Source organism: Carcharodon carcharias, chromosome 7 (assembly GCF_017639515.1).
Source record: "Carcharodon carcharias isolate sCarCar2 chromosome 7, sCarCar2.pri, whole genome shotgun sequence".
NCBI classification, from domain to species: Eukaryota; Metazoa; Chordata; class Chondrichthyes; order Lamniformes; family Lamnidae; genus Carcharodon; species Carcharodon carcharias.
This window is the reverse complement of record NC_054473.1, coordinates 36027402-36143726: the sequence shown is the minus strand read 5'-3', so window position 1 is coordinate 36143726 and position 116325 is coordinate 36027402. Positions and strand designations below refer to the sequence as shown.

The window sequence follows — 116325 nt, the reverse complement described above, 5'->3', positions numbered from 1 at the left end:
GAAATGAGGGACCTGTCTTATGAGGAAAGGTTGAGCAGGTTGGGCCTATACTGTTTGGAGTTTAGAGGAATCAGAGGTGATCTTATTGAAATATATAAGATTATGTGGGGGCTTGATAGGATAGATTCTGGGAGGATGTTCCCCCTTGTGGGGGAATCTAGAACTAGAGGGCATAGTTTCAAAATAAGAGGTTTCCCATTTAAGATGGAGACAAGCAAGGATTTTTTTTTTCTCAGGAGGGGTGTTAAGCGTTTGTAATTCTCTTCCGCAGAGGCTGCATCATTGACAATATTCAAGGCTGAGTTTGACAGATTTTTGATTGACAAGTGAATTAAGGGTTATGGGGGTGAAGGAAGGCAAGTGGCATTAACACCATAATCAGAGTAGCCATGAATTGAATGGTGGAGCAGGCTCGAGGGGCTGAATAGTTTACTCCTGCTCCTATTTCTCAAGATCCTATGATCTTGTGATACATTGGACACCTCCATTGGGGTCCAAATCTGTTCTTGCAGGGTTGGTTCTTCACTTTCTACAGTGTATAGTGGCAGCAAGTCTGCACCTGCATGTATGTCATGTGCATTTTTCATCTTATCCTGCCTCTGATGTAAACAAACTGTGATCTTGGATGATTTGGTGAGATAATAACTCAGTAATGTTGTTCTCACTGGTCGACCAAATGGAATCTCAGCTGGTAACTGTAATCCGGAGCACAACGGTGTTGCGTGAAGATGCAAAAATGCAACTTGATATCTTGTCTGGTTTCTGAACACTTTTTGATCAAGGATTCAACTGTCCTGACCATACACTCAGCCATCCTGTTTGACCAAGGATAACAAGAGGATGATGTAACATGGTTGATGGACCATCGTTCATACATGTTCTGGAACAGTTTTCCATTGTACGGTGCAAGGCCTTTGGACTGAGAGGGTACTGGACCAAGCTTCTGGAGCACCAAAAGGACTAAAGATGGTGCTAATAGTGCTGGCCACTGCTGCACTGGACATGTACCAAAGCTTCTGTACAATAGGGAACTTTGAGTGATAGTCATGAGCAGGTGGTCTTCTCTGCCCAACATGAAAAAATCTGTAACTATTGGCAAACAACTGAACATGGTCTTCATCCATGAGCTGACCAAGTCTAAGGACCACAGCAGTAAAAACAGGTGCACACCCATAGAATCAATCCAGGTACCTTTTACCGTGCCAAAGATGCAGAAGAAGCAATATAACTGGTGATGATGGAATGTCACGCTGTTGGAAAGGCTCTCCCTTCATTAGGCTGATTCCTGAAATGAGGGGCTTGTCTTATGAGGAAAGGTTGAGCAGGTTGGGCCTATACTGATCAATGTCCTTGCTGATGCCAGGCCTGAAAACTGGCACATGAGCAAGTTATCTTGTCCTCGCTATTTCGTCAAGAACAATACCTCTAATTGCTGGCAATCCATCAGGCTTCTGGGTACTGGTTGCTATGATCTAGAACCCAAAGAGTCATTCCCAGTTATATTGCTTCTTCTGCATCTTTGGCACGGTAAAAGGTATCTGGATTGATTCTATGGGTGTACACCTGTTTTTACTGCTGTGGTCCTTAGACTGGGTCAGTTCATGGATGAAGACCATGTTCTGTTGTTTGCACATCAGCAAACCTGCTTCTGCCAGTGCTGCTAAATCCACTATCTACAACGTCTAAGTAGATCATATTGACTCCTAGCACTTGCATTCCAAGTCGTGGGAACTTGGGCACTTTTTTGCTGAACCATTGTATGCCATAAATTTCATGCTAATGGGTCAGACCACAGACTTCCATGTTGTGGTACATGTCTTTGAGAATGGGGAACAGTAGATTGATGGCATTCGCACCTGTGTCAGCCTTCATTCTCAGTTGGTTCCTGGCAGGCTTGTTGGGATAGATGATCTAGAGTGTTGTGGAAGTTTCACTTTGTTATGTAATTGACCTGTTCTGCTAAGGTGGTCATACGAAATTATTGTTCCTCTGTAGTATCTTCACCTCAGTTCACCTTGTCCATTTTGGTCAGGCATTCCCCTATTTTGTGTATGGACCTGTGTTTTTGGCTGGAGGTTTCTTGCCTCTCTTCATCTCTGGGTGATGTACTTCTGATGTTTGAGTGCTGCCCGCTTTGGCTTGTCCCTGCATTCCTACAGCTGGACCTTCTACAAAGCTTGGTCCTGTTCCCTCTCAGCCCGAAGGCCTTGCACCTGTTGGTGTATGCCGGGCTTCTTCGTGGTTTATGGGATAATCTGCAATTATCACTTGCGTTGTTCCGCCTTGATGCCTTGGATATTGTACCTACATATGTTTTGGAACACAAGACTCGCAAACACTGTCTTTCTGCGACAATTGCCTCAAATCTGTATCAGTCATGTTGTATGTTCTCCTCACCATGTCCTTTCAGCTCTTCCAGGAGATTCCATAATTTGATCTGAGAGTTCAGCATCAGAGAAAGCACATTCCTTTGCCTTTTCTCTGCACTGGTTAACAAAGTTAACTGGGCATTCGCTGGCTTTCTGTCCGTACCGATGATGTAGCCTGAAATTCACTTCAATCTTAAGATGACTTGCCAATGCTGCCCATAGCTTTGCTGGATTCTTCTGGTCATCCTCAGATACTGCAAACCCTAATTTCCAACAGCGATCCTATTCTTTATAGCTTGCTTCTCCACATCCATAACCTTGTGGCCTTGGAAGCATAATTCAATCTTTTGTCTAAACGCTCTGAACCCTCTGGGGCATCAGATGCTTTCCAGTCCAACTCTGGAAATGTTGCTACCATTGCCTCAGCCTTCTTTCTTTTCTTCCCTAAGGAGCAACTGTTGCTTTAAAAGCTGCAGCAAACTGTAGTGGTTGCAGAGCTGAGAAGGAGCCATGGCTGGAGCTGTGTTGCTGCAGCATGGGCTTTTAACTTGCAGGCAGGAAGGCCCTTGGTGTTGGAGTCAGCTAATGTTAGGCAAGTACAGCAATAATGTGCACCAAAACAGAATGCTATACTCTGTAGTTGAAACTGTGGTTGCTTTTCTTTGCCGGCTTGAGCAAAACCAGGAGTGTGCTTGGCAATGCTACCGACAGTCACTCTCCAATGTGAAAATGATGATTCAGCCACAGCGCTTCAGGTAGGGCTTCTGAGTTAAATTATTGTTTTCAGCTGCTGCTCAATACTGTCGACTCGCTACCACTGCCACCAGGTTGTATTATCTCTTTCTAGACTAATACAAATTAAGTTGAAGGCAGGTGTAGAGGTTGAATACAGATCTTTAATGGACGCTTCCTCCTACTGTTGCTGCACGTGCTACCTATTGTGCAGGTTAACTAAGATGGTTGCTGCTTCACATGACATTGCACCACTTCTTGTGATGACATAACTACAAAATCAAATAATTATTATAGCACAGAAGGAGGTCATTTGGCCAGTTTTGTCTGTGCCAGCTCTATGAATGAGCTATGCACCTCATTCCATTCTGCGCCTTCTCCTCATAATCCTGCACATTCTTCCTTTACAGATAATAACCCAATTTCTTCTTGAAAGACTCAATTGAACCTGCCTCCACCAGACTTTCAGGTAGTACATTTTAGATCTTAATCACTCGCTGTGTGAAAAAATTTCTCCTTATGTCTCCAATGATTCTTTTGCCAATTATCTCAAATCTGTGCCCTCTTGTTCTTGATCCTTTCAGCAGTGAGAATAGTTCTTCCCTATTTGCCCACATCCCTCGTGAATTTGAATGCCTCTATCAAATCTCTCAACCTTCTCTTCTCCAAAGAAAACAGCCCAAACTTCTCCAATTTATGTAACTGAAGTTCCTCATCCCTGGAATCATTCTCGTGAATCTTTTCTGCATTCTGTCTAATGCTTTCACACCTTTCGCAAAGTGTGGTGCCCAGGACTGGATGCAATACTCCATAGAGTAATAGAGGTCTACAGCACAGAAAAAGACCCTTCGGCTCATCGAGTCTGCGGCGGTCAAACAAGTACCTAACTATTCTAATCCCATTTTCTAGCACTAGGCCCATAGTCTTCTATGCCATAGCTCCAGTTCAGGCCAAATCAGTATCATGTTTAACATAACCTCCTTGTTTTTGTACTCTATGCTCTACTAATAAAGCCTAGGATACTGTATGCTTTACTAACCACTCTCTCAACCTGTCCTGCCACCTTCAATGATTTATGCGCAAACACACACAGACCCCTCTGCTCCTGCACCCATTTTAGAATTGTACCCTTTATTTTAGATTGTCTCTCCTCATTTTTCCTACTAAAATAAATCATTTCATATCTCTGCATTGAATTTCACCTGCCATTTGTCTGTCCATTCCACCAACTTGTCAAATCCATGCTGGCTTTCCTTAATAACCCACATTTGCCCAAGTGACTATTATTTTTTCGCAAATTATTGTTTCTAGAAGCTTCCCCACCATTGAAGTCAAACTGACAGATCTTTAGTTGCTGGACTTATAACTAGTTACATAATCATATATTTAAATGAGTATAGTTAGCAAGCACACTATCACTACAGTCAACATGTCACACTTACATGTGATGAGAAGATAATTAAGCCTGTTAACCGGGCAATTAACTTCAAATTTACTAGGGCTTTCAGAATTTTCCAGAGGTCCAGGGGGCTTCAGAGCCTCACCAGGTATAAGGAAGCAGTGAACAAATGGGAAGTCAAATCTGGCTCCAAAATCAGCTATTATGAATCTAAGCGTAGCTCGACAGGGAGGGGGTAATAGCACAGGCACTGGCACTGACAGTCAGGAGAAGGGGAAAAGTTACCAAAACTGCAGGACATACCACCAGAGTGGCAACTCAGAGCTGACACTTGTGTGGGTAACGCAGGGATGGTAAGAGGCCCTGGAGACTGAATTAATTTACATGCCATTGGCCTCACTTGGTTTTCTGATTTTCTCTCTGAGGAAAATCAGAGAGAAAGAGAGCTGAAACCACAGGTAGTGAGGGCACTAGCAACCAGAAAGGAAACAGGAGCGCCAGCCTCAGAGGGGAGGGGGAGGTGAGGAGAAATATGCAGAGGAGCACGCAGCCAGCCTCCTATAAGAAGAAGAGATTACCTGCCATGGGGGGTGGGGGGGGAGCCAAGCATGTTGAGGGTCTCCTGCACAAGTTCAGGAGCCTCCTCTGTTGGCAGGGCTGAGTGAGGCACTAGTATCACCGACAGAGGGACCATGGAGCCACTGTCCACACCATTGCCCTGAGAGAAGCCCCGGAAGCTGCAGGACGCCTCTCCTCGGCTCTTCCATGGCATACCTGTACCTCCCTGTTCATCTGAGGAGGGCAAGGACCTGATGGTGTGTCCAGGACCTCGTCCATCCCTCACCCAGTCATTGCTATACAAAGCTCATGGAGTTAGCAATGATATGCAGGTCCACACACATCTCTGGCATTCCCTTGGTGGTATGCTTGATGTAGCTCAATGAGATTCACCAATTCCTCAATGGAAGAAACCAGGCATGCACATGCCAAAGACATGGTGGCAGTGATGGCCTGATGGACTCCTCCATTATCCAGGCCATAGTGGTGCACAGAGCCCCTGGAAGCTCCACCAGATATTCTCTCAACTCATGCTGTAACTGCAGCATCTTGTTGATGACTCCAGAGGCATGTCATCAGCCTGAGGCTCAGTAGTACCAGGCCCTCCCATATGTTAATTCATTCAAAAGCCAGTTGGTGAAGTAGGGAACTAGACACTAATCTTTTACTTAATACTAGATTTATTTACAGAATGCAACATTACAAATGTCTGCCTCTTCCCTAGCCAACACCTAGTGTCCCAGAAGTTTCTTTTTATATTCTTTTGAGCAAAACAAATAACTAATTAAACTAATTAAACTAATTAACAGCCCCTTAAAGGGGCACCGTACCAAAAAATCTTTCAAGGAAACTTATCAAAATTAAATTAAAGTTCCCAGGGTTGATGTGCACTCCAATCCCTGCAGTGCCCACCGGTCATGGAGGGCATGGCGTCCCTCCTTATATTCTCTTTTCAATAAAACCAAAAATTAAAAATAAACTTATTAAAGGGGTTGACAGCCCCTAATGGGGCAGTGTAACTAAAACAAAGCATCAAAAGAAACTTACAAAATCAAATTAAAATGCTGTTTCCGTAACTGACGATGCACTCCAGCCCCCGCAACGCCTACCGGTCAAAGATTTTCTTACTTTGTTTAAAGCATTTTTGTTTCGGTGAAATGGTGAAGAGTTGAATGCAACATGGCTGTAAGATGCTGCATTCAGTTAATTTTCAACAAATGGGAATGATGCAACTTTTCCTTGCAGACAGATGAACGCACATCTCTCCTTATACTCTTTCAGTAAAACAAAAATCAATAAATTAAACAAAAATCAATAAATGAAAGGGTTGACAGTCCCTGTTGGGGCACTGTAACAAAAATCAAAACAACAAAGGGAACTTAACTAACTAAACCAAAATATAATTTCCGCAGGCGATGATGCACCACCCCCACCGCCCCCCCCCCACACAGGTGCCCATGAATTGTGGAAGATCTCTATAGTACCAGTGGACACCACATGCTCTCTCTCCGGGGCCACCTGGCAGTGAATAAAGCTGTGGAAGAGGGGCAGACAGTCAGGCCAGACAACCCCCTCGACAGCCTGCTGCCTGGACCTGTTGATGGCCACCTTGGCCAGGCCCAGGAGCAGGCTTACAAGGAGTACCTCCTCGGTCCCTGCCCCCCTCCCCACCGGGTGACAAAGAAGCAGGAGCGTAGGGCCAATGTGCAATCAAAAATTGAGGAGTAGCTTGTTCAGATAATGAAAAAGGGCCTGCAACCTCTGGCAATCTATGTACATGTGGAACACAAACTACTCTTGGCCGCAGAAAACACATGCGGCCTGCGAGTCCATGAACCACCTTAACCTACGATTGTTAGGGGCTGCTGCATGCAACACCCTCCACACCAGGTCCCTGATGGAGAAAGGGAGGACTCCCACGTAGAGAGCCTTCCACTGGGGCCCTCCCCCACCACCAGATGGCAGGACAGAATGTCACAGTGTGTCCTGATAGTGGAGGAAGGGAAGAAAGTGAAGGGTGTGCAGCAGCAGGACAAACAGGAAACCCCCTAGCGCTGAATGGAAAGGCATGATAGGAATTTCCACAAGACGGCTCAAATGGTGGGGTTGCGGCTCCCAAGTGAGGTGTCAGGATGCAGGACCAATGTGAAATTCTGTCCGAACAGGAGTCAGTTCAGACAGAATTCCATTGCACACCTTAGCTGCCTCGGTGCCATGAGTGCCGCCAAGTCCGATGTCTCTCTTGTTGGTCTCTTTTCAGAAACAAAATCAATAAATTAAACAAAAAATTAATAAATCAGGGGGATGTCAAATCCTGGTGGGGCACTGTAACTAAAACAGAAAGATGAAAGCAAACTTTCAAAATTAAATCGTCATTTCTGGGGTTGATGATGCACCCCAACCCCTGTGGTGCCTACTGATCGTGGGAGGCCTCTAGCGTAGGGGTGAATACTGCATACTCCCTCTCCAGGACTACCTGGCTGCGAACATAGCTGCAGCAGAGGGGCAGCCAGTGGGGTCAGATGACCCCTTTGACCACCCACTGCCTGGACATGTTGAAGGCCACCTTGGCCAAGCCCAGGACATCTCTCCTTATAGATTTTTTTGAAAAATAAACAAAACTAATAAATTAAACTAAAAATCAAGGGGGGGGGGGGGATGTGGGTACTGTAACTAAAACAAAAATGTGAAAGGAAGCTGACAAAACTAAACCGAAATGTCATTGCTAGGAGTGATGATGCATCCCAGACCCAGCAGTGCCCACTGATCACGGAAGGCCTCAAGCATACCAGTGGACACTACGTTGTCCCTCTCCAGGCCACGAACATTGAAGTGGTAGAGGGGCACACAGCCAGGTCAAATGACCCCAGCAACCACCCACTGCCTGGGCATGTTGATGGCCACCAGGCCCAGGATACCTTTCCTTATATGTGCTCAAGATATTTAATCAATCAATGTCCTCCACCTGTTTATACTTAACCTTAATAATTCAGTTAACATACCATTAACACCATCGTCCTCCGATTGTCATTGGCCTCAGCTGCCGCAGACTCTGTCAACTGCTTGGGCGCGACTGTGGTATGCTCACTAGATTGTGATCCCAGATCTATTCGTGAATGGATACCCACTGATGTGAGAGTATCTGCACTGGTGGAGGGTGCAGGGGAACAACGTGACGGTGCATTCTTTGAGATTCCCTCCTTCTTCTCAGAGGTGGATGGCTGTTCCCTGGCCTCTGGAGTGGTTTGCTCTTAGCTTTGCCTAGCATGAGAGAGAAAATTAATTAGAGGGTGATGTGCATTCCATCACTCTCATCAGTGTACTTCTCATGTGGAGCTCTATGCAACCTGTGGTGGACACATCAGCACTATGCCAGAGACTCTTGTGTGCCCATCCATGTGGCCACTCACTCACTCATGTCTCTGCTCCTGTCTCACCATCAGCGATGGAAGAGCCAACATGCTGTCCCCCAAGTTGTCATACTTCTTCCTCCTTGGAGGTCAGGATTGTGAGGAAGAGGACACCACAGCCTCTCTTCATCTGTTCCTTTGCCTTGTAACTGTCTTCCCCTGCAAGCACACAGATGACCATTGTTAGTTGCCCAATAAAGACACGCACAAAGCCTATATTGGTGACCAGACTACTATCCATGAGGGTGCCCCTTGAATGCCTTCTGTAAGCGGCCAATTGGAGTACAGGAGTCAATTCTGACAAATCAGGCCCATTCACCAAATGGTTGCAATAGGCAATGCTGCTGTCTGACCCCATTTTCAGTGACTGGGTTAGCATTTTGTTAGCAAGATCACCGTCTCAAGTAGCCACGTGTAAGCTTATATGGAAAGCAATGAGTGGTGCACTCACCTTGGTGGATTGCATGACGTCACTCACTCGCTTGTGGGACAATCTCAAGGTGCTAACCTCCTCTGCAATCTCTGTCCAGGCTGGCTCGGTCTGGCTGGCACGTCTACTCCTCCTGTTCTGTGGGAAGGGAACTTCCCTCCTTGCCCAAGCAACTTAGAGAACCTGCAGGGAGCCAATTAAACTGTGGGGCCACCCAGAGTCTTAGCTGTGTCATTCATGATCAGACCTTCTTTTGCAGGTCTTCCACTCAGGCTTCTTTATGGCTAGATTGATTTAAAAGAGTGCTGGCAGTCCTTTAATTATGACATCAGCACTTCCAGTGGCGTGACCTCAAACCACACCTGGAAAATATTCTCTCCCAATTCACTTACAACTGCACTTTCAAAATCACAACCATGTAGAGATTTGGTCCTCCAGTCTCCGCAACATTTCTTGCTGGACCACATAAAGCACATTCAAGCCCTGCATCCATCTACTAAAATTGTTCGTGATTCCAGGATCAACTTGGAATGCAAAGAAAAGCATCAGCTTCTTTTCTGTACTGCAAACCCTATTATTTAACCTTTCTCCCTAGTCTACTCCATAATCACCTCCCACAATAAATGTCAGGAGCTCTAAGGTTGAGACCATCTGGTCAGCTGCCTCTGCACATCTTTCCTTTATTAAAGAAAAAGCAGCAGGACAGTTAGAAAATCTTAATACAATCAGGCAGAGTCAATGTGGTTTTGTGAAAGGGAAGTCATGTTTGTTTATTAGAGTTCTTTGAGGATTTAACAAGCAGGGTGGATAAAGAGGAACTACTAAATGTAGTGTATTTGGATTTCCAAAAGGTTACCACACAAGATGAGTTTATTGCATTGTGGGTAATATATTAGCATGGATAGAGGACTGGCTAACTAACAGGAGACAGAGAGTCAGGATAAATGGGTCATTTTCAGGTGGGCAAACTAACCAACGGAGTGCCACAGAGATCAGGGCTGGAGCCTCGACTATTTAGGACGTGTATTAATGATGGGTTTAAACTGACTTGGTAGGGGGAATGAGGTCCTGAGAGGAGGTTCAGCAGGGGGAGATGCACAGCAAAAATTAGAAGAGAGAGCAAGTGAGTCTGGAAGGCATAGAAATTATAGGCCAATTAAGGCACAAGGGAGTTTGGCAAGCTTGGATTTTATTTATTTTAATGCAAAGAGTCTGACAAGTAAGGCAGATGAGTTGAGGGCACAAATTAACACATGGAAGTATGAAGTCATTGCTGTCACAGAGACATGGTTGAGAGAGGGGCAGGATTGGCAGCTCAATATTCCAGGATATAGGGTCTTCAGGCGAGACAGGGAAGGAGGTAAAAGAGGAGGGGATATCGCAATATTGATCAAGGAATCAATTACAGCAATAAGGAGGGGTGACATCTTAGAAGGCTCCTCAAATGAAGCCATATAAATTTCCAGGCCCGGATGAAATGTATCCCAGGCTGTTGAGTGAGGCAAGGGAGGAGATAGCAGGGGCGCTGGCATTAACTTTCAATACCACTCTGGCCACAGGAGAGGTGCCAGAGGACTGGAGGGCAGCCAATGTGGTATCGTTATTCAAGAAGGAAGGAAGGGATAAACCAGGGAACTACAGGTCGGTCAGTCTAACCTCAGTGGTGGGGAAACTATTGGAAGCAATTCTGAGGGACACAATTAATTTACACTTGGAGAGGCAGGGATTAATCAAGGACAAACAACATGGTTTTGTTAAGGGGAGGTCATATCTAACCAATTTGGTTGAATTTTTCGAAGAGGTGGCCAGGTGTGTAGATGAGGACAATGCATTTGACATAGTCTACTTGGACTTCAGTAAGGCTTTTGATGAGGTCCCATATGGGAGACTGATAATGAAGGTAAGAGCCCAAGGGATCCAAGGTAATTTGGAAAATTGGGTCCAGAATTGGCTGAGTGGCAGGAAGCAGAGGTTGATGGTCGAGGGGTGTTCCTGTGACTGGATGCCTGTGTCCAGTGGGGTTCCACAGGGATTGGTGTTGGGTCCCTTGCTGTTTGTGGTATATATAAACAATTTAGACTTGAATGTAGGAGGGTTGATCAGTAAGTTCACGAATTACACGAAAATTGGTGGGGTGGTAAATGGTGAGGAGGATAGCCTCAGATTACAGGAGGATATAGATGGGCTGGTCAGATGGGCTGATCAGTGGCAAATGGAATTTAATCCGGATAATTGTGAGGTGATGAACTTGGGCAGGACAAACAAGGCATGGGAACACACAATGAATGGTAGGACCCTGGGAAGAACCGAGGATCAGAGGGACCGTGGTGTTCATGTCCACCAGTCCCTTAAGGGACAGGTAGATAAGGTGGTTAAGAAGGCATATGGGATACTTGCCTTTATTGGCCGAGGCATAGGATATAAGAGCCAGGAGGTTATGCTGGAACTGTATGAAATGCTGGTTAGGCCACAACTAGAGTATTGCATGCAGTTCTGGAATCTGCATTACAGGAAGGATATGATTGCATCAGAGAGAGTGCAGAGAAGATTTACTAGGATGTTGCCTGAGCTGGAAAGTTTTAGTTATGAGGAGAGATTGGATAGACTGGGGTTATTTTCCCTGGAGCAGAGAAGATTGAGGTGGGACATGATTGAGGTATATAAAATTATAAGGGGCATAGATAGGGTAGACAGGAAGGAACTTATCCCCTTGGTGGGGGGATCAATAAGCAGGGGGCATAGATTTAAGGTGAGGGGCAGGAGGTTTAGAGGGGATGTGAGAAAGAATTTTTTCACCCAGAGGGTAGTGGGAATCTGGAACTTACTGCCTGAAAGGGTGGTGGAGGCAGAAACCCTCATAACATTTAAGAAGTGTTTGGATGTGCACTTGTGATGCTTGTAGCAAATTCTCCACCATCCTCTGGAAAATCGCACAGGCTAAAGAAACACCAAAGGGCAAACGTGTGTATTGATATAACACTGTGGGTGCTTATGGTCACAATCTCTCTGGAGGTATCATCCAGTTCCAGCTGCTGATACGTGTGACTCATGTCTAGTTTAGTATAAGTTGTTCCTCTTGTTAATTTAGCATAGAAATCCTCAATCTTGGGGATAGGATACTTGTCCAACTTGGCAGCTTTGTTTACTGTTAGCTTATAGTCCCAATAGATCCGGATGGTCTGATCCAGGTTTAAGGCAAAGACTGTCTGCTCTGAGAATTGAACCAGCTGTATGGCCCCCAGCCTCTCTAAATGGTTCAATTTGGTGTTAACCTTCTCCATCAGAGCGTTTGGCACCGGCCTTGCTTTAAAGAAACAAGGTGTTGCTTCCAAGTCAATGTAGATCTTAGCCTGTAGGCCTTTGATTCTCCCCAGTCCGTCTCGAAAAACCTTGTCATATTTCTTTAACAGCTCTGGCAGTCCTCCTACTTGTAGCTGGAAAATTTCAGACCAATTTAGTTTAATTTCTTTCTTCGCCTTCTACTACCATCACTGGGAGTTGTGCTGTTTGGTGCTTATAATAAGCAGGTACAATGGTAATATCCTTCACTTGGATAGCTTCGCCAGTATAAGTTTTCGATTTGGCTGAAGTCTGCTACCAATTTAATTGGTGAGTACCCTTGTTTAAATATTTGAAGGTGTGCTCATCCACTACAGTGGTTGAAGCACCAGTGTCCACTTCCATCATTAAAGCTTTTCTGTTCACCTGCAAAGTGACAGTGATTGGGTCTGTCTTCCTTACTTTTATATTAAAAAGGGAGTAAATATCAGAATTGGTGATTTCTGGTTCTTCCACATTATGCACTTTGAGTTACTTAGTTCGCTGCCTGGGAGTCTGTCTCAATCGTTCTTCACAATGCTTCAGTATGTGCCCTCTCTTATGGCAAAAATAGCATTCCACCACTTTAAAACAAGTTTCAGGAGTATGATTGCTTCTACATCAGTAACCACTCATTTTCAGATTTGCTGCTGAGCTGTTTCCTGTCTTTATTTTAAATTTTTGGGTAGCGGGGGCTATCTCCCGCTTCGCAGCGGAGTCCCGACTTTTTGCACCACACCTGGCTGCCCTTCCTGCCCCAACTGGAAAACGGCACCATTTTGTGCATCCTGTTCGGCGCTTTCCATTGCAAGCACAATTTCCAATGCTTTTTTAAAAAAATCAAGGTTTACTTCAGCTAATGATCGTCGTTGAATGGCATCATCTTGCACACCGCAGAGCAAATGATCCCTGAGCACATTGCTTAGGGTCTCCCCGAAATCACAGTTGTTTCAATTTCGCCATGTATGTAGCAATGGTCTCCCCCTGGGCTCTAACCCTCAAATTAAGTCTGAACCTCTGCATGGTGACTGAGGGTTTGGGTTGAACGTGTCCCTTAATGAGGTCCACCGATTCACTGAAGGTCTTCGAATCAGGGGCATTCGAAGTCGTCAAACTTCAGATTAAATTATAGGCTTTACTCACACAAATGCTTAGGAGAATTGCTCTCCTCTTTTCCTCCCCTGTTATTTTGTTTGCCTGGAAATAGAACCCAAGGCATTCTACATATTGAAACCAATCCTCTGTGGATGGTTGAAAGGGGTCAATCCTGCCAAAATGTGACATATCTGGTGAGTAAAACTTCCTTTTCTTCTATTTAAACAACATACTCACAGTCGCTGGGTGAGGGATAACGCTGGACCCGATTTATCCTAATTGGCAGTTTGTTATGGACTTGATTTTCCAAACAGATTTTTCATTAGAAACATAAAACTTTATTTACAGGTTGCAGCAGCAGTTACGTGCTTCCATTAAGCTCCACAGCTAGAAGGATTCCCGCTTGAAGGTTCCTCACACTTAGAGCCGATTCCACACTATCACGTGATACTATACAACACTATAAGTCTTAAAGCTAGTCACTATATTCCTTAAAGCTACAATTACTACACATATGTCACAGTTTATCACTTTTAACCATATGTTTACTTTTCGTGTGGTAGCTGCAAAACCTATGACTAATGACTAAAAATCTCCCACTTATGATTTGCCAATGCTGATATTTCTACAAATTACAATTAAGGGAATACTTGGGAAACGGAGGGAAATAGATATACTTAGTAAGAGTCACATGAATTGCAAGCTGGTTGAAATATATATAATGAGGCAATTTGTTTTTAACAAGTGATGTGGTAACATGTATAAAAATGATGTCACTTTCGAATAAAATATCTTTTGTCATGAGTGATAAGGGACAGCTGTGAAATTATTTAAAATAAAACAATCCCTTATTTTTTTCTTTTTACACACAGGTGGGGGATTTTTTTTCTGATGCAACACTCAGACCCATCCACAATTTTATCCCTTACAATTTTTACTAAGAACTAATAAAAAAAAATGCATCAATGTTTTACTGATAATGAATTGAAAAACGATCTATTTGGTTTTGCAGAGTGAAAGTATGAAGGCGTGCGGATATTTTGCTGCAGTAAATGGTTGGTCTTTCCGGGAAGGCTATAGGTCAGAGGGGGAGGGAAGTATTCTGAGTTTCTCCTTTACACAGCTCGGGAAATCCAACATGGAGGCGCTGAGCAAAGGCCGCGATATTAGCCTTTCTGCTTTGAAGCAAAACGACCCTTTCATCTCCAGCATCGTCGATGTGACCAGCCAGGTCGCGTTGTACACTTTTAACCCAAAGGCCAGTGAGTGGGTAAGCTGGTGTTTGTTCAATTAGCGCTGAAAATAACCAAAACGGTGGCGATCTCCGCTAACTGCTGTACTTCACCGGGAAAAAGCCGCTGAAGTTTTCAAGACGGGGGGGGGGCTGTGTGCTGTTTGCTTGCAGCTCGTATTGGTGTTTGTTTCGATAGCGTAAACTTGTTGAAATCTAATCTGTTGGAGGCCTGAGTATTGAAGTTAGACGAAGAGACGAAGACCAAACAGCCCGAATTAAAGAATTTACAGACCTTTCTGCTCAGCTGCTCTGTACTGATGCTCATGTTGCATACGAGCTTCCTCTCACCTGACACTATCATGTATAACCTTCTGTTCCTTTCACCCTCCTGTGTCTGTTTTTCTAGCTTCTTCTTAATCATCAATTAACATTATTAAAGTTTCTGAAAAATGTTGGTTAAAAAGCAGTCCTCTATTTAGCCTCTCAAGCCTGTTCACCACTGACATCATAGCTGATATGTGATGTGACTTCATATACTGCCTTTGCCCAACACCCCTTAATACTTTTAGTTAAGGAAAATCTATTAATCTCAGATTTTAAATTGATAATTGATCTAGCACCAGCTACTGTTTATGGAAGAGAGTCCAAACTTCAAGCACCTTTTGTGTATAAAAGTTTTTCCTAATTTCACTCCTGAAAGATTGGTTCAGATTTTTGTATTCTGCCTTCTAGTCCTAGACTCCCTAATCAGCAGAAATAATTTCTTTCTATTTAACCTGTCTGGTCCCCTTTATCTTTTAAACTTTAGGGAACACAACCCCAGTTTGTTTAATATCTCCTTGTAATTTGGCCCTTGGAGTCCAAGCAGGGTGACCAACTCATATGGATTAAATTAAGGGATACTTAGGTGCAGGGGCCCTTAACAAGAATCCAGTGAAAGGAAAAATAGTGTGGAATTCAAACTTGCCACCTACAAGTTCAACTGCCTCCAGGGGCTCTGCCTTGTGGCTGTCAGCATTTCAGCTGCGCAACTCACAGACACATTGGGAGCTGTAAGAGGTGACTCCAGACAGGGTCCCAGGTCGCTGGCCAATCACAGCTGTAAAAGTACAGGACATCAGGCACCCCATGAATACAAAAAGAGATACAGGACAGTCAGTGAAATTACTGGATGATTATGTGGGGGAAAAAAGAGAGATTGTTGGTCACCTTGAAACCAGTTATTATTCTGGTAAACCTATGTTGCACTCCCTCCAAGGCTGATACATCCTTCCTAAGTGTGTGCCTATAGCTGCTTCAGCTGTAGTCTAACCATGGCTTTGCATAGCTGAAGAATAACCCCTACCCCTCATATTCTAGCCCTCTAGAAAAAAAAAGGACTGGAATCTATCAGCATTTTTGATTATCTTCTAACCTATGGACGTGAACACCCAAGTCTCTTTAGACCTCCACAGTTTCTAGCTTTTCATCATTTAGAAACTGCCCTTATGCCAATTTTGTCCATTTACTTAATTTATCAATATCGCTTTGTAATTTTATCCTTCCATCTACATTACTTACAATGGCACCTATCTTTGTATCATGAGCAAGGTTAGATATGTGGCTTTCTATCCTACTATCTAAGTCATTCATAAATATGGTGATTGGTTGAGGCCCCAGCACAGCTTCTTACAGGACGCCGCTAGTCACATCCTGCCAATTAGAGAACACCGTTAATTATCCCAATTTTCTTGTCTCCAGCCACTCGGCCAGTTTTTTAAACAAGTCAATAATTTTCCTTCAATTCCATGAGTTTCAACTTTAGCTAACAGTCTCTTACAAGCAACTTTGTCAAATGCCTTCTGGAAGTCCATATAAATAACATCCTTAGATATTTCCTTGTCCACTTTGGTCACCTCTTCAAGAAATTTAGTTGGGTTTGTCGGGCATGACCTATCCTTTACAAATCTATGCTGGTTCTTGCTAATTAACTGAAAATTTTCAAGGTGTTTAGACCCTATCCTTATAGACTCTAGCAATTTCCTGACAACAGATGTTAAGTTAACTGGTCTAGAATTCCCTGCTTTCCCTTTGTCATCTTTCTTAAATAACAAATTGACCTGTGCAATTTTTCAATCTAAAGAAACAGTTCTGGAATCAAGAGAACTTTGAAAGATTATAGTTAGGTGAGAACGTTGCAGATGTCCTATTTCCTTTAAAACCCTGGGATGGAAACCATATGGCCCTATGGACTTGTCACCCTTTAGTGCCATTATTTTCTTCATCGCTATAATTTTGCTTATGTTAATTTTAGTGAAGTCCTGTCCCTGATTCAATATTTGTTACTTTGGGAAGTTCAGCTTGTTGACCACTTCATCTACTATAAATACTGATTTTCATTAATAATACCACCATAATCAGTTTTCAAGGGGTCTCACTGTTCCTGACCACCCTTTTTCAATATAATTGTATTTTTAAAAATTTTGATATTCTTTGCAAGTTTCTTTTCATACTCCCTTTTTGTAGCTCTTGTATGTTTTGCTGTTCAGGATCTGCGCTGTTATTTTACGTATTTGTACGCATTTTTTTCTTTTGATTCTTATGCTGTCTGATACCTCTTTAGATATCCAGGAAAGGATTGGTAGGCTCAGTCTCTACCTTGAAGAAAGAAGGCTGCAGGATGGCCTAATAGAGGTCTTTTAAAATTATGAAAGGTTTTGATAGAGTGGATACAGAGAGAATGTTTCCTCTTGTAGGAAAGAACATAACTAGAGACTATCAATGCAAGACAATCACCAAGAAATCCAAGAGAGAATTCAGAAGAAACATCTTTACCCAAAGAATGCTGCAAATATGGAACTCGTTATCGTAGGGAGTGGTTGAAATGAATAGTATTGATGCATTTAAGGGGAAGCTAGACAAGCATATGAGGGAGAAGGGCATAGAGGGTTATAATGGTAAGTTTAGATGAGGAAAAATAGGAGGAGGCTCAAGTGGAGCATAAACACTGACATGAACTGGTTGGGGCGAATGGTCTGTTTCTATGCCATGTATCTTACGCAATCCTATGTAGTCCATGGCTGTCTTTTCTGTCAAGTAGAGCTGTTGCTTCTGGGGATATACACTGGTTATGTATCACATTAAATTCTTTTTTAAATACTTTCCACTGGCCTTCTGTTATGTCACCCATTAACAGATTTGCGTAGTTTATTGTGAACATTCTCTCATCCCATTGAAGTTAACTTTACCTAAATCTAGAATCTTAGTAGCTGTTTTGTATTTCTCTTTTTCAAACACTGTTGAATTTGATCATAAGATTACTGTTACATAAATGTTTTTATTCATTTTATGGGATGTGGGAGTCACCAGCTAGGCCAGCATTTATTGCCCATCCCTAAATGCCCTTGAGAAGGTGGTGATGAGCTGCCTTCTTGAAACACTGCAGTCCCTGTGGTGTAGGTACACCCACATTGCTGTTAGGGAAGAGGTTCCAGGATTTTGACTCAACGACAGTGAAGGAACAGCGAACTACTTCCAAGTCAGGATGGTGAGTGGTTTGGAGGGGAACTTCCAGGTGGTGGTGTTCCCATGTATCTGCTGCCATTGTCCTTCTAAATGATAGCAGTCGTGAGTTTGGAAGGTGCTACCTAAGGAGCCTTGGTGAATTTCTGCAGTGCATCTTGTAGATTGTACACACTGCTGCTACTGTGCGTCAGTGGTGGAGGGAGTGAATGTTTGTGGATGTGGTGCTAAAAAAGCGGGCTGCTTTGTCCTGAACAGTGTCAAGCTTCTTAAGTGTTGTTGGAGCTGCACTCATCCAGGCAAGTGGAGAGTATTCCGTCATGCTCCTGACTTGTGCCTTGTAGATGGTTGTCAGACTTTGGGGAGTCAGGAGGTGAGTTACTAGCTGCAGGATTCCCAGTCTCTGACCTGCTCTTGTAGCCACAGTATTTATATGGCTAACAAAGACAAAAATTGCTGGAAAAACTCAGCAGGTCTGACAGCATCTGTGGCGAGGAAGACAGAGTTAACTTTTTGAGTCTGTATGACTCCTTCAGAACTAAAGAAAAATAGAAATGTGGTGAAATATAAGCGGTTTAAGGGTGGTGGGACAGGTGGACTTGGATAGAGGGCCAGTGATAGATGGAGGCAAAGGAGAGCTTGCGAAAGATGTCATAAACAAAAGGTCAAAGGGGTGTTGATGGTGGTGATATTAGCTAAAGGATGTGCTAATGGTGACATTAAGGGTAGAAAGCAGGATGAGCAAGTGATAGATGGCCCTAGTGGGGGTGGGGTGGGGGGAAGGGATGGAAATAGGCTAAAAGGTGGAGATAAAATAATGGATGGAAATACATTTTAAAAATAATAATAGAAATAGGTGGCAAAAAATATATATAAATATATAATTATATTAATCAAATTATATAATAACTTGATTAATATAATTAATCAAAAAGGAGGTGAGGATGGAGGAGAGAGTTCATGATCTGAAGCTGTTGAACTCAGTGTTAAGTCCAGAAGGCTGTAAAGTGCCTAATGGGAAGATAAGGTGCTGTTCCTTCAGTTTGCGTTGAGCTTCACTGGAACATTGCTGCAGGCCAAGGACGCACACGTGGGCACGAGAGCAGGGTAGTGTGTTGAAATCGCAAGCGACAGGAAGGTCTGTGTCATGCTTGCGGACAGACCAAAGGTGTTCTGCAAAGCGGTCACCCAGTCTGTGTTTGGCCTCTCCAATGTAGAGGAGACTGCATTGGGAGCAGCGAATGCAGTACTCCCACCCCCACCCCCACCCCCACCCCCACTAGGGCCATCTGTTACTTGTTCATCCTGATTTCTACCCTTAATGTCACCATTAGCACATCCTTTAGCTAATATCACCACCATCAACACCCCTTTGACCTTTTGAAGGAAGGTCATTGATGAAGCAGCTGAAGATGGTTGGGCCGAGGACACTACCCTGCAGAACTCCTGCAGTGATGTCCTGGAACTGAGATGATTGACCTCCAACAACCACAACCATCTTTTTTTGTGCTAGGTATGACTCCAACCAGTGGAGAGTTTTCCCCCCTGTTTCCAATGACTCCAATTTTGCTAGGGCTCCTTGATGTCAAGGGAAGTCACTCTCACCACACCATGAGGTTATAACTAAATCTGGCTCATTACTAAGCCTAATTTGGCATGCTCCCTTGTTGGCTCAAGGTCATATTGCTGTAGAAAACAATCTCAAACATAGTCAAGAAATTCAGTTACTTTCTGTTATGTGCTAGTCTGCTTGTTCCAATCTATGTGGCAGTCAAAATCACTCATCGAAACCATTCTGCCTTTGCTACATACTTGTCTCATCTCTGCATTGATACATTCATAGCTGCTCACAGTGACCTGCACACAACTCCCACTACTGTCTTAAATCCTTTTCTTTTTTATAATTCTACCTATAAAGTCTCCTCTCCTGCCATCAAAGTGATTTCATACTTAATCACTAAGGCTACTGCTGATCTGCCATTTTCCCTATCTTTCTGTAGGACCATATAACCTGATGCATTTAGAACCTAGCTCTGACCATTTTGCAATCATGCCTCACCAAAGGCTACCAAGCCTTAGCCTCCAAGTTGAATTTGCACCTACAATTCTTTCAATTTATTCCTCCATACTTCATGCTTTTCTATATACAAGGCTTATTTGGATTGCGCACCTTCCCTTCGGCTCTAATATTTCACTCTCTCATTTATTATTTCTCTTCTGGTTTAATTACTTTACGTCTTTCAGTTTTCCTTTACCAGTTGTGCCTAAGGTACAATTTCTGACTGTTACTCAGCTCTCTTCCCTATATTTTTTTGTTTTCAAACTATTATCAATACAACCTTTTCCATCTGAGCCTGGTGCTATTTATGTAGGTGAATCCAGCTGATTAGAAAGTGCAAGTTGCAAATCAAGGTGATTATAGCTCGACCTGGTTGGAATGATAAATTGAATCACCATTGTACAGAACCTAAAACTTGTTATGGATTTTAAGTTGTTGCTAAGATTTTATAATTTTTTCGAGGTTTTATGGTTTTCTTGATGCAAGACTGTTTGAAAAATATTACAAAACAATAGAAAAACACACACAAACAGAATGTGAACAACACTGAATACTTGGTCCACCAAACAGATGTGGTCTGAATTACTTTGATGGTTAAGTTTTTACTGTAATTCATCACCTCAAATTCATTTTATTAGTACCACCAGCAAAAACTCAAATATATAATTGTAGCCTTAAACAGCTCAAAATGCAGATCAAGTGATGACTTTTTTGTATTTTGAAGCTCAATAGTACAAACATTACGTATGCATGTCATGTTATATATTACTGACTTTTAGCCTTCGTTTTTTTATTGTGGGTTGCTGAAATACTGGAGTTGTCAAATATTTACAGGGAAAGTTCTTTATTACCTCCTTCAAAATTCAAATCATGGTGCCTTTCATGAACAGTGAATACAAAAATGTTAAGTATTAATAATGTAAATTGGAGGTTGTCAATTTTTTGTTAGACTGCAACAAGAACAGCCCATTTGTTCTTTAACAGTTAACATAAATTGATTATTAAATGAGTATTTCTGCACCAGACACCACTCCTTATAGTATCACTTGGTCACACATTTGATTGCTATTCAGTAACTTGCTTGCTCGAAAGTATATATTTGGTAAATGGGTAAGGGCAGGAGCTTGTTCAACACACTTGATTTAGTTACAATGTTGAGACACTTCAGGAATTGCACATCATCAGGATTTAAACACAATTGAGATGGGATGGAAAAGGTTAACAGAAACATATGTTGCATCAATAGAGCATCCACCTATACTTCTCCACACACACTCAAGTGATAGCTGAAAGAAAGGCCCACGATTTCATGTTTTTAAAATTTTTACTGTAACAAAGTGATTGATCAAACACTATTTTCTTTTTGTCAGCAACTAACATTTTAACTACCGAAAGTGACATTCCCCTAGTATGCTTATCACCCATTGCATTCTCCATGGAATTAGTCCTTTTAACAAAAGTCCACAGTTGCTCCCAGCTTCCAGTGGGTTCCTATATCCTTGCTTCACGAGTAGTTCTTTGAGTGACCATCTCCAGTCACTTTCCTCAGTTTTCAGGGACTTTCTTAAATCTGTCACCAGCAGTAAAGCCTGTTCCAATGATTCTGCTTCCCCCTGGCGATGTCAGAATAAATCTTCCAGAATCTGTAGAAGATTGCAGGATGCGCCTCTTTGACTAGAGACCGTCTTCCTCCCACATTTGGCTGTGGTAGCTTGTAAAGTCAAAAGACCTTTTCTCTCTGCTGACCACACAGAACTTCTGCTGTCTGTCAGTGATATTCATTGATTTGTAGGAAAGCCTGTAAACTGATCTCAAAAACGGCTTCCTCTGCCCTCTTCCCATGGCAACATTAAACATGTTAACCTTGTACCCAGGCAGAAATGCCAATTAGCCTACTTTGATCCCATATTCCTTTTCTTTTGCAAGTCAATGGACCTCTACAGCATAACTGTTTACAACCTGTTAGGAAAGCCAACTTAATTTTTTATTGAGAGCAGAGGTTGGGAACTCTAAGTCCTGACAGACCTCAGAGTATCTGCGTGTGCATGGACTGGGAGTGCACATGTGCAGTTCAGCAATGTAAGTTCTTTGGGCCAAGGACAGGCCCAGCTCGCCTGCACATAAAACAAAAAGATGTGAAAACCTAGGTCATGTGTCTGGGAGCAGAACACCATTGCAGACAAGTGCCCCAGGCAGGGAACAGCGAGAGGTCCCAAAAAAAGAGTCCCAGACAGGGGATAGGACAGGAAGAAGCCCCTGTTAATTTGAGAAAGAGGAGCAGAGAAAGAGACTTTAAGCAAAAAAAAGGACTGTGGTTGGCAGACTTTGAGTAGCAAGGGCTCGGGAGGATCCCTGATGATCAAAGAAAGCAGCAGAAGGTTGGTGACTCAGTTGGGGCAAAGGTGCCCATTTGGAGCAGTAGTATTCTGCTCAGTGCAGCCGAAGAGCTGAAATTGTGCTTGTGAGTTAGTGTTTGAGCACATACTTGGGAATCGGGAACAGAGTATCGAGAGACCAGATTGAAACCCTGCCAGGTGAGCCAGTGTTGAGGCTGTCCAAGTTGGAGTGACTTTTGGAGAGAATTCCGAGGCGAGATCTTCGAAGGTGAAGACTGAACTCCCGAGAGAGACAGACAGTTTCATGAGATTGGTTGACTGTGTTTCCTGACACATGGGTGGGTTGTTAAGAAATCCACATTCACTTCGGCCATTTATTGTGTAATATGGTGTGTTTGACTCCCATTTGCCTGCTAATTCACATGTACCTTCTATTAACCCTGAATGTTAGAGCATAAGATAGCTATTATAAATTGCTTTATCTTTCTGGCATTGTGTAGTAAAGTTTATTTTTGTTTCTTCAAAACCTATGGAATCTTGTCGCTTTATTTCTGAGCAAGTGTCATGAATCTCCAGCTTTGTTTACTTTAAACAAAACATTTTTGGTCCTTAATTGGATCTTACCAAAAACATGGGGGTCTGGCCTAGTATCATAATAAACCCAATACCTATCATACCTTTCCGGGACTTCAGAAGATGCAGGGAGGACAGGCAAGAAAATGGTGTTAAGGCCACGATCTGATCGGCCATGATTTTACTGAATGGCTTAGCAGGGCTGGTGGGTCAAATGGCCTACTCCTGCTCTTTTTTCTTATGATCTACCCTCACTCTGCTTGTCATTACCCAATTTTTTTTGAATTAGTTGTTCACAGGATGTGGGCTTCACTGACTAGGCCAGCATTTATTGCCATACCCTAATTGCCCTTGAGCAGATGTTGGTGAGCTGCCTTCTTGAACTGCTGCAGTCCATGTGTTGTAGGCACACCCACAGTGCCTTAGGAAGGGAGTTCCAGGATTTTTGACCCAGTAGCCACACTGCACTGTTGCCTCGATTTTTCTCTTTAGATTTCGAAGTTTCCCTTCAACAAAACCCGTTCCCATTATTATAGTGTAAAGCCCAAGTTATACAATTTGCCTGGATACTGATCCCAGTCAGATCTGTAATTGAACGAAACAACTGACACTTTCAACATTCTGTATAAATTGGGACAGGTGTAATCCTTGTGCAATGTGACCAGGCTGAATAGAAATTTTCCAAATCTGAAGACCATTTAACAGAAGGGAGAATATTTTGAAAGTTAGGGAAATTGTTTTAGAAAAAGATTCATTCTTTTCAATATTTAAGAACTCATTGTTTCCATTTATGTCCTAATTTTTCAATAACACATTGGAGAAGTTGGGGCTGTTCTCCTTAGAGAAGTTTGAAAGGAAATTTGCTAGCGGCATTCGAAATCATGAGTGGTCTAGACAGTATAAACAGAGAGAAACTCTTCCCATTGCCAGAAGGGTTGAGAACTAGGGGACACTAACGTGAATGGCAAAAGAACCAACAGTGACGTGGCGAACTTTTTACGCAGCGAGTGGTTGGGATTGTGAATGCATCCCCTGAGAGAAGGCAGATTCAATGGTAGCTTTCAGAAGTGTTGTGACTGTCTAATTCATAATTCACCTGTTTTAGAATATAACTTTTTTAGTTTTAGAAATTAAAATTTTAACTGTAGAAAATGGGATTATCTGGTTGAAAAACTAGTAAAGGAACCCTGAAGTAAATGCAATTCGTACAAGTTTGAGGTTTATTACACTTAAAAGGCTGGGGCCATGTTAAGAGATTAATTGCTAGAAAAGTAAGATCATAAGTGGGCTTACTTAGCTAAAGAATTGGAGACATGATGTTTGTAATTATTCTAGTAAATGATAAGTTATTCATGAGGATATGTTATTCCCAGAATTATGAGAATCTTAGGAAGTAAAAGGTAATTAACTTCCATTTTTACTTGGGAACAGGTTGTGTATGTCACATGGCCATGAAGATGGGTGGAAAGTAATGAAATTCTTTGTTTTGACTTATCTCTATGAACTCAGTTATGGCATAGCCAGCAGGCAAGACTGGTTAATGTTTGGAAAAACAGCTAAGAGACTATGTTGGCTTTATGTATTTTGTAGCTCCTTGGAAGTTGAGAGTTAAAGCCAGTCCTACACTTGAAGTAAGGTAAATGCTCGATCTATCGTCCATGACACAGCCAGGGATTGGGGGCTGGTATTCCATATAAGACAAAGTTGGTAAGGGTGGAGAGGGTGGTGTGTGTGTGTGTGTGTGTGTGTGGGGGGGGGGGGGGGGGGGGGGGGGGGGGGGGGGGGGTGGACTGGAAGCTGTAATCCTCAGTGAAAGGCAGTTAACCTTGTTGCATTTGGATTCAGGAAGTAATCAGGTTGGTTGCAGTTTGAAATCATAGCAGAGGACTATTGGAAGCCAAGAGTCACTGGGAGGCCCATGCTTGAGCTGTGGAATCCAGAGTTGTGAGATCAGTAAAGGAATGAAAAGGTTGCTTAGCCAAAAGGTAATGGAAGGACCCCCATGAAATCTTGTACCATGGAGAATAGCTGGAACACTGAAGAGAAATCAGAGTAAATTCCTGAGAGCAGTGATCTACTTTTTGAGTTGGTCCCAGGAGAAAGGATCCTTAAAGATTTCATAAGATAAGGGAACTCTAGCGGGTGGGGGTGGGAAGAAAGTAGAACTGAATTCATAGCATAAGTCTTTATAAGCTGTTGGGTGAAGTTAATAGTGCTTGCTTTGTTTAATTCTTTTTGATGTACAAAAACCTTTTATTTTTGCTTAAAATAGTGAAATATTATGGCGTAGTTCTGTCAGTTAATTACTGGGCGTTCGGATACTTCTTTAAACGTTGATGGTGTCTAACAGGATTATGACAGAAGTGAAGTGAATTGAGTAAGCACCTGAAGAGAAAAAAAAATTCAGAGCTACGTGTAAAGGGCTGGGGAGTGGGACTAGTTGATTTACTCTTGCAGTGAGTCGGCGTGGATATAATAGGCCGAATGGCCATCTCCTGTGCTGTAACAGTTCGGTGATTCTGTTCTATAATTTTACCATCTGTCTTGTGGTTTCCTTTCAGCAAGAAGCTGATGGGGGAGGCTGTTGACAACTCCTTGGCTGCTGTCATAAGTTCTGCATAGTGATTAGCCAGAGAGCATTATTATCATTTTGAAAGGGTGGACTATCATGTTGTATCTAGTAGTGTGCAGACATAGAGTAAATCTCTCATAATTGAGAGGAATTCAATGTGAATGACTGTCCTAGATGTTGAGCCATCATTAAAATCTGATTTTGTCCTTAATAGTTCTGAAGAATTTCATGAGTAGTTCATGGATTTACAGTATTAAAGTCTGTAGTACAAGATGCAATTTTTCCAGGTTAAAAATAAGTAAATTATTTGAAAATTGTGGAGTCTTGGCATTGGATGGCTTAACTTGAATTTTGATGTACTTCTTTTTCTTTTCCAGGAGAAGACTGATGTAGAAGGTACTCTGTTTGTGTATACCAGGTATGTGTTTAAATACAACATCTGATGAACTGTATTTCAAAATTTAACTCTTCTATGCCCCATAGCATGATTTTAAATATGATTTTAAAAGTGTTTATATAATCATATTTCAACACCTCTTGCTGATCTGGAAGGAGAAGTAATGAGTGAAAAGTGCAAATATGTGTCTCATGATGTGTTTTGTATTGGGATGCATTTAATATAAGGATGGGGTGATCTAATATTTATGTTTTAACACCATAATTAACTCATAATGTTGCCCAGTGACCTAGTTTCAACCAGTATCGGCGATTGGAAATGAGAAAGAAAGCCTATAATCTCAATATACATTTCAGAACAGTGTTGAGGGAATGCTGTATTGTCAAGGTGCCATCTTTTCATTCAGCCAACTTAGGTGGATGGGAAAGATTCTGTGCTTTGTTTTGAAAAAGAGCATGGGAGGTTTCTCGGTGTCCTGACTAGCATTTATCACTCAATTAATGTCACCAAAGCAAGTTAAGTGGCTATTTATCTTATTGCTGTTTTAGGACCTGGCTGCATGAAAACTGGTAGCTGTTTTATGCAACAGTGACCATACCTTGAAAGTAATTATTCAACTGTAAAACACTTTGGGCCTTTTTTGATAGACCAATAAGGGTGACACTCATCACGACAGATGTCCCTTTTCAGGACAGTACTAATAAAGCAAAGAAATATGCTCCATTCAAATGAAAAGAAATCAAAATAATCAACAAAGTTCCAACAAGGATAAAGTTCCAAATAAATCAAAATATTGTTATCAGTGTCTATAAGACATTGTATATCCAGCAGTGCCTACAAGTTGTGTACATTGTTTCCTTCCTTCCCTACCATATCCTTACAATCAGGGAACAAAATTTGCAGTTCTGGACTATGATCTGCACTGCAAAAATAGATTTATGTAATCTGAATTGTTCATATGTAAATTATTAATTTTGCTGAGTGGTTGTAAAATATGAATGCTGTGTTTTAAACTTTAATGTTTTGCTGTGTATCTTCTTCCAGTGAAGGGCATACATCCCTACATTCTCTGCTTGTTGATTGTAGGTTCTGCCTGAGTTCTGCACTATTGTTTAGGGTAGTGATCTGCTTTCAGACATTAGCCATTGTTCTTTTTGCTGGCCACCTATAATCAAGCACAACAACTTCAAGAATAATATAGATTCTTTTTTTTATTAATTTTTCCTTCAGAGAGACGTCACTGCCGTTTCCCAGCACAGCTCAGCTTATGGTGAAGGGAAATCTTCACTACAAAGCTTGTGCCAAAATTGGGAGAGCTGTCCCACAAACGAATCAAGCAAGAGCCTGACATAGTCATATTCACAGAATCATACCTTACAGATGATATCCCAGACACCACCATCATCATCCATGTGTCTGTCCTGTCCCACCAGCAGGACACACCTACCTGAGGTAGCGGCACAGTGGTTTACAGTCAGGAGGGAGTTGCCCTGGGAGTCCTCAACATTTGACTCTGGATCCATGAAATCTCATGGCATCAGGCTATAAAAGAAAACCTCCCTCTGATTGCCACCTACCATTTTCCTCTCCCCAACCCAGATGATGAATCAGTGCTTCTCCATGTTGAACACCACTTGGAAGAGGCACTGAGGGTGGCAAGGGCACAGTATGTACTCTGGGTGGGGAATTTCAATGTCCAACACCAAGAGTGCCTCGGTAGTACCACTGCTTACTGAGCTGGCTGAGACCTAAAGGATATAATTGCTAGACTGGGTCTGGGCAGATGGTGAGGGAACCAAGAAGAGGGAAAAATCTGTTTGACTTTATCCTCACCAGGCTACCTGTTGCAATGCATCTGTCCATGCCAGTACTGGTAGGTGTGACCACCACACAGTCCTTGTGGAGATGAAGCCCCATCTTCACAATGAGGATACCCTCCATTGTTTTGTGTGGCACTACCACCATAATAAATGGGATAGATTTCGAACAGATCTAGCAACTCAAAACTAAGTACCTGTGAGGCACTGCGGACCATCAGCAGTGGCAGAATTATATTCAAACATAATCTGTCACCTCGTGGCCTGGCATATCCCCCGCTATACAGTTTCCATCAAAGTGGGGGATCAATCCTGGCTGAATGTGGAGTGCAGGACAGCATGCCAGGAGCAGCACCATGCATACCTGAAAATAAGGTGTCAACCTGGTGAAGCTACATTACAGGACTACTTGCATGCCAAGCAGCGGAAGCAGCATGCAAAACAACAGAGCTAAGCAATCTCACAACCAACGGATCAGATCAAAGCTCTTCAGTCCTGCCACATCCAGCCATGAATGGTAGTGGATAATTAAACAATAGGAGGAAGAGGCTCCACAAATATCCCTATCCTTGATGGTGAAGCCAGCAGATCAGTCCATAAAACAAGGCTGAAGCAACCATCTTCAGGCAGTAATGCCGAGTAGATGATCCATCTCTGCCTCCTCCTGAGGTCCCTAGAATCTCACATGCCAGTCTTCAGTCAATTCGATTTACTCCACATGATATCAAGAAACGGCTGAAGATGTGCTCCAGAACTAGCTGTGCCCCAAGCCAAGTTATTCCAGTACAACTACAACATTGGCATCTAGCCGGCAATGTGGAAAGTTGTCCAGGTGTGTCCTGCCCACAGAAAATAGGATACATCCAACCTGCCAATTACTGCCCCATTAGTCTACTCTCGATCATCAGCAAAATGGTGTTGTTCGACAGTGCTATCGAGCAGCATTTACTCAGCAATACCCTGCTCACTGATGCTCAAGTTTGTGTTCCACCATGGCCACTCAACTCCTGACCTTATTACAGCCTTAGTCCAAACATGAACAAAAGAGCTGAACTCCAGAAGTGAGGTGAGAGTGACTGCCCTTGCCATCAAGGCAGTATTTGACTGAGTGTGGCATCAAGGAGCCTTAGCAAAACTGGAGTCGGTGGGAATCAGGGTTTGGGGCGTGGGGAAACTCTCCTCTGGCTTGAAGTCATACCTAGCACAAAGGAAGATGGTTGTGGCTGTTGGACATCTATCATCATCTCTGTTCAGGACATCTATCATCATCTCAGTCCAGGACATTGCAGGGTAGTGTCTTAGACCCAACCATCTTCAGCTGTTTCATCAATAACCTTCCCTCCATCGTAAGGTCAGAAATGGGGATGTTTGCTGATGATTGCACATTGTTCAGCACCATTCGCGACTCCTCAGATACTGAAACAGTGCATGTTCATTTGCAGTAAAACCTGGACAACATTCGTGCTTGGGCTGATAAGTGGCAAGTAACATACATGCTGCACAAGTGCCAGGCAATGACCATCTCCAACAAGAGAAAATCTGACCATGTCCTCTTAATTGGCATTACCATCGCTGGATCCCCCACTAACAGCAATCCGAGGAACTGAACTAGACCAGCTACATAAATACTGTGGCTACAAGAGCAAGTCAAAGGCTGTGAATTCTGTGGCAAGTAACTCATTTACTGACTCTACCCGCCATGTGCAAAGCATAAGTCAGGAGAGTAATGGAATACCCTCCACTTGCCTGGATGATTGCAGCTGTAATAACACTCAAGAGGCTTGACACTACCCAGGACAAAGCAACCTGCTTGATTGACACTAAACATTCAGCAATGGTGGCAGCAATGTATATCATCTACAAAATGCACTGCAGCAACTCATCAAGGTTCCTTCCACAGCACCTGCCAACCTTCAATCTCTACCACCTAGAAGAACAAAGGCAGCAGATGAATGGGACCACCGCCACCTGCAAGTCTCCCCCCCCCCCCGCCTGCCCCAGCCCCACACCATCCTGACTTGGAAATATATCACCATTCCTTCACTGTCGTTAGGTCAAAATCCTGGAACTCCCTTCCTAAAGCACTATGGGTGTACCTACAATACATGGACTGCAGTAGTTCAAGAAGGCAGCTCACCAGCACCACCTCAAGGGCAATTAGGGATGGGCAATAAATGCTGGCCTAGCCAGTGACGCTCACATCCCATGAAAGAAGAAGAGCCTATGTCCTCACACCCAATGGTAGCAATGCCATGGGAAGTTCGTTCGTCTGGTGAAGAAGTATTCCCACGGAGCTCTCTTATATGTAACTCTGCAAAAAATTCATGGAAAACATAGTACAGATCTTTGTAGCATAGGACTGGTTAATTCAGTGGGTGATAAGCTTCAAATTTGGTAAATGTATTTTCTGTTTGGTCAAATAATTTCTGATTGAGAAATATAGTAATGTCTGTGGATATCTACTGTACATCAAATTTTGTGAAATTGATTTATACTTACTAGAAATGCAATGTACTGGGGTGCATCCAAAACATACAATAACATTAAAATTCTGTTATTTTACAATCAGTACAGTAAAACTACAAATGGTATTAGTGTGCAAAGTGGGGATGTACAATGTGCAGTAAATTTTAAAATTAAAAACCTTTTGAAAAGATTAATTTTTCTTCAATTTCACATATGCAGATCAACTGGTAATAACCATTTGGTTTCTTGCAGGCTTAGGCTTTACCACCAACTTTAAGTAACTTGTTACTTATCGCATTCAAGCAGTTTTTTTTATTTCAATGAGTACTAGTGTATCACCCTGGAAAAGGCATTTTTAAAAGCAGAACCAATATGTTGGAGAAAGAGAGTCCTGCTTTACTTAAATTAAGTATTCTCAACATTATAAAAAGATTTGACTGTACGTTGATTTTTTTTTAAACACAGGATGGCAAAAGGTTTGACTGTGCATTGATTTTTTTTTAAACACAGGATGGCTGTCTGTGGCAATGTACAGTTTAATTAAGCTTATTGAAAGATTCCGTATTATTTAACTTGAGCAAGTGTGCTACCAGCAGGATGATTAGAGCTACCCAGACTTAAGAAATGAGATCCTCAACATAATTGACAAATTACAAATTGCTTTGATGTCAGGGCGGGTATTGAATAATAATGTTGCTTCAGTTATACCTGTGTGTATTGGGACTTCAGCAAAATATTTCTTCTGTAATACACTGAAGCATGTAGCTTTGCACTTAACTCTTGAAAAGTACAATGTAGCTCATCACAATATTCTGAGATGGGTTGATAGTAAGAGACAACGAGTAGGTGCTCTAATTGGATGACAAATTATTGATTTGACATGGAAGCTGCATGCGTAGATCAAATTTATTCTGAAAAATGGGCCAAATAGCAGTTAGAATAAGTAGTGGAAATTTAAGTAATGATAATATTGTTTCACTATTTTGTCTTCACTACAACAGGAAAAATAAATGGAGCCAGAGGGAAAAATTCCTTGGGATATTAGAAGGAGTGAAGGACAGTAGCTTTGGAATTGCCAAATTACCTTCATTCTGATGAAAAATAGTGTTTGTCACTGTATGCTCCAAATTCTGGAATTCCCTCTCTAAACCTCTCCGCCTCTCTATCTCTTTGACCACGCTTTTGGTCATCCTCCTGATGTCTCCTGTTGTGGTTTGGTGCCAAATTGTGTTTTGATTACGCTCCTGTGAAGTGCTTCAGGATGTTTTATTATGTTAAAAATGCTATGTACATTGCAAGTTATCATGGTAAGGAAAATAGATAAATAGCTCCTCCATTTTAAAAGCAGCTGTATTTCCTAGTGCTCTGTCCCTTTCTGGGATGTTTTACTTTTCCTTGCTGGGATTTTGTGTTTCTGTTTGCTTAACATTATCTCGAGTTCAGGAATAAATTAATGATATCCCCAAAGATGGGTCTTGAGACCAGATGCCCAGGCTAATGCTGTGGGGCGATGGGTTCTAATCCCAGCACGGCAGCTGGTGGAATTTAAATTCAACTAATAATTCTGGAATTGAAAACTAATCTCAGTAATGACCATGAAAACTATCATTGATTGTTGCAAAAACTCATCTGATTCACTAATGTCCTTTAGGAAAGGAAGTCTGCTGTCCTTACCTGGCCTGGCCTGGCCTACATGTGACTCCACACCCAAAGCAATGTAGTTGACTCTTAATTGCTCTATGCAATGGCCTAGCAAAACACTAATTACAAGGGCAATTTGGGATGGGCAACAAATTCTGGCTTTGCCAGTGATACTCATATCCCATGAAAGAATAAAGGAAAAAAATGTAGTCACACTACCATGCTTGGTAAGAATGGGAGAGGATTGGGTAATTCCCCTGTCAGTCATGCCTGGAGACCACATTGTTAGAAGTGACTTGGGTTCCTATTGCGCACACAATTTGTATGAAACTATCCTTTACTCACTGCATTTTGCTGACAAATCATTATGTTTTTATTTGGAGTAGTTGTTGTAATTACAGCCCTGAGTCCTGTTTGCTGTGTTTCGTAGACACCCTGTTTAAATGGACTCATTACTGTAATACATTGTTTAAATGGACTCTGCTGAGTAAAGACTTTGCCTTGCAATTTGTTGAGTAAATAGACTTTCTTTGTGTCCTTCTGAAAGTCTCACCCCGGTCTTTAACTTATTGGCTGACACTTATTGGCTGAAATTAGTAGACACTCAATATTTATCCCTCAATTGATGTAACTAAACTAGACTTTATGATGATTTATTTGATTGCTGTTTGTGGGATGCTGCTGTATGTAAAATGGGCTGCTGTGTTTCCGACAATACAACAGTAGTTCGACGTGTTGCCACTGTGTTGGCTGTAGGATGTCCTGAGGTTACAAAAGGTGCTTTAAAAATTCAAATATTTTCTTTTTAAGAAATCTGCCTACTAGGACACACAATTTTGGAAATAATTGGTAATTTGTAGAAAAATATGCAGCAAGATGCAAATTCTCCCAAGCACTCTTTGTAGCCTCACTGATCTTAGCCAACTTTCATTAGGATAATAGGCCAGCAGATTTTCCAGAGAAGATTGAATTGTGTTCTGTCTGAGGTGACATTAGTGTCAGTGGGTTTGGCACTGATATGGCCCAGCCAAGGTTAAATCTTGCTGAGTTAGTGAGATGGAGTGAAGTAGATTCATGATTATAATGACATAGTAAAAAGAAGATGACTTCTGGAAAAAACCATTTTTTCAGCTGCTTCATTATTAACGTATCCCTGCGGTTACAAGATGCCAAGGGAAGTTGTTACTGCTGAGCATTTGCAACTTGGACTAGCTGGTTGGAATTGATTATGCAATATAAAAGGAGAACTGTAGGGAACCAGTTCACATATTGATCCCCAAAGCATACTCATATGCATCCCAGTGGCTTCCTATGGTAGCCTGAGTGGATTTACTATTTTCATTATAAGACTGAGTGGTATGTGATGTTTGGAAATCTATTAAGGAGAGAGGCAGAAGGTTATTTGAATTATGAACTTGTGGTTAGCTGCATCAGACCCTATACAGTCTCAGAAAACAGTTTCCCTTTACTCTGGTGAAAAAATTATTAGTAAGAGAATAGGAAAATTATGTTCATTTCTGCAGGAAGGTGCTAAGTATGAATTGTCTACATTATATGTGACCTTGTAAGTTTATATTATATGTATATTAAAAAAATATGTTTCTTCACAGGTCAGCTTCTCCTTACCATGGCTTTACAATCATGAATCGACTTAACATGAAAAATTTAGTTGAACCCATCAACAAAGATCTGGAATTTCAGCTCCAAGACCCATTTCTTCTCTATAGAAATTCAAACTGTAAGTACTGATATATTTTAAACTTGCAATGTTCAAATTGTCAGGTCAGTTACCAAATGGTTTGCTCATTATTGCTGAAATGGGGAAAAATGTAGAGTTAGAGGGTACTTATCTGAAGTTAAGATTGAGACATATTGCCAGGAAAGAGTAGAAGGACATTTGGTCTGCATCTGACTGTGCTTGATTCTGACAATGAATGATGTGGAAGTTGTTTCAATCCTCAGCACTAACATCCTGAGCTGATGAGCAAAACCATTTAAATTTTAAATATTGGATTGTGATTTACAGTTAATCAGACAATAGTTTTTAACTGTTATGCCATTAAGTTCTCATGCAGTTGAGAACTGTCCTTTGATATGGAATTGTTTTCTAAATTGGGGTTCCAACTATATCATAGTTTTTCTGGATTCCTTTTAACAGTTTAACATGATCGATGTCAAAAAATAAACTACAGAAAATGACATTTCTAAGATTTACTAGAATTAAACTTCTCAGAAGTAACTTGATTTAAGAATATATTAAGATAACAGTTTACTGCACTTAAATTTAAAAAAAAAATAATTTAGAGAAAGTAGCCACCCTTGGGCTGCAGTTGATCCAGATTTCAAGCTTTGATGTTTCATGCTATTACATGTATTTAGACTTGTTACAAGCAAAAATTTGTAGTATTGAATAGTGTAGATTTCACCTTTCTGAAATGAACAAAGTTCACTACAGTTCTTGTATGCATTGTTCCAGAGTCGAGGGAAACGGTATTGAGCTTATCTAACAAGTGTGTATGTTGATTCCCAGTGCTGTTGTGGATTGTTCATCAGAAAATTGTCTGCTCTGGGGATCCCATTATCTTCAAAAATCTTCCCTGTGGCTAAAGGTGAAGTTTGTTGATGTCAAATTAAACAGCAAATTAAATGGCAATATTCCAGGTAGAATGCAAGAGTTTACAGTAGGGCATAAATTGGCAAAGAGGTGGCAGATTCAGTACCAAGACCAACGGTTGTAATGGAGTAGATATTAAGATTGATTCCAGATTGGCAAATTGCTAACAAACAGTACAAACTTAGGTTTATCTCAAAAAAAAGGAGAAATATAGAATGTTAATTTTCCTTGTTGTTATGACAAATGACCATTGATATTTTACAGTAAGTGACTGTTGTGGCATAGGCTGTAATGATTGGAAATGTTGCATTTTTATAGCATCTCTCATGACTTCAGGATGTCCCAAAGTGATTTACAGCTATTAGTACCTTTGAAGAAATGTAGTCACTATTGTAATGTAGGAATTGGTTAATTAGCTGAAGACAAAAGTGTGTGAAAGGGTGCATGGAAATGGGATTAGAATTGGAAGCTGCAGTTGGAACACTGTAATGGGCTGAATGATATCCTGTGTTGTAAATTCTATTTAATGACTTTTGCAAAGTTATTTAAGATACTGATTTATTTTATGAATTCAATTTGATTTAGAACATTTTTCTCATATGTAATATGGGTTCACTGTACCAAAATCAACATTGAGGGATATATGTGTAGTGCTGAATCACTGAGATCAATAGAACAAAAACAATGTGCTGAAGCTCATAATAGCTCAGATGGCAAGCCCACCACCTTCCCACCCACCCTGACCCGCTTCCCATAATATGCTAGGTGGGTGACAAAGCACCGGCCCCTTAAATGAATAATTAAAGGTCAATCAGGCTTGTTAGCAAGCCTATTGACCTGAATAATATGCTGCCCACACCATAATACAGTTGGCGTGGGCAGTTGGACGGGGTGGGCAGACTTTTTTAACCCCTAGATGAAAAAAGGGCAGGAAGGGAAGGTTGGGCAACTCATTTGGGAGGTGCCTTGTGCGCATCGGAGCAGCCCCCACCCCCCAAACAGGATGTCAACCACCCACTTGCATGCCACCTACCCTATAAAACTTTGCCCCTACACTCCCTTCCCCTGGGTTCTAGGATCCCTCCCCACCCTAAAACCCTGGGACTTGCCTATTCTGGACAGCCATGATCCTCGTAAGGCTTCTTCCTGCAATCCCGAAAGTGCCCACTACTGGCGCTGCCAGCCAATCAGATTGTTTTTTAGCCTACCCGCAGCGTGCTTCCTCATTGCATGTCTACTTCAGGCCGACTTTCCTTCCAGTGGACGGGAGAGAGGGTGAGCAGCCCCCACCCCCGCAACTCTTCCATCATTTGCACTCGAGCCATTAAAGGAATTAAAATTTTAACTGTAGTAAATTGGGACACCTGATTGAGAAACCCTGAAGTAAATACAATTCAAACAAGTTTGGAATTAATTACAGTTAAAAGCTAACTTGTATTTATTGTGCAAGGTCAGAGTTGATGGTTGGGCGGGTGGGGCGAGTAGAAAGCTTAAATAATGGGTGACCTGTTTCTGGACCTCTGGATAGAGCCAGAGTGTCTATCATTATCTCCATAAAAGAAGCAAAAGGCTAGCAATTTTGGGAAAGGGAGTCATAAGGCTCCATTAGAGAATGGAAATTATTTATATAGGTTATAGAATTCAAAGAATAGTTCGAAGGTAAAATAATTTGTTTACATTTCTGGTTGAATCATCCCAAGACGTATCATGTTGCCAAGATTAAGGGTGTAACCTTTGTTAGAAGGTTCTTTTGTTTAATTTAGCTGTGTGTGTTTTGGTGACAGAAGCAGGCAGTTCAGTTTTTGATTTCATGAGGGAAAAGGAGCTGGAAGGTTTGCTCTAGCTTGCAGCTAGTGGAAGAAACCTAGTGGTCCTCACAGAGCCTTGTGGCAGAAAGCAGTCAGCAAAGTTAGCTTGGAAAGCTAGGGAAAGGGAGTTAGATATCTGGCAGCAACCCGAACAAAGTTCTGAGGCATCCACAGTCATGAGGTCTATAAAGAAGAGTTGGAGGCTCACATAGCCAGAATCTAATGGAAGGATATACGTGGAAGCTTACTGAGGAGGAATATCTGTAATGCTAAGGAGACATAAAGTAAATTCTGGAGAACAGGTTGGTCCCAGGAGAGGTGAAGGAGCCTTCAAGATTTTGTAAGATAAAACTCTTGGTACAGGGGAGGGAAGTAAAAAGTAGAATTGAGTTTATGGCATTAGTCTTTATAAGCTGTAATGTTAAGTTAATAATACTTACTTTGTTTAATTCTTTTTGAAATGCAATAAAATTTATTTTTGTTTTAAAATATGAAATGTTGTGCCTTAGTTCTGTTGGTTAGTTGCTGGGTGTTTGGATTTCTTTAAATGTTAATGGCCTCTAACAGGATTGTAACAGTATTCAAAGGCATTAAATAGGTGAGTGGGTGGGTGATTAGTTGGTGAGTTTGAAGATTTTATTCCTCTAAATGGGGGCAATAGTTTAAACCAGTACTGGGCAGATATAAGTATTGTATTAAATTGATAGCTTAACTTCTTATAATTGATAGCTTAACTTCTTATAATTGATAGCTTAACTTCTTATAACTACAGATAACAGTTGAGTGATAGTTCTAAACTTGAAACCTAATTAGTTAAATAAAACGCAATAATGTGTTGCAGCTGTAGCATGTGGGGTCTGGTGGATACCTGTGTGATCCAGATCAACCACATCTGCAGTAATTGTCGGCAGCTCGCAGAACTTTTGGCTCAGAGCTGATAAGCTAGAGTCTGAGCTTCTGACACTGTGATGCATCAGGGATGGAGAAAGTTACCTGGATGCTTTGTTCCAGGGCAGCCACATCCCTTAGGCTAGGTACTTCTGATTTGGTTCGTGGTCAGGGACTGAGGGTATGACTGCAAGTGAGGCAGGTATGAGAACACAAGGTAGCAATGGAGGAGCCTCACCCTTTCAACTGTTCAACTGGTTTGATGTTCTTGCAGCTTGTGTGGAGAAGAGCAGGTACTGCAGGGAGGATGAGCAAACTGATCATAGCACCATAGTGGGGAGCCATTCAAATGGGGGAAGTAAAAAGGTATGTAGTTGTAATAGGGGACAGTATGGTTACGGGGATAGATACTGTTCTTTGCAACCAAGAGCATGAGTCCCAAAGGCCGTATTGCCTGCCCGGTGCCACCATGTTTCCTCAGGGCTGGGGAGAAATTTGGAGAAGGAGGAGAAGGATCCAGTTGTTGTGGTCCATGTGGGTGCCAATGACACAAGTAGGATTAAGAGAAAGGTTCTGCTGTGTGAGTATGAACAGCTAGGAACTAAACTAAAAAGCAGAACCACAAAGGTAATAATCTCGATTACTACCTGAGTCACGAGCAAATTGGCATAGGGCAAATAAGATCAGAGTTGAATGTGTGGCTCAAAGATTGGTGTGGGAGAAATGGGTTTTGATTCATGGGGCACTGGCACCAGTATTGGGGAAGGAGGGAGCTGTACTACTGGGATGGCCTTCACCAGAACTGCGCTGGGTCCAGTGAACTGGCAAATTGTATAAATAGAGCTCAAGAGAGGGGTTCAAACTAAATAGTTTGGGGGGGCAAGGGTTTAAATGAGGGGAGATATGGAAAGTTTAAAAAGAAAGGACCAGAGATTTGTGCAGGGTAGCGATTATAGTTAATGATAATCAGAATGTGACAGAAGGGACGAAGCATACAAACATAAGAATGTACTAGCAAATAAGTTCAGAGTCAGAAAAAACGGTAAAAAGATAGAATTAAAGGCTCTTTATCTGAATGCATGTAGCATTCGTAACAAGATGGATGAATTGATAGCACAAATAGAAATAAGTAAGTATGATATGATAGCCATTACAAAAGCATGGTTGCAAAGTGACCATGTCTTGAGACTTGAATATTCAAGGGTATTTGGCATTTTGGAAGGACAGGAGGAAAGAAAAGGAGGTAGGTAACTCTAAATAAAGGATGAGAGCAAAACAGTACTGAGAAATTATCTTGGTTTGTAGGATCAAGATGTAGTATCAGTTTGGGTGGAGATAAGAAATAGCAAAGGAAAGAAGTCACTGGTGGGAGTTGTTTATGGGTCCGCTAACAGTAGCTAAACTGTAGGACAGTGTAAATCAAGAAATAATGGGGTTTGTAAGAAAGTTACTGCAATAATAGCAGGAGATTTTAATCTTTATATAGATTGGACAAATCAAATTGACAAGGAGGATGAGTTCATAGAGTGTAGTCTTCGAATTATAAGTTTTGGAACCAACCAAAGAGCAGGCTATTTAAGACCTTATAGTGTGTAATGAGACAGGAATAAATAATGACCTCAGAGTAAAGGATCCATTCAGTAAGAGTAATCATACCATGATAGAATTTCACATTCAGTTTGAGGGTGAGGAATGTGGGTCTGAAACATGTGTCTTAAACTTAAATAAAAGGAATTACAAAGGTATGAAGTCAGAGTTAGAAGAGTCACTCCTTTTTAGCTCTGAAGAAGAGTCATATGGACTCAAAATGTTAACTCTGTTTCTCTCTCCACAGATGCTGTCAGACTTGCTGAGTTTTTCCAGCATTTTCTGTTTTTTATTAGTTAAGATTCTGAGGGGACTTGACATGATAGATGCTGAGAGGATGATTCCCTTCTTGGGGGAATCTAGAACTAGGGAGTATGATTTAAAAATAAGTGGCATCCTATTTAAGATGGAGATATGGAAGAATTTCTTCTGTGAGGGTTGTTACTGGAATTCTCTTCCACAGAGAGCAGTGGTGACTGAGTTAGACAGATTTTTAATTTGTAAGGGAATTGAGGGTTGTGGGGAACAGGTATGAATGTAGTGTTAAGGCCACAATCAGATCAGCCATGATCTTACTGAATGGTGGAGCAGGCTCGATGGGTCGAATGATTGGACCTCTGTCGCTTTGCTCTGACATTGATGTTGCAACATCTTGGTGATAAAATACTTTTTACAAGTATTACTCGGTTACCTATGGTGTGACCCACAAAGTAAGGAGTGCGTTTGTGATCCAGATAAATTATTGAAATGTACATATAAAACTTTGGTCAATCTGCAATAGCGAGTATGATATTTAACGTGGAGTCAAAGCATCATAGAATGTTTGCGAAACAGAAGGAGGCCATTTGGCCCATTGTCTGTGCTCACTCACCAAAGGAGCAATTTGCCTCTTGGCACTCGCTTGTGTTCTCCCAGTAGCCCTGCACCTTCCTCCTTTTCAGATAATAATCCAAGTTCCTCTTGGATGCCTCAATTATTCCTGCCTCCACCATACTCTCGGGCAGTGCATTCCAGATCCTAACCACTGGCTGCGTGGAAAAGGTTTTTCCTCATGTTGCCATTGCTTCTTTTGCCAATTACCTTAAATCTGTGTCTGCTCGTTCTCGATGCTTCCACCAATGGGAACAATTTCTCCCTATCTATCCTGTCCAGGTCCATCATGATTTTGAATACCTCTATTTTATCTCCTTTCAACCTTCTCTTTTGCAAGAAAAATAGTCCCAGCTTCTCCAATCTGTGTAACTGATGTTCCTCATCCCTGGAACCCTTTTTGTGAACTTTTTCTGCACTCTCTGTAATTCCTTCACATCCTTCCTAAAGAGTGGTGCCCAGAACTGAATGCAATGCTCTAGTTGATGCCAAGCCAGTGTTTTATACAAGTTTCACATAATTCCTTGTTTTTGTACTCTATGCAATTATTAATAGGATGCAGGATGCCATATGCTCTATTTACTGCTCTCTCAACCTGTCCTACCACCTTCAATGATTAATGCACATATACATCCAGGTCCCTCTGCCCCTGTGCCCTCTTTAGAATTATACCCTTTATTTTACATTGTCTACCTGCATTCTTCCTACCAAAATGAATCACTTCTTACTTTTCTGCATTAAATTTCATGTCGCTTGTCTGGCAATTCTACCAACCTGCCCATGTCCTTTTGAAGTTCTACACTATCCTCCTCACAGTTCACAATGCTTCAAGTTTTGTATGGTCTGCAAATTTTGAAATTGAGCCCTGTACACCAATTTCTAGGTCATTAATATAAATCAGGAAGAACAGGAGTCCTAACACCTGGGGAGCTCCTCTAGTCTGAAAGACAACCATTAACTTCTGTTTCCTGTCACTCAGCCAGTTTCATAACCATGGTGCTTCTATTCCTTTTATTCCATGTTTTGTCAGTGTTGGTTGTTTCATTCTTGTGGTGAAGCAACCTAGTGCCTTGATGGTTGACTTTTTAAAAATTCTTTGTCTTTGAGAACCTGTATTAATGGAAAAGCCTCTACTGATTTGGTTCCCAAAGCTGTTCCTTATCTAGATACAGTGAATGTTAAAGGCTAAACATGAGAAACATCTGTTTCAGAAATGCGTGGTATGAACATCTTATTTTTTGACCTGAGGAGGTTTTGGATGTGAAAAGGATATCCTGTTTATTATCGTTCTTTCATCGTGTTGCAAGCAGGGAGTGAATATCAAGTGTAGTCTTCAGGTAAAGCGGAATTGATGGATAATTGCTGCAGCACATGTAATCAAAATTCAGTTCCGATTTTAAAGTTATACATTCTCCTTATTTTTCTTGTTCCATTACATTGCCACCAGATTCAACACCTTCACTGGCAGGAAAGGCTAATCCCAGAGTAACAGATTTACATGAGTAGCTTGTATTACAATTGCAGATAAAGGACATCAAAATGGAAAAAAAGTTGAATACAATTGAATGCATAAAACTCTTAATTTTAGGAGATCAAGGAATGGGAAGTAGGGAAAATGGAAAAGAAGGAGAGATCTGTGATTAGATGGATGACAGGGAATGATTATATGACAAAAGTAATTTTTTGCAAGGCAAAATGTGATAATGAGAGAAATTAGAGAAACAAAAGTTGTTTTTAGAAGTCTTGGGAATGGTTACAACAGATTATCAGAGAAGAAGAGAAGCATGGGAAATTTGACAAAGTGGGAGAGGCTCTCATGGCCCAGGAATGTGATGGATGAAAAATGCTGATTGACTGCAAGGGTATAGAGCTGCCCGCTGGTCATGTACCAATAGGGGTATTCCCATTGCAAGCACCAGCCACCTCCCTTATTTCTGATTCTATATTCCTGTGCAACCATTCTACGTTACCAGCACCTGGTGTCCAAGAGAAAATGGGAGCTGTGGTCAAGGTCTGACCACATTCGATTTTAATTCATTTAAATTTTAAATGTGTTCCCTAGTTTTTTGTAAAATTCTGAAAACCTTTGAGCAGTTAGCGCTAGAGGGAAAATTATTCTTCGTGATATCCGATTAAGCAGTACTGATGTGTCTTGGAAAATTAGGTCTTTTGCACATGCTCAGATTGCACAAAACAAATTAAGCTTCTTATGCTGGGTAAAGATATCAACCTAAAGCTCCAGCTCCTGAGAGTGGCTGAGGCCTTCAAGTAAAAACTTTTGTGCTTTTTAACGCATTCGCTAAAGACCAGTCTTAGGATTGATTTTACCACATTACTGTGAAGTCATTTTGAATTAGAAACTTCAATTACTGGGGTAGTGGATGAAGCAACCTTTTCAGAACACAGTTTGTGAGAACTGTGGGAACTTAGTGACCAAATATTGCGATCAGCATGATGAACTTAACATGAACATTTGTCATTATAAATGTAAACAGTTTAAAACAGAAAAAACCTGGCACAGAAAGTGTAACAAAAACATATTGTAGTCAGAAGGGAGATTTTTAATATGCTATCTATTACTAGGAATTAATTTCATATTAATTCACAGGCATTAACTCCACTGTTGCTGCCAATTAAGAAAAATCAAAAAACCTGTCAAATTGATTCTTCCTCTCCCTTTTCCCCCCAAACAAAGCTATGCTAGAAATCACAGGATACACACAGGAAACAAATATCCTCTTCATTAACCCTAACAATAACACAGCTTTGATAATATTTTTGAAGTCTGCTCCTAACAAACTTTACACACACAACCAAATTTACATACTTCATTATTTTGTTGAATTGTGAAATATTTCTCTCATTTAATAGAAGGGAGAAAATAATGCCGTATGCCAAATGGACACGTTTTTTCCCATTGTGATTTTGCAGCTTCAAGTTCTAATCTTATTTGTTCCATTCCTTTTAGCTATCCATTTTCAATGGTTTCATGTTGTGTCGGTCAACAAAACTGATCACTGCAATTATCCTCAATTCATCACCCATTTCAGTGAATTATTTGATATCTAGTTAATTTTCTGCTGATGATTTAAGAGTGTCCAACAGGGAGCAGAGGTTAGGAGTATTGACTGAGAACGAGACACCTAAACTAGAGAGAGAGAGAGAACACAAGAGGTTGTAGAATAGCCTAGAATCAATGGTAGTGCGTATTTGGCGAAGAACAGGCTGTTGAATCTTGGAGATAGCTCCTATGCTTTTAGCTGCTCTACAGCCTTTGAAGTAATTAGTCAAGAAAAAGCCACAGGATTTTCTCAAAGAAGCTGAAAGCCAGTCAGCAACAATCAGTGAAAGTGTTTGAGGAAACTTCTGTAGTGTACCCCCATCCCAGTATCTGAAAAACATAGGTCCGGATCTTCCGAGGAACGGCAGTTATTGTTGGATTGCTGCTCTGCTTGAACTTTCCCTTGCCTCGACGCTGCTCCACGTTTCTTGCTGGGTCTTCCGAGCCTGGCTTCCCCAGAAATGTGGAGTGCAGCATCCCTCGGAAAACGCCATTGGATCACAGTAGAGTGGGGGGAAGCCCCCTTTGTACAACACCAGCTGAGTATGGCAAGTTTAAAGGTCTGAAGTGAATGTTAGTGAATGGGTGAGTGGATGAATGAGTGAATGGATAGGGTGGGCAGCTGGGTGAGATGGCAGGTGTATAGGTGGGTCAGGTGCTCATCATGTCAGGTATGGGATAATAGCTGGTGTTGGGGGGTAGTTTGGTCTGGTTGGGGAGTAGTCTGGTCTGGCTGGGGAGTTGTCAGGATTTCAGGAGGGGTAGCCGGGAGTCGGTGTGAGTGATTGGGGTGTCAGTTAGGTAGTAACCTAAATTTTAGACTAGGTTTTAACTTGTCTAACATTTTCTGGGTAACTATCCAGGTAAGTAATGTGGAACTGTCTGAAGTCTCTGACTCTAACTCGGAGCCAGATATGTTCATGGAGGGTTCCAGGAAGCAGGGGAGTTGCCCGTTGGAGGTTCAAACCTCCCGGGCCGTTCCCACTGTGGTCAGTATGTCAGGACTTGCACGGGGTCCCAACATGCACGTTGGGCGATAGTTCCAGTCTCTGATAATTGTGAGACCGGAAGATCTAGACCATAATGTACAGCAGACTCTAAAAGATAAGGAGAGTAACATTACATTAAAGGCTTTTAAGTAGAATCTCTAAATGCTGCACAACTTGAGTGGGGGGTTGAGGGGTATGTAACTGCTATATTCCTACCATAATGCCATCTTAAAGCATCACAGGTAAATATGATATATAAGATTTTCAAGTAGAAAGTTGGGAGGATGTAGCAAATTTAATAATATAAAGTTTCTGCTTCCCCTGAGAAAAAGTCAAATTATCATGAATAGAGTTGGACCTTTCCCAATCACGATTTACTTAGAGCTCTGTCTTTACACAATCGTGCTAGAGAATTGTCAGGCAACAATCATGTCCAACAAGAAAAGAACCCAACTAGCCCCCACAATCTTCAATGACATGACTGACCCGGAATTCTTCACCGTCGGTATTTTTGGGGCTGCCATTGACCAGAAGTTTAAGTTAAACACTGGTCTGGAAATTTGGCTGCTCTGCCCCCACCTTACAACTGTCCTGAGATACTGGACCCCTGTTAGTGTTATTTGCAAATATTATCAAATTAAGAGGATAAAAATAATAAATGTAGCCAATAGTGTAATCTAAAGGAAGATTAATTTTTCTAAATAAGCATGGAACATTGTTGAAAAATACAATTTATTTGCATTGATGCAGGGAGAGTCTTATTCCTCCTAACTGAAATGATGAAACTTGATTATCCTTTTCAATGGCCCCATAATATAGAACAAAATGATTTTGAGTAGATAGCTGTTAACTGCAGTCTCCCCCACCCCCAACCACCCCCTGCCTTTGAGGTCCTGTCTGTCCACTCAGATGGATCTGAAAGGTCCCATGGCACTATTCATCGACTGTAAAGTGCTTTGGGATGCCTGAGTTCATCAAAGATTCAATATAAATACAAGTTTTTTCCTTTTGCTTTTTACTTTGCCCTCGTTCGTTCCCACTCTGACCTCTCTTGTCATTATCTTGAAATAATATTTTAATGAAGTTCAACACAAATTTCAAAAACATTCTTTATCCTAGGCACCCAGCAAATCTGCACATTGACCAGTAATTTCAGTTATCTTATCATTTTCAAATCTCGTTTAATTCCCTAAGGTTGTATATTTCTCCTTAATGTTTCTGTTCTTCACTTAATATTTCTCTTCAGAAATCCTTCATAGAACATGCATCATGGAAGGAAGCCATTTGCACCATTATGTTTGTGCCAGCTCTTTGAAAGAGCTATCCAAGTGGTCACACTCCTTTGATCTTTCCCCCATGGTCCTGCAAAACCCTCCTTTTCAAGTCTTCCAATTCTTTTTCAAAAGTTACTGTTGAATCTGCTTTCCACCACCTTTTCAGTACAGCAACCAAACCATAACAACTTACTGCATTTTTAACAAAAAAAACCTCCTTTTCTGCTCCCCTCGATGACTCCTGACTCTCTCTTCCCCCCCCGCCCCCCCCGAGATATTTTTGTCAGTTATTTCAAATGTGGGTCTTCTGATTGCTGACCCTTCTGCCAATGGAAACAGTTTATTCTTACTCATTCGAAACTTCATAGTTTTGAGCATCGCTATTATATCTGCTCTTAAACTTTTCTACTCAAAGGAGAAAAATCTCAGCTTCTCACATCTTGCCACATAACTGAAGTACCTCATCTTTGATACCTTTCTGGTAAATATCCTCACCAACTCTCTAAGACCTTGACATCCTTCCTTAAATGTGGTTCCCAGAATTGAACATACTATTCCAAATGAGTTATAATTCTTTATAAAGACTTGGCATAACTAGGACCCATGCAGGTACCCATTGCAATGGAAGAGGAGGCTCCACAAATATCCCAATCCTCAATGGTGCGGGAGCCCAGCACATAAGGCTGAACCATTTGCAACAATCTTCAGCCATAAGTGCCAAGTGGATGATCCATCTCTGCCTCCTCTGGAGGTCCCCAGCATCACAGCTGCCAATCCTCAGCCAATTCAATTCACGCCACATGATATCAAGAAATGGCTGAAGGCACTCATTACTGCAAAGCCAATTGGCCATGACAGCATTCTAGCACTAGTACTGAAGACTTCTGCTCCAGAACTAACTGTGCCCCAAACAAATCTGTTCCAGCACAGCTACAACACTGGCATCTACCCGTCAATATAGAAAATTGCCCAGGTATGTCACACAAAGCAAGACAAATCCAACACGGCCAGCATTTGACTGAGTGTAGCATCAAGGAGCCCTAGCAAAACTGGAATCAATAGGTATCAGGGGGAAAACTCTCTGCTGGTTGCAGTTATACCTAGCACAAAGGAAGATGGTTGTGATTGTTGGAGGTCAATCATCTCAGTCCCGGGACATCGCTGAAGGAGTTCCTCATGGTAGTGTCCCTGGCCCAACCATCTTCAGCTGCTTCATCAATTACCTTCCTTCCATTGTAAGGTCTGAAGTGGGAATATTCGCTGATGATTGTACAATTTGTGACTCTTCAGATACTGAAGCAGTCCATGTCCAAATGCAGCAAGACCTGGACCTTTTCCAGGCTTGGACTGACAAATGGCAAGTAACATTGGTGCTACACATGTGCATCTCTAATGACCATCTCCAACCAGAGAGAATCTAGCCATCCTCCCTTGACATTCAATGGCATTACCATTGCTGAGTTCCCCCATTATCAACATCCTGGGGATTACCACTGACCAGAAAATGAACTGGACCAGCCATATGAATATTGTGGTTACAAGAGCAGGACAGAGGCTAGGAATCCTGTGGCAAGCAACTCACCTACTGATTCCCCAAAGCCTGCCTACCACTTACAAGGCACAAGTCAGGAGCGCATTGGAATACTCTCCATTTTCCTGGATGAGTGCAGCTCCAGTACACTCGAAGCTTGACACCATCCAAGATAAAGCAGCCCACTTGATTGGTGCACCATCCAATACCTTCAACATCTACTGCTTCCACCACTGACACACAGTGGCAGCAGCATTCACCATCTACAAGATGCACTGCAGGAACTCACCGAGGCTCCTTAGCACATTCTGAACCCATGATCGCTACCATCTAGAAGGACAAGGGCAGCAGACATATGGGGACACCACCACGTGGACATTCCCCTCCAAGCCACTCACCATCCTGACTTGGAAATATATCATCGTTCCTTCACTGCCGCTAGGTCAAAATTCTGGAACTGCCCTTCTAACAGTACTGTGGGTGTACTTACACCACATGGACTGCAGCGTTTCAAGAAGGTAGCTCACCACCTTCTCAAGGGCAATTAGGGATGGGCAATAAATGCTGGCCTAGCCAGTGATGCCCGCATCCCATGAATGAATAAAAAACAGCACCTTGTAGTTAGAGGAAGTGAGTGAAGTTGAAGGAAAAGTTGTTCTCACGCTGAACAACTTCAGCCAGAGAGGGGAGGAGGAGGAGGATGGCAATAGATGGTGATTGGTTGTACCTCCTTTTAAGGAAAAAGCAGAGAGCTCTCATACTGACCTGGTGGGGGATGGAGGTCATCGAGGTCTATAGCACAGAAAAATGCCCTTCCTCCCATTGAGTCTGTGCTGGTCAAAGAAGTACCTAACTATTCTAATCCCATTTTTCATCACTAGGCCCATAGCCTTGTATGCCATGGCATCGCAAGTGCACACCCAAACACTTCTTAAATGTTATGAGGGTTTCTGCCTCTACCACCCTTTCAGGCAGTGAATTCCAGATTCCCACCACCCTCTGGGTGAAAAAACTTTTCCTCACATTCCCTCTAAACCTCCTGCCCCTTACCTTAAATCTATGCCCCCTTGTTATTGATTTCCACCCCCCCCAAACCAAGGGGAAAAGTTCCTTCCTCTCTACCCTATCTATGCCCCTCATAATTTTATACACCTCAATCATGTGCCCCCTCAATCTCCTCTGCTCCAGGGAAAATAACCCCAGTCTATCCAATCTCTCCTCATAACTAAAACTCTCCCGTCTAGGCAACATTGTGGTAAATCTCCTCTGCACTCTCCCTCGTGCAATCACATCCTTCCTATAATGCGGATTCCAGAACTGCACGCAATAGTCTAGCTGTGGCCTAACCAGCGTTTTATACAGTTCCAGCATAATCTCCCTGCTTTCATATTCTATGCCACGGCTAACAAAGGCAAATATCCCATATGCCGCCTTAACCATCTTATCTACGGGTCCCGCTATCTTAAGGGACCGCTGGACATGCACATCTCGGTCTCTCTGATCCTCGGTACTTCCCAGGGTCCTACCATTCATCGTGTATTCCCTTGCCTTGTTTGTCCTGCCCAAATGCATCACCTCACACTTAATCCGGATTAAATTCCATTTGCCAACGATCAGCTCATCTGATCTATATCCTGTCTATATCCTCCTGTAATCTAAGGCAATCCTCCTCACTATTTACCACCCCAACAATTTTTGTCTGATCCCTGTGGAACCCCACTGGACACAGGCATCCAGTCACAAAAACATCCCTCGACCATCACCCTCTGCTTCCTGCCACTCAGCCAATTCTGGATCCAATTTGCCAAATTACCTTGGATCACATGGGCTCTTATCTTCGTTATCAGTCTCCCATGTGGGACCTTATCAAAAGCCTTACTGAAGTCCAAGTAGACTACGTCAAATGCATTGCCCTCATCTACACACCTGGTCACCTCTTTGGAAAATTCAATCAAATTGGTTAGACATAACTTCCCCTTAAAAAAAACCATGCTGGTTGCCCTTGATTAATCCCTGCCACTCCAAGTGTAGATTAATTCTGTCCCTCAGAATTGCTTCCAATAGTTTCCTCACCATTGAGGTTAGACTGACAGGCCTGTAGTTCCCTGGTTTATCTCTTCCTCCTTTCATGAATAACAGTACCACATTGGCTGTCCTCCAGTCCTCTGGCGCACCTCCTGTGGCCAGAGAGGTATTGAAAATTATTGCCAACACCCCTGCTATCTCCTCCCTTGCCTCACTCAACATCCTGGGATACGTTTTAGCCAGGCCTGGAGATTTATCTACTTTTAAGCCTGCCAGACCATTTGGAACCTCCTCCCTTCCTATGTTAATTTCTTTAGGTGCAGAGGGATTGAATGTTCATGGTGGAAAGAAGACAGTTTGGGCCAGGAAATTGTTAAATTGACAGGGGGTATTGAAAGAGTCATGAATATAGTTGGGATGAGACTGGGCAAGGGGAGAGAAAAAGAGTTGAGATAGAAAGAACTCCATTCAGTGGGACAGGAACAGGCTGAAACTGCGCATGTCCACACGTGTGTATGTATAAGGTGCCAACCCATTCATTCCCCTTAATATGTAATCTCTGTTCTGGGACCAATCATTTCTGCACTTTCTACGGGTTTCCCCATTCTGAAAAAACATGCTACTTCTGGCTATGCTCTGATCTCATTGTTCAATAACACCATTAAGTAAGTCTTTGCTTAACATCAACTCATTTAATGTTGTTTTGCTTTAATGTCCTTAATATATTGACAGCAGGTCCGTTTAACATTACCAGTTTCACTTTAATGTAATTTGCCACAGACTTCCTCTTCTGTGGCCTGACTGCTCTCACGATTTCTCCTGCAGTGCTTCCACCCTCGCCCTCAGTCCCTCTTGGTCCCGCTGCCCCCCTTGCCAAGGCTGACCTTGCCGACTCTCCCCACCCCCCAGCTTCCGCATTTGTCAGCTCCACGGTCTTGCTAAATGAACCCCCCACCCCCAACCCCCAACCCTTGCCTTCCTGCCTTGCTGACTTCTCCCCCTCCTCTAAATCCAGGACTGGTCGACTCACCCCCGCCCCCAACCCCTTGCTGACTCCACCCCTTGCCTCCCAGCCTTCTGTTCTTACCTCAGTCCTCAGGATTTGTTCTTCAGTGGCTCCCAATTCCTGCTTCTGGTTTCCCTCCTGAACTCGCACCAAGTTCTGGGCTCTATCTAGTGGCTGAAGTTGGTTAGAGTAGGTAGCCAGGACTTTTGCTGCTAACTGCATCAACCAACTTCTGCCATTAGGTGGAGCATGGTCAATCTAAAGGTACTCTGCACTTGGGTGAGTACTGTAAATTTTTAAAATAATTTCATTTGTATATTGTATTTTTATATTTAGAGCTGTATTTTATTTTCAAGTTATTTCAGCTAGGAATGCACAGTGCCACACACGTATGGTACAGTATTTCAACCAGTACATTGTTTTTTTCCAGGCGAAAAATGGCGGAAGGAACCTAACTCTAGCTTTAACATTGATTCCTATGGGAATCCGTGATTCATTTAAAGTCACTTCACTTAAAGTTATGATTTTCAGCAATGCAATCTGAACTTTAAGGGAGGACCTACTATAATTAATTGAAGGCAAATGTATGCAGGCCAGTGGTAAAGTGATAATCTGATTTCATCCATGAATTTTATAGTATCCATCACAGCTTCTATTATATAATGATTGCCCAACACATTATGATCTTTCTATTCAATAAAAAAAGTATGCTTTTATTTGAGTAAAACAAGTAGGTTACTTGCATACCGGATACAGGCTCAAGCCATTAAACAGTAATCATGCCAAGATCAAACTCAAAGTTGTCCAGACATTCTCAATTACCAATTTTAGATTCTCAACTCACTTCTGTTTTAATTTCCAGCTTATCATTATGAATACAATTCTTTTATAAATTCAAATTCTTTGTCTGATCCGAGTACTTAGTTTCCTCTGAATTAGCATTGAAATAAATATTTGGTCAGAGGTACAGCAACCAACATGGTAAAGACATTGCATTTCAGTGATTTTCTTATAAACTTATCCAAGGTAATTATTTCTTTTGAGGGTAATTTACCCAATATAATGAAACCCGTTTGCTATTTCAAGGTGCTCTTTGGTTTGAAAATTTGTAGAATGCCAACATAAAGCATTTAAATATCTATGTTGTAGTTCATTTCAAACCAGTCTACACAAATGTTTCTTGTGGCACTAACAAATCTTAAGTACATGTTCTGGTCTAATTGTTCAAATGGAAATGAAAAGTGGGGCCTGAAAGTAAGGGAACTTTTAAAAATACGTTTCATTGTTAGCAAATGAGGACATTTTTCATGATTGGAACTTTATAAAAATCACAGAATACTTCCTATCAGTGAACCAAGAGTTATTTTGTAAAATAAGTTTTTTTTTTGTTGCTGTTCTCCTGATGGTTTAATTTTTGTTTTTCCTCTTGTGATTTTCTTCCCATAGCAAGATATTGGAAGAGTGTGACTAATATCTAGTTCATTGGTCATGTTAATATTTTAGAGGTCATGTTAATATCTTAGAGGTAATTTTATAGTTGTGGGAAGATTAAAGTTAAACCATAGAAAATGGGATAAATGCAACTAAAGCAGCTTGGATTCTGTTGCATTTAAACGGTTAGGGCCATGTTGACTAAAGGTGTTAATAACTAGAAAACCAAGATCTTAAAACAGCAGGTGGGCTAACTTAGGTGGAGATATGATGTCTAGACTGCTTGCAAAGTGCTGTCCAGAGAGATGTTTTAGGAGTTAGAACTAAATTACTTTAAAAGCATTCAGTGAACCCTCAAAGGTTACATCAGTATAGAGATGGGTAGAGCTTAAGAAGGTTCCCGGGTTTCAATTTATCTGTGTGTTTGCTGGTAGAGGGCGTTGGTTGCACTTTGGACCTTATGTGGTTTGCATCTCACAGAGGACCCCTGGGAGATGTTAGCAGTCTCCAGACAGTTAGAGCTCAGAGAAGCACTTTGTTGCAGCCAGGAGACTGGAGTTTGGAGCAGCCTAGGGCGGTGGCAGCTTAGTGAAGCTAGCGGTCTGTGAAAGAGCTAGAATTATGCTGATAAATTAGAGGCAGGAGTGCAGCTTTGGAAATCCTGTGGAACACCGTCTCAGAAGGGATTCTGTTATAGTTCCATTGGGAGGTGAGCAGTCATTGTGGCAGTCCAAGATAAAGCGGCTTGAGAGGGAATTCAGAGGCCAGATCTTTGAAAGTGAGGAGCTGAAATCCCTCATGAGGGAGACAGTTTTAACGAGGTTGTGTGACTCTCAGTGGTCACTGATGTCTCGGTGGATTGCTGAAAAATCTGTGGGGATTTGTCTCGGTCACATCTGCCATCTAATATGCAGCATAGGACCACAGTTTGCCTGTTAATTCATATTTACCTCATGTTAAGTCTAAATGTTAGACTATGAGATAGATGTTGTAAATTTTTTTAACCTTTCTGGCTTTGTATAATAAAATGTATTTTGTTTGTTTAAAACTGTGGAATCTTGTGGCTTTATTCTCCTAATGGGTAACTGGGTTTTCAAACTTTGTCCACTTTAAATAAAAAGTTACTGCTCCCTAACTGGATTGTAACAAAAGCACAGTCCTTTGGCTCAGTGGTAGTACTCTTGCCTCTAAGTCAAAAATTTGTGGATTCAGACACGCTCCAGAGACTGGAACACGTGTTATTTCAGTGCAGTTCTCAGAGTCTTGCACTGTTGCAGATGCCACCTTTTAGGTGAAATTTTAAACCAAGATGCTCTTCTCACATGAATGTAAAAGATTCCAAAGCATTATTTGAAGAGCGTTGTCCTGGTCAACACTGTTCCCACCCATCACCTAGGAAATAGATTATCTGATCATTTACTTCTCTGCTGTTTGTGTGACCTTGCTGTGCACAAATTGGCTGCTGTGTTTCCTACGTTGCAACAGTGAATACTGTTCAAGAGCGCTTCATTGGCTTTGGGATGTCCTGTAATCATGAAAGGCACCATATAAATGCAGGTTTTTTTATTTCTTTCAATTTGGATTATTGTTTATCCGAAATGTATGCTCTAACTGACTGTAACGTATACAAAATTAAGATAACTTGTTCAAGAAGCGTCTTTCCACAGTGAAAGTCCCTAGTCTGATTATCCCAGGTTTAAATAAGAAACCTGAATAGGAAACTTTCATTTGTGAACCTGCAAACAGGCAAAGAAGGTACAGTTTATATTGGAGGTGCCAAAGAATGCTATGGCTGTTTTCCTGCTCTGAAGTGCAATAATGTCCCAATTATAAAAGGAAGGATATTAATGTTTAAAAACAAGATTAATTTTCCAATTGTAAGTCGTCATTTTATTGAAATCTAACCCCATTTCTTTTATCTTGCCACTTTTTGTAGCCAAAGTTTCATAATTTTGGTTTTAAAAAAAATGCATAGCAGGAAGGATTTAAAGTTAAATCTGAACCAGTTGCAATGTGGTGATGGTTATTTATAGCATTGAAGTGTCTCAAATCTTAAATGTCCTATTTGCACAGGTGTTAGAAAAATAATTGTTTACACAGGTGATATACAGATAAGAACAGTGTTTTCCTTCTTTCTTTTAATTAGGAAATAACTTCATTGTGATTTATAATATTGAAGAGCAAGCTTTGATAACTTTTTGAGACAAGACATTGGCTGTTTCTATGTCCAGCATTAGGATTTGGAAGATGTGATGACTTTGGGATTCTTTATACTTTAAGATACTTTGTTTAATTAATTAATCTTGGTTAAATTGGGTGGAATGAGGGTAGAGCACTAATTTGAGTTGCTTCATCAGATATGGTAAAGATGTGCTATTAATAAGTGTTTATACCTATCACTGACTAAGTAAACAATCATGAAAAATGATTGTTTTTGAAAACCCATTTTATGTTGTCCTAAATATGCATAAACCTATTCGGAAAAATTCTCTCCTTGAATGTTACCAGCAATAACATTTTTATCAGCTTTGCCACATGATTCCTGTAGCAAAATAAAGATCATTGACATTATTAATCTTGATTCAAAGTATGTAATCCTACTCTCTTTTTATTGGGACATAGACAGAAGTAAGCCTTGCTGCATCTTTAAGCTTCCTTGCCCAACTTTGTTCAATAACTTAACAACTGGTACATTCCAGAAAAATTCTTATCTAAATCAATGAATGATATACAACATTAATCTTTTTGCTTTCTTCTGCATATGTTTAGAAATTTAAAAATTATTTGCAATGTCTGTAAGCTGTTGCAACATCACATTTAAAGATGAACATAAGCAAAAACACTTTAAACAGCTATAGTTTGTAAATTCCTTGCTTTGTATTTTAAATTTAAAAATTAGGATCAAAGAATTTAATAAATTTTATAAAGTCTTAAATGATAAATTTAAATCTTGAAATAACAAGTTTCCTGAAGCTAATTCCAGTAAACTTGTTTATAGCATCTTCAAAAACGTTTTACAAGATACTCAATAAAATGTATAGTAGATCATAAATACTGTATCACTGAGAAAGTAGTTCAGCATATTAATTTCCCTTTGGTACTACATATTCATGATATAAAAACTACATAAATACTCTTTTAAACAGAAACCAAGTGAACACTTACCTGCTCTAGTCTTAAAAAAATACGGTTCGAGGTCGGTTTCACTTATAACATTCCCTTTATATTTGGCACAGAGCTCTCGATGAGAACCCCATTTTTTAAAAAGTAGCTTCTTTGTAAGATTTTCGATATTCATGTTAGTTGATGATGAGTACAATATCCAAAATTTGTTGGATCAGAGATGAATCTTATGATGAGTCAACACCATGTTTCAGTCAAATCACTGAAGAATTGTGGATCGTTTACATGGAACTCTGTGTCCACCTAGCTACTGATAACAAATGCAAATATCTTGGTGTGTTCAGGGCAGCAACTGCTACTTATGTTCTGAAAGCGCAAGCTACTTGAAATCAGCAGCCCACTGCGAATGTCGGCCTGTTGTAGTAATATCTTCACCCAAGTGCATTTACAGATGGGGCAGACTGTTCACAATTGCTTTAATCCAGCCTCCTGTTGCTGGAGAGCAAAGTTCTTAAAAAAAAATAAAATTAGGTGGAGGGATGTGGTGCCAAAATCAATGGTGCCTGATTTTGAGAAACACAGTGGCAGCTGAGCTTATCAGTGACAACAGTTATGTGAGGCATTTGGAACTTTTAATAGTAGAGTTTACCCTGACATTGTTTCTGGGCCACCCTGGGGGAAGAGTTTGTTGCTGAGGGAAATGTGACAAATTGTATGTTGAGTCATTTATTTTAATGATGTTGAGTGCATTGCAATATTAGATCATCTTACACTTTACTGGCTAAAATTGGATATGACTACCCAAGCAAGATTAACTGGAAACAGACTAGGTTCTGGATAATAGAATTTTAAGTTGTTTTGAAGAATGTCTTTCTATGGACCTTGCATTCTGGATTTGATTTTCCCAACAAGGCCTTAAGTTTATCTAATAGGTAGTTACCTTACCGTGTGGATTATTATAAAAGTACAATTGCATTATTTACAATCTTTTAGTTTAGTAGCTTCAGAGTTATTAATGAAGGAGGAACTATAGTAATAAGCTGAAACATGAACTAGATGGTGTGTGTGTGTGTGTGTGTGTGTGTGTATATTTATATCAGTGCCTGATCAAATGTTTACATTTTGAGAAATAAAGCTAGATATGTACAAGTGTACAAGTAAGACCGCTTGGCTAAAAATACTTTGCACGCACAAGTTTATTTACAAATCAAATTATTGTTTTATTCCTGCAATGCTAAATTTCTAAGTTTTCAAAATGTATGGAATAAGCTGATAAGTAAGAATACTAATAGAGTAATTTTTATTTGAGCCTTTAGCACCAGATTCACTTGCATTTAGTCCAACACCACCGTTTCCATTCCCAATACAATATTTTATTATACTGTTAATTGTTACATACTTCTGTCAGTATAGCAATGGTTTTTCATAGTTCTGTCTCCAAATTATATTCTTTGTTGTCCGAGGGGTACTGAAGCTACTATTAGTAGAGGGAGAATGGGAAAACTAGGATAGCATGAGAACAGAAAATAAAAGACTCCTCTGTGAGAAATAATTTGAGGTCGAGAGAGGCAAAATTTGAAAGGGAATGCTTGTCCCTGCCCTCCTCTTCTCCCTTTCTACTCTATTCTACTGAGTAACGTCTTGCTTCCATTTCACATGCATTAATTTGATAGTATGGAGTGTAAACCTGCCGGTATCAACATCATTCAATTTTAAGAGCTTTGTACAATGACCCAAGATGACTACCTAGTCTCAGTTGAGAATAGGAGTTTACTGTGTGAAGAGTTCTGGATATGGGTTAGCATGCCATTGCTGGAGCATTCCATAGTGTCCGCTCAAGAGAAATTGTACTTTTTAAAATGCATGCCCTCTTCTTTGAACCTGCTGAATTCAGAATGTACTTTATCTTTTTTCTCCTCAAAATTAAAACATTGGAAGCACGCATGGATTTAATTTCCTTTTGAGTGTCAATTTTCCTTCACTTGTTTGCATTATTATAACCTAGTTGTTAGAGCATTTTTTATTAATGGATTATTTTTAAAATAATGCAAAACAGTAGAAGTCAAGCTAATGATTGATCAGTCTGCTAACAATAGCACATGGCTGTACAATTGTGCTCTGCTGATGAAAATGATTTGAAATTATATGTTTAAACTTCCACTTAACCAATTAATACTGTATGAAATTTAATATTTTTAAAATAATGCAAAACAGTGGAAGTCATGCTAATGATTGATCAGTGATAACAATAGCACATGGCTCTATAATTGTGCTCTGCTGATGAAAATGATTTAAAATTATATGTTTAAACTTCCACTTATTAAATTACATAAACTATTACAGATTTGTGTTTTGTCCCTGCAGACAGGAATGAACCATTTTATTTACATAATCTAACATTTTTTTGAACCTTATGGAAAATATAGCTAGAAGATACACAGTGCAGAAAGATGCCGTTTGGCTCATCGTATACGTGCCAGTTTTGCTTTCTTTTCATGGCTTGATGGTTAGAATTTTGTGTGGTTTAAGATCTTGTACAGACAGAAGATCTAAAACAAAGTGAAAGTGACTTTATAAATAACTACTTTTAATAACATTGCTTTTAATGAGTCAACTAATCTATAATTGGTTTCTATAAATGAGGCGTTCAGGATTTAATTAGGTACATTCTAAAATTAACCTTGTTGTAGTCTTAATTTTAGTTGAAGCCCGTGAAAATATTTTAATTGAAATGATCAAGTTTTGCTCCATCCAGAAAGCTTGCAAAAGGAACACATAAACAATTGCTGAATGAAAGTTTGTGCTGATGAACACTAATCTAATTTCACATTTGTACGTGCTCTTCAATAATACGAGTAGAGCTAATGGTAACCCTTCAGGACTGGTTGCCAGAAACAAAATGTGAAACATCAGATAGATAACAGACCAATATAGCTGGTGGCTCGCTTAAAGTAATCAGTTCAGATTTTACCACATTGCCCATTAAGCTGTCATTTATGATTACATATCTTTTATATGTCTGCTTTTTTAGCAACTATGTAGCTCAGATAAAAAGCTTGTTGGGCCATTAAGATTATATACTGAAGGAGTTTGATGGAAAAGGAATAGTTGTTTACCATTAAGTGCTAACTGTTCTAATATTTGCTTTACCCTCCTGGATCAGCTAATTTAAGAATTCAGTTTTAAAAAACATCTAGATAAATGAGTTCGTGTCCATAAATTGCTGTGAATTGGAAAGTTTAAATTGAGTTTTTGTTTTCCTCTTTTGATGATCTTGTGATCTCTCCTACTTTCCTTTTTTAGTTATTTTTCTTCCTCCATACAACACTATTCAAGAAAGTAGGTGAACAGATGGCTTGTTGTTAGACCTTTGTCACTGGTGCTCTTGCTATAATTACTAGGTATTCAAGAGCAGCTGGAGAAACTAATCTTTTCTGGGTGAAACACCTACAATTGATGGATTGCAATAAGCACCTGATGCAAAGCCATATCCCATCAGTTGTAGCATTGTATGTTGGTAAACCAAACTGCTGCCCACAATGCTACTTGTCTAGTAAACAAGAAAATAATAATTAAATGACTAATGGCTGAATATTATAGAATTGTCATCAGTGATAGACATTAAAGTTTTATGAAAACCGCAAGTTGAGAAGTGAATAAAATGATTTTTCTTTAAATCTTTTTTTGTTAGTGTCCATTTACAGCATCTGGTTTTATGACAAGAATGACTGTCAACGAATTGCGCAACTGATGTCAAAGTAAGAACAGAAATTTGCATGCTGTTAAATCAGCTTATTTATGAGATATAGTCACTGCTTTCAATTTTAAGATTCCGTTTCAAAATTTCAAGTTGTGGTCGCATTTATATTTCACTTTCTGGGCATTACTGCTAGTTTCACAAACCTTGAACTAGTTCAAGAAAGTGCAAATTTTAAACTGGTTTGTTAACATACTGTGTTTTAATCTATTAAACAAAATCTCCCCTATTCAATTTGTCCCACCTCTTCTCGGTCTGTAAATTGTTATGCTTGTTAAGTTTTCCTGCTCTTATGAAACCTTAATAACATTTAGTCGCCAGTATGATGCACTCTCTTCCAAAATAGATGGATAATCTTGCTAATTGTGCACTGATTTCTTCCTATCTATAGTATGTAAACCAGCTGAAGAAATATGAAACAAAGAAAAACATTTTTTTCATGTACATGTTAGTTAAGATTGATTTTAAAGTAAGTTTTAATATATCCTCAGATTTTAATTTTGGCTATGATAGCATGACATATTTATTGATGCGGGACTAGTGTTAGTGCACCTGCTTTGGTGACAGCTGTTGCCATGTTCATTTAAGTTATATCAATTAGGAGGGTCAGTGATCTGTCTTTGGCTTCTTTTTCTGTGCAGTCCACAGTGAAATTACATTTTTTGTATTCAATTTAATGTAGATGTGAAAATCTTCTCAATTTATTTTAAGCATTAAAGGTTCCAGTGCATCACATTCAGTTTTAGATGCTGAATTAATGGGAATACAACTTCAAACCCACCCTACCACCACCAGTCCCCACTATTGTTTAATTTGTTGAATTGAAAAACGTGGAAGCATCCCAGATTCAGGAGAGAATTAATAGAGTTAACTAGAGAAAATAAGTTGCTAAATAAGAAATGTTTGAACAAGATTTGAATATTCAGTACCTTTTCTTTTAAAAAAATTGTGTACTCTGGTCTGTTGTAACAAACTTTTACTTGTTACAATAACTGATATCAATGTTTCTTACCACTTGAGACTGCAGAAGTTCATAAAATGTTTTCTATCTCTGGAATCATAGTGATGAGAAGCTTGTTAATCAATGTTCTGACATTGATGTAAAGCAGAACAGTTGTGGACTATCAGGCATTCCTAGCTTGGTGGATCTAACCAAAATATAATTGTGCAATTTTGAAGTAAGTGATGTAAATTTTTTCTTGACTCAAAACACTACATTCTGTCGCTGTATACGATTACAATGAATACATTCTAGAAGTTTGAATTTGACTCATGCAAAGCTATTGCACCAGTCATCCGCAAATAAATACTTCTGTTATATAAGCGGCAAACTCTGAAAAAATGTTAAAACTTCAAAACAAATCTATGCTCATTTATAGATTCAGTATCTACTGGGGTATGATTTAACTGAGCCTGCATGCCCCCTATTCTTTGCCCAAGAGCCAATCTTCATGTACGAACATCAGTAGTGAGCAGCATTAAAATATACAATGGGCTGTTCCATTTTTATAACACTACTCTTGTAGAAGTCTCAGGGCACTTCACAAGAATTTAGGGGGAGTAGTGGCTGGTGAGAATTTTGACAGCTGTAGACCAGGATAAGGTCAAGGAGAGGCTCTTGAAAAACATAAGAAATAGGAGCAGGAATAGACCATTTGGCCCCACGAGCCTACTCCACCATTCAATAAGATCATGCTGAGCTGATTGTGGCCTTCACTTCACTTTCCTGCCTACCCCCATAATCCTTGGCTCCCTTGTTAGTCAAAAATCTGTCTAACTTAGCTTTAAAAATATTCAATGACCCTGCCCCTACTACTTGCTGGGGAAGAGAATTCCAAAGACTAACAACCCTCTTCACCTCCACCCTAATATTGAAACACTGCACTCTGGTTCCAAATTGCCCCATGAGGGACTTTTCCATTTCTCCCATCAGTAAATATGAGAGCAGGTAGAAGTGCTGCAAACTTGACCTGTAGTGATGGAGTGGAGGGAATGTGACACTAATTTGCAGTCAAAATAAAAATAGAGAACCTTTCCCAAACAGGATGGGGGAAGGCCACAGAGGATTTAGAGATGAGGATCTTGAAAGCAGTTTGCTGCACACAGAGCCAATGGAGTTTGTAACAATGACAGCAACTGTGTGCCAGAATAACACAGGAGAGATCTTGAGCCACAGGATTTTGAACTAACTAAAAAAGATGCTAAAAAGAACAGTCTGATGAAATAATAAAATTCTGTGCTACCAAACAAATTATTTTTTGTAAACATTTTAATGAAGGAGAACGTGTTGACACTTGATGTGCTAAATGGATTGTGGAAGGTTTCATCTGTGGCTGATTTTTTTAAAAAGGGGGAGTAGTTGTTTGATCCTGTTCTCCCCAAATGTCCGCAAGTGCACCTTTGTAGCAGAAGTAACTGGGTAGCAATCATCAGGAACAATGCCTCTAACTCATCAGCTCTTTCTCCCTGCTGCCTTGTCAATTTAAGTGTGCTTCTCCAAGCTAAGAGAAACTAGTTTAAACATGGACCAGGGTTCAAATTTAGACCATCTGATCTGAAGAGATAACATTTTTTTGCTGCCTAGGTAATTACTTGGTGTAATATTTGTGCTGCTGCCTCCATAGGGTGGTACAAATGGAAGCACAGAGAGCCCAGCAAGAATCTCCGGGGAGAATCACTCCAAGCAAGCCCAATGGGTGCGATGAAGAAAATCCTATTGACATCCTAGACATGCTTAGCAAAGCCAAAGAAGAATATGACCAAGTAAGGATTTAAACTGTTTGAAATAACAATCATAAACACTGAATGATGAATGCTGCATTTCTATTTTCTGAAGCTGCAAGATAAAACTCTTGAAAATCTCTCACTGTACTGTTTGAACAATCATGTGATTGTCACACCACTCAACTGTAATAAGAATTTGTTTATATTCTGCCTTTTGCTATAAAGATTCATTCATTCCTCTTCCAAAGGCTGCGTTTTTATTATTCACAACAGTAAAGGCTAGGAGTTGATTTATAATCTTCAGCTTTCTGGAAGATGAACGTTCACAGTATTTGTGTATCCACATGCTGACAGAGTTCTGTGTAAAAAGAAAACTTCTAAACTTATATTAATTGAAAAAGAGCTGAGTATTTTTATTGTGAAAGTTAAACAAATAGGGATTAAACACTTAAGTAATCCATCGCATATTGAAATAATCTTGGCCATAATGGCTAATTCGCATATATTTGAAAAATCCTTTCCTAAAACATAAACCCAATGGGAAGGCAGTGGAAAATAACATTAGAGTACTCTTGTAAATTGTAAACAAATTAAAATTTATTTGAAAATGATTTCTTGATGAAAGATTTATCCAGCTTCAAATCTGTTTGCACTCGTATGGAGAAGCTAGAATCTGTTTTCAGATATGACACAAGGATGGATATAAAAGGCGAATATATCCAGTTATGGACATGAGAAAAACAGTAGTTGTGGGTGTTGGATCTCAAAATGGATCAGAATAATTGTGTGCCATAGAATCATAGAATGATGCAACACAGAAGGAGAGACCATTTCGCCTGTTCTATTTGAACTTTAGTACTTCTTCCGTATCAGAATGCTGTGTATTCATATATCAGCATTCTGAAATGTCTAAAAATTGATAGAAATTTTGTTTTCCCTTCAAGGCTCCATGTACATCTATTTGACCCATGAGTACAAAACCTTGGATAGCCCTTTTGTGTCACTGGAATGGAATGACATAGAGATAAAATTGATCATTTTTTTTAAAAATCAAAGGAATTAGTGGCTAAGAGCATTTGTTTTATTCTTTTAACATAAGCTCACACTTTTTGTGTATAAAGTATTTCTCCATTCCTCCCCTCCCCAGACTTTTCCTTTTTAAGATCAAATCAGATTATTGAGCTGTATAATCTGCTTGGTTTGAGTGTTCCCTGGTTTTCTATTCTTATGATGTTGGATTATAGTAGAATACTTCTACTATTTCAAGATACATAAATGCTGAAAATAATCACATTTAGTTTGAATCAGTATTAAATTAAATTTTATGTACTAATTGAACTAGCAATGAACATATTTTTCTTTTTGAAATAAAGGAGTTTAGTTGCCATCTAGTGGTGGTGATGTGCTATGAAAGTAGAACAGGAACTTAAAGTTGAGGGTATATCCACAGTTGCTGTCTATTGAGGCTTTCAGTTAATCAATATAATTACATTTTGTAGTCAGAACTTGGACTGTTAGTTCTCCTGTCGTTTAATTGATATCACCGCAGCTGAAATGTTAACAATTGAATCAATATCGAATATAATGTTTGACTATTTCAAAATATATATTTTTCTTTTAGACGTGTCAATTTGGTGATTCAAGTATTTTATCAAGTTCTCCAGGCATACACAGCACTGCAGGCCTAGCTGTGAAAAAGTCATCAATAGATGAACATACCTCTTCTCCAGCACAGCACCACAACAAGGTAGTTTTATTCATTGATGATTTTAACAGCAACCTGCATTTATATAACGAGTTAAGAAAATAAAATACCCTGAGACACTTCATAGGAATGTTACCAGACAAAATTTGACACTGAGCCACAAAAGAAGATATTGGGACATCTCAAAAGAGATGGGTTTTAGAGAGGTGGAGAAATCTAGGGAGAGAATTCCAGAGCTTCAGACCTAGGCAGCTGAATGCACGTCCACCAATGGCAGAGCAGTGAAAATGAGGGATGCACAAGAGACCAGAACTGGAGGAGTGAAGAGATTTTGAATGCTTGTTGGGATGGAGGAGATGGGGAGGGGCAAGACCATGAAGTGATTTGAAAATGAGAACAAAAATTTGTTAATTGAGGCAAGTACAGGGACGACTTGACAATGGAACTTGGTGCGAGTTAGGATAAAGCAGCAATGTTTTGAATGATCTCAAGTTTATGGAGGGTGCAGTATGGGAGGCTGGTCAGAAGTGTATTGGAATAGTCACGTCTATAGGTAATAAAGGTATAGATGAGGGTTTCAGTAGCAAATGAGCTTCTGCAGAAGTGGAGATGGGTGATGTTACAGAAATAGGGGATCTTGGTGGTAGAGAGGCATGGAATCAGAAACTTGAGTCAATTTCAGATAGTCCTATTCTGCCTTGGCGGTGACCAGGGAGAGGGGTAGAGTCATTGTCTGGGGAATAGTGTGTGTGGCAGGGACCAAATAAACTGGCTTTGGTCTTCCCAGTAATTAATTAGAGAATTTCTTCTTGACCAATAATTATAATTATGAATATGTAAACAAATATTTTAATACTGCCTTTTTAATTTCCTCTTGCAGCATATTCTTTCAGGTGCCAAACATTTGACCGTAGAGGAATTATTTGGAACACCTGTTACTAAAGAGCAATTGATGAACTCTAATCAAGAAATGTTATTGACACCTCAGCATGACACCAAATTAAGAAGTCAAAACTTAATCTTACCCTTCACTTATGAACAATCAACAGAACTTAAGCAATTGGGGAGCCCTGAGAATCTTAATAACAAAATCAGTCTTTCCCGGTTGAATTACCAGGAAGACATTGCACCAGTACTAATGACACCAGCTGCACTCCAGAAATCTGATGTCAAAACCAATTGTATGTACAACATTTCTGCCAGTCCCCTCTTTCAGTCTTCCCTAAATTTTGAAGCTTCTTCTAATCAGAGTGTGGCCACCATCAGTACTAATGGACACAGTCAGAATTTGCAACAAGAAGTCAAAACAGTATCACCACTGATGATGTGTCCACTTTCATCTGAAATAACGTGTGTTAACCAGAACCTGACTTCAGGAAGTAACCAGATACCACAGAGTGGCACTGTGGAAAGAAGCACTTCAGATATTCGATCTCGAGGTCGTGAACTGCTTCAGAAACTCAAATTGACACGACAGCATGATCAGCAGCACCAGACTCTCAGCAAACCCTCATTAGCTGCAAATTTTTCTCCACTACTTGTAACGCCGGAGAGCTTTAAAGAACCAAACATAAAAACCACTGAGGCTTCATTACAGGTACAAAGTATTAAAATATTATTTACATTTGTCAATCTCCTGTGGTATTGAAAATCAAAAATCACCAAGTTCAATATTGCAGTCATGGAGCATTTGAAGGCAGGTGTTAGTTAGATTCAGGAGAGCAAGAGAGAAGGTGGATGGAGACAAGAGGGAGAGATCGAGACAGAGTTAAATTTTGTGCATCCCAAAATATCTCTTTGGGGTTGGGGAGAGAAGATTGCAATAATCTAGACCCATACTTTATTGCTTCCAGGTTAGAGTTAGTGTTAAAAAACATTCAAAAGATTCACAGTTTCTTTTATTCATTTACGGGATGTGGGCTTCGCTGACTCAGCCAGCATTTATTGCCTATCCCTAATTGCCCTTGAGAAGGTGGTGGTGAGCTGCTTTCTTGAACTGCAGTGTAGATACACCCACAGTGGTGGTAGGAAGGGAGTTCCAGGATTTTGATCCAGCAACAGTGAAGGAATGGCAATGTATTTCTAGGTCAGGATGGTGAGTGGCTTGGGGGGAAACTTCCAGGTGGTGGTGTTCCCTTGTACCTACTGCCTTTATCCTTCTAGATGGTAGTGGTTGTGGGTTTGTAAGGTGCTGCCTGAGGAGCCTTGGTGAATTTCTGCAGTGCATCTTGTAGATGGTACACACTGCTACCACTGTGTGTCAGTGGTGGAGGGGGTGAATGTTTGTGGATGGTGTGCCAACCAAGTGGACTGCATTGTCTTGAATGGTGTCAAGCTCCTTGAGTGTTGTTAGAGCTGCACTCAACCAGGCAATTGAAGGGTTTTACATCACCCATGACTTGGTAAAAATCTCCAGCTGCAGTTGCTTATTATTTATATGGCCCCACAATAAAAACAGGACAGAAGTAGATATTTCCATTGGAAGTAGTAGCTTCTATGCAGCAATGCATAAAATATAACTGCAACTTTATTTTCCGACTTACTCACTCAGAACAGTTGTTGAATGATTTAAAAAGCCTAAACCCTGGAGCATGTTGCAAGAACCCCAGAGATTCTCCCCAACTGTATATGATAACCAGCATGATGCTCTATCTTTGGGCTTCAAAGAATATAAATTGGGTAACCTTCTGGTCAAGATGACCTTCCAGCAAATTAGATTATTTCATTTAAGCCATTGGCATGAAATGGAGCCAAATAATTAAAAATCGGAAGAAACTAGACAAAGCATCTTAAATATTCAGTTGCCCTATTATTGGGCGCATTGGAAATGATCAGTGCACAAGCTGTTAAAATTAACCATGTTTCCATTTCCATTCTATAATATGGAAAAGGGTTTAGGCTATTGTAAACGACAATACTCAGACTGCTATAAAAACAAAAAACTGCGGATGCTGGAAATCCAAAACAAAAACAGAATTACCTGGAAAAACTCAGCAGGTCTGGCAGCATCGGCGGAGAAGAAAAGAGTTGACGTTTCGAGTCCTCATGACCATCAACAGAACTAGGTGAACACTCAGACTGCTGCTGCAATAGATTATGGACACAAGTTGGAGGATGCCAACTCAAAAGCATTATTATCTGTCAGGCTAATTATATCCAAAAGAGACTGATAGATTGGCCCTTTCTGGAAAAAGTTGTGGTCAAATAGACATCATGGTAGTGTACCTTTATAAATTTATCTAGCAAAGCTTTTGAACAACCTTACATGCCCTCCTTCCAGGCACAACATACAATTGATGATATACCTAGTGAAAAGCAAGCCGAGTTCCTACCTCCTTTTCAACCTCTTTAATTATTTAGCTTTAGAAATTACAGTTAAGATTTTAGTTTAAATGTAGTCTAGCTGGATGCGTGAAACTGTTAGAAAGCTGAGAAAGCATGGGCACAGCTAATTGTTGAAAATCTCCCACCCAAGACTTATTCAATGTTACCAACTCTGGGCAGGAGATAGAATTGAAAAAATAATTCAGTTCTTCTGATTTGCATTTTTATGATGAAATCCCAAGCTGATCACTTCAACTTCCTATTTTAGTCTAAAGCTTCCAGTCTCTGATGAAATAGGGATAATTTGACCAGTTTCTTATAACTTGAAAAGTTTCAATTTGTGTGTGACAGTCCCACCAGTTGGAGTAAATAGTCTAGGGTTTATATAATATTAAAAAATCTGTATTATTGAATCATTGGTAATGACACAAACAGAGGTCTTTGAGTTTATTGAGTCCATGTCGGCTCTCTGCAAGAACTCAGCCAGTCTCTCTCTCTTGCCTTTTCACCGTAGCCCTGCAATTTTTTTTTTCTTTTCCGATACCAGTATCCTTCTGAATGCCATGATTGAATCTGTCTCCACCACGCACACTCAGGCAGTGCATTTAGATCCTAAGCGTTTGTTGCACTAAAATAGTTTCTCCGCATGTCACTTTTGACACCTTTGTCATTCACCTTAAGTCAGTATCCTCTGGTCCTTGACCCTGCTAACAATGGAAACAATTTCTCCCTATCTACTCTTTGCAGACCTTTCATGATTTTGAACATTTCTATCAATACCCTCTCCACCTTCTCTCCTCTAAAGAGAATAGCCTTAGCCTCTCGATTCTGTCCTTGTAACTGAAGTCCCTCATCCCTGGAACTATTTTTGTAAATCTTTTCTACACCATCTCTTATGCCTTCACATCTTTTCTAAAGTGTGGTGCCCAGAATTGGACAGACTACTCCAGTTGATGCTTTTTATGTTCTCTTGAAGTGTATCTCTGTCCTCTTCACAGTTCACAATACTTCCAAGTTTTGTCATCTGCAAATCTTGAAATTGTGCCCTGCACACCCAGGTCTAGTCATTAATAGAGCTCAAGAAAAGCAGTGATCCTAATACTGATCCCTGGGGAACCACAGTATGTACGTTCCTCCAATCTGAAAAAAAAATGTTTACCACTACTCTTTGTTTCCAGTCACTCGGCCAATTTGTATCCAAGTTGCCACTTTTTTTTTATTCCATGGGCTTTAACTTTACTGACAAGTATGTTATGTGGCACTTCAAACACATTTTGAAAATCCATGTACACCACATCAACTGCATTACCCTCATTGACCCTCTTCAAAAAAACTCAATCAAATTAGTTAAAAATGATATGTCCTTAAAATAAGTGCTGGCTTTCCTTAACTAATCCAAATTTGTCCAAGTGACAGTTAATTTTGACCCCGATAATCATTTCTAAAATCTTTTCCACCACTGAGATTAAATTGGCTGACCTGTAATTGCTGGGCTTATCTTTACACCCTTTTTTTGAATAAGTGTGTAACGTTTGCAATTCTCGAGTCACTGGCACCACCCTTGTAACTAAGGAAGGTCAGAAGATTAAGGTCCGTGCTTCCCCTTGCTTCTCTCCGTATCCTCTGCTGCATCTGATCGAGTCCTGGTGACTTATTAACTCTTATTAACTTAGCCAGCCTTTCTAATAACTCCTCTGTCAATATTTATCCCATACAGTGTCTCAATTACCTCCTCTTTCTTACATTATCTTCCTTGATAAAAACAGGTGCAAAGTATTCTTTTAGTACCTTAGCCACGCCTTCTGCCTCCATTAATAAATTTCTTTTCTGGTCCCTAATCAGCTCCACTCCTTTTACTATTTATATGCATATAGAAGACTTTTGCATTCCCTTTTCTGTAAGCTACCTTCTCTTGTTCTTTCTTTGCTTCTCTAATTTCTTTATTTCACTCCCCCCACCCCCCAACCAAACTTTCTATATTCAGCCTGGCTCTCATTTGTATTATCAACCTGACATCTGTCATATGCAACATTTTTCTGTTTTGTCTTATTCTTGATCGCTTTTGTCATCCAGGAAGTTCTGCCTTTGTCCTACATTTCCTCCTTGTGGGAATGTACCTCGACAGTTCCTGAACAGTCCATTGTTCCACTACAGTTTTGCCTGCCAGTCTTTGATTTCAGTAAAGGATCTGGACCAGATCCTTTCTCACCCTATTGAAATTGGTCCATCAATTAATTATTTTTACTCTGGATTGCTCCTTGCCCTTTTCTGTAACTAACCTGAACCTTGTGATAATATGATCACTGTCACTTAAATGTCCCCCTACTGATTTGCACCACTCGCTAGAACTAGGTCCACCAGTGCCTCCTTCCGTGTTTGATCAGAAACATACTGATGTAAAAAATTCTCCTGAACACATTTCAGAAATTCTTCCCCCTCTCTACCTTTACACTTCTATTATCCCGGTCTATATTGGATAATTGAAGTCCCCCATTCTAACTACTGTATAAGTTTTTCCACCTCCCCATAATTTACTTACAGATTACTTCCTCTGTATTCCACTGGTTGGTGGCCTATAGAACACACCCAGTAGTGTAATGGAACCTCTATTGTTTCTTAGCTCTAACCAATGGATTTTGTCCTCTCCATACTGTAATATTCTCCTTAGTCAATATTGCCACCTTTTTTTTCCTTCCCTGAACACCTTGGGGAGAATTTCCTCCCTGTCAGGGGTGCTGAGCAGGAGCGGGTGTTGGTGGGCTTGCAGCCATTTTACATGGGCCGGCCAATTGAGGCCTGCCAAGCATGATGCGCACCCGGAAGCACTGAGCGCTCCCTGTGCAGGCAGGGGGAGGAGGCTGAGTCAGGGCCTGCGTTCTTTTACACGTGCGTGCGAAATAGTGCAGAAATCTCCAGTGAGGAGCTGCCTCGGAGTTTAATTTCATTATGAAAAATTTTAATAAAGAAAAAAAAATTTCAGCCATGTCCCCTCGTGACACATGAGCTGGGACATGTCAATGAATTTTAATTTAAAAAATTTATTTGATTTATAAATCCTTCATGAAACCTCATCCCGTCTGTGGATGAGGTTTCATGATAAATGCGAAGGCAGCCTGGGCTCTTTGCCTGCCCACCAACCTTATGTTGAATGGGCAGCTCTGTTAATTCTTTTAATTAGTTTTTAAATGGCCTTAATAGGCCTTTGACAGTTCGGCAGGCGTGCTGCCGACTCTGGTACTCGTCTGCCAAACTGAAGATTGGAATGATGCATGGTGACGTCGGGATGCACACCCGGTGTCACCATGCGTCATTTTACGCGTCGGCGAGTGATGCCTGCCCCTGCATGCCCACCCAAAGATCCTGGCCCTTGTATCCAAGAACCAGGTCCTTTTTTGAACCAGGTCTCTTATTGGCACAGCCTAGTCCCTTTAAGCTAACTGTGCCTGCAGATCACCAACCTTATTTGCCAAACATACACACACAGTAAATCTAATTTATCTTTATTGCATTTCCTGCTCTGACCTAGATAACACTACAGTAAGAAATAGTAAGGCACTATCTGTTTCTCCTCGTTTTTTGTGCATCTTGCTTTTCCTTGTTACAACATTAGATGTTTAGCTTCATTTTGGTTTCTCAGTAAAGTTAGCACACAATCAATCAGTAAAAAGAGAAGAAAAGCTTGAATACATTTAATGGTATCTTCAATTTCAGATATAAGTCTTCTTCCTTCCAGCACCACCTCCCTAGAAATGAGACAGGATGAATTAGTAATCTCATAGCAAAACATTCTCTGGGAAAAAGTGATCCATCTACAATTGAATTCCATATTAAGTTTGAGAGTGACATACTCAAGTCCAAAGCAAGTAGCTTAAACGTAAAGGCAAATTAATAGGATGAAGGAGAGCTGGCTAAGGTTGATTGGGCAAATAGATTAAAAAGTATGATGATAAATGAACAGTGGAAACGTTTAAAGAAATAATTTAAAATTTTCAATAAAAACATGTTCCATTAAAAAAGCAAAACTTCAGGTGAGAAAAATCCATCTGTGGCTTACTAGGGAAGTTAAGGATAAGAGTAGCTGGAGTAAATGTTGGTCTCTTAGAGGCAGAGTCAAGAGAAATTATAATGAGGAATGAGACGTTGAACAAATGCATTGCGTCTGTCTTCACAGTAGAAGACAGAAATTATATACCAGCGGTAGAGATAGCCAAGGGGCTAGCTAATAAGAGTGAGGAAATTAAGATAATTAATATGAGCAAGTAAAATGTATTAGAGAAACTTAAAAGAACTAAAAGCCTCACATATCATCAGGATCTGATGGCCTGCATCCTGGGGTCCTAAAAGAGGTAGCTGCAGAGATAGTGGATACACTGGTTTTGATCTTCCAAAATTCCCTAGATTCTAAAACAGTTCCAGCTGATTGGAAGTTAGCAAATGTAAGCTATTTAAGAAAGGGAAAAGAGAGGAATACAGGCCAGTTGGTCTGACATCAGTCATCGGGAAAATGCTGGAATTTATTATTAAGGTAGTCATAATGCACGTAGGAGATCATATTATGATCAGAGGGAGTCAGCATGGTTTTATGAAAGGGAAATTATTTTTCACAAATTTTAGTTTTTTGGATATGTATCAAGTAGAAAAAGGAAAACCAAAAGGTGAACCTTGAATTTCCAAAAGGCATTTGATAAGGTGCTCACAAAAAGTTAAAATGCATTATTAGGGCTCATGGAGTTGGGGGGTAATATATTAGCATGGATAGAGGATTGGTTAAAGGCTGTAACTAGTGGAATGCAGCAAGGATCAGTACTGGAGTTCCAGCTATTTACAATCTATATTAATGGCTTGGATGAAGAAACCAAGAGCAATGGATCCCAAGTTTGCTGATGTTACAAAGTAAGCTGTGAGAAGGACACTGAGGCTGCAAAAAGATGAGAGAGGGAACAAGATAGCAGATGGAGTATAATGTGGGGAAGTGAGAGATTATTCACTTTAATAGTAAGAATAGAAAATCAATTTTTTTAAAAGGTGTGAAACTTCTAAATGTTGATGTTCAGAGAGACTTGGGTGTGCTCTTATAAGGAGCACAAAGCTAGCATGCAGAGACAGCAAGCAACTAGGAAAGCAAATAGCATGTTGGGCTTTATTGCAAGGGGATTGGAATACAAGAATAAGGAAGTCTTTCTGAACCCATATAGGGCTTGTGTGGATCAGATTTTGAAAACTGTGCGCAATTGTGGTCTCATATCTAAGGAAGGGATCTGTTTTCCTTGGAGTTGATACAGCGAATGTTCACTACATTGGTTCCTGGGGTGAGAGGGTTGTCCTTGGATGAGAGGTTGAGTAAATTGGGCCTATATTCTCTGGAGTTTAGAAGAATGAGAGGTGGTCTTATTGAGTGGTCTCCTTCTGTGCTGTAACCATTCTATGAAACATAAGATTCTGAAGAGGCTCGACATTGAGAGATTTTTTTCCCCACACATAGGAAATCTAGAAGAAGGAGGCACAATCTCAGGGTAAGAGTTTAATCACCCAACTGCAGCAGTTCAAGAAGGCAGCTCACCACCACCTTCTAATGAACAGTTGGGGATGGGCAATAAATGCCGGCCTAGCCAGCGATCCCCACATCCTGTAAATGAATTTTTTAAAAATTAGGACTGAGATGAGGAGAAAATTCTTCATTCAGAATTATGAATCTTTGGAAACCTGTGCCCCAGAGGGTTGCGGGTGCTCAATCGTCGAATATATTTGAGGCTGAGATTAAAAGATATTTGGTCTTTGAGGGATTCAAGGAATATGGGGAATGAGCAGGAAAGTGGAGTTGAGGCAGAACATCAACCATAATCATTTTGAGTGGTGGAGGAAGGGCCAAATGGTGAACGCTTTTTTTTAATATATTCTAATCACTCCACCAGCCACAAAATAAAATGATCAATGGTTTCACTTGGATCAAGACCTGCTTCAGCATTGGTTGCAGGCATAGCCCACTTACAGTTAAGTGCTTCGGATCAGCTTTGATGCAGCCCTGAAATGACTAAGCAGGGAACCATTAAGTACAAGTGCAGTGTGGTCAGCACATAGTGACTCCCCTTTCCTTAAGCACCCCAGATTGATATCTAGGCTGTTAGAATTCAGGGTACAGGGAGTCAATTGATCCTTTATATCCTTTTTCCAATCTCTGAAATGATTCCAAGTTATAATCCTTATTGATGATGGTGGTTATATTTTATTCAGTGCAAATAAGACCTGAGACATTGTACGAATATTTGAAACAGTAGCATCAAAGCACAACAGCATTACTATTTCACTCTGGGTAAAGGCGTGATCTCCACATAAATTCTCCCCAGTCTGCCCCAGGTAACGTGACGTCAGTCGGTGCAATATGTAAAATCTCTATGTATCTCTGATGGCAGCAACCAACTTCACAGGTTGGGAGAAAATAATAAAAATTGTACAAATATTGCATTCAACATTTTCCATATCGTCACCATGAGAAAGGCCACTAATGACATTTGTTGGTCTAATATATATAGAAACACTGCACAATATTATAGAATTGTACAGAAGCTACAGCATATGCTTAGTATATTATTACAGATAAGCCAAAATGATCTTGCCAGTGAAGATCTTATTCAGTTTTACGTAATACTTGGCACTTAGGGAAAAATATTGTTTAAATCCTAAGGACAGGTATACCAACTATGGATTCTAAAAGTCTCAAAGCTCAACACAATGTTTCACAGTGCGGGCATGACTTTGTTGCTGAGATACCCCATACGTTCAGGTGAAAAAGCTGATGCACAGGGAATCTCTATGGAGTCTGATTTAACCCATCATTGCCTAGCCATCATTTGAACGCATCAATTACAAAGGCTGTCATTGAACCATCTCTGCCACCCAAGCCACGTCAAACTTTCAAGATCTTGGCTCCCAGTGCCAAGCAGTGAAAACATAGTGGCCTTGCTACCCAAGTGTCTTGTCTGGTATTCAAGGCACAATTGTTTTCCCTGCCCTCTGGAAATTGTTTACCTCTCTGTTCGCACACTTTACTGGACTACTGCTGAAGTTTGCTTTTTTTTTTGGACCAATTGACTCTTCTACACCTTTTGGCCCATTTGGTTACTGAAGGCCCAAACCACAATTCCCTACCCAGTCACTTCTTGACTGCTTTTACCTGGGGGCACTAAATAACAGCATTAAAAATATATATCAGTATAACAATGAAATTTAAGAAGTATACAGTCAGCTATAGTATTTGAGTTAGTCCCCTTTAATTAACAAGAAAACTTGTGTTAGGGATTTCCCAGGATTCTTACAGCTGGATTGAATTATTTCTGGGAAGAACTTTTTAATGCAGTATTCTCCCTTTATCTGATGGTAACATCTTGCATCCCAACACTGGGTAAGTTTGGGTGTTTCATATATGGTGATGTGCACAGAATCAACACATGCTGTTCCTTTGTAGGAACATTGAGTTTGCTGAAATGCCAGCTTTTTCACCTGAACGTATGGGGTGTCTCAGCAACAAAGTCATGCCTGCACTGTGAAACATTGTGTTGAGCTTTGAGACTTAGAATCCATAGTTGGTATACCTGTCCTTAGGATTGAAACAATATTTTTCCCCAAGTTCCAAGTATTACGTAAAACTGAATAAGATCTTCACTGGCAAGATCATTGTGGTTTATTTGTATATACTAAGCATATGCTGTAGCTTCTGTACAATTCTATAATTTTGTGCAATGTTTCTGTATATATTAGACCAACAAATGTCAATAGTGGCCTTTCTCATGGTGACGATATGGAAAATGTTGTATGCAATATTTGTACAATTTTTATTATTTTCTCCTAACCTGTGAAGTTGGTTGCTGCCATCAGACCCGAAATTTGGAATACTGCCATATGTTTTTATTTTTAAATCTGTAATTTACAAAGGGTTTACTTCAGACCTAATGCATTCCTTAAAACACCAATTTTCACCACATATTTCATGTTTTCAGTCAATAGAATGAACTACTGAACCAGCTGAATTTGCAAAACAAGTATGGAAGAGTTTTAAAATCAGTTATTCAGATTTTCAGCTTTCATAATCAGACTTTTGGTTTGAGAATGCTCCAATTTAATACACAAATATTCTATCAAAGTTCTGCAATGCAGTATTTTGCTGCGATTCACTATGCATTTTGATCAGAATATTGGTGGTCCAGCTTTGACTTCTAATTAGTATTCCAGAGTCTAACAAATTTTTTGCCAACGGCACATGATTTACTAGAAATAAATGGAGACTCCAACAAAGACTTGGGTATAGATCACAGGATATAATTTACCTTTTCAACTTTGTGTGTTCTTTTATAGGTTGTTCTCACACCAACAACCACCTCTTCAGTTAGTCCATCTATGCTTTTGTCTCCCAGTATGTTCAAGCAGTCAACAGGAATGATTTCAGAAAGTGAAAGGAAGTACGCTTCAACCTCCCCTTTAACATTGACATCAGAGGCCCGATCCTCACCATTACCAACTGTTCTCAGTAAGACCCAGCTTCAGGAAACATTAACTCACCTAATAAAGGTAATTCTGCTTATATTCTATACAGTCTATATTCATCAGTTATACATTGCATACCGTGGGTAAGTAGTAATTTGTTTCTCTATTTCTGTCAGTTGGCTGTCTGTCTCTTGTATACCTCATCTGGCACTAGTAACTTGCATAGCCACTGGGATTGTGCCATTCAGGAAACAAATGGGTCATCCTTTTAAGATGTGGACGATGGCTGTGTGGCAATTTTAATAAGCCTGCACAGTGCAAGAAATAGGTTGCACACAGCAAATGGAAATTAGATAGAACATTTGCTGGGGGGAAAGGGGAATGGAATGGCAATATATAATTCTGCAACTGTACTTTATGAAAAGCTGAATAAAATCTTATCCAGCAGATCTCCAATGTTTATTTGTAATAATATCTTAAGCATATTCTGTAGATTCTGTCCAATTCTGTAATATCGTATAGAGCATGGTAGTGGGACTCGCAAAATTGCTCTTACAGAGAGCCAGTTTGGACTCGATAGGCTGAATCGCCGCCCCTTGTGCTGTAACCATTCTGATGCCCTTACAGTGATGACCATCATGTTTCCTCCTAGCTCAATTCAGTTGTCATCATCTGTTATCAAGCAGCATGTTGTTGAAGGAAATGCCTTGGATACCAACATACCAGTATATTTGTTTTGTGTCAGATGTTGGAATTCAATCCACACGTAATCAAATGGATCTATTCCTTTCTAACTCCTATTCTTTTGATTCCAAGTTCATGGCCAAGGTATGAGCAGCAAAGCCTAAAATAGCTTAAATGTAGTGTGTTGTCTGTAGAAACCATGTTTTTTCAGATATCCTGCTCCCCCTCGAAAACGAGTTTTTTGGTGGCTGCTTCTGCACTGGCTGGGATCACTATTTAAAAGGACAGTCTCTTCCAGCTCCAGCAGTGCTTGATTATCCTCTGAATCAGAAGAGCACGATATGGAACCAAGATAAAACAAATTAGCTGATCAACCTGCTATTTTCAAAAATTATGTATCCTGCTCTATTATGAACCTATCCCACATATCTCACCTCCTGAGGCACAGTTGAGCAAAATTCTTTCCCTGCTCTTCTTCCCAGACCTCATCTTCCCTGTTAATCAGTTAAAGTTCCAGAATATCTGTAGGGCTATAAGGAAAGAGCAAAAGAGTGGAGACTAATTGAATGGCTCTTTCAAAGAGCTGGCATGGGCGTGAATGGTGGAATGGCTTCCTTCTGTGCTCTATGATTGATTGTCACTCCCATTATTCAACCTGGCTAATTGCTTTCTCTGGTCCCAGTGGCACAGAAAACATTGTATTTTATGGAGTATTAGTTGTAAACTCATCTACTACAAAATTGCATACGACAGAAGGAAATATTGGTGCCTTTTGTTATCTTAGTTTGATGCTTCATAAATTGCTATAATCTTCCAGTGAGCTCATGACTGTCATCAATTTGAAGGTAACATGGAGTGCACATGTCAGGACACTTGTGGTTGAGTTCTGTGCTTTAATAGCTGATCCATATTGTCTCGAGGCTAAGACTGACCTTCATCCCGAAACTGAAGTTCTTGACAGAGTGATGGGTCTTTTGTTAGATAAAGATAATGCCTTCTTTTTATACTGCATCTCTTGTGTATTGAGGAATGCAGTTTGTTTACTGTATGAGTGGTTAAAGGAGCTTGCTTTCATTACATGTACAGAATAAAGGTTGGAAGTGGGGGGAAAAATCAACGTAAGTGAATTTCACTTCACTCATTCATGTATTGTTGACTTCATATTTGATCATTTAAACTTGGTTGCCAGAACATGTTGCAATTTGCTATGAGCCTAGAATAATGGGCTACTTTGAGATACTGTTGGGTGACGCCTTTAAAGCAACCACTTGGACTAACCTGTATGCTTTTTTTATCATGAAATTCTGAAAAATAAAAGTATAAGTAGATAAGCAGAACATTTTTAAAAAATTATTATGCCCAGGTAAATAGTCCTTTCTCTGCCCTATTATGCAGATAGATTCTTGTGATACATGGCATAATAACCACTAAGGTAAAATCGTTCAATTTAAATTTAGTAGTCTTTCTGCTTTTAAAGTCATCATGTACTTTCCTACTATCAGACTATAAGACATAGGAGCAGAAGTAGGCCATTCAGCCCATTGAGTCGGCTTTGCCATTCAATGAGATCATGGCTGATCTGATAATCCTCAATTCCATTTTCCTGCCTTTTCCCCAAAATCCTTGACCCCCTTACTGATTAAAAATCTTCTATCAGAGCCTTGAATATACTTAACGACCCGGCTATACAACCTCTGTGGTAAGGAATTCCACAGATTCACTACCCTCTGAGAGAAGAAATTCCTCCTCATCACTGTCTTAAGTGGGCAACCCTTATTCTGAGATTATGCCCTCTGGTTCTGGACTCTCATACAAGGGGAATCAACCTCTCAGCATCTACCCTGTCAAGACCCCTAAGAATCTTGTATGTTTAAATAAAGTTGCCTCTCCTTCTAAACTCTAATGAGTACAGGCCCAACTGCCCAACACCCCAACTGCAACCTCTCCTCATAAGGAAATCCCTTCATATCTGAGATCAACCTAGTGAACCTTCTCTGGGCTGCCTCCAATGCCACTATACCTCCCCTTAGATGAGGGGACCAAAACTGTTCTAGGTGTGGTCTAACTAGTGCCTTTTATAGTTTTAGCAAGACTTCCCTATTTTTATTCTCCATTTCCTTTGAAATAAAGGTTAACATTGCATTTGCCTTCCCTATTACCTGCAGAACTTATATGTTAGCTTTTTGTGATTCATGTACAAGGACCCCCAAATCCCTCTGTGCTGCAGCTTTCTGCAGTCTCCACTTTAAATAATATTCAGCTCTTCTATTCTTCCTGCCAAACTGCATAACCTTACATTTTCCCACAGTATATTCCGTCTGCCAAGTTTTTGCCCACTCACATAACCTGTCTATATCCCTCTGTAGACTCCTTTTGTCATCCTGACTTATTTTTGTGTCATCCACAAATTTGGCGATAGTACATTCACTTCCCTCATCCACATCATTAATACATGTTGTAAATAACTGTGGTCCAATACTGATCCCTGTGGCACTCCACTAGTTACAGGTTGCCATCCTGAAAATGTCCCCCTTGTCCCACTTCTCTGTCTTCTATTAATACTACTCCCAACACCATGGGCTCTTATCCTATTAAGTAGCCTTATGTGTGATATCTTATTGAATGCCTTTTGGAAATCCAAATATATTACATCTACTCATTCCCCTTTATCTATCCTGCTGGTTACCTCCTCAAAGAATTCTAATAAATTTGTCAGGCAACGTCTCTTTTAATTGGTCACTGTAGAGGAAAGTTCTTTTTAAGTACACATTTCTATTTTTGTAAATAATTCTTGAATATTTGGGTGCAGATCAAACACCAAAATTATAATACAAATTAGGCAAAACTATTATTGAGGTCATTCGGAGAAACGGAGTGGTTGGTGTCTCAACAGTAAGGGCAATTGCAGCATTGTGTTAAAGCAGCTGATGAGAACCCATGTTAAAAATGTATTATTTTTTTCATAGTTGAAAAGGCCTGATGATCTGTGTTGTGGGTAGTACTGATATGCTGAAGGCAGCTCCTCTGCTCATTTTTCCAGGCCTCATGTCTTGTGCTTTCCTCTTCAGTTGCTCATAAGAGTTATCTAATGTTATCATTTTCTTTCTTTCTCTTGGTCTACATCCCTCCAATTTTCCTTCAGTCACCTCCTTCAGCATGTTTTCATGCCTTCAAAATAATGTATTTGCATTTTAATGATTGGAAAAAAGATGACATTCTGATATTTTTAATCATTAAAAATTGCAATGGCTTTGATAAATCATTGAGCAATACTATACACACACAGCTTAAGTAGGCTCATGTGGGACTTTGACTTTCCCCTCAGTGCAGTGGATTTTTAAAAACTGAAGCAATGGCTACTGTTTTGAATTAGATTTTGTCTTTTAGCTCAGCTGTGCATAATAAAAGCCATGGCACCTCATTCATATGAACATACGAATTAGGAGCAGGAGTAGGCCATTCGGCCCCTCGAGCCTCCTCTGCCATTTAGTAAGATCATGGCTGATCCGATAGTAACCTCAAATCTGCATCCCGCCTACCCCTGATAACCTATCACCTCCTTGCTTACCTAGAATCTATCCACCTCTGCCTTAAATATGTTCAAAGACTCTGCTTCCACTGCCTTTGCAGGAAGAGAATTCCAAAGACTCATGACCCTCTGAGAGAAAAATTTTTGCCTCATCCCCATTTTAAATGGGTGACCCCTTATTTTTAAACAGTGAACCCTAGTTCTAGCTTCTCTCACAAGACGAAACATTCTCTCCACATCCACCCTGTCAAGTCCCCTCAGATCGTTTATGTTTCAATCAAGTCACCTCTTACTCTTCTAAACTCCACTGGATACAAGCCAGCCTGTTCAATCTTTCCTCTTAAGACAACCTGCATTCTTCCTTAAATAAGGTAACCAATACTGTGCACAGTACTCCAGTGGTCTCACTAGTACCAATACTGTGCACAGTACTCCAGTGGTCTCACTAGTACCAATACTGTGCACAGTACTCCAGTGGTCTCACTAGTACCAATACTGTGCACAGTACTCCAGTGGTCTCACTAGTGTTGTGTATAACTGAAGCATAACCTCCCTACTTTTGTATTCAATTCCCCTCACAAATTATAACATTCTATTAGCTTTCCTACTATTTGCTGTACCTGCATACTAGCCTTTTGCGATTTATGCACCAAGACATCTAGATCCATCTTAGAGCTCTGCAGACTCTCACCATTTGGATAATATGCTTCTCTTTTATTCTTCCTGCTAAAATGGAGAATTTTATATTTTCCCACATTATTCTTCATCTGCCAGATCTTTGCCCACTCACTCAACCTATTTGTCTTTTTGTAGCCTCCTTATTCCTTTTCACAAATTACTTTCCTGCCTATTTTTGTGACATCAGCAAATTTGGCAACCATCCCATCCATCCCTTCATCCAAGTCATTTATATAAATTGTAAACAGTTGAGCTCCCAGCACTGATCCCTGTGGCACACCGCTCATTACATCTTGCCAGCCTGAAAAAGACCCATTTATGCCTACTCTCTGCTTCCAGTTAGCCAGCCAATCTTCTATCGATGCCAATATGTTACCCCCTATACCATGAGCTTTTATTTTCTGCAATAGCCTTTGATGTGTTACTTTATCAAATGCCTTCTGGAAATCTAAGTACAGTATATCTACCGGTTCCCCTTTATCCATAGCACATGTGACTTCCTCAAAGAACTCCAATAAGTTGGTTAAACATTCCCTTTCACAAAATCATGTTGACTCTGCCTGATTAACTTGAACTTATCCAAGTGCCCTGCTATAGCTTTTTTAGTAATAGCTTCTAACCTTTTCCCTAATGACAAATGTTAAGCTAACTGGCCTGTAGTTTCCTGTTTCTGCCTCCTTCCCTCTTTGAATAATGGAGTTACGTTTGCTACCTTCCAATCTAATGGAACCTTCCTCGAATCTAGGGAGTTTTGAAAAATTAAAATCAATGCATCAACTATCTCACTAGCCACTTCTTTTAAGACCCTAGGATGAAGTCCATCAGGACCCGGGTACTTTTCAGCCCATAGCTCCAACAATTTACTCAGTACCACTTCACTGGTGGTTATAATTTTCCTGAGTTCCTCCCTCCCTTCCATTTCTTGATTCATAGCTGCTTCTGGGATGTTACTTGTATCCTTTACTTTGAACTTCTTGTCTCTGCTGCTCCTCCTCTTCACTGTAATTCAGAACAGGAACATTCTTATTGAAACCGCTCTAGTTGGTTAGTTAGCGTATGTAGCGGATGGTGCATGGGGATTAGAAAGGTTTTTAGAGCTTAGAGAATGACAACACAATGTTAAGTAAGAATTGTCTTTTAAATGTTAAGGAAATTACTTTTCAATTCCATAAATCTGTTACCCTGACATCAGGTGACTTTGGGCTGTGCTGAATCTAAATCTTTGGGCATAAATTTACACCACTGAATTATTTGCATAAATCCATGCAGCTCTTGCAAGCTAGTCCTTTGCATGATGTGATGATGGATTTTTTAAATATATATTTTTGGGATTGTGGTTGTATTCTGCAAAGGAAGCTGTGCGTGTGTCCATGATTCATTAAACTGGGGGGAGTTTAATAGAGGCAGCTTGTCTGTAAGAACTGAGAGATAAAAAGGGTAAATAAGTTAGGTTCATGCATTTGTAATGAGGGGTTTTTGGTGTGTTTGAGTTACAAGTAAGTAGGCTGGATTTATAACCTGGCTTTTCAGCTGTTGAATTTCAAAGGGAAGAAGTGACAACGAACGTTTTCAACTTACAAAGGTTTCATAGGTAAACAGAGGAAGGAATGTTAAATTTTATTGACCCAAAAGTAGAGGAAGTAGGAAAACGTAACAGATTTTTATATCTGGAGAAGTTGAGTTCAAAGAGGTGTGAGGACTAAGGAATTTGAGATGAAAGGGAAAAAAAGGCATTTAAGGAAAGATGTGTACCTGAATTGTGGTGGCTCTGCACGGTTATGTCCTGAAGACCAGATCTATATGCTGGGAAAGTGTGAAAGTCAAAAAAGTCTTTGTTTTCAGAACCTTCATTTTCGATTTCCACATTTGAGTGGAAGTGTTTGAGGAGTTGTGTGGTATACCTCTGTTAAAGGGACACAATTCTTTGGTTTAGTAAATATTACTGGATTCTTATGGTTAAAATCTATAAGGGAGTTGTTTTCAAGAAGGTAGTTTACTTGTGTGTTTTGACCAATTGTGTTTTTTTGGGGTTGTTCTGTAAGACTGTTTTAACTGTGTAACTTTAATCTTATATGCTTAAGTTTTTTTTCCTTTTTAATAAATCTTTTAATATTTTAAATCCTAAAGATGTTACTGGAGGTCTATGTTCTTGGGAACAGTAGGTCTTCCTCCTCGTTTTAAAAGTACAAAATAAAGGGTTTGTGATCAGTAAGACAGCTTTCCCTCTGAGATCTGGCTTGCTCAGCTGTAACATCCGTTGTGGTCATAACAATGGGGATAGAGCACAGTAAAGGAGCTGCATTTAATGGTGGGCATTCCTGGAAGCATTACACACAACCAAGGAAATTCATGCGTGGTGTTGGATTAGCATAAAACTGATGTGATAAGATAAGTGAGAGCTAAGTTCTGCTCCTGTGTTGCAGTTGCGCCAACCATTTGCAGCTGATGGCAGGCCATGGATCCTTTCCTGTCAGAGAAGTGTCAAAGAATGGAAATTTAAAGATGTAATTCTAGAAAAGAGTTTTTTACAGCAGCCAATGCCACACCGACAATGTCAGTTTCTTGGATTCATCATTGTTAACACAAATTCCAGAATTACACCAGAAAATGTGACTTGTGATTGTTCTGTGTCGGAGCAAGATATTTTATTTGGGGAATTATTGTTTTATCTCCATTTGATTTGATTTAATTTTATTTTTAAATTGATGGCTTCTTTTTCTAAAGAAATTTGAGCAAATCATGGCTTTAAAAAAAATCTATTATAAGTACTCCCAGAAAATGAACATTAGGATTTAATCAGCATCTTTGTTTTATGCACAAATTAGAATTCCCTTAATGTAAACAGCTCTGAAATCCCAAATACATAACTTTTTGGAAATCAATTATCTTAGACTAACCCCAAAATGAATGTTTTATACTCATGATTGGCTCAAATTTATTAGGAAAATTCCCAGTATTTGAATAGGCACCGTTATAATGAAGGGCAGCTTTCTCAAAGTCAGGCAATCTGAAGCCTGCATCAAACCACGAAGCTGTGAGGTGGCAAGCAATCAAGAAGATACTCTGAGGATGCAGCACCAAGAATCAAGAGGTGAGTTTGGAGTTGTGCCAGTTTTTACTCTGAAATCTGCCTAGCTCTTTTGAACATAATACGCTACCACAACTCTGGGCACTGGTTTGTCAATTATTGGTTCCTATCAATAAAATCCATGAGTGACAGACTTGCTTTCTCTCCGCATCCATGTGTTCAAAATGACCTCCAGCTGGCCTGAACTCATGTTGTTGCTATGGTGATCTACCCTCTGTTTTGCGGCCTGTTAGTGTGTCCTTTTAACAGATTTTTTCAGACCTGGGGAGCTGATTTAGGTCAGCTGATCAGGCTTTTGTTTTACCATGAATTTTCACAATACTTGGAACACATGTAGTTGACATAATGTCCTGTTTTGTGCAATAAACTTATATGTTTCTGTATAAATGGGTGTTACAAGCAATAAAATGATGTGCTTGCCCAACATCAGCAAGATATTGGTGGGCAGGTCGTGACGAGTCTTTATGTCAATGAAACAAGTGACTATCAAAATGAAAGCTCCATCAACTGTCATCTGGGTTCAGTAAGGCTATTACATGAAGTACTTGGGTTTGAGTTTCACTGTTATGTTTGGTGTGTTGGTTATTAATGTAAACCTTAACATTTCTATTTTTAAAGGTACGTGAAGGATAAAAGTAAGGTTACCTACCTTTGCTAAGGTCTTTCTCAATTTGGAATATAATTTGTATTCTGCATACTTTTTTACCCTGCAGCTTTTAATTTTAATTTGGTATGTTTGTGTAATTTTCTTATGGCTAAAGCCTGGACACATTATCAATAATGCTACTGTATGTATTGTGGATTGGGTTGCATTATACTTGGAGCACATCTCTGCATTACTGGGTTCACCAAGCTGTTGGTGTTTTTCTACACTGGTTAAATCATGACCTTTCACAACAGATCCAGTGCTGCAGATTGGCATACTATAACCTAAGCCTTATGAGGGAATCTACCATTGGGTTCGTGGGTTTTCAGGGCAGAGGCCGAGGTCTACAATTTCCGACATGCCCAGGATTCCAACGCAAGCACGGCAGGGAGGCAGGCCACACATCCTTGGTTTCTGGCATTCGTCTGCAACTGCAGGGATTGGGCAGTACATCTGCCTGGTAGTGTGGTGTGAAACAATGACCAGGGGCCGGGGTGTGGTGCAAAAGGCTAGCCCATTTGACAGGTCAGGTGGAAGCAGACGGAGAGCAGGGTCAGCTCCATGTAAAAGAAGTGCTGCTATTTGCTCATGCTGCTGAGGGGACTGGGGCTCAGAAGCCCCTGGAGCCATTGGTAGCTCCGTGCTGCTAAGAATTGGGGCACAGGGAAGCCCAGGAGCAGTATTTGCTCAGTGCCATTGAGGATTGGGGCTCAGGGAAACCTGGGAGCAGTATTTGCTTGGTGAAGCTGAGAATTGGGGCTCAAAAGCCCATGGGCGGTGGTGTTCTGCTCAAAGCAGCTAAAAAGCTGGGATCATGCTGGCGATTAGAGGCTGGGGTGCAGCCTCAGGAATCTAGTAGAATCAGCCTCAGGAGAAGAGATTGAATCACTAAGAGGCAAGCAGTCACTGGGGCAGGGTGAGTTGGAGTGGCTGCTGAGGAACATTAGAAGCTATGCTCTCAAAAGAGAGGAGCTGAAATCCCTCATAAGGAATTCAGAGTTTTAAATGATCTTGTAACTCAGTGATCGCTGATGTCTGGGTGGGTTGCTAAGAAATTCATGGCATCTGTCTTGGTTGTGTCTACCATTTAGTGTGCAGTTTAATGTGGTATGTTCTACCACAATTTGCACGTTAATTCATGTCTACCTCACGTTAATTCTGGATGTTAGAGTATGCGATAGTATTGACTGTTTACTATAGAAAAGTCAGCAAAGCAAAATTTCTTCTGTTTGTTTAAAACTGTGAAATCTTTTGGCTTGATTCGTTTAGTAAGTAACTGGGGCTTCAAATTTCATCTACTTTACAACAAAAGGTACTGGTCCTAACCAAATCGTAACAGCCTTCAGAACCCATAAAAATCCTGCAGGAATTTCTCCACCCTCTTACAGGAGAGCCACTTAGGAGAAGATTGGATAGAACCAAATTAGTTACCTCCACTATTTCCACCTGTTACAAAATGCAAGAGGGCCAACTAAAAATCATACACCTAACAGTGGTATTACAAGATTGGGAAATATTGCATGATTTCAGGAAGTCTAATAAAGCTGAAACAAGTAGTAGCTTTGTAACTTCTTCCATATGCATCATGGACCTACCTTTAAATTGCAAGTGGAAATGAATTATATGTTTAAAAGAGTAGGAGACTGATGTAGGCAATCTTACTATGCAGTTGAATAAAGTAATGATGTGTTCAATATTGTTAAATTTATAGATTTTTTTTTGTCTCCCTCAGAATGACTCAGATTTTCTGAACACAATCCATGAAGCCTATCTACAGATTCTTCTAAAGAACGTTGGTAATATCAAATTGTGAAGGACAAGCCACTTTGAAGTACAGGCATAACAGGTCTCCGCAAGTACAAATAATGGAAATTATTGCTATATTGAGCAACATGATACTGTGAGAATACAACTTCGCAATATTAATTGTTTTGGTTTCTACATTTATATTTTGTGATCATCATTCTTTGTTTACATCTACAAAGTATTACTGTATTTCCAGTTTAAATATTGTAAGTACTTCTGTGAAAGTATTTGGTAAAACAGATTGTGTATATATATAGGTAGTAACATCCTACTTTTGATGCCTTAAAAGGTAAAATATAGTTAATGAGCAATGTGAGTTTCCCCGTTAAGTTTTTTTGATTTCTGTAAGAAACATTTGTTAAATGACTTAGTTTTACAGAAGTACCTTTGGAATTTGTTCCTGTTAAACTTGTCTCAGTTGTTTTGTCACCTTTTAATGCATAAAAATAAGCATTCTGTGGAGTTTTCTGTGTTTAAAAATATAGCACACAGTCCACAGTGTTTTAAAAGCAATAATATATTTTTATTGCTTAGAGGCAGAGGGAAGTATTTTATTCACTATTATTTTAAACAGATTTTCCAATTAACTAAATTTGAAATGCTGTACAAGTATGTATGGAAGTGACAGACTTCTAATCGTACAAATGAATATATAAGATATAAATTACAAGGCAAACCAATCACTAAAAGTCAATCTAGAGACACAACTAAATTCCATTCTAAATTATCAAATGTCTGCTCTTCAATGCTGGCCCTAAATGTTTATTTTGCATTGCAGATCTAATTATAACTTTAAAAAACAGCAATAATAAAATGAGCTAAATTCAAAATTGCACCATACTCTTAAGTTAAAATAAACCTGCATATTTTTGCATGTTTATCTCAAAATGATTGTGAAGGTAGGATATCTGAAAATGTTTTCTTGCCTTGAGCACAAAGTTCTCTTTCTTAACATCACTTATTGAATTCATAGATGAACTATGGTTGCTTTGTGTGTGTTTGAATATGTACAAATCCAAAATGTACAAATCAAAAATGAATTTCTCATGCTAGCTATGGAAATGTGTAAGTTTGCATGATTTGTAATAGCCAGAGAAACCTTAATTTTCCAAATGTCCTAAGTTTTTTTTATTAAGTCATTTGTAGTCAATAATTTTGAAAACAGTTAACTGGCATACAAAACTTATCGTAGATGTCGGCATATAAGACAACCTTTGAAACCTCAAAATCCCTCCGAGCAGGAGGGTTGACTTACGTGGATGTGGGTGGTCTCCATTTTGAAATGTCATCAGCATCCAATGCAAAGAGTGGGCATGTCTTAAACTTGTGCACATCTTTGCAACACAGCCCATGTTGCCTGCGTGATTCCTTGTGCCTGTTATAAGGTACTGGTAAGTAAAATGTGCATTTGTCAGGAGGAAAATTGAGGCTGATTGCTAATGTGAGTATAGCATGTCATGGCTGAAAAGGGGATCGGCATACATGCTGATTATATGCAAAAACATGATTTTTGGGGCTGGAAAAGTGGGTTGACTTATACGCCACGATTTACGGTGGTTTAAATTAATCAAAGTTACAAATCAAAGTCATTTTCATTGTGAGAAAGCTGATGGGAGCTAATTTCTTTTGTAGTTAAATATTCAATTAGTGACTGTCTATTCGTAGTTGTGTCATAATGCCAGTATTGTAAAACTCGAATTAATCGTGAAACAGAACCTTCGGCTAGAAGAACATTTTAGCTGCATGTATGTCAGTTGCTCAATAAACTAAAAACGTTTTTATCACATTGGTGTCACCTTCTTTAGTAAAATAAAATTCAAAGATTGGATCATATTCCTATACCTGTATGATGATTATAGTTTCTTGAGATAAATTTAGGCAGGTATTAGTTGTGATAACTTTAATTAGTATATTGATTAATTAATTGATATGGTCCTACTATATGCCTGTTGTTTGCAATAGACTGGCAAATATAACTCTTTTCAATTTCAGTTCAAATTTTCTTTAAACAATCTACTTGTTATCATTTTTTGGTTAACTTTCCTGGTCTTACTTAATCTTCATAAGTCTCCTCCCCTTCCACCCCTCTCCCAGCACAATTCCTCATTAAAGAGGAGGCAACATGTTGCCATGCTCATGCTATTGTTGTATTGTAATCAGTCACAATGAAGACACTGCTCCATATACAAAGTGCCTGTACTCTGCACCCTTCTCCTTCCAACAGAGCTAAAATCAGGAACTACTTTGTGGAAATTTGAAAGCATGTATACACATCTTAGCATTCTATAGCACAACATGCCAGTGCATCTTTAATACTTAATCACTTCACAATTTATTTGTGGTTTGCTTTGTATATGTGGAATGTAAGCCGTGTTAGTGGATTTTCACCCTTATTATGTATCTTTTTTCTTTAAAAAAGCTATCTGTGAATCAATGAGCATTTTGAACAACTTCATCTTTTTGTAATTCTGCAAGTATATTTTTGTAATAAATAATGTTTTTAAACACCTACAATAAAACTGCATTGGTTCATGATTTTTTTAAATAAGCAGTATATGGTAGGTTAGCTTGTGGATGGTCCTGTGAATTTTAACTTGTCAGACTTCTTGTTTATGTCGATACAGATGCGTCAGTGGTATTCCAAATCTCGAATCGGGTCAGCACATTAGTCAATTGGTGTGAAGCCACTTCCAGGATGAGGCTAATCTGTTTGGGATTGACACACATTAAAATTTAACTATCTGGTGCTCTGTTACCACCAAGCAGATATGAATAATGACCAGCAACATAATTCATGTCTGCCAGCTGCACTCTATATCATTCCGAGATGTATTATAGCAACTCCCTTTTGTTATAAGTAATGAGTTATGACTTAACTAGACTGCCTGACTCGTGATAAGATCTATAAAAATTGTGGTGTCTGTACAAATATTTCAAGCTAATATCGACTACTAGCAAAGGCCAGGAATAAACTGCAGCTGGAACATTTTCTCTCATGGACTCGTTTATATATAAACAATTTTGGTCCTAAAAATGCCGCTTCACATAAGCTAATTTAGGGAGAGCGCTATATTTTGTTTTGTGACACAGATTAAGTATCACCACGCAATTGATGAGCTTTACTCAGTACAATATCTGTATTAGTAAATCTTCTTGTATTCTGGAATCTCTTATTTTCATGAGGTTAAAAGCAAAAGGAAAACAATGACTTGAGAAATTTGCTACGTTTTTGCTGCAGTTTTAGTGTAGTTGACTGACTTGACGTCTCAAAGTGCCAAATAAGTACACATTGGTGCAAGGGTAATGCACAGTCACCGCAGTAGAAAAGGAACTGGTGCAAAGCAGTACCAGGGAGGTGGGCTTTTACTTTACAGAGTAGTGTCTGGTGTCATGTTTGTCACATTTTAATGATTAAAAAGAGCTGACTATCTAATTCCTTGTGTTTAAGTATGCATGCTTAGAGGTCTGACTTTCCCAATTGAATAGTAATACAAACAGCGAAAACCATGATTTTCCACATGGATAACTGGAAACAGAGCTGATATTGTATGTTTTGCCTTGCAGAATAAAAATGATGTAAGCCCGAGTGCTCTTTGCCGGGAAATTATGTTTTCTTTATGCTTCAAATGAGTTCATGTGGAATCTGAATTTAACAAATTTGGGCTGTGGGGGGGATAACCAAGCTAGGAGAGTGATTTTTGTTGTCATATTGCACATACCATGGAGCAATGTCCTCTCCAAATGGCAAAAATGGAAGAAATTCTTCCCCTCTCAAATGTTTTCTCAGAGTTTGTATGACAGTGTCATAATAAATTACTAGTTCCTAAACCTTGGAATGTCATTCAGTAAGTAACTTTATTAGATTTAATTGTTTCTCATCAGACACTTGCTTTGTTTGAAAGGAAAAATAATGATTTTGTGGGAACTTTGTAGTGATTAAACGCTCTAAATTTAACTCCCCTACTGGTTAAGTTGATAAAGTTAGATAACCTGAAAGCTTCTGTATATATAGGTTTGAATCCTGGCCTTTACTAGTAGTTGATATTAGCTCAAAATATTTGTACAGACACCACAATTGTCCTCAGCTCCTCTGATTAGGGAAAGGAAAATCAGATTGGATTCCCAATCGTAATAACTACCAGTGATTCTTGCTAGAACATGCAGATGTGAGGATAGCAATGGGCTTGGATGGGATGCCCCTGACTTAATAACCTGACTATTTCAGCAGCGTATCGAAGAGCGATTGGCAATTCCAGAATTGCAGAAGTTGATGCATTTAGCAGAGATGGATGGGAAATTGATAAATAATACCCAATTATTTAATAACACAAACTACACATTTGAAAAACTACACTTTGAGTTAGCAAAATAGTTTTTTTTAGGCTAGACCCTTTTCAATTTATGCTTGATTCATGTAAATACATATTTCCCCTTTCTCAAAAGTTTATAGCAGAAGATGCCTGTGACACTGGCCACTGCAAGATATTAATTTTCAGAATACAAAACTCAATTTTGAAAATGAATTTAACTCAACAAAACAGTTGAATTGGTTGCTTTCATGGAATTCCTGATAAGGGTGTGCAGCTCATTTATTTCTAGATTCTTTCAACAAACCAAATCTTTGAAAATGCAAACTGCTGTACCGTGGTGGTGTTCCACTGAACTGTGCCATGAAATGATGTGTTATGGGTTCATGCCTTCAATTTCCAATCTTAGCCAGTGCCAGTGGGAAGATCTTAGACAAGTAGGAAATACCGAAGATCAAGTCTTTTCAAGGAATATGTCCATGTATTTCCTTGTACTTGTAATATCATAATCGTGGCAGGTCATCTTAACAACTGCTCATCCTCTCATCTGAGGAAAAGTGTGTGGCATGTAGATAGAAGGCTTAAAGATGAATTTTTCTCTGATGAGAAATATTTATGTATTTGGATATATCTAATTGTTTTTAAATAAAAACGGAAAATGCTGGAAGTGCTCAGATCAGAGTGCATTGGTGGAGAGAGAAACAGAGTTACATTTCAGGTTGATGACCTTTCATCAGAATATTTTTGTTCTGTTTTTATTTCAGATTTCCACCATCCACTGTATTTTACTTTTCCTCTTTTTGAAAATTGGGTTCCCTAACATTCTAGTAACTCGATTCCTAAGCATTTAACAAGATATATAGCTTTTAAAAGGCACAACATAGGCCAGAATCTTTTTTTTACGAGTATGTTATTTTTGCCCCTCTTAGGAGCCATACAATAAATTTGAGTAAATAACTTGATATTGTTGTTATTGGGTTCTTCACACAAACTTACCAATCACACGTTGATCAATGGAGTAACAAATACTTTGGGTACTTTTTATTGAAGACACTACAAATTACAGGAGAGCTCTACATGCACATCTTACTAAGAAATCAATACAATTCCTACTGCTGTGTCACGTACTGCATGACATCTCTTCTGCCGTGATGCTGCGCACATATATACATATTCCATTACAGCAGTATCATAACATATCTCACTTTTTCCTTAAGTAGAACATTACACAATATGAATAAATATACATAACAGAATTGCTGCAAACACTCTTTACATAAAAGTTAAACCTCCATCCAACATTTTAAGATTCTCTAAAACACATAGGTAGTTTACTAATATGCCCAACCTAGTAATAGTAAAATTCAGATCTAGAATCACCTCTATGATGTTCTTGACTTGTCAATATAGATGTAAAGGTATTCTGCATATTAGTGCTGTGCTTGTTATCTTCACAGTGGTCCTTCACTGTTTCACACTCAAACCTCATTTGTGATAGTGTTCTCAACACTTTGGGAGTATTGGCTAAATGCAGTTAGACAATGCCCTTAATTGACATCTGTTCCTTCTCAACATCACTTTGTTAGGTGTTGTGACTTTATATGATCTTGGTTTGCTGTAAACCTTAGACACCTTGCAGGGAAGCAGGTTCCTTCTGTTTGGCTATTAATTTGAACCTTTTGCCCCTCATATGTGAGCTAGGCAATTCTGCATCTGCATACTTATTGTGTGTGGACTTCATCCTCCCCCGCTTCTCCAGTCATCTTTCCTGCACCGATGCAAGCCTGTCAGATGATGACTTGGAAGTATCATTCTGATCTGCCTCCCGACCATGATTTCAGCTAGTGATGGTCGTCCTGTGTCTGATGGTGTTGCCTGTAAATACAACATAGCAACCTGGAAATGTTGCTCTGTTTCCCTGTACTTCACAATAAGTCAATTTAACCATGTAAACTATTCTCTCAGTAAGGCAGTTGGACCTAGGATAATGTGGAAAGGCTGTTACAATTTGGCTGATGCACTTGGCAGAGCTCACATATCTTTGGCTCTCGATATTGCAGTTAATTCCAGGCTAGTACACTGTTTCCCTCACTAGATGTCTTGTTCGCTCGATGCTTCTGTGGCCCTGGTACAATTGTGATAATATATCCTGACGAAGAGATTGAGGAAACAGCACCTGTCTTCCTTAAAATAATACTCCCCTTGAGATACCAAACTCACTCCTAGACAGCCAAAAGGATCTTGGGCTATCTTGAAACTCCTGTAGTGTATCTGGGCAACCATTGACAATAACGCACCACAATGCATCCTGCAAAAGATCTTTGACTTGATGAGCTTAGAAAAGAAACAGCCAATGTTAAGTACATTTTCAGCCTCTGTGTCCATAATGACAACTTTTATGTCTAATGAAATATCTGCTGTTTTCTTTGGATTTGGCAATCACCTCAATGTGTCTGATGTAACGATCCTGTTCCCTGGTTTATAATGCACTTTACAGTCGTACCCTTGGATTTTGACTAGTAACCTTTGTAATCTAGATGGTAAGCTTGTCAGAGGTTTACACCATTTCATTTCTAATTGCCTGTGATTAGCCACTTAGCAAAAACGTATGTGGAAGCTCATAATGCCAAACATTAGAGCAAGTGTCTCACACTCTACATTCAAATAATTGGCTTGTGTCAGTGAGACACTCCCCAAAGCCTGTCCACCATCTACAGGAGTGATGGAATAGTCCCCACTTGTCTGGATGAGTGCAGTTCCAACAACACTCAAGAAGCTTGACACCATCCAGGACAAAACAGCCTGCTTGATTGGCACCCCATCCACCACCTTAAACATTCATTCTCTCCATCACTGACTCAGAGTAGCAGCAGTGTGTACCATCAACAAGATGCACTGCAGCAACTCACCAAAGCTTCTTCAACAGCACCTTCCAAACCCATGGCTTCTACCACATAGAAAGAGAAGGGCTGCAGATGCATGGGAACACCACCACCTGCATGTTCCCTTCCAAGCCACACACCATCCTAACTTGGAACTATAACGCCGTTCCTTCACTGTCGCTGGGTCAAAATCCCAGAACTCCCTTTCTAAAGCTTTGCAGGTATTCCTACACCACATGGCCTGCAGTGGTTCAAGAAGGTAGCTCACCACCACCACCTTGAACGCAATTAGGGAAAGGAAATAGCAAGCGATGCCCACATCCAATGAAAGAATACATTTTAAAATCTCTTTGAACCGAATGCTGTCTGTTTTCCTTCCTGCATAAGGCAAGCTCCTAACTTTTTCTGTGACACATCAAATTCCAAGACTCTCTTCTGCCTTGGGTCATAGTGTTGAAGACGTCTTCTCTAATAATAACTGCTTAAGTGATTCAAATACGTGTTGGTAGTTTATTAACCACACACACCTTTTCCTGGCAGTTCTCTCAATGACTATGCTCTTGGCAAAGTTGGGTACATAGAATGCTAAGAAATTGAATAATCCTAGACAACGTTGCAAATTTTCTCGGTCTTGGGGTGTAGGCTTAGATTGTCGTCTTCTACTTTGCCTGAATCAGGTTGTATCCCAGTGTTACAATAGATTGCACCAAAAAAAGTAATGTAGCTTACATTTATTTTGCACTTTTGCTGTTTAAAAACAAAATCATCTCTTCCAGCTATTTCCTTCAACACATGAGGATTTTGATCATGCTCGTCCTTAGTGGTACCCATTGCTGCAATTTTGTCTGCTATACATATGCAACCTGGAACATTTTCAGTGATCCTATCCATATGTATCTGAAATAAATCTCGACTTACAGATAAGCCAAATGGTAATCTCTGGATACAATACCTTCCAAATGGTGTTCTAAATATAGTTAGTTCTTGTGATCCTTCTGATAAATGCATGGACCAATAACCATGTTTTACCTCTAATTTGGGAAAAAAAACTTTGCTGCAGCAAATCTTGGGGGTTTTTTTTAATTGTTCATGGGATGTGGGCATTGCTGGTGAGGCCAGCATTTATTACCCATCCCGAACTGCCCTTGATCAGAGGGCAGTTAAGAGTCAACTGCATTGCTGTGGGTCTATGGCCACATGTAGGCCAGACCAGGTAAGGACAGCGGATTTCCTTCCCTAAAGGACACTAGTGAACCAGATGGGTTTTTAATGATGGATTCTTGATAAAGCAAGGGGGTGAAAGGTTATCTGGAGTAGGTGGGAATGTAGACTTGAGGTTACAACATGATCCTATTGAATGGCAGAGCAGGCTCGAAGGGTGGCCTACTCCTGCTCCTAATTCATATGTTCGTATGTAGGTCTGCATAAAGTTAAACTTTAGGATCTGTTTAAGTTCATGGCATTCTTAAATAGTCAATTAATCAGTTTATAAGCCAAGTTGTTAGAACATCGTGGAACTCACCATTGCTTCAATGCTAACAGAAACTTTCCAGAAAAAAGACATGAGATTAACACCTTGTTCAAAGATGATAAGAAGTACTAAGCTACTGTGGCAGGAAGGCAACACTTGCAAGCGTTAGGTGTGGCCATGACTATTGGTGAAGTGGCCAAAGCACCAAAACAGAATAAATCCTGTGGATGGTGTGGTCCCCTACATCAGCTGCAGAATCATCCAGCATTTCAAGACCACTGCAGGGTGTGCAGCTTGAAAGGGCAATGGACAATTCAGTGCAGGAAATCTGGCTATGACAGTGTTCTCAGAGGCTACAACACGCCATGTCCAATGAAAGTGTGTAGCTTACTGACTGCACCAATAGGAGTGTACCAGAATTCAATGTAAGCACAGGCACATAAATGAGGTCTTGAGTCACCTACATGAAGTTGACAAGCACAGAGACATAAGGTTGACAATGGGACAAACCAGCTGGAAGATGCCCAAGAAGTTCTTCAACTTGAAAGCGAGTAGACTCTGCACACTGTAAATGTGGCACAATGTGTGGATGCAATTACATAGCGAGAAACTTTTGTTGCAATCAGCATTATATGCCTGAACAAGAATGGCAAACACACGCTCAAAGCCAGGATAGTGCCAATATCCTGCCATTAAGAATCTTAAGACATGCAAACTACAACAGCCAGGCTGACAGCTTACAATGGGTCACCAATCCATTGCATTGGTGACTGGTGACGCTGACGTTAAAATGCAGCTATGACAAGTTGGCATGTTCATTGCAAGTCCTACCACAATGGCTTAGTACTTCTTATCGTCTTTCAGCAAGGTGTTAATCTCATGTCCTTATTTCCTCTGGAAAATTTCAATTAGCCTTGAAGCAATGATGAGTTATATGATGTTCTAACAACTGGCTTATAAACTGATTAATTGACTATTTAGGCTGTTGTCTGAATGCTATGAACTTAAAATGGCAGATCCTGAAGTTTACCTTTATGAAGAGTTACATATGAACATGCGAATTAGGAGTAGGCCACTCAACCCTTCGGGCCTGTTCTGCCATTCAATAGGATCATGGCTGATCTGATTGTAACCTCAACTCCACATTCCCGCCTACTCCAGATGACCTTTCACCCCCTTGCTTATCAAGAATCCATCTACCTCTGCCTTAAAAATATTCAAAGACTCAGCTTCCACCACCTTTTGAGGAAGAGTTCCAAAGGTTCACAGCCCTCTGAAAGGAAAAATTTCTCCTCATCTCTGTCCTAAATGGGCAACCCTTTATTTTTAAACAGTGGCCCCTAGTACTAGATTCTCCCACAAGAGGAAACATCCTCCCCACATTGACCCTGTCAAGGCCCCTCAGGATCTTATATGTTTCAATCAAATCGCCTCTTTTCACAATATTCTTTGATGTGACTCCTTATCAAAAGCCTTCTGGAAATCTAAATACAGCATATCTACTGGTTCCCCTTTGTCCACAGCATATGTTATTTCTTCAAAGAACTCCGATAAATTGGTTAAATGTGACTTCCCTTTTACAAAATCATGCTGACTCTGCCTGATTACACTAATTTTTCCAAGTGCCCTGCTATAACATCTTTAATAATAGTTTTTAACATTTTCCCCATGACAGATGCTAAGCCAACTGGCCTGTAGTTTCCTGCTTTCTGTCTCCCTTGAGTTAATCTTCCAGTGTATTCCAGAGCTTTGTTGGGTCTTTTTGATCCTCATCAAATAGACTTGGTTTATTAATTGGATGGTGTCCTCGTTTAACATAGCCATTGAAATCTTCATTGCCTGTCTGTCAGGTTCAGCAACAGATAAATCCAAGAAACATATTTCTACTCTCTGGCAAAATAGCTTAAACTGTGGCCTTCTAATTCATGACAGAAAATTTAGATGTTATTGTTCTGATGCTCCCTGCTTCTCAAGGATATTTTTGGTTTACTGTGGGTTGGTTTCCTTTGATGGAAATACAAAACAACTTGCAGAGCTGCTGTGCCTGCAGCTTGAGTCTTTACAACTCCTAACCCCAAGCTTTGTATTGCTGTAACTCTATGGTGCTGTAGCCTGCATCGTATGCTTTTCCTTTTTCCCCACCCATTAAGCTATTTTCGCTGGGAACTGCACCATGACACCCAAATGCTTCACAAACCAACTTTCGCAGCCCGATCCTGAACCAAATTAATAATTTTACTGACCGCTGATCCAGTTACCTTAGTCAGTTACTCACTTTTTTTGAGCAGTGCTCCCCAAGGGCCTTCTCCCTCCCTGTGTCTCACTGTATTGCATCTGCTTTTGTAGCAGACAGCTTATGTTGTCCCAATTTCTTCTTTCTGGCTTCTCCCAATCTTCAGACCAGCTCCATTCTGTGATCTCTACACTGAACCGAATCATCACGATTCCCATCTTCACTGTTGCACTTTGACTTAACTTCTGCAATGTAGTCTATCTACAAAGAGGCACAGCTGCCACCATGTTACTGGGTTCTTCATACAAACCGACCAATCACATGCTAATGAATGGTAACAAGTACTTGAAGACTCACAATACTATATGCAAGTTACAGGAGAGCTCTACATGTGCATGTTACCATGGGATCATACAACACATGCCAAATGACATCGCTTCCTGCCATACTGATGCACAATCACTATTTACAAATTCCATTAAAGAAAAATCACAACACATCTCAGTTCAATTTTATTGTTTTGTTTTGAGGTCTACCTTTTCAGTAAAGTCCCCTCATGTGTGAGATGTATTTTTATATGATGCTATATAAATGTGTACTTTTATATTTTGACTCAAAGGGGAACTGGTTCATTATCTGTGCAGCTCTGTGTGTTGGTTTTAAGAATTTTCACAACATTATTCTTTGATTTTCTTTATGTCAGACCATCCATTTTCCCCAATTTTGATTTTCACCTATTTGTGTTTGAAGTTTTTTGTTTAAATTTCTGTTTTTTCGATTAATTTTTGCCTTGCTTTGAATCACAATTGCTGCTTTTAGTTTTCCAAAACAGGTGCTTTCTCCTCCAATCCTGCATTCTGATTTCTTCCACTAATCTCAGAACATCATATGAAGAGTGCAGAGAGACGCCTGACTGAGAGGTAATTTTGTAATTTCTAATAGACTCAATGAAAGAATACGGTTCTTACCTACAAATGTTGTTTTCTTCAAGATAACTGCAGAGCAGATTCAATCAGAGAACTTTATGCAAGCTGGAGCAAGCAGAGCATTGCAAAGGCCTTGATCACAGACAAAGAGAGCACAGAACATGAATGTTGTGAATGAGTTCGTTCCTGTGCTGTGCTTTGCTGGACAATCCTTATAATATGCTCACAGAAAGCTTTGTGTGCAAATATTACCCTGCAGAAAAAACGCTTTCTAATGCAAACAATCTAATGCATAAATATTTGGCTTGCTTGCAAAGCTTAAGAAGCACATGGAAGACAGCATGGTGTCAGCTGTGTTTGATGAAGCTCTGGATGCTCTGATTGTCCACTTTTTCTGTTTCATTTTCCATCCAGGATTTTGTGTGAAGAATGCAACACTAGTTGGTAAACATTTTGCTCTTCATCATCTGTTACTATTTAATTAAGAAATTGCATTGATAATGATATTGTATAAAATGCCCTGATATGAGAGCAACTTGGAGTGTCCAGCTACAATTTAGCTTCATAGGTGGAAAAAATATGAGCAAGAAATAAAACTTAAAACCAGATCTCCCCCAGTTATATGCCCAGCTATTAATAGCCTGTCACCATGAATGGGGCAACTTCACTGAATTGTTCAAAGATATGGGGCAAACATTTCCCCCCATTGGGAGGAAAGTGTGGGGCAAGCGTGGGCGGGCGGTCCTCCGATCAGTACCCCTGATTGGGGGTGCGCTGCCATTTTTAGTGGGTGGGCCAATTAAGGCCTGCCCAGCGTGACATCCGTAGGGAAGCCCTATGCACTTCCTGTGTGGGCGGGGGTGGGGGGATTCCTAAAATCGGAAGTGTGCTCCGATCTCCCTGAGACTAAGTGCTGCCTCCGGGTGATCGGTTCCCAAAGTAAAAAAAACTGGCTGCAATGAAAATTTCTTTCACCATCCATGTCCCCTCATGTGACAATGTCACATGAGTTGCGACATGGACATAACATTAGTTAAAAGTGGATGAGGTTTCATGCTTTTTCAGGTGGCCGCCAACGCTCCTGACCTGCCTGCCAACTTTAAGGTTGGACGGGCAGGTCCACTAATGAGCTTAATTGTTTTTTGAATGGCCTAAATAGGCCGTCGACAGGTCAGCAGGCGTGCATCTGATTCGGATGCGTGCCCGCCAAACTGACAATCTAAATAACGCGGGGTGACGTCAGGATGCATGCCCGACGTCACCCTGCGTCATTTTATGCATCGGCGAGCAGGCCCCGCCCCCGCTTGCCAACCAGAAGATACTGGCCATGAAGTATTTTTCTGGTTGGCTTATTAATAAACTCAGAGGTGCCATTCATGATGTGAGATCGGTGTGGATGTCCACAGAATTATCAGTTTGTATTGTCATGTTGTTGGTGCTTGTGGGAGGTTCTTCACTTGCACCAGCTCTACCTTCTTCTTGGCAGGTTGGATTTTGAGTTTAGTGTAGATGGTCCTTGAAAAACGATGAACCAAATTTCAGTGCTTGCCACCACTTGAGCTAATCAGATGCAGTGTTCTCTCAAAAGACAGTCTGCAATGCAGAGGTTTGTAAGGCTCATTTTTAATGAATAAGGTCCTTTGACCGTTTGCACTGGCTACCTTCATGTTGTTTGCCCTGGCTACCTTCATGTTGTTTGCCCTGAGACAATTCCCCATAGAAGATATGCTTATGGATTCTGTAATTATCCATGCAGGAGACATGATTTGTCTATCTAAGTTGAATTTTCTGGAGATTGGCCTCCATGTTGTTAAGATGGAGGATCTCATTGTTTGTGATTTTGTCCTGCCATTGAATTCTTATGATGGACCTCAGGTGTATTTGGTGGAAGCGTTCTAGAGTTTTGATATGGTGCTTATAGCAGACCCAGGATTCTGTGCCAAACAGGGTGATAAGGACAATGGCTTGGTAGAGTTTGATTTTAGCCTTCAGCTTAATGCCATGCTGCTTCCAGACACAATCATGGAGTTGGCCATAGGAAGGACTTGCTTTCTGGATACGTGCACGTATATCTTCATCAATCGTGGCAATGCTAGACGGCACATTGCCAAGGTATGAGAATCTCTCTGCCATTTTGAGGCTGGTGTCATCAATGGTTATGTCCAGTGCTTTACACTGTGTGCCTGGTGCTAGCTAAAGCAATACCTCTCTTGAGGAGTCACTGATTTGAAGACCAAAGTTTTTGGCAACACTTGGGGAAATCTCCCAATTCCCGATGGCATCAGGTCAAACATGGGCAAGGAAACCTCCTGTTGATGGCTATGTATGGCCCTCCCTCAGCTGATGAATCAGTGCTCCTCCATGTTGAACATCACTTGGAGGAAGCACTGAGGGTGGCAAAGGTGCAGAATGTACTCTGGGCGGAGGACTTCAATGTTCAAGAGTGGCTCGGTAGCACCGCAACTGACCAAGCTGACCGAGTCCTATATGACATAGCTGGTAGATTGGATCTGCAGCAGGAGGTGGGGGAACCAACAAGAGGGAAAAACATACTTGACCTCATCCTCACCAACCTGCCTGCCACAGATGCATCTGTCCCTAACAGTATCGGTAGGAGTGACCACTATACAGTCGTTATGGAGACGAAGTCCCCCCTTCGTTTTGAGGATACCCTCTATCGTGTTGTGTGGCACTAACACTGCCAAGTGCGATAGATTTTAAACAGATCTAGCAACTCAAGACTGGGCATCCATGATCAGCAGCAGCAGAATTGTACTCAAACACAATCTGTAACCTCATGGCCCAGCATATCCCCCACTCTACCATTACCATCAAGCCAAGGGATTAACCCTGATTCAATGAGGAGTGCAGGAGGGCATGCCAGGAGCAGCACCAGGCATACCTAAAAATGAGGTGTCAACCTGGTGAAGCTATAACACAGGACTACAGGCATGCCAAGCAGCATAAGCAGCAGGTGATAGACAGAGCTAAGCAATCCTACAACCAACGGATCAGACCTAAGCTCTGCAGTCCTGCCACATCCAGTTGTGAATGGTGGTGGACAATTAAACAACTCACTGAAGGAGCAGGCTCCACAAATACCCCATCCTCAATGATGGAGGAGCCCAGCATAGCACTGCAAAACATAAGGCTGAAGCTTTCACAACAATCTTCAGCCAGAAGTGTCAAGTGGATAATCCATCTTGGCCTCCTCCTCTGGTCCACAGCATCACAGATGCCAGTCTCCAGCCAATTCAATTCACTCCACGTGATAGTAAGAAAAGGCTGAAGGCTATGGGCCCTGACACTATTCCAGCAATTGTACTGAAGACTTGTGCTCCAGAACCTACTTCATCCCTAGCTAAACTGTTCCAGTACAGCCACAACACTGGCATCTACCTGGCTATGTGGAAAATTGCCCAAGTATGTCCTGTACACAAAAAGCAGGACAAATCCAACCTGGCCAATTACCGTCCCATCAGTCTACTCTCGATCATCAGTAATGGAAGGGGTCGTCAGCAGTGCTATCAAGCGGCACTTGCTTAGTAATAACCTGCTCACTGACGCCCAGTTTGGGTTCTGCCAGGGCCACTCAGCTCCTGACCTCATTACAGCCTTGGTTCAAACATGGACAAAAAAGCTGAACTCCCGATGTGAGGTGAGAGTGACTGCATCAAGGCAGCATTTGAATGAGTGTGGCATCTATGTGCACTAGCAAAACTGGAGTCAATGGGAATCAGGGGGAAAACTCTCTGCTGGTTGGAGTGATACCTAACACAAAGGAAGATGGTTGTGGTTTTTGGAGGTCAGTCATCTCAGCTCCAGGACATCACTGTAGGATTTCTTCAGGGTAGTGTCCTCAGCCCACCATCTTCAGCTGCTTCATTAAGGTCAGAAGTGGGGATGTTCGCTGATGATTGCATGATGTTCAGCACCATTCGCGACTCCTCAGATACTAAAGCAGTCCATGTCCAAATGCAACAAGACGTGGACAATATCCAGGCTTGGGCTGACAAGTGGCAAGTAACATTTGTGCTACACACAAGTGTCAGGCAATGACCATCTCCAACAAGAGAGAATCCACCATAGCTCCTTGATGTTCAATAGCATTACAATCACTGAATCCCCCAACATCAACATCCTGGGGATTACCATTGACCAGAAACTGAACTGGACTAGCCACATAAATACTGTGGCTACAAGATCAGGTCAGAGGCTAGGAATCGTGCGCCACGTGACGAGCAACTCATCTCCTGACTTCCCAAAGCCCGTCCACCATCAACAAAGCATAAGTCAGGAGTGTGATGAAATACTCCCCACTTGCCTGGATGAGTGCAGCTCCCACTATTCTCAAGAACCTTGACACTATCCAGGATAAAGCAGCCCACTTGATTGGCACCACGTCCACAAACAATCACTCTCTTCACCACCAACACACAGTATCAGTCAGCAGTGTGTACCATCTACAAAATGCATGGCAGAGATTCACCAAGGCTCCTGAGACAGCACCTTCCAAACCCACTACCACTACCAACTAGAAGGACATGGGCAGGAGATAGATGGGAACACCACCACCTGGAAGTTCCCCTTCAAGTCACTCACCATCCTAACTTGGAAATATATTGCCGTTCCTTCACTGTTGCTGGGTCAAAATCCTGGAATTCCCTTCCTAACAGCACTGTGGATGTACCTACACTACATGGACTGCAGCGGTTCAAGAAGGCAGCTCACCATCACCTTCTCAAGGGTAACAAGTTTGGGCAAGAAGGCAGCTCACCATCTCCTTCTCAAGGGTAATGAGGGATGAGCAATAAATGCTGGCCCAGCCAGCGAAGCCCATATCCTGTGAATGAATATTTTTTAAAATCATAAATTTACCCAAGAAGTTAACACAATTGGTTTTCAGGAGCATTATCAGAACATTTCATTACATTAACTTAAGCTGCGTGAAAACGCCATAGTACAGTGTCAAAATTCATTTATTTTTTTCCACCCTGAAATGAGATTATTCTTAACTTTTTTAAGAATCGTATAATATTTAATTGTATATATATGTTGTGGGGGAATCTGTACTTTTAAAGTTTGTATTTTTTGAGGCAGACCCTAACTGATTACAGAAACTAAAAAGGGAAACAGAAAAAGGAAACTCACCTCCTAGCTTCTAAGGAAGCAAAAGCAAACTGAGATTTGGAAACCAAAACTTCTGGGCAGATTGAACCTGGTTGGAAGATATAAAAGGACACAAGTCAATCCAAGCTAGGTGGCAGCAGTTGATGAATTCAGTAGTGTAGAACAGGCAAGCTGAAGAAGTCCAGATCCAGAAGCTGAGAATAGGTTGCTGCAGCTATCTCGGTTACTTGAAAATAATATTGGCAGACCTATGCCATCCAAACTGAATTGAGCAGAAGTGTGCCATTTGTGGTGAAGATTGTGCCCATGGAACTTGGGTTGCTTTTGTACTGCTGTTGACTACATCTTAGGAGCAGAGTGAAATTCTTCATGAAGAAGACCGAGTTTTGAAAGACTTTATGACTGAGTGTGATCATTGAAATCTGAATAGACTACTGAGCCAATTTTTAGGATCTGTTTCAGTTGTATCTTCCATTTACTGTGTCTTTTATAGTTTATAATCAATGACAATTTGACTGTTAATTCATGTTTAACATATGTTGATTCTGGATGTTGAAGTTTATTTAGTGTTTGCTTTGCTTGTCTCTTGAATAGTGAAAATTCTTCTGTTTTAAACCATGGAATCTGGTAGCTTAATTCTTTTAATAAAGAACTGGCATTTCAGATTTCTTCTTTAAAAAAAAAACTTGCTGGTCTCTGCCGAGATCGTAACAACGTTCTTCCACCATTCCCAGACCAAAAAGTGGGAATTTCCAGAAATTTCACCATGGAGGAAGTACTAAAGCCTTTATATTTTTTTTTTAATTTGCAAAATTTAAACTGTTGTCCTCATTTCTTAGAATGTACAGATAAAGAAGAGAATACAACATTACTTGTCCCCGAGTACACTTGAAAATGTACAAGTCATGCGATTGCTGTCTTGCATAATCCAAGGACTTTTGGTAGCCCTGTTGATTGAAAGCTCCTGACACTTGCTGTCATCCTTTCAGTTCACAGTGGCTTGATTCCTAGGTTTTAATACCAAGCTTATCCTTAGAGGATTAATCCATTCAATTTTCTGGAAATAGATCTATAGCCCCATCTCTTTTGAGAACTGACCAGTCCACTGCTGATCACAATTCTCATTGTTTGGATTGTAGCTGCTCTAATGCCTTCTTAAATATCTTCAATGACTTGGCCTCCACAGCCTTCTGCGGTAGAGAATTCCATAGGTTCACCACCTTCTGAGTGAAGGAGTTTCTCCTTATCTCAGTCCTAAATGGCCTACCCTGTATCCTGAGACTGTGACCCCTTGCTCTAAACTCCCCAGCCAGAGGAAATATCACTGAATCCAATCTGTCCAACCCTGTCAAAGATTTATACATTTCAATGAAATCTCCTCTCATTCTTCTGAACTCCAGTGAATATAGGCCTGGTCGACCGATCTCTCCTCATATGACAATCCTGCCACCCCAGGAATCAGTTTGGTGAACCTTTGCTGTACTCCCTCAATGGCAAGTATGCCATTTCTTAGGTAAGGAGACCAAAACTGCACACAATACTCCAGGTGTGATCTCAACAAGGCCCTGGACAGCTGCAGTAAGACATCCTTGCTCCTGTACTCAAGTCCTCTTGCAATGAAGGCCAACATATCATTTGCCTTCTTAACTGCTTGCTGCATCTGCATGCTTGCATTCAGTGATTGGTGTACAAGGACACCCAGGTCCATTTATACATCAACTGTTCCCAATCTATCACCATTTAAATAATACTTTGCCATTCTGTTTTTCCTACTGAAGTGGATAACTTCACACTTATCCATGTTACACTGCATCTGCCATGTATTTGGCCACTTACTCAACTTGTCTAAATGACCTTGAAGCCTCCTAACATCCTCCTCACTGCTTATTTTCTCACCAAGTTTTGTGTCATCAGCAAACTTGGAAATATTACAGTTGGTTCCTTCATCCAAATGATTGATACATATTGTGAATAGCTAGGGCTCAAGCACTGATCCCTGCGGTACCCCACTAGTCACCACCTGCCCCTTCTCTGTTTCCTGTCTGCTAACTAATTCTCAATCCCTGCCAGTATATTACCCCCAATCCCATGTGCTTTACTTTTGCACATTAACCTCTTATGTGGGAATTTATCAAAAGCTTTCTAAAAATCCAAATACACCACATCCACTGGTTCTCTCTTATCTATTCTGCTAGTTACATCCTCAAACGACTCCAGTAGGTTTGTCAAACATGATTTCCCTTTCATAAATCCACGTTGGCTTTATCTAATCCTATTGATATTTTCTAAGTGTCCTGTTATCATATCTTTTATCATGGACTCTAGCATTTTCCCTACTATTGATGTTAGGTTAACCAGTCTGCAATACTCTGTTTTCTCCCTCCTTCCTTGTTTAAATAGTGAGGTTACATTTGCCGCCCTCCAATTTGATGGGACTGTTCCAGGATCTACAGAATTTTGGAAGATGACAATGAACGCATCCACTATTTCCATGGCCACCTCCTTTAGTACCCTAGCATGTAGATTACCAGGCCCTGGGGATTTATCGGCTTTCAGTCCCATTAATTTATCCAGCACTATTTTTTTAGTAATACTAATTTCCTTCAATTCCTCCTTCTCACTAGACCCTTGGTTCCCTAGCATTTCTGGGAAGTTATTTGTGTCTTCCTTTGTGACGACAGAACTAAAGTAGTTGTTTAATTGCTCTGCCATTTCCTTGTTCTCTATTATAAATTCTCCCTTTTCAGACTGTAAGGTAAGACATTTGTCTTCAATAATCTTTGTCTTTTTTACTTATAGAAGCTTTTACAGTCCGCTTTTACATTCCTTTAAAGTTTACCCTCATACTCTATTTTCCCCCTCTTAATCAATCTCTTTGGTCCTCTTTTGCTAAATTCTAAACTGCTCCCAATCCTCAGGCTTGCTACTTTTTCTAGCAGATTTATATGACTTTTGTTTGGATCTAATACTATCCTTAATTTCTTTTGTTAGCCATGGTTTGGCTGCTTTTCCTGTTGTGTTTTTGCGCCAGAAAGGAATGTATAACTGTTGCAATGCATACATTAATTCCTTAAATATTAGCCATTGCCTATACACCATCATGCCTTTTCATGAAATTCCCCAATCTATCTATGCCAACTCATGCCCCATACCTTCATAGTTTCCTTTGCTTAGATTTTGGACCCTAGTTTCGGATAGGATTACTTCACTTTCCATCCTAATGGAGAATTCTGTCACGTTATGGTCACTGTTCCCTAAAGGACCCCACACAAGAAGATTATTAATTAACCCCTTCTCATTGCACAATACCAAATCTAGGACAGACTGTTCCCTAGTTAGACATACTGGTCTAAAAAACCATCTCGTACACACTCCAGGAATTCATCCGCCACAGTATTATTGCTAATTTGGTTTTCCCACCCTAAATGACGATTAAAGTCACTCATGATTACTGTAGCACCCTTTTTACATACATCTCTAATTTCCTGTTTAATGCTGGCCCCTACCTTACCACTACTGTTTGGAAGCCTATAGATAACTCCCAGTAATGTTTGCCACCCCTTGTTGCTTCTTAGCTCCATCCAGACTGAATCTCCACCTAGATTTTCTGAGCCAATATCCTCTCTATTGCAATGATTTCATCCTTAACTAACAATGCCACCCCACCTCCTTTTCCTTGTCTTTCCTAAATATTGAGTGTCCTTGGATATTCAGTTCGCAACCTTGGTCACCCTGCGGCCATGACTCTGCAATTGCAATCATATTGTACCCATTTACATCTATTTGCGCTATTAATTCACCTACCTTGTTGTGAATGCTCCAAGCATTCAGATAGTGCCTTTAGACCTGTTCTTTTAACATTTTTATCTATCTTTTTTGTACTATGACCCTATTTGCTGCTAGCCCTTGTTTTCTCTGCCTTCCACTCTTGCTTTCTACTTTTCTGTCTTTCATTCCTATCTTTGTTTCCCTCTTTTGTGCCTCCCCACTTGGGTTCCCATCCCCCTGCCACATTAGCTTAAACCCTCCGCCAAAGTACTAGTGAATACCCCTGTGAGGATATTAATCCCGGTCCCGCTGGGGTGCAACCCAATCAGCTTGTACAGGTCCCATCATTCCCATAATCAGTCCCAATGCCTCAGGAATCTAAATCCTTCCCTCCTACACCATCTCTCCAGCCACACATTATTATGACACAGTTGATTGGAAATGCTGGTTGTTCAAATCCCAGCAACATGTATGATCTGTAGATTAAATGCTTGCAGTAATAAACTCCAACTGAATAGCCATGTACTTCAATCTCAAAATTTGTCCAGAAAATTTAAAGGATTGTGGGCTGCTGAATTGTTTGCCACATAGATTTCAAAATGCTGCAATGTTAACATCAAACTGAATGGCTCCTTTTCAATCACTGCATATCTTCTCTGCCGTGCATTCAAATTCTGTGAAAAACCTATTGGTTTTTCAATTCCAGTGTCATCATTTTGTAACAGTATGCCCCCAATGCCTATATCGCTTGCATCACTGGCTAACTTAAATTGCTTGGTGTAATTGGGTGCTGCCAAACCTGGTGTCATAGTTCATAGTTTTCAAACTATCAAATGCCTTCTGACACTCCAATATCCATTGAAACGTCTCGTTCCTTTTTGATACTTCAGTCAGTGGAGCAACCACACTGCTAAAATTTGGTACAAATTTCCAGTAATACGCACTCATGTCCAGAAATCTCAAAACTTCCCATTTTGCTGTAGGCACTGGGAAATCCGCAATAGCCTTGACTTTCGTATCTTTTAGAGCCACCTTACCCCATGGCCAATGATATAGCTTTTGCAAATTCACTTTTAGCCAAGTTCACCAAATTAGCTTCTTGTAATTGAGTAAATAATTCTTCCAGGTGTTGCAAATACTCATGCCACATCTGACTGAAAACTATTAAGTCATCAATATAAACAGCACAATTGCTAAGACCTTCAATTACTTCGTTTGTCAGTTTTTGAAATGTCGCAGGTGCATTCTTCATGCCAAATGGCATGACTTTAATCTGATATAGTCCATTTGGTGTCACAAAAACTGATATCTCCTTTACTCTCTCCAATAACAGTACTTGCCAATATCCTTTTAGCAAGTCAATCTTTGCGATAAATTCCGATTGTCCCACTTTCTCAATGCAATCCTCCAACCGTGGTATAGGATATGAATCTGCTTTTGTCATCGCATTCACCCTCTGATAGTCCACACGTAATCTTTGTGTTCTATCCGGTTTTGGTACCAGTAGAATAGGTGAACTCCAGTGACTGCAATTAGACTCAATGATATCATTTTGAAGCATGAAGTCAATTTCTTTAAGTACTTGTGATAACTTTGCCAGATTTAATCTATAAGGATGTTGCCTTAGTGAAGATGAAACTTCTACAGAGACATCATGTATAGCTAAATCTGTCCTCCCCAATTTAATTCCACAAGTAGCTTTGTGTGACTGCAGTAGCTTTCCCAAATCACGTTGACAGTTGTCTGGAATTCAATATTATATTTAAGTTTTCAAGCACCCCCTCATTATCGAATTTGATTAGAGGAACATCAATTTTAGAATCCTGCCTTTCTACCTCTTTCTCATTATCTACCACCACTAACACCTCCTTTTGGTCCTCTTCCCTGTTAAAGTACTTTGTAAGCATATTTATATGACACACCCTCTGCTTCTTTCTGGAGTATTTATTAAATAATTTCCTTCACTCAATTACTATTCAATCCTGTAAGTGTAATGACACAGCAGTTAGTGAAGGCTGAGTTGTTTAAATCCCAGAGGGAAACCTGAACAACTGTCATAACCTATATTTTCAATTGGTATGTTTGAGATGCAGCTCTGAATTCAGGAATAAGACCACTGAGCCTCATAAGGTTTTTTATATACAACTAAATTAAACATTTATTAATTTAACAACAAATTAAACACATACACATATCTACAAATTATTGCCATAATAACTTTTAAACAAATTCCCAAGTTAGTCACTCCCAGGTAAATCTCCACCAAGGCAGCAGTAACCCATAGACTTTAAACAGACACAGGCAAAGCACATTTGACCTTGTGAATTCAAAGTGAGGTTCCTTGCAATTTGGTTCCTTAGCAGACACAATTGAAGGCTTACAGGCTGGTTAGATCTTAAACGTCTCTGCCCTAAACACACAAACTCCTTTCTGTTTATACCTAGCTTCCCCTTTGAATGTTAATTTTCCATTGTATTACTAGGTTTTTAAATGTTACCTCTCCTAACAATAATCCTTTCATTCCACCAATATTATTAGTAATATAAGCACATTGCTTGGCATCTCCCAGCAAAATGCAAGATTTTACCCATTCTTTTGAATGCTTTATTCAACAAATGCAAATGTACACTTTACCTTCTCCTCCTTACCTGTATCTAATTAACATCTCAAAACTACTATACATCAAAGCATCCAGATTAGCTGGCTTTATTCCAGTTAAGACACACACAGACATATACTTAGCCACACTCATAGACACAGACCCTACTGCAATACAATTTAAAAATAATTTCCAATGACATTATAGAGATTAATACCTCTTCATGACGAAGGCCCGCTAAACCTTGCCTTTAATGAGTCACCAAGTACTGGTAAAGAACTAGCACTTTCTCTACAGCAATAAAATTCTGAGCTGTAGCCTTCCTGTCTGCTTTCACTTTCATCACTAGCTGTGGTATCTTTAGATGTTCCCAAGCCAACTCACATGCTCTGATTAATCTCTCTTTGAAGTTTGATATATAATCCAGGAGAGTAGTTTCTGAATTTTGACCCACCAATTTCTCATAAATCAATTTCAGTGGCTCCATTATCACATAACCATAAACTAGTTCAAAAGGGCTAAAACCAGTAGATGCATTAGGAGCATCTTTAACAGCAAATAACAAGAATGGAATTCCCCTATCCCAATCCTGTGGATAATCCTGAAAGTGCACTCTCATCATAGTACCATCTTTCCAACAGTCCTTGTAACTCAGGATGATAAGCTGTTGACTTATACTCCCCAAACCATTCATTACTTCTTTAAACAGCTGTGGCAAGGAATTTGAACCCTGATCTGATTGTATTTCCTGAAGTAAACCATATCTTGTAAAAAATTTAGTTAACTCTTCCACAATCTTCTTTGTTGCAATATTTCTTAAAGGTATTGCTTCAGGAAACCTGATAGACACATCCATTATTGTCAGCAAGTATTGATTTCCACTTTTAGTCTTAGGGAGCAGTCCTACACATTCAATAATGACCTTAGTAAAAGGTTCTTCAAATGCTGGAATTAGAATTAAAGGTGCAGACTTAATCACTGCTTGTGGTTTCCCTATCACCTGACATGTGTGACATGTTCTACAGAATTTGACTACATCACTATGCAATCCAGGCAAATAAAAATGTTTATGTACTTTTGCCTGAGTCTTCCTAATTCTTAAATGTCCCCCCATTGGGATTTCATGAGCTATCCTCAGAATCTATACTCTAGTGGGATGACAATCTGATGTACCTCCTTCCAGTTTTCATTTGCTGAGACATGATCCAGCCTCAATTTTCTAATTAAAATATTAACCTGAAGGTAATAACATTCTGGAATAAATTTTGCCTCTGTTTCTGGGTAAGCTGTCTAATATAACTTTTTTAATTGCAAATCTTTTCTCTGTAACTCCATTAATCTCCTTGAGTTAAACACTTCAGCTGCCTTTACCGCTGTTGTTTTTTCCTGAACAATGTTATCAAACACAGTGCCTGCTGATTGGATTTCAATACCTTCTTCCTGCCTTTGAACTGCTTGTCCTTCTTGTTTTTCCTGTTTCAACCTATGAGCCTGTGATCTTGTTATCACAAAATCTGGAAACAATCCAGGATGCTCCTTTTGCAACACTTCTGTTGAAAACACTTCGACAGGCTGCTCAACTACCATAGGCATCACCCTCGTTACCCAGAATAAACCGAACCCCTGCAATGGGCAAGTTTTCCACCACCCCAACATCACTTTGCCTATTTTCCACTTACTCTTTAAATTTACCTTCCACAATGGAATAGGTTTAGCATCTCCATGAACCCCACTTATTATCACCTGTTCCTGTAATATCTCCCTGAACAACAAATGTCACTATTCCACAACATTAAGGATTGACTAGCCCCGTGTCTCTTAAAATTTTAACATCTTTACTTACTCCACCCTGTGCACATGGAAAGACTTTCCTTTCACATAGAAAATCTTTAAACATCTCAGCAACCTGCTCCTCAGAACTCCCCTGGGTGAATTGTGAACATATTCTCACTTCTTTACCTATCACTGATTCTCTGTTTTCCTTGTACACAACCACTGTTTTTTCCCTGTGCCTGAACTTCAGAATCCACAATACTTTTACCTCCAGAACTTTTCTGCACCCCAATAATTCCAACAGATTTTACCTGAAATTTCCAGCACACTGACTTTGTGTGTCCTACTTTATTACAATGAGATCACCTCAACTTTCAAATGTCACTTCTACTCTCAGCACCTTGCTTTTTATTCTGAGAAAAAACTTCCTGGGAATTTCCACCTACTCCTTCTCTTCCCTGACTACCCACCTTCCTTTCACCTTCTCACTTTCTATCCTTTTCTGATTTGAAAGGGTGATGAAAAAACGGTTTAGCTCTATGAACTAACTCAATCATCAGCTATCTCTGCTGCTTGTCTTAGCATTTGAACTCTCTGTTCCTCCACATAAGTTCTCACTACTGAAGGAATTGAATTTTTAAATTCTTCCAAAGGAATCACTTCTCTAAGAGCTGCACGTGTTGTTCCTATTTTTAATGCCCACATCCACCGGTCAAAATTACTTTGTTTTACTCTTTCAAACTCAATACAAGTCTGCCCAGGCTGTTTTCTCATATTCCTAAATTTCTGCCTGTATGCCTCAGGAACCAAGTCATACGCACTCAAAATAGCCTTTTTTACCACATCATAATTCACCGACATTTCTTCTGACAGCGAAGTATATACCTCATGCGCTCTACCCACCAACCTGGATTGTAGCAATAATGTCCAGTTTTCCTGTGACCATTTCATCTTCTTAAATGAAATAAAGAATGCTTCAACATCTTTTCCCTCAAACTTTGGAAGAGCTTGTATAAATTTAAACATCTCCCCAATGGGTTTTAGGTTAGGGGTTTTTTCATCATCAGAACTTTCCTCAGAATCTGAGGTCTCTTTTTTAACTTCCAGCCTTTTAAGCTGGAAAACCCTTTCTCTTTCCTTCTTTCTTTCCCTTGCCTCACTTTCTTTCTCCTTCTCTCTTGCTTGGAATTCCAGTTCCAGCTTCCTTCCTTTCTTTCTCCTGCCTTTCTGCTTGCTCCCTTTGAAATGCTCTTTCCTTTCCTGCTGTCTCTAGCTCAAGTTTTTTTTCATTTCCTTTGCTTGTTCAAGTTCAAGCTTCTTCATTTCTAACTGAAGTCTCACTACTTCCAGCTGTGGCTCACTAGTGTCAGGTATCATGTCCAACTTCAAATGCTGTGCTTTACCTTCAATTAGATCTGTTTTCCTAACTCCCGCAGGAAACCTCAACTGTAATTTATCCACAAACTCTGTTAACTTATTCTTGGATACTTTCTGTAACTCAGAGTTATATCTTCTACTTCCAAAAAAGATGGATACAGCTATTTTTGCAGTCTCACCACTTCAAAATTACACCCGCTCCTGAATTCAAAGTGCTTCTTGTACTTGTAACCTTAAGATTCACCAATTCCAAAAAAATCAAGGAATTTCAAATACATCCTGCAAAGAGCCCCCAATTATTATGACACAGCCGATGCTAAATGCTGAGTTGTTCAAATCTCAGAGGGAAACATGAAACAACTGTCAGAGTCAAATTTTGAAATTTGTATGTTTTAAGATGCAGCCTTTGAATTCAGTAGTAATGAGACCGCCGAGTCTCAAGAGGTTTTCATAAAATTAAATTAAACATTTATTAATTAAAAGATTGTAAGCACATACATATGCCTACAAATTATTATGATAATAACTTCTAAAAAAAAATCCCCTAATTCTGACTCTCAGTTACACTTCCATTAAGGTAACAGTAAAACCCATAGGGGAGAATTTTCTCCCCGTCGGGCGGGCTGGTCGGGAGCGGGTGGGCGCAGAACCGATCACCGCCCACAAGCAGCTGCGCGCCACCATTTTACGTGGGTGGGCCAATTAAGGCCCAGCATGACATGCTCCCAGTAGTGCTTAGCGCTACCTGTGCAGGTGGGGGGAGGAGGGAGAGTTGGGGCCTGAGCTCTTTCGTGCATGGTGCCAAAGAGCGCAGAAATCTCCCTGAGGTACGGAGCTGTCTCAGGGAGATTAAGTTGAATTTGAAACTTCAAAATAAAAAAAGTTAAAATAAATTTACATGTCCCCTCATGTGACAGCATCACATGAGCTGGGACATGTTTGTCAAATGTGTAAAAAATATTTATTAATTTAATAAACCCTTCATGAAACCTCATCCTGCCCATGGATGAGGTTTCACAAAAAATGGGAAGGCCACCTGGGCTCTTCGCCTGCCCGCCAACCTTAAGGCTGGACGGGCAACCCTGTCAATTTGGCAAATTAGTTTATTAATGGCCTTATCAGGCCTTTGACAGTTTGGCAGGCGTGCAGCTGACTCCAGTGTGTGCCCACTGAACGAAAGATCGGAATGACGCGCCCGATATCACCGTGCATCATTTTACACGTTGGCATGCAGGGATAGGCCCGCACGAACAGGAAATTCTGCCCATTGATTTAAACAGGCTCCTGGCAAAGCACCTTCTGGACTGTTGAATTCAAAATGAGTTTCTTACAGCTCTGTAACTCTGCAGACAGTGGCTTGAGGCTTACAGGCTGGAGGCTTTAGATCTTAGAATCCCTCCTCTTTTACCAACAGCCTTTTCTTCCTTTTAATTTTTTTTTAATTCATTCATGGGATGTGGGCTTTGCTGGCTGGGCCAGCATTTTCTTGCCCATCCCTAGTTACCATTGAGAAGGCAGTGGTGAGCTGGCTTCTTGAACCACTGCAGTCCACGTGGTGTAGGTACACCCACAGTGCTGTTAGGAAGAGAGTTCCAGGATTTTGACCCAGCGACAGTGAAGGAACGGCAATATATTTCCAAGTAAGGATGGTGAGTGACTTGGAGGAGAACTTCCAGGTGGTGGTGTTCCCATTTATTTGCTGCCCTTTCCTTCTAGACAGTAGAGGTCGTGGGTTTGGAAGGTGCTGTCACAGGAGCCTTGGTGAATCTCTGCCATGCATCTTGTAGATGGTATACACTGCTGTTACTGTGCATTGATGGTGGAGGGAGTGGATGTGGTGCCAATCAAGCGGGCTGCTTTGTCCTGGATGGTGTCAAGGTTTTTGAGTGTTCTGGGAGCTGCACTCATTCCGGTTAAGTATTCCATCACACTCCTGACTTGTGCCTTGTAGATGGTGGACAGGCATTGGGAGTCTGGAGATGGGTTACTCATCGCACGATTTCTCACCCCTGACCTGCTCTTGTGGCCACAATGTTTATATGGCTTGTCCAGTTCAGTTTCTGGTCAATGGTAGCAGGATGTTGATAATGGGAGATTTAGTGATGGTAATGCCAATAAGCACCAAAGGGCGATGGTTGGATTCTATCTTGTTGGAGATGATTATTGCCTGACACTTGTGTGGCGTGAATGTTACTTGCCACTTGTCAACCCAAGCCTGGATATTGTCCAGGTCTTGCTGCATTTGGAAATGGACTGCTTCAGTATCTGAGGAGTCGTGAATGGTGCTGAACATAGTGCAATCATCATCGAACATCCACACTTCTGACCTTGTGATGGAAGGAAGGTCATTGATGAAACAGCTGATGGTTGGGCTGAGGATGCTAGCCTGAGGAAGTTCTGTGGTGATGTCCTGGAGCTGAGATGACTGACCTCCAACAACCACAACCACCCTCCTTTGTGCTAGTTATGACTTCAGCCAACAGAGAGTTTTCCCCATGATTCCCATTGACTTCAGTTTTGCTAGGGCTCCTTGATGCCACACTGTCAAATATGGCCTTGATGTCACTCTCACCCCACCTTGGGAGTTCAGCTCTTTTGTCCATGTTTGAACCAAGGCTGTAATGAGGTCAGGAGCTGAGTGGCTCTGGCAGAACCCAAATTGGGCATCAATGAGCAGGTTATTGCTGAGCAAGTGCCGCTTGATAGTACTGTTGACGACCCCTTACATTACTTTACTGATAATGGAGAGTAGACTAATGGGGTGGTATTTAGCCAGGTTGGATTTGTCCTGCTTTTTGTGTACAGGACATACTTGGGCAATTTTCCACATAGCCAGGTTGTAGCTGTACTGGAACATCTTGATGCGAGGTATGGCAAGTTCTGGAGCACAAGTCTTTAGTACTGTTGCTGGAATATTGTCAGGGTTCATAGCCTTTGCAATATCTGGTGCCTTCAGCTGTGTCTTGATATCATGTGGAGTGAATCAAATTGGCTGAAGACTGCTGTGGACCTCCAGAGGAGGCTGAGATGGATCATCCACTTGGCACTTCTGGCTGAAGATTGTAGCAAATGCTTCAGCCTTACCTATTGCACTGCTATGCTGGGCTCCTCCATAATTGAGGATAGGGATATTTGTGGAGCCTCCTCCTCCTGTGAGTTGTTTAATTGTCCACCATCATTCATGACTGGATGTGGCAGGACTGCAGAGCTTAGGTCTGATCCGTTGGTTGTGGGATCACTTAGCTCTGTCTATCACCTGCTGCTTATGCTGTTTAGCATGCATGTCATCCTGTATTATAGCTTCACCAAGTTGACACCTCAATTTTAAGTAAGCTTGGTGCTGCTCCTAGCATGCCCTCCTGCACTCTTCATTCAACCAGGATTGATCCCCTGGCTTGATGGTAATGGTAGGGTGGGGGTTATGCTGGGCCATGAGGTTACAGATTGTGTATGAGTACAATTCTGGTGCTGCCAATGGCCCTCAGCACCTCATGGATGCTCAGTCTTGAGTTGCTGGCTCTGTTCGCAATCTATCCCATTTAACACGGTGGCAGTGCCACACAACACGATGAAGGATATCATCAGTGTGAAGGTGGGACTTTGTCTCCACAATACATATTTTCCTCTTTGAATGCAAATTCTCATTGTATCACTCGGTATTTTTTAACCTCTTCTAACAATAAAACTCTTTCATAACACCAATTTTATTAGTGAGCTTTGGAAAAAATAAACACATTATTTGGCTTGTTCTGGCTCAGTGTGATATTTCACCCATTCTTTTGAATAGCTTATTTAAAAATGCAAATTGTCCCCTTTACACTTCACCTTGTAACTTACCTAATTAACATTTCAAACCTACTTCTCTTCTATACGTCAAACCATCTAGACCAGCTGGCTTTAATCCAATTAAGACACACACACATACATACACAGACACCAAAAACTCTATTTTAAAATCATTTCCAATAACATTATTGTATCTTCTTGATGGCATTTATCTGGTCTACTCTGCTGTGCCTGATCTCACTAGCACTTGGCACTGGGAGTAATCCTGAGATTACTACCTTTGAGGTCCTGCTTTTTAATTTATTACCTGGATCCCTATATTCTGCTTTCAGGACCTCACCCCTCTTTTTACCTATGTTGTTGGTACCAATATGGCCCACGGCCTCTGGATATTCACCTTCCCCCTTCAGAATGTCCTGCAGCTGCTCAGTGACATTCTTGACCCTGGACCATGGAGGCAATATAGAAGAGTCATACGGACCCGAAATGTTAACTCTGACTCTCTCTCCACAGGTGATGTTAGACCTGCTGAATTTTTCCAGCATTTTCTGTTTTTGTGTGAGGTAATATACCATCCTGGTGTCACACCTGAGGCTGCAGAAACGTTTAAGTATTCCCCTTACAATAGAATCCCTTATGACTATTGCTCTCCCACTCTTTTTTCTCCTCCTCTCGTGTTCAGCTGAGTTACTCGTGGTGTCAATGACTTGGCTCTAGCTGTATTTCCCTGAGAAACCATCTCCCCCAGCAGCATCCAAAATGGAAAATTGGTTAGAGAGGGAGATAGACTCCAGGAGACTCCTGTACTGCCTGCCTACTGCTTTTACTCTGTCTGGCTGTCACCCATTCCCTTTTTGCCAATGCACTCTTTATCTGCAATGTGATATCACTGTACGTGCTATCCACAAAGATCTCATCCTTGCAGATTTTCCACAGTGACCCCAGCCGCAGCTCCAGCTCTGAAATGCAGATTTCAAGTAGGTGCAGCTGGAGACATTTCCTGCACATGTGGTTGCCCTGGACACTGGAAGGGTCTCTGACTTCCCACATCATCAGGAGGAGCAGCATTCCACATAGCTGCACTGCCCTGCCATGACTTACCCTTAAATTACTCTCTTTACTTTTACTTCCTCTAGTTTAGAGAATATTAAGGACAGTAGAAATACTCACCAGCTCCTACTTACCAAGATCGACGCTCTTCTTTCTGAGGAAAGGTAGAAATTGAAAGGATCAGCTCCTTTCCTCTTCACCAAACCCCCTCACTCCACCAAACCCCAACTTAAATGCTCTCATGCAGCCCAAAGCAGCACTCCAGTGCCCCTGACATGGTTAAACATCTCAAGACACTTCACAAGAATGTAAGGAGACAAAAATTGACACCGAGGCAAAGGAGGAGACAATAGGCCAGGTGACTTAAGTGGCATAGCAGAGTGTGATGTCCTAATTAAAATCCCCATGTCAGCAAAAACGTTAAGTCTATTGGTGGTGACATTATTATTTTCTTGTCTGAAACCATCGAGTGCTTTAACATAAAGTACTT

The 116325-nt window shown here is 40.4% G+C and overlaps 1 protein-coding gene across 2 annotated transcripts; it reads left to right on the top strand.

The window, feature by feature from the left end:
* Nucleotides 1–14399: 14399 nt before the first annotated feature.
* Nucleotides 14400–87052, top strand: dcp1a (decapping mRNA 1A). 2 transcript variants are annotated; one of them, XR_005943569.1, is made up of 9 exons: nucleotides 14400–14581; nucleotides 25964–26004; nucleotides 33518–33645; nucleotides 57806–57872; nucleotides 60496–60634; nucleotides 62217–62342; nucleotides 63181–63897; nucleotides 74033–74186; nucleotides 84460–87052. XR_005943569.1 is itself a non-coding variant. In XM_041192018.1 (9 exons), the coding sequence occupies exons 1-9, from the start codon at nucleotides 14450–14452 to the stop codon at nucleotides 84538–84540; spliced, it is 1644 nt and encodes a 547-aa protein (XP_041047952.1). In that variant the 5' UTR covers nucleotides 14402–14449; the 3' UTR covers nucleotides 84541–87052. The 2 variants fall into 2 exon arrangements, 1 of the variants encoding a protein (XP_041047952.1); XM_041192018.1 differs by having other exon boundaries at nucleotides 14402–14581; nucleotides 73974–74186.
* The last annotated feature ends 29273 nt before the right edge of the window (nucleotides 87053–116325 follow it).

Coding starts and splice junctions, on each gene's coding strand:
- dcp1a (XM_041192018.1), top strand. CDS start 14,450: ATGGAGGCGCTGAGCAAAGGCCGCGATATTAGCCTTTCTGCTTTGAAG. Junction 14,582..25,963: donor ACCCAAAGGCCAGTGAGTGG/GTAAGCTGGTGT, acceptor TTTCTTTTCCAG/GAGAAGACTGATGTAGAAGG. Junction 26,005..33,517: donor ACTCTGTTTGTGTATACCAG/GTATGTGTTTAA, acceptor GTTTCTTCACAG/GTCAGCTTCTCCTTACCATG.